The following is a 120959-nucleotide window of genomic DNA, read 5'->3' as shown; positions in this document are numbered from 1 at the left end:
GCAAAGGACAGCTAAAGTAGGCACTTTCTGGTCTTGAGCTGTATGCAGACACCATCAGATTTATTTATTGTTCAGAATTAGTTCTTGGATTTGTTGTTCCTCCTCCTGATTTCCTTTTTGGTCATGTCTTTTAAGTGGCAGCCTAGAGATAGGAATTTCTTTTTTCATTGATTATATGTAAGTAGCTTAGCTGGCACATTTTTAATTATTTATCATGAACTACATTATGTATAACTGATTACATGAGCAAAGGTCCAAGTTTCCCCTTCATGTCAGTCTCTGGAAAAATTGGAGAAACAGACAGTTCACCACAAGAGGGCCTCATATCTCACTCCTGTTTATATTATCAAAGAATAAGGCTGAAGCTGAGACAGATGATTTGCAAACTAGCAGCTACTACTCCTTTTTATGAATGGATGCTGTCTCAAATGACATCATAGCCTCTTCACTCCACCCCCACTTTGGAGTCTCTACAGTTCACAGGTGTTTGGGTGCTCTTGCAGTAAATGCGGCTGGTTTGAGACAGAATAGCTGATATTGTGAAGACAGCCACACATTCTTGAACAGCACTGAATATAGGAATCATCAGGACAGGTGAGTTCTGCTGCATTTCTTTGGGATTTTACTAGAAAGAATGCTGGGCTAATGCTCTGTGTTAAGCATTTCTCTTTATCACTATATGAATTGTTTGAGGAACTGATAGATTAGGTTAGACACTATACCAATGTATATGAACATCCACTATTGGAATGCGTAATCTTTCCATTTTGAGGAGATTGAGGTGCACTTTTATATTTCATGGCAACACTTTTTTACACTAAAGGGAGCAAGCAATGTAAAACAATTAAAGAAGTATCAAAGATCGTGGACTCCCTGTTAGAATTTGAGAGTATTTCATTTCAGGAAGCATTTTTTAAACTAGCAATTGGGTTAAAATGTCTTTTACACCTCTCTAATTAGTATTCATAGAACTGGGAGATTGATAATGCAATTTTATGCAGTTTAATTCACATGAAAATGCTTAGGGATGTTTTCTAGCAAATGCATTTAGGAAGAGAGCCTAAAACTTCAGTCCCATGCGGGGGTGGTCAGAAGAAAGTTCAACTGTGAATGTATAGATGTATATGTGTGTAAGAGTTCACTTATAGTCACAAATTATCACTTTTGTCTTAGTTACTACGGGTCTTAAGTATTCTGTTTCTCAAATTCTGAAAGCTCAATCTTTCAACCCAGTTAGACCTAGTCTCAGCATGAGGCTAAACAGCAAATAATCATGCTTTGATATGTACAGTATTAAATAAATATGTGCAATAAATGTATTGAAACCTATAACCTGCATATAAGTAATAGACAGATTGCATATTAAAAAGGCATATTTAAAGGAAATGTAGCATTAATTATAGTATCCAAATTCCCCTTAAGCATGCCACTAAGAAATATTTTGATTCTGTGGGAGCTAACATTTAATATATCTTTCCTACACATACAACACATCACACAGCAGGGCAAACATAATCACTTACAGTCTGACTACTAAGGCAGCCCAATTATCAACAAATATTGTAAATCAGCAGATATATAAAAAGGGATGAGTTAGAAATTCAGTAATTTATTTATTGGCAACTTATTAAATTTGCTCTGTTTATCTTTTCCTTTTAATATATATTTTTTCTTTGTAATTGGTATTGTACACACACACACACAATATTTTCTCCCTTTTTTATTCTCAATAGTCTAAGCTATTTAAATAATAGAATGTTAGTGTTTTCAAAGATGTTATATAAACATCAATGTATGGAAACCAGATAATGTACTAAGATTTATAACAACTAATTAAGGGGAAAAACATGTAATAGTCCTTTTTTCCTGCCCAAGTTACGAGCCCCTTTGTGATATGCATCTATGTTTGCATAGCTAAGCTGTGTAATGAGGAAAGGGGAGGGGTGGGCATCTCCAGAACAGTCAAGGGCACAGACCACTTTGCATCTATTGGAGTTCTCCAATTGCACTCCTGAATAGAGAGAGACATGGGTGTGGAAGCTAGAAACATTCACTATTTGCAGTTTCCAAATTTAGCCCTGGAAACACTCGCTAATAGACATTAGGACAAATACACAGCAGCTCTCAGTAAGAGAAAGTGACACATTTCCATGGCTGTTCATACATCAACCTAATCATGGCTTATTTTAATTGTGCTTTGTTAAATAAACCACAGTGGGAAGATTGAAGCCATGAATTGTGACTTATAAATCATGCTGACTTGATAACACATATTGTGCAAAACAAAAACTAACCAAACAGCACCATATCTTAGTGTAATGGGTGAATCCAGCCACTGATTCTCAGTGTAAAGCTGGCTTGTGTGGTTCAGTATTCTGAAAGTTCTGATCCCAACAGAAACAAGAAAGATTGGGATTGTAGGGATGGGAGGCGCTAAGTGAATATGAGAAAGCAATGTTAGGAAGCAGTGAAAAAGGCCAGTGCAGTTCTGAACTACATTAACAAAAGCATTACAGGTAGTCCTTGAGTTACGACTGGTCGTTTAATGACCATTCAAAGTTACAACAAACCCCTTCCCCCCAAAAGGAGTTTATGACCCAGATTCAAAGTTCCAATATCTGGATTTATGTCTGTTTGTAGCAGTCAAACAGCCACATGATCACAATTTACAACATTTTTGCCAGAAGCTGGAGTTTACTTCTGGCTTACAGCAAAACACACCCCACAATGGGGTCACTTAACAACTGCGGTGTACGCTTAATGACCATAGCATTTGCTTTATGACTGCTTTGCTTGCCATAGCAAAACAAGGTTGTGAAATTGGGCACAGTGACATGGTGGCCCATTTTGCAACCGTCACGACATGACTGAAATTGCAGGTTCAATTATGGTCATAAATCAAGGATTAGCTGTACTTCCAAGGAAGTGTTTCCTTTATATTCTGCACTGGTAAGGCTTCATTAGAGGGCTCTGTCCAGTTTAGGGCACACACTTTAAATAGGACATGGAAACGCTGGAGCAGGTTCAGAAGAGTTACCATGGAAATAAGAGATCCGGAAGCTAAGTCCTATGCAGAATAGTTAAAGAAAGGGACATGTTTTTACTCGCAAAAGAGAAGACAAAGCAGAGATATGGAAGGAGTCTACAAATATCTAAAAAGCTTTCACATGAAAGAGGAAGGAAGCCTGTTCTCTGTTTCAAAACGAAAGAAAAACCTATGAGATTCTGGCTGAAAATTAGGAAGACTTGTTCCTCTTGTTAAGCAGTGCTTAGAAAAACGATAGACTCCTCTTTATTAAAGGTATTCCAAGGGATTTAGATAGTCATGTTGGGAATGATTAATTGGGGATTGGAGTAGAGGACTGGTGAGACCCATTCCCAACCCAGGCATTCTATGATACCTCCTGTATATTTGGAAATAATCAAATTGGGTAGAGGCAGCTGCAAACTATCTCCCAAAGTCCTTGTGAAATAAAAGATTATTTTTAGCTTAAGAAACTGTAGTTATTTTCATTTAGAAGGGGAAAAAATACAAGAATAAAAACACTATACCCACCTTCCTCTGTGGCCGGTTTCTTCCAAGACATTCTAATAAAAGAAGAAGCCAAAATTACAATATATATTTTCTGATCAGTTTGTCATATGATACAATGGGAAATGCCTGGCTAAATCTATTTTTATTGCTGTCTCCACTAATGCCTTTCTTTAGAGTCCTGCTTTTAATGATTAGATTAAGAATGTCTATAAAGAGGCTTAGGAATCCTGCTACTCATACCAATCCCAATTTTATTAATAATTAAAGTGATTTTGTCAGAGTGTATAACTTTTTTTTTAATGTTTTGGTTATTCCAGTGGCTAAAGACTGTTCCTTCTGACATCGAAAAATAAGTTAATGTCTTATCAACATTTATTAAATTCCTTTTGGATTAAGTTTAGTGCTGTAAAGTTTAAACAGCAGAGCAAACCTGCTCAGTCATACAATGAAGCGGTGCTGATGTCAGTGCAACTATCAGTGCTATCAGGCCCTGAGCTTGGAAATGTGATATAGGGAACACCTATCATTTCACTAAATGGCTGGGTTTACACATTGCACTAAAGCATAGCTATATTTTGTGGAATAAACCACAACTGGCTGGGTTCATGCAACATATGAGACTGTAACCTGTTTTCTAAGGGCTCCCTGTACAAAATCAGTCAAATAAGCACCAGGGTTATTCTCTAAATTAGGCAATAACAGGTTCCAGCTACAATTTATTATGTTTCCCCTTCAGACTGTATTAATTGGTTGTGTTATCCTTTCAGAAAAGTATTAATGTATTATTTCAACCCTTCAGAGCCATTAATAATCCAAATGTAATAAAGTGTGTTTTTTAAAAGCTGCATTTCAACGAAGGTAAAAATGCAGCCATCAGGGATGCAATGGCTCAGCAATTAAATTGGGCGAGATGGCTCAGCAATTAAAGAGGCTGAGCTTGTCAGTTGGAAAGCTGCCAGCCAGGGTTCGAGACCCGAGCACCACACAAAGGGGTGAGCTCCCGTTTCTGTCCCAGCTCCTACCCACTTAGCAGTTCAAAAGCATGCAAATACAAGTAGATTTTGGTGGGAAAGCTATAGCATTCTGTGCACCTTTGGCATATAGCCATGCTGCCCACATGACCATGGAAAATAACAATAGCATTTAGACTTACACACTGCTTCACAGTACTTTACAGCCTTCTCTAAGCAGTTTACAAAGTCAGCATATTGCCCCAAACAATCTGGGTCCTCATTTTACCAACCTCGGAAGGATGGCAGGCTGAGTCAACCTTGAGCCGGTGAGAATCAAACTGCCGAACTGCTATCAGTCGGCAGTCAGCAGAGTTAGCCTGCAATACTGCATTGTAACCACTGCGCCACCATGGCTCTTTGGACAACCCTGACTCCCTCAGCCAAGAAGCGGAGATGAGCACTATGCCCTAGATTTGGACATGACTGGACAGGGAAACCTTTCCCTTTCTCTTTTTAAAAATCCATCACTTAGAAAGCTGGGATTCTCAAACTTTGCATTGCCATAATGACTTTTTAAGCTTTCCATTAGGACTGACCTTTCTCATCACCCTGATAGCACAAATCCCAGAACCTGCTCAAGATTATACAGTTGAGTTTAAATTAGACAGAAACCCATGAGAAATGCAAGAGTTTTGGAATGTAGAAGACATAAAAAAATATCCCCCACATAATGAACTCCCCTTAAATTGGATAGCACTTCCTGATAATAAAAGGTTAGAAAATTTGATCCCGGTTGAGATCTGGAGATATCAAGAGAAATATCCTGATACCCGTTTTGAGTTGGAATAGTGAGAGGTCTGTTCCCTGCTACTCCTTATTGTAGATAGACCTCTTTCGGGCTTCTGAAATAAAAGGTGCTGTTGGTTTTAAAAGTGTATTAACTTTAATGATTGGGTCCCTTTCAGAAGCAGCATCTGTTTTTTCAGGCTCACCCAAATTACTGATGCTGTAGGATCTGAAAGATGTCTGTTTTTCACTGACATTGGGACTTAATTCCTTAAGGAGTAAGCATTAGAGAACAAAGTTGGCCTTGGGACAAATTGTACTGGTACTCAGGTAAGTGGAGCTCCATTTGAATTCAGTCACAGATAAAGGGCTAAGTCTGAAAGTAAGCTTAGTCTACTTCCATTCTCTGAGTTAGGAACTCTAGTTGCACAGAAAGGCAAAATAATCTGTAGTTCTGTAGTGTTTCTCTGATTTGCAAGTACTTGCAGAAGCCTGGCCTTTTGGGGGGAAATCTGTGGCCAGAAATTACTCATCATTAATTCTACACAACACCGTAACTACCAAATGTGAAATGTTTTATTGATCAAAAAATAATATGTGTTCATTTATCCTAACCACAATTCAAGTGTTCAACACAGTAGAATTCTCTCTTAATGTTTTTCCCCAAGCACCTGGTTTTGTCTCCACGCCCTCTTTTCTGATGACATCTTCTTGGTGATGGTTTACAGAAGAAGGAGAATTTATTGATAAACTTGGCACCTGGATTCTTTCTGCTGTCTCTTTCTTTCTAAATACAGACCTCTAGGGGATTATAGGGGGGAGGAACCTTTGAGGTAAGCAGTTTGTGGGAAAGGAAAGGAAAGGAAAGGAAAGGAAAGGAAAGGAAAGGAAAGGAAAGGAAAGGAAAGGAAAGGAAAGGAAAGGAAAGAAAGAGGAAAGGGAAAGGAAAGGAAGGGAGGGGGAAGGGAAGGGAAAGAGGAAAGGGAAGGGAAGGGAAAGGAAGGGAGGGGGAAGGGAACGGAAAGAGGGAAGGGAAAGGAGAGGAAAGGAAAGGAGGGGGAAGGGAAGGGAATGGGGGGGAAAGGGAAGGAAAGGAAAGGAAAGGTGTCAGGCACATCTGTCCAATAAAAACATCTCAATGGACTTTTGGAGATAAACATGAAGAATGTCAATGGAAAAACTCAGACAGCAATAGACATAAAAAACATAAGAGCAGCACAAACTGATATCTGTTTTCTCTTAAGTAGAGAAGCTATATTCACATGATGCTGTAGCTTAAAATGAAGCTGATTGGTTTGTGGTTTACTCTTGTGAGGACACACCCAGTAAGTTTACTGGTTGTGCACACTTAGAAAATTGAGTTCATTAACAAAATCCAGGTTACAGTCATACTATAAGTAAAAGTGTTACATGAACACAGAACCCTATGTTAATGGGACTTCCCAGAATAAATTAATTTCTATCTTAATTGTTCTTTATATAATTGTTTCTGATTTTTTTTCCTTTTTATTATTAAAGAGTATAAAGGATGTTTCACTTACTGCCAAAAAAAAAAAAGTATCCATTCAATGAACACTAAGGGTGAGGCATTCTGTAGAGAGTAAATATTTCAGAAAATAAGCATCAAAGATCAATGGGAGCTTATACAAAGCAGCCTCCCTGACCCAGTTCCATGGCTACTTGAAATGTTCTTCTTTCTCACAGTATTTGCCTCAGAAGTCAAGGAAGCAAACAAAATTTCAGCTGGCACTTCAGGGCTTTGTAAGCGTTGGAGACTGATAGAAGAATTTAGCTTCAGGTTTGCAGGTCTCAGATCCGTTTTGCGCTTTGACCTTTTTCTTGAGAAGTCTTTGTGCATTAAGTTAAGCTCAGTTACCTCAGTTACAATTTGTTCAACAAATCATTTTTAGTAGTCTGAATTCATAGCACACTCAAAGCCCAAGGCGTGATGTCTTTTTCTATCTCTGTCCATTATTTCATGCTCAACAAAGGTGTCTGATGCATTAATATCAAACAAAAAAGAGTTTGATACTGCTCTGGGCCTTTTCTTACATTTATTTTTTTCAGACTGGCTTCATGGATCCCGAGATCCCATAGTTTTAATCTTGTTTTGCTGCATAGGACATAGCTGATTGTTCACATATTATGTTGAGCCATAAAATTTCATTCACAAACCACAACAGCCAGTCAGAACTAAACAAACTACACCATATTTTCTCAATTTACCATAACTTACAAATGGCAGTGGCTACCCTGGAACCAAACAACCAACTAAGCTACGTCTTAGCATCTGTTGTGTATCTAGCATTCACAGTAAAACATAAGGTGATTTTTCTTTGACTTAGCATGTTGTGGGAATGTCATTGGTTAATCAACCGCAGTTTGGTTAACCTCTTGTGGAAAGATAGCCATTATGGATTTCAGGAATATATGAACCAAATACAGTATTCGCTGAAAAAGAAACAAAATATGTACTATACAATGATGAACTATCCATGAAAATAAATATTTGATTCTTAGCAGAGCCCCCTAACTTTCTAATAAATACATAAGGAGGAGTAGAAGCCTGCACTCAATCCTAGGCCAAATTTTGCATGAAGGTGTTTTCCATTCTTTACCTGGCCTGAAGATAGCAAGAACTCCTGAATCAAAGGCAAGCAATGGGGATTCAGCTCTTGCACCATCAGCGAGCTCTGGTCCAAGCAAGGAGTTTGTAACAACTGAGAAAATGCCTCTTGTACAGCAAGAAGTTGCAAAACACTCTTACACAATGGCTAGACTCAAACTAGGTTTTCTCCGTGATGTGAACAAGAGTCTATCCCAGGGGGCTTTCTGACATCTGACTTCACCCAGCTTTCCTCCCACTGTCTCCACAGGAGGCAGGTCTAAGAACCTTGTCCCCAAAATGTAACTCAAAACTTTGGCCACAGATTTTGAGATCTTTCAGAGACAGTCAAGAGGGGCACTGAGGAATGATGCCTCCCCGGGGAGGGCAAAGGGCAGACAGGAGAAGCCTAGGCCCAGTAACAGGACACTGCTTCTAAGACTATGGAGCAGAGCAGACTGGCCCAGAAAAGGAACCTCCAAACCCAGGCCATTGTTTAGAGCAGTTCCAGATGAAAATATTTGACAAGAAACAGATAACAGAAAGATACCCTCCCTTCCTCCCTCCATCGCTCATTAAAATGCTTTCCCTAGACCTTGACAAGCCCTCCCACACCCATTTCTGCTATGCCAATTACTAGCCCAGCAGGAAGAAAGGGGGAGAACAGATAAGGGGAGGGCTTCTGATTAAAAGAAAATAAAGTCCAGCTTTCATGTTTCCAACCCTGGAATGAGTGGGCTCAGAATGGGTTAGAAAAAGAATGGCAATGCCTCTGCAGATTGGCCACTTGGATCAAACACACTAATCATCTCCATACCATAAAAGGCTGGGGATTATATCTCCCCCCCCCAGACGTTACCTTATGTTTGTTTGATTTTCAGAGGTCTTCCAAAATGCCTTTGGAGGGTACTGGCTCTGTCTCCATTCAGGATTAACAAAGTCAGTGGCAGGATTCCTAAAAGAAAGGCAGGAGCACAAGGAGCTTTCCCTTCTCCACCACCTGCTCCACTTTTTCTCTCTAAGCTTTTTGTGTCCCAGACAGGCATCTCTCACAGCGGACATGATCTCCAGACCACCTCAGCCTCTGTAGCCAAATGGGGGAGAGGATGGATGGTGGATGGTGACCTGGCTTTCCTAGTCAGGCGGCTGAGACCACCCAGGTTCTCCACAAAGGCCATTGTGCAGCCAGCAGAGACCATCATGGGTTGATCTGATCCAGCTTTGAACAGATGACCCAGAGGGGGGAAAAACTGCTGCATTTAAAAGCTGTGCTCTCTACCGCCTGCCCTTTCGATGAATGGATCACCCGTGACAGTGATGAGCAGATAATCTGATTTGGAAGGAGACCCACCTTCTTTCCATGGCCACACACAGCGCCATTGATTTGCCAAGCTTTGTTCTTCCAATCTTGACCAAATTATATTTTTCTTAAACCTCAAACAGTTATCACATCCACTATTAACAAGGTGAATATTCTATTAATATGAATGTTTGGCTTCTATCACAGGGTCGCTTCCTTAAAATAAAAAGATACACTCTCTGATATTTGAAACTTGCTATATTTAATGTGCACTCTAATCCCAAATTCACCTCTGTTGAAAAGCCAGCAAAATTCATTGAATTAGAAATGACAATGCAGCAAGAGAAAAGTATCCCTCTATCCTATACTACCTTCAGCTTTTGGAAGAAAGCAATATTTTCTGCCTACCACATTCAGCCATAAAGAGAATTGTTGACAAATAGTAGAAGATAGTCAGAAACACAACCTTTTCAAGTCCCAGCAAAGCCGAGATCTTTGGTTCAGGTTTACATTATTCTTTTGTTTCAACCCTAATTCTTCAAAACTGACCCTCATACTACTTCCATCCACTAAATCAACAGCAACCTGTTGTGGCCCGTCAGCCACCTCTGCAGTTAGTAGCTGATTCCGACAGCGAGGAGACTGGTGTGGTGCTGCCCAGCCTGCGCAGCTGGTGCTCGAGTCAGACAAAGATGTGGTGCCAGAGGCGGGGATTCAGCCAGGACCTTCAGAACCTCCAGAAGCTCCCATAAGTGAAGAGGAAGAAGAGGAGGAGCCTCTTCTCGGTGCACGAACGTGCAGAGCTGTTAAAAGGCAGGAGTGGCTCCTCAGGAGGAGGTCTCCTCGAGAGTAAGGCTTGGGGCTAATTGGCCACTCCCCTAGCCTATTTAAGGAAGAACGATGACTGATGTAATTTGCAGGAAACAACTTCGTTCATATTCCTTCGCGTCTTGATTCCAGAAACGTTTGATTCGACTTTTGTTTCTCTCTTGTCAGTTTTCCTGCAAATTGCTTCTGGGCATTCTGCCAACCACAGTAAGATTATGGTTATCTGAAATACTGTGCCTCAGAATTGAGTTATTATTCTTTGGATTCTTGTTGGCTGTTAAGTTAAATTAACAGCCCTTGTTCAGAAAAGATTGATTTAAACTGTACTTGTGTTCGAACAACTACTAAGAAAGCTCATTAGTAGTCCTTAAATAGTAAACTAAAGTTTGTATGGACTTTGTGTGTGCTGCGTTCTTTGGGGTCTGTAGCTGGGGCAGAACAGAACCAGAGCCTGGCACACAATTCTTTCTGTCCCTGTGAGGCTATGAGGTTTGGGCAACTGAGCCATTTTACTACTGACTCAGTTTTGAGGCTTTTTCTGTAGCATTTCCTCTGGAGTTGAGGAGCAGGCAATTTGTGTTATTCCCCAGCTCCTGGGTTTTATATCCTCTGCCTGCTGAAGGTACCCATCATACCTAGCCGTTTTTTATTTCTTTAGGTGGGTGGATTTTTTACTCCTCTGGCACAATTAGCAAGGGCCATGGGAGGTATTGGCAAGACTGGCCATTTTTCTGTTCTTCCGTTGAGCGGTCAAATGGCCTTTGTATTCTTCCACTTACTGATTCTCCCCAAGTCCAGGGAATGGCAAACAGGACACTTTTGCAGCTGCACGAAACTACTGCAAAGGGCCAAATTGATGACCTCAGTGGTTGTGCGAGAGTGCCCAGAGGCTCCTCAGAGCAAGATCTGCACTTATGTCAATGTCACTTGTAGAGTAGTTGCGTCTAAGACTGCACTGCAAAACTGACGATGCAAACAGCAATCGGACACATCAGATGCCATCGGGAATTTGAATTGTTTGACTAAATGTCAAGCCATGTGTTAGACAGGTGATAGGTGTCAGTTTCATCCTACATGATGGCATCCCTATGTAAAAGAGCAGAAGAATGTAGACCTTTCAAGGATTATGTTACTTTTGATATCCTATTCAATTTTAGATGCACATATTTGCCTTTTATGCATTTCCCTATAGTATTATTGATGCATGTATTAATAATTTAACTCTCTTAGTGCTATTTTCAGCTGAGTCAGTGCTGAAAAAAACAATATATATGCCACTGCTTTTTAGGCAAGACTGCAAGCAGTTTATTACCAAAGGTAACTGTCAAGACTATGACATGTTTAAGAAACTCATCAAGTCTTGAGTGAAGCCAATTTAACCTCTTGGGTTGTGTCATTCCCAAGATGTTCCAACACTGATCGTTTCTAATCCACTATGGGACACTGCTATTAATATAATTGGAGAGACTGTGGCTGTTGCCATTTTGGCAGGCTACAGCTGCCATTCTTTGAACAACAATGGACTAAATTTGTAAGAGCAAGGTGTAATGATAGGGCATGGAGGAATGCCAATGAAAAAATCTGTTACGATCCGGCTTGCCACTCTACCTTCCCTTCCAGCCCACTTGCTTCCCATTCACTAACATTTCCTTTTATGACTGTTACTTTATAAAAATAGATGATCTTCCTTAGTAACAGTAATGTTAATTGGGTATAGTGAGATTTCTCTAGGCATAATAGCTACTTCCTACTATGGCACTGGCTTGTAAGTGTGGTTAGTTAAATATTCTATTGCCTTTGATATCAACCAGCATGCATACATTTCAGGATAGTGGGCTTCTTATATCCAAGTATTGTCTGATGGTTATCAGTTAACCCTTAATAAATTGGATCATTATACATGCCACTTTTCAACAGCAATTGTTATTGAACAGCAATTGTAGCCGCAAAGAGCCTTGGTAGTACAGTGGTCTAAAGCACCCTGTTATTAAGACCAGCTGCCTGCAATTATTGCAGGTTCGAATCTCGCCAGGCTCAAGGTTGACTCAGCCTTCCATCCTTTCTAAGGTAGGTAAATTGAGGACCCAGTTGTGGGGGCAATAAGCTGACTTTGTATAAATATACAAAAGGATGAAGGCTATTGCTTAGCACATTGTAAACCGCCCTGAGTCTCCGGAGAAGGGCGGCATATAAATCAAATTTTAAAAAATAAAATAAAAAAAGATACTTGCATCCATTAAATTAATGAAATGAGGATGGTTCCTACAAGCTCCTGGTACACTAGTAAAAGCAATTAGCTTCAGGGGAAGTGAATGAGTCAAGAAAAATGGTCTACAGAAAGAAGGAATTAATTTCCTTTCATTTCCAGCAACCCAGTTCAAAAGGGGAAAAGAGGCAGGTGATACATTCTGACAGTGAAGGCTGAAGAATCCTCCTTTATCTGAGGGGTGGTCAAGGGAGAACTTTAAACCCAGCCTTTTGTCGTGTTGTTAGATGACTCGGCAGTAAAGACGGCTGCGTCTTCCAAAGCATCACTTTAAGAAGGAAATTATATGAAAACAGCTCTTCTTTTGTCAATTCTGCCAATGGATCCATTTTGTCAATGGAGCCTATCCTATCATTAAAGTGATAGGATAGGATATGACTGTGATGGCTTCACACATCTATCTATGGTTATTATCACCGTGGTTTATTCAAAGACTGGGTTTGCACATTAGGAAGATCAGATGCATGGAAGGCTATGCTAAAATGGGGCTGGCTAATTTATGGTTTGAAATCTTATGCAACTGTTGAAATGGACCTGCAGATAACCATATAATCCAAAAACAACTGTTCTGGGTGACTGAGAAGCAGAAATTCCCAAGCAAATAGGGAATAGGACTGTTGTCACTCAGACAAGGGTCAGTTCTTCAGTTTGTGTTTCTTTTTGGCTAAGCTCTTTTTCATCTCACTCATTGATATACTAATGACTCACTTATGCAACTGTTGCCAGACATATTCTGTCTACAGTAGGTCTGATTTTGACCAACAGTAGTTTTCTGTGAGGCAAATCAAATGGGAGGCTCCTTTGTAGTTTCTAGAATTTTAAGAGCAGTGATAAGAAATCGGTGGCTAAACAGGAATCCAGGGAATGATGAACAGTAGTGACAATTCTGAAATTGGGGCAATATCAGCTGCAGCACTCTCTCGGTTGAACTTCTTGCCAAAAACAACACAATCCCTTACTCAATGCAAGGGAGTACAACAGAGCCACCAGTTTCTTCTCATGAGAGCAAGTCCAGGCATCAGTAAATTAATCCCTACTGAAAAATAACAGCAATCAGGCTAATATTAAGTCTTTTACTGTAGAACAGGTAGAAGTAAGATACTGTTATTTGAAAAGCTCAATGTTGGCAACTTTTCCAGGTTTTTCAATCCAGTTTTCATTTCTAGAAAGCTATTGTACCTTATCCCTCTGAAAAGTTCCTCAAGGAATAGGATCGTATTTGTTGATCCATCTCATGTTTTCTTGTATTTGCACTGTCTGGGCTTTGGGTCCCTCCATTAGTGAAAGTCCTAGATTTGATAGAGAAATATGCTGTTAAATATAGTTTTTATGATCAAAGTTTACTGAATAGCTTTTGAAAAAATAGTCTTTCCACAGGTTCTACATTTGTATGTATCAGTGGTGGGTTTCAAAATTTTTTACTACCAGTTCTGTGGGTGTGGCTTGGTGGGTGTGGCAGGGGACGAATACTGTAAAATCTCCATTCCCTCCCCACTCCAGGGGAAGGTTACTGCAAAATCCCCATTTCCTCCTTTATCAGCTGGGACTTGGGAGGCAGATAATAGATGTGGGCGGGGCCAGTCAGAATTTTTACTACCGGTTCTCCAGAACTGGTCAGGACCTGCTGAAACCTACCTCTGGTATGTATGTCCAAAGTGTGTGTGTGTGTGTGTGTGTGTGTGTGTGTGTGTGTGTGTGAGTGAGAGAGAGAGAGAGAGAGAGAGAGAGAGAGAGAGAGAGAGAGAGAGAGATGCAAGCATACACACACACATTGCTCTTTGCTATTTCTACTGGCTCTTTCCTGAACTACAGTCTGGAGTCATTGATATAATGCTTGAATTTCAGCACACGGTGTTATTCCTACCCATCTACAAGCTTGCAAACATTTAGGAAAGAGTCAAGAAGTTAAAAGGATATTTGGAACAGAGGTAAAACTCCACTAGGGTCAATGAGACCCTTGCATTAGTGATTGGTTAATACCAATAATATCCAGACTGTTTTAGGAGCACATGTTCTTTCCCTTGACTGTAACCTTTTCACCTGCAGCAAACTGAACAATGTGGTTTGAATATGAATATTACAGGCTCTAGTGTAGGCAGTGTATAAAGTCAAAATACAAGTCACGATTAAAAACTGCAAACATTGACAAACACTACTGTAATGGCACAGATTCTCCTCTTGTTGCTTAATCCAAAAAGGCATTCTCCCAAAAATGGTTCAACTATTTTCCAACAGGCCATAAGAATGGGGCCATTGATGCTTCAGAGTGCAGGCTGTTTCAAAGGACGGGAGCAGCCACTGAGAATGTTTACTCCATGGCCCCTCATATTGTACCCTGACCCTTTGGCAGGCCAGGTGAGAGCATTTACTTGGTGCTAGGCAATGTCTTCCTGAGTTAGCATCATATATGAATAGCGCTTTGATCCCAAAGCTGGGGGCAAATGATGAGAATTTGTGGGATATTGCGCTTGCCTGGAATGAAAAGCTAAATGAAGCCTGTTTCCTAGGAGCATTTATTGGTACAACTATGAAAATGCCAGTCAGATCAGCATTTCAAAAGTGAAAACAGGAAAGACCAAATCCTTTTTTTGTTAAGAAAGATGTGCTTCAATAGATCTATAGGGAAACATCTCATAAAGTAATATATTCAACTTGGAACCTTTCCAAGTGGGTGGGAACTAGAACTCTCTGAATACACCCAGGCAGCAGACAAGCATAGAATACAAAAAGCCATTGGGCTGGGGTTACATTATCATGATTCTGATTAACAAAGGAGTTTTGTCAAAGACTGATAGCTAATCAGGTTGAATTGGCCGTACCGTGATGCTTTCAGGAAGTGAAGTGATTTGTCAAGACAGAATAACTTAATTAATAACATGTAATATGTTTTGGACTTAACAAAGAGAGAGAACCCAACAATTGTGGTTTGTAAACTATGGCCTTCTGGCTTAATATGTCGTGTGAGATCACGTGCCAGCTAAAATTAATATCGTTCTTAAATTAGAACTTAGTATGATATACTGTATGAGCCCAATCAAACTTTCATTTTTCAATACCTGATTGGTAGCTAACCATATGCAGCATTCAGATCAAATTTAAGTAAATAAATAAGAGCATTTTTTGGCTGTGTTCTCACAACATACTGATCTATAAGTAAGCCCCATGTTGTGTGAAGCCAACCTATGCACCTTCTTTAATGGGTCACTAAAACATTGATTTCATTAAATACAGGTAATTGATTTCATTAAATACTGTTCAGGTAGTATGATCACAAAATTGGGGCAATAATTTCCATTGCTAAGCAAGGCAATTAAGTGAATCATGCCTGATTTTACAACCTTTTTTACCACAGTTGTTAAGCAAATTGCTGTACTTGTTAAATGAATCATGCAATTGTTAAGTGAATCCAGTTTCCCCATTGACTTTGCTTATCGGAGCTAGACGGGAAGGTTGCAAATGCCAATCACATGATCCAGGGATGCTGCAACCATCATAAATACAGTATATAAATACATGATGGTTGGCAAGTGCCCAAATTTTGATCACATGACTGCATGGATGCTGCAACTTAAGTGCAAGGACTTATTCAGGCCATTTATAACTTCAAACAGTAGTTAAATGAATGATTGTCAGTCGAGGGTTACCTATAAACTGGGTTTGAATTAGCCTTGCATTTGTGTGCATATAAGGTCAAGAGCAACAAGGAAATCTTCCAGTTTGGGTAAACACATTGTGTCTTAAGGCCCATTCATTCATAAAGAGAGACAGAAAAAAACATACAGAGAGAGAAATACAATTCAAAGCCCTTTTTTCCAGTGTGTCGATGAAGATTCTCATCCATCAAGGTAGAGTTGTCTGGAAGTTGACTCAACTTCCAGACTTTTGGCCAATAAGTTTTACTTTTCAAATAAAGTCATCAGCACAAATCATCTGCATAAATTCAACAAAGACTCATTTAATATTCATAGAGCTCCAATAATCTGGATGAGTACTTAAGAGTAATAATTTATTGTATCTCCTTGAATGGTTGACCAAAGTTTTGCGGCTCAGATCTGGAAACTCTACTCACATTTATTTACTCAGCATATGGCATATCATAGATGGAGTAACAATATACATTAACATTATTAGTAAATGTTAGTACACTAAATTAGTAAACACAATAAAATATAAATGTTAAAAGGATCTACTCACAGTTCTGCACTGCTATACTAAATTTTGAAATCAATATTATGTCAATCTAGTTTTTATCTCAAGCATATTCCCATTATTTTAGGATACAAGACTATCTTGGAAGACAACATACTAGTGACATGAAATATACGCCATGTATTGACGGACTCTGGGCTTTTAAAATGTAATTCTGGATTACTGTGGTACTGAATTACCTGTTATAAGGTGGCCAGAGTCGCCTTATCAGTGAATTGGGCGGCATCTAAATTTAATGAATAAATAAATGATCATCAATAATATTTTTTTAAATAATTATTCTGTGCATTTTTACTGAAAGTGAAAATGGAAAAAAAAATAAGTTGTCTTACATCCAGGTCTTGAACATGCAGTATAGAAAAGTATGGATAGAAAAAGGGATAATAAACCATATTACTACAAAATATCTGAACAAGGGGAAATGTAAAGACCTTAAGGGTAAAGAAAGGCAGGGATATTCCATGAGAATTCTCTTATATTCATTTGGTTGTATAGCTAGAACATGAAATGTTAGGCTCCCTGAAATATGGATAATCACACACAGTGCATTTACAGTGGAAAAAATACTTGCTTTTTAGCATTTAAGTCCGACACATCTCCACTAAAATCATGATCCCGTCCCCCCCCGCCGCCCCCGAAATAAGAGTGATACTCAGAAAGCTAGTAAAATTGAAGAGTGAATTAGCAAAGGTAGAAAGTCATGGCATGGGAGGAAAAGTACAAAATCCCCTTCTACATCACTGTGGTCCACAGCTGAACCATCCCCCATCTGCTCTTTGAAAAGAAAATGTTTTCATGTAATTCCAGAATTAATTGCATCCATAAAATGCACTTACCAATAGTTTGGTTAAGCAGACCTTATTCAATAACTTCAATTTTCTGGGGTTACAGTACACACTGATCCATAAGCTGACCACATTTTACAGGATACTAATTTAAAACAGGAATGGTTAGCTTAAGATGATTTAAGGAGTCACCCTGTATGAGTTGGGTGGCTACATAAATTTGTTTAATGAATAAATAAAATATTTGTTGTAAAATAACACTGGAGGATTTCAAGATGAGATTGGACAACTATTTGTCGGAAATGTAAGGTTTCCTGCTCGAGCAGGGGGGTTGGACTAGAAGGTCTCCAAGATCCCTTCCAACTCTATGATATGGTTCAGTGTATCCTGTGAACATAGGCCATCTCTTACTTATTTCTCATTTCTGATCTGAAGAGAAATCTACAGCGTTTTTTTAGATGAATTTTGTCAAAGAACTTAAGATAACTGCAGAATGTATCTATTTGCTTACTTTATACATTTGCTGTGCTATAGAAAATATTTGGTTATTAATGTTGTCTTCTACCATTTTTTTATATAGGACCTACCTGAGCCTGATAGAGGACCCAAAATAAATTAAAAAAACCCGAAAACAATTCAAAGGCTTAATTTCAGCATTTGCTAAAATAAGGTCTATCGCTTTTATGGCAAAGCTGATATTACAGAATGCTGTTCTAATGCAGATGTGTCATTACAATACCTTTTAAATCAGATAGACTACTTTTCGTATGATACTTTTAAATTCCTAAATTCATGAATACCTTCTAGTGTTTTCAGTTCTATGAGCAAGGATGTTGGAGATGAAAATGAATGAATGAATGAGTGAGTGAGTAAGTGAGTGAGTGAACGAGTGAGTGAACGAGTGAGTGAGAGAGTGAATGAATGAAAGAAAAGAGACAGGATAATTGGTAATATTTTTTTTACTAATTCTCTGTTTGTTTTTAAATCATGTAATATTTTGATTGTGATATCTGTCAGTGTTTGGTTTTTCAAATCCATAAAAAAAGATAACTTTCTAAGAATTTTATTTTCCTTTTCATTTCTGAATATCACATAAGCACTGAAAATCATGCCAAGTTTGATGATGCTGTTTCACTCATTCTTGGCTCCTTTCTGGAGAAAGCTATTGTATAGATAATAAATAATATGGAAACACTAATTGGCATATTTTATCAAGTACCTTCCTCTGTCCTAACAGCTTGCCCTCAAACACGATCTCATGTGTTGTGTTTATATTAAATGATGAACTGATGATAACATCAATCAGTAATGCAAAAGATCAGAAGCACTCTGCTCTTCCTGTTCCCTGTCTCCTTTTGTGTTAAGATCTGAACTTCTTTTCTTGCAGATTGAGAGCCAGACTCTATTTTCACTCAGAAGTCGTCCCCAATACAAACTTAGGGGACAAACTTCAAAACAAACCTCATCCTTTCTATTTGGATGACCATTTTGATTTTTAAAAAAAACATTGGTAAGACTTTAAAAGTTGATGTGATGGCATGTGAGAATGACCTTGGAAGAAGGGTGGGTCGGTGGGAGACTGGGGGGAAGAGATGCTGCCTAGAGAACAATCAGATTAAGGTGGGGGGAGTCTGCAGCTGCATAACAGGCACAGAAAGAAACTCAGAAAGGATCCACCCTAACTTTATCAGACTGTAAAAAGAGAAGGTGGGAAGATGGATGATTTCAGACTTACAAATTTCTGTTAATTTAGCCTTGCAATAAAATAGAATTAGCTCACCTGGTCATGTTTCCTGTTTGATCAGCCTGAAAAGCTGACAATTAGCAAATAGCTAATAGCTGAAATATCTTTAATATTCATTATCCTATGGAAAAGAATAATAGGAATAGAGAGGAGAGAAGGAAATTACATGAGCAGAATGAGAGGCAGGATTTCCCCATGAAATGTCTCACTCCTTCAATGGATGTCAAAGAATTTTGCCACTATGGGAGTAGATTTGTAGAGAGATGCTCCCTGTAAATCCAGGTTGGTTAAAGAAAAACTCTGGCGGGTTAAAATTATTTTTAACTCCCTTTAAATTAATGACAAAAAATGATTTAACAAAAGTGAAAGAAACACAAGAAGAAAACAAAAACTATGATAAATAATTTTAACAGTAAACAGGTACAATAATGCATATACTTATCTAATGCTATTATTGGAATACATATGTATTTCTATTACACTTATATAACTGTCATATTTTGAACCCACTATATTTTATATAAACGAGTCCCATATTTCAGTATACTTGTTGATACAAAATCTGTGTCTATAGGCAATCTGCTCAAAGGTAGCAAGTGTAATCTGATCCTTAATCCATTGAGTAAATGGGGCCATACACTTTCCAGGGCTGCAATATCAGTCTTATTCATTGCTCTCAGTACCGTTTCTCTGTGCATTTGCTCTGCTGGTGCATTTGCTCTGCTGGTTGGTTAACACAATATCCTTAACACTTAGTTAGCTGTTTAAAATGGGGAAAGGGCACAGGGAATCCATTTATGTTGTCAAATTCTAGTACTAGGTATGTAGTTTAAGCAAATACTATCCTCTGAAAATTAGTTTTTGTCGCACAATCATATCTATATAATATTTTTCCAAAAATTTAGCAAGTATTAGACATATGTTTTAAAGAAGCATTATCCTTATTGCATCTTCAACAAAATGTTGCTTTTGATAGTCCTTTTCTATACAAACATAATAGAGCCCAATATATTCTAAGCATTAACTTTTTGGTTGCAAATTGTAACTTGAGTTCCATTGACACTCTTGTTATAGAAGTTAAGACTTTCCCATTGTCTAGGCAATACAGGAATTTCTAATTCCTTATTCGATTCATTTCTTAGCATCTGCATATCAAATTGATTTATTGATTACAAATATCTATAAAAGAATAATAGGATTTTTTTTAGTTTTAAAGGATTTAATAACTTCTAATATCTCAGGTATCTCAGAAGCTGCAAATATTGCTGGGCCAAAAAATGTTAACAAATGTTGTAAATATTGCCATTGGATTACATCTGATAAAATATTGGCATATTTTATCAGATGTATATTTTAAAAATTCAGCATATATTAAAAATTCATCTTCAGTTGGTCTATAGTCAATATCCCCACTTCCATCAAATTTTTCGATAATACCATCTTTTCCCCCAATGTTTAAAGTAGGGTTGATTTTTCAATTTTGAAATATACATATGTAACACCTTTAGTTGGATGGACATTATTAGAATTAAATATGCTAAAATTCTAGTATCTCTATAAATCCAGATAGGTTAAGTAGAAGTAAGAATGTCATAATCATAATCAAAGATATATTTGCTTTTGAATATACTTGTATTGGGTTGCAAGACTAATAAAGACACACGGATCCTTATCTAACCTTGTACATTCTATAGGAAATTCTGTATTGCTACGATAGATCAGCAATTTTTTAAGATTAAGCAAGGATTCCGGAAATAAAATGGTCCACAGAGGGAGAAGAAATATATAGTGATTATCTCCATTAAAAAAAATCAAGTTTTGATTTAATGAAGAAGGTATGAAATTCAGGCTCAGAATAATTGAGATATTAGCCAACTGCCAGCATAATTCTAGAAGCCAGCAAGCCCAGTGATGTTCCAGTAAGAATGACCAGAAACATCTGCACCACTGCATGTTCTCCTTTTGGATATGTTCTTTGTAAGGATTCTTTTCTATTTCCCTTGCAGGTACTTAGCAGATGTCTTTCCTTGAGTAGAAAATGCATCTGTGAATAAGACTTTCTGACTGGTCTGTGTGTTTTTGGCTGCAGAAGGCATGGTCAGATTGACTTTTGGTATGTGCTATTGCTTCATCACCAAGCTAGTCCTGGTGACTTGGTATGTTCTGCTAACAATTGAGAACACCTGTTCCTGGAGGGAAGGGGTCCCCCGCCTTCGCCTCTCATACCAAGGTATGTTCATGTTACTCTTTCAGTGTGTTCTAAGGATTGTGGTTTAATTACATTGCAGAACACAATGAATTTAATGCAGATTGCTTCCCCTGTCTCCTTGGTCTTACCCTTGTATACTGTTCCTTGTCTCTTTCTGGTATTTGCTAATCCCAACCTTCATTTTGTGACCTCTGCTGAAACTAAAACTTTTAGGAATTTGAAGATCTGTGTTCATTCAAGTCACAGAATGGGAATTCTCTTTTTTCCTTGCATTCTAATTTCAGTTGGCTAGCAAACAAACCATGTGGACCATTTTAGGCAAGTACATCATAAATGTCACAGTTATCAATTTTGACCAGGTACTTTCCAAATAACCGGACTGTGACTAATTCTCACTCTTCCATATCTTAAAGATATCTTCTTCCTAAAAGAAATACTAGTATAACAGTTACAAGTAATCCTCATTTAGTGATTGCCTCACTTAGTGAACATTTGCAAACTGTAACTTTATGATCATTCCTCAATTCAAGGCCTTCATAGGTCCGTAAAGGAGAGAAACAACTTAGAACTAAGGAGAAATTTCCTGACAGTTAGAACAATTAATAAGTGGAACAACTTGCCTCCAGAAGTTGTGGGTGCTCCATCATTGGAAATTTTTAAGAAGATGTTGGATAATCATTTGTCTGAAGTGGTGTAGGGTTTCCTGCCTGGGCAGGGGTTGGACTAGAAGACCTCCAAGGTCCCTTCCAACTCTGTTATTCTATATTATTTTAGAAAAGAGGCATGAATGAATGAAATGAAAGCTAAAGTAAAATCATAAGCAGAATTGTAGTTTCACTTAGCAACTGCTTCACTTAATGACTGAGTTACCAGTCCTAATTGTGGTTATTAAACGAGGACCACCTGTACTTATATATGCAGCTCTTTTTCTGACATGCAGATGCACATGCAAGCCAGCTCCTATTTTAACATAAATCCAAGTTACACAACTTTGTTATGGTACCACTGATTGATAAAAGGTCAGGCTTGATTTAAAAATAGAGAAATTCAAGATAATGTTGGTTGATTTTTCTGCTAAAGTAAACATCAGTTAATTGGATGGAATATAGATATTCCTGAATGGCAGTCCTCTCTATAATTCTAGGGACTGTGTAGTAACTGATATGGGACTCAGCATCTGGAAGCAAACAATTGTTGGAGAACTGAAAGCAGCTTGAGGATTGAACCATGTTTTGGACTGGGGAGGAAGGTGGCAACCTGGAACTCAACATAGACAAACCTGGAACAACCACCTGGAATTCAGCTAAACACTCCAGTTATTGTTGTAGGACAACAATTGGGTTAAACATTTGCAAACGTTAGATATATTGCTAAGAGTGATTTTGGCTGCCCATAAAATAAATCAATAGATCTGGATTTCTTTGAAAAGCATGAAACTGAGGAGCAACCTTGGAGCCCCACCCCCAGTTCATGGTGCCCTAAGGTCTAGCAGATCATGTTAAAGATGCTTTCTTTTGGTCTTTACTGAAGGAAGTTCCCAGCCTTAGGAGGATCATGGGGGCAGCCCAGACAATGGCAGGAGGTGTGACTCAGAGATATCAAGCCAAGTTCAAGGGTGAAAAGGATGACAGGGTTTACATTATGAAAGCTTCCAGTGACGCCCTCTGCCCTGGAGTAGAATAGGAAGGGGAGAGAGAAAGAAACAGATGGGCCTGCCAAGAGGAAATGAGACAACCCAAGGCAAGGGCTGCAAAGGAAAGATGTGCTTGAGAGAAGGAGGCCAAGAACAATAGCACACCAGGGCAGTGAAACAAATCCTTCCCAAGTGGCAATCAGGGAGACCACCAAAGCTGTAGCAGGCAGATACAGAGGTTCTCATGTAAATGGCAGGCTGGCCGAGCAGAGGATGCTTTTTCTTTCTCCTAAGCAGCAGAGGTGGGCTAGGAAAGCACACACTGCCAGATTGAGAAATGTTTCCCCATTTGGTTTCTTGTTTCACAGTCTAACGTTGTGGCCTTGGAAAGGATTCGACACAATTCAAAAGCTTGCTTCCCAAACTTTGGATCCAAATTAGTAGAAAATAATGAGGGGTGCCTAGCAGTAGCCCTCTCCAAGGCATTTGTGCAAGAGCCATGGTGGCACAGTGCAATATTGCAGGCTAATTCTACCAATCCTGACCGGCTCAAGGTTGACTCAGCCTTCCATCCTTCCGGGGTTGGTAAAAGGAGAACCCAGATTGTTGGGGGAAATATGCTGACTCTGTAGACTGCTTACAGAGGGCTGAAAAAGCACTGTGAAGCGGTATATCATTCTAAGTGCTATTGCTATTGCTATCCCCTATGCCCCCCTCCTTAGGTACTTCCTTTAGTAGAGCATCAGATCTGGGCTGCAAAGATTCGGACAAGCCAGTAAATAGGATAGCTTACAATGATGTATATCAACTGCAGTGCTGGATTCATATGTCTATAATAATAGCTTTCAATGAGTAAACTCATTCTCAGGAGGCATCCACTTCCACTAATAATTCCCTATGGAGCTTGCAACATTACTCTCTAATGGCTCATGGCTCCTATTTATTGTTCTTATGCTATCCACTACAGCTCACAAAGATGTTACATTTAAAATCAGCTTTCCTGCAGTTGCCGCTCTGGTGAAACAAGGATAGTCTCCGCCTTTCCAAGCTACTAAAGGGATAAAAACTTCAGGAATCCGTCATACTCAATGCTAGTGTATTTACAGAACTCTATTGTTGCTTTCCAACAATGGCATGCAATCAAGCCTCGATCGCTATTTTTAAATATTGTCTTTAGGCCCCTGGTAGGCTCCATGCTCTTTTTAGAAATAAAAATAAACAGATGCAGCTAAGGGGTTTTTTTGTGTGTTTTTTTTTTTTTTTGTTGGTTTGTTTTGAACGGATGCCAAGTTTGCTCCCCTCTCTGAAAATATGATGGCAAGGAATGTCCTGTAGAAACGGGCTAGAGAGGAAGTCAGGTAGCAAAGCATGGATTGGTTTCCTCTTTGACCCCTGAATTGCTACATCTCCTGACCAAGTAGCACATTTTCAGTGACCTTGATTAGTATTGAATTCTTGATAAAAAGATTGGGAGCCAGGGGAGAGGAGTGGGAAGGAAAACAGGCAATTCAGAAGTCATGATTTCAGTGCGTATCTGAAACCTAATTACAGTTCTAACTTTATTTTAGGCTATAATATGGCAGCTAATGTCACCAGGCCTTTAAGAAATAAGTTTTCTCTCTGTGGAAAGGAAGAAAAAGCCTCCACATTAGTAGGAGGATGGGATAAAATGACCTGAAATACCGAGTTCTGCTTAATCAGCTTGTTCAAAATTGAAAAGAACAAAAAGAGCTGAACTGATAATATCTTAAGAGACGAACCTCGAAAAATTCTAATGAAAAGCACCTCCTTCAAACTTTGTGAAGACAACATCTCATATTAAGACTGCCAAAGCATATGAAGAGGAACATTTTGGAGCCCCTCTTCAGAGCTGAGATTTCTGTGTCTTCTTAAAAAGTCAATTTGGAAGCCATTTGGTAATTCCAGGAATTATCACAAGAGTTCCTTGGACTCGGGGTGACTGGCTTCTATTTGGAAGGAAGTTCATTTTATTGCCTTCAAGAACATATAGGATTGCAACCTCAATGTGACTCGCAATCCGATGAGAATATATCGGACAAATCGCTATATAATTGCAACCAAAAGGTTTGCTTTCATTTGCGTAAGCAGTCTGCTGGCTTTAAAAAAGAAAATCAAAACACAGTCATTGATCCATATGTTGATATTTTTAAAATTAATCTCTTTGGCCAGTTTTCAAAGATAAAGAAAAGTTAGATAAATTCCCATCACTTTTGGGAGACTACAAAGATAAAAACCATAGTTTCTTTGTCTGTACTCTACCTTCTTAGACCTGCTGAGATCAAACAGCTCCCGCCTGCTGTTGAACTCAGAGACTGACCTTGCATTCCAGTCGCTTCTCCTGGATGAGAAGAGGGCTTGGCTGATGGTGGGAGCAAAGGACCGTGTAATTCTTCTGCACCTTGACAGTCCTAACAGGGAGCCTCAGGAGGTAAAAAAATTTTTAAAAAAATAGGGAGGTTTGCTGTTTGGCGAGGCTTTGAGTTGCTTCTTAAATACTAAAGGACAGCTAATGTAACCACTGAGGTTAAACGCTATGAGATGGATAAGCCCTTCCATGCAGGAGAGGAAGTAGAATCAAGGTTCTCGCAAACATCTCGGTTCCAGGTCATTTATGAAATGGCAAATAGAAGAAGTAGAAATTACTTCAGGTTATTCTGCATCATTTTTCCCCATTTTAACTTGTGTTCCTAAGAATTATGAAAAAAGGAAAAGAGAGAATAATTAAGGAGGAACTAGAGTTTGCACTTGGATTTGATATTCAGTAGAGGTTTTTAGTATTCCAAAGTCTTGGCAGAAAGAACTTAGGTTTTTTTGACAGGAAGATGCAATGAAGATTTTTTTAAAAAAAACGACTTTCTGAATTTCCCTAGTCCCCACTAAATGTCCATTCATTTCACAACGATTCAAAGTTACAATAGTGCCGGATGAAGGGATTTAAGAATGATCCTCAAAATGCTAGTGGTTGCAATGCCCTTGTGGTCACGCGAACAAAATTTGGGCCTGCCTACACTTATAATTGTCCCTCCCCATGCTGACCTTCATTATCATCTTCACCTGCTTCACCTCTGGCTCACCACCCTAGCCACTTGGGGGAAATTCTGTGAAAATTTCCACAGGCTGGTGGGTGAGAACTGTGGGTGGATGGGTGCCACACAGTATGCCTCACACCACTACTGAAGAAGTCCTTCTTTTGTGTTCCAGCCAGGTCCTTTTATATATATATATGCCTGCCTGCCAGGACATCCTTTTGGGTGCCTGCCAGGGCCTCCTTTTGCATGCTGACTGGATTCTTTTGCATGGCAACCGGGTCCTCCTTTTGCATGCCAGTCATGACCTCTTCTTGTTTTGTTTCTTGAAAAACAAGGGCCCAGTCAGCACACAAAAGGCCAGTGCAAAAAAGAACCTGGCTAGCGCATGAAAAAAGGCTGGCCGAATGAAGGCCTCAGCTGAACCAGCACAAAAGAAGGCCCAGGCCTGTTGTGACACGTGATGTGGAAGATGTGGCAGTGGGCAGGGTCGGACAATGGGGGAGGGGCAGCTGGTGGCAGTGAATGGACGGACAATCAAAAGGGCAGAGAAGGGGGAGATAAGTGGATTGGCGGAGTTGAAGTGGAGGCAATCCATTGCCTTCTTCCAAGAATGGCTTGGATTCACTCAACAATCATGTGAGATTTCCCCAACAACAGCAATTGGGGGTGCAAGAACTGCCATTGCTAAGTGGAGCAGTCACATGACATTTCACTTAACGAGAGCATCACTTAACAATAGATTTGCCAGTCCCAATTAGAATTATTAGGTGAGGATTAATCATTTATTTACATGAGAGGAAAAATGAAAACATGGGGAACCTTTTGTTTAAACAAAAATGAAAACCATATGTTCTACATAAGTTTTGGTTTGCCTTTATTTCTTTTCTTCTCTCTCCTGTAGCTTCATTATACCTAGTGAATATATGAATATATATTGGCGGTTCTCCAAACTAGGTCATAGATAAACTATTGGGCCAATCCCATCCCATTTCCAGCATAGTCCAAATTAACTTTAGAGCTAAACTGAAGATTGTGCAAAGCAATCCAAAGAGTTGCTTCACGGTACATGGGAACAAAGTGGCTGTGCAACTACATCCATGCAGCAACCACTGGAACTAACTTCTGAAGCAACTGTGAGTTTCTGGAAACAGAACTGCTTTAGCTGTTCAAAACAAGGAGCTTGGTAGGTGCTTTCATATGCTGTAGAGCAGGGGTCTCCAACCTTGGCAACTTTAAGACTTGTGGACTTCAACTCCCAGAGCTTTGCTGGCTGAGGAACTCTGGGAGTTGAAGTCCACAAGTCTTAAAGTTGCCAAGGTTGGAGACCCATGTTGTAGAGCACCCATTTCTAAGCATTTGTACTGTCCCACTAGATGTGGCTCTAAATGGTTCTTCATGTTTCACATACAGAGGGAAGGGCTCATAATGTTCAGGGAGTAGAGATTCAGCCCTTTTCTCATCAGATGGAATCCTGAAGAAACATTCCTCTTCTGAAGCTCTTTGCACTGGAACAAAACACCTCAGATAGTATTATTTGCATTTGGAGGATTTATTTATTGATTTGTTTAATAAACAGATATTTATTATCTTCCTTTTGTTTTTATTTCCAGATTTTCTGGCCAGCTCCTAAGGAACAGGTGAAGCATTGCAGGTTGGCTGGAAAGAATCCTGAGGTAAATAAGGTTTTCAGGCCCATAATTTGAGCTATCAATTGGCAAGCTGAAGTCTTGGGGCCTATATATGGTCCTCCAAATCCACTTTTGCAATCTGTGAAGAACTGCTGCATATTCAGTTGCAAAAGGCCAATTTTCAGTAGCACATTTTTTCCTTTAATTATTCCTTAGGATTAGTGTGATAGACATCTGTTCATCCTCTTTTTGTATCCACCCAATGTCATCTGCCTTGCCACACAGTTTAGTCCAGGGGACTCTGGAGCCACATGTGGCTCTTTCACCCCTCTGCTGCAGCTCCGTCACTCAAAATATGCATCACAACTGCCAATGTTCGACACCCGCTGGCACACGATTTATTGAGCTTTTCAGCCCCTGGTAGGCCAACAATGGATAAATCCAAGAAAATAAAAGTTTCAGAAGAAAACAGAACATTTAATTCAACTACATATGCTAGTTTTGTGGCCGCTCAAGAAATAGTCAGGCACAGGAAGGGTTTTGTGGCTCCCGGTGTTTTCTTTTCTGTGGGAAATGGGTCCAAGTAACTCTTTGAGTGTTTAAGGTTGCAGACTCATGGTTTAGTCAGTGGCTGAAACAATGGAACTCAATTGGATAAGGAATGTAATGAGTTTAAGCTCTATGTAACTTCACTGGGGTCATTGTTATGGCCTTCAGTGTAACATTAGTAAGATCCATCCTGTGCTTTCCAGCTACATGGTACAAATGAAGAATGTCAGGCAGTTAACACAAAGGGCCTTCCCTCTGGGCATGGAAGAGTTGATGGATTATCTGGGCAGCATCTGAAGTGCTGAAGTGCGAACAATTCAAATGGACATGCTGTAAACCAGTGTTTCTCAACCTTGGCAACTTTAAACTGTATGGATGCTGGCTGGGGAATTCTGGAAGTTGAACTCCATGCAGCTTAAAGTTGCCAAGGTTGAGAAACACTACTGTAGACTGATTAGATATATGTAATGTTAGGCAAATAATCTTCCGCTCAAATGGCATTTGCCTTTTTTACCTTTGACTGCACTCTAAAATTGCTCTAGGCAATGTCTCAATCCTCTGGAGCAGATCTGGGAGATAAATGGGATGCCAAACTAAAGGTACATCCCATTTGCTGGGAGATGCTGTTCTCTTAGCAAATAAACCTAATCAGGTGATATGTGTTAGGTTGATGACAACCAAAGATATGGATTTTTTTTTCCTCCATGGAAAGTGTGTTCAGGCAAACAATAATTTGTTTAAGCATAACTTACCCATCTTTCTGTCCTTTCCAGACAGAATGTGCCAATTTCATTCGCTTTCTGCAGCGTTTCAACCATACTCATGTGTTTGCCTGTGGAACTGGCTCCTATCAACCTGTGTGTGCCTTCATCCAACTCAAAGCTGAAGCAAAGGTGAGTTTCACCCACCAGGCTAGTATTATAAACAACTAGCATGAAGCAAAGGCTTTTGGCAATAAATTCTAAATGCCCTACTATAGTTGTACTATCCGCCCATCTATTTTCTCTCTTGCTCTCAACCTTGGGCATCTTTGGCCCCCACAGAGAGGGCTCGCAATCTGGGAGTCCTCCTGGATATGCAGCTGTCCTTGGAGGAACATCTGACGGCTGTAACCAGGGGGACCTTTTGTCAGGTTCGCCTGATTCGCCAGTTGCGGCCCTTTCTTGATCGGGATTCCCTGTGCACAGTCACTCATGCCCTCGTCACCTCTCGCCTTGACTACTGCAACGCTCTCTACATGGGGCTCCCCTTGAAGAGCACCGGGAGGCTCCAACTGGTCCAGAACGCAGCAGCGCGGGTAGTGACGGGAGCAGCATGGCGCTCCCATGTAACACCGCTCCTGCGTGAGCTACACTGGCTCCCGGTGGTCTTCCGGGTGTGCTTCAAGGTGTTGGTCATCACCTTTAAAGCGCTCCATGGCATAGGGCCTAGCTATCTTCGAGACCGCCTGCTGCTACCGACGACCTCCCATCGACCCGTGCGCTCCCACAGAGAGGGCCTCCTCGGGGTGCCATCAGCCAAACAGTGCAGGCTGGTGACCCCCAGGGGGAGGTCCTTCTCTGTGGGGGCACCTACCCTGTGGAATCAGTTGCCCCCAGAGATAAGGAGAATCCAAGACCTCAGTGCCTTCCGCCGTGCCCTTAAAACTCATTTTTTCCAGCAAGCCGGGCTGGCTTAAGAAGAAATTTTTTAAATGTTTTAATTGGTAGTGATTTTAACTGTTGGGCCAAATTTATATATATTTTAATTGTTTTTTAATATTTGTATTGCATGTTTTTAATTCTGGCTGTACACCGCCCTGAGTCCCCAGGGAGAAGGGCGGTATAGAAATTGGAAATAAAATAAAAATAAAATAAATAGAATAGGTTATTGTATGCAACTGTTGTTTTAATCTTTGTGCATTTATGTATGTATGTAAGTAAACCAGAGGTAAAATGTTACCCACCCACCAGGCCCAGTCTTTTCCCTCAAAATTAGAAGAGCCCCTACTACCTGCTTGTCAAACCTGGCTCAGAAAATGACCTGAGCATCTGTCCATGCCCCCTTTTCAGCCCAGTGAAGAAACTCTAACATTTACAGACAAAACCGGTAATCAATCTCCCCGGCATTGATTCTTCCCTCTCTCCTTTTCCCTCACTGAATACAGTCCTGCAATCTTCTTGCCTGGGTTGGCTCCGTAGATGTCCATCAGACTCCATCCTATTTTAAGGGTCACTTTTAGCATTAGTATAATAAAAGTTTTTAAAATAAAAAATTATTCCTTTTTATTGTTGTAAGTCACCTAGAGTAGCCCCATAGTGAGATAGGTGGCAAATAAATTTAACAAATAAATAAATTAAAAGAAAAATAATGGAAAGCATATATTTCTTAACACTCATATTCCCTATTCTCTACATGACAGAGCATAATTAAATCCTGATTTATTTTTTAAAAAATTAATTTGAGTAGAATAGATAAGAATAAGTAAATGCCAGCTGTCACATTAACGCATACTAATGGAGCAGGATGAAAAAAATCAGTAAATCAAAAGCCCCATATTAGAGGCCTGGATGATTTATCATTCAAACTCCTAAAACTTAATCCTTTCTATGTTCAAAGAACAAGGATGCTTCACTGTGAGAAAAAGATGGGTACAATTATGGGATATCACCTTCCTGTCTCCTGTTCAGAAAGTCTGAAGGTGCCCCTTTTAGACTACTGAGCCTTTTCTTTTGTGGGCCTCCAATTCCTTAATGCTTTTCGTACTCTTTAAACCAAACTGAAGTGCTTTCTTACTGCAGGAATCAGGAATATTAGCTATGCATCTGATGACCCACTCCACTGAATCTGGGAGAGGCAAATGTCCGTATAGCCCCCATGAGCATTTTGCAGGACAGCTAATAGGTAAGAGCACCTATGAACTGAAAGCTGAAACAGAAACCTAGACAATGTAGTCATAGGAAGAGCTCACACAGCATCTCTGCATGTGTCTATATAGCCATGAAATAGCTTTCCCTAACTTATTAATGTCTAGATATGTTGGATCGACACTCCTAAAACAGCATTGCTATTGACTTTGTTGATTGAGAAATACAGGACATGTGGTTCTATCCACCCAAGGATCATCAGATTGGGACAGTTATTAAAGATAGCTTGGACAATGTATATATATTTTAGGCATCCATTCAGTAGAGATTTCTGTTGTATTTTTCCCATGATACTGCGTCTTATCTCAGGAAACACTTCATCTGTTGAAAGCCAGGAGAAAGGCACCAGCTGTATGCTAGCTGACTTTACATTCCTCACTCAAAATGTACAGAATGGAATTATGAGGGATACCCTTTTGTGTGGTGTGCATGCAAGGCAGATATGCATATGTATATACAGTGGTACCTTGGTACTCAACTGCTTTGAAACTCATTGAATTTGGTAGTCAACACATTTTGATGTGAAAATTTAGTCCCGGTACTCATCATTTGTTTGGTACTCAACACACAAGCTAGAACTTGTCAGCGTCGATTGCCTTGTGACTCACTATATTATTTCTTATGGGAAAATTTTGTTTGGTACTCATCGTGCCTCCCAGAACCAATTAATGATGAGTACTGGTACCACTGTACAGAAAACATAGTCTATTCATAAGCATACACCATACATCAATCTAATGATTTATGAATGATACCAATAAATGCACATATATAAAAGAAAGTATACAAGAGAAGGAAGATGCAAGGTTTTTATCCATGGATTTCTCTCCTGGGTTTCCTAGATGGGGAACTTTATTCAGGCACTTCCACTGACTTCATGGGAAGCAATGCTGCTTTCTTCCGAACTCATCTTGACAGGCCTGAACAAAACTACATCAGGACGGAGCAGAACCAAGACGATTGGTTAAATGGTATGTAAGGGAAGTTACATTTTTAGAAAACTCTAATTTTAAAACACTGTTATTTAGTGAACATGCATACCCCCAACTATTCTTATGGACTCCTGGCAGTTTGCATAGCCGTCATAAAAACATAAACATCAAGAATAAAATAGAGAAAGAAAGAAAAAAACCTAGAAAATATATAAATAACCATTACAATTATAAAGTAAAGGTAAAGGTTCCCCTCACACATACGTGCTAGTCGTTCCCAATTCTAGGGGACGGTACTCATCTCTGTTTCAAAGCCGAAGAGCCAGCGCTGTCCAAAGACGTCTCCGTGGTCATGTGGCCGGCATGACTAAACGCCAAAGGTGCACGGAACGATGTTACCTTCCCAGCAAATGTGGTCCTTATTTTTCTACTTGCATTTTTATGTGCTTTTGAACTGCTAGGTTGGCAGAAGCTGGGACAAGTAATGGGAGCTCACCCAGTTACGCAGCGCTAGGGATTCAAACCGCTGAACTGCCGATCTTTCGATCAACAAGTTAAGCATCTTAGCCACTGAGCCACCACATTGCTCTACAATTATACAAGAATACTAATAGTGTTTATTTATAATTACAGTTATACAAGAATACGAATAGTGAAACGATCAGTCCTCCGATCTCCTACAGAAAAATTTGATTCTCACTATTTTCTGGAAGGCTATCACTAAGGAGATCATTCTAGCATTGGGAATTACAGAGGGCTATTATTCTATAATCTTTTTAAATGCCCTGGATGAAAAATATTTTCTGGCATCATAAAAATGGGACACTACCAATGGCTTCTCCAGAGAAAATCAACTCAGCTGGAACAACTCAGTTTATAACAGAGCAGTGATCCCATTGGCACTTTGGCACCAAGCTATTTAGGGTTTTATCAATCAAAATTGGCACTTGGAATTGCAGCCAGAAATCTATTGCACTATGCATTCTTTCAATAGAAGACACAGGCAGTTTAGATCTGACTATCCTTCCTTGCAGAGCCAGTGTTTATTGAGGCCCATGCCATTCCTGATACTTACAGCCACGAGGATGATAAAGTCTACATCTTTTTCCGGGAAACTGCAGTGGAAGCTGGACAGTGGGAAAAAAGGCGTATCCATGCTCGTGTGGCCCGTGTCTGCAAGGTGAGCAATGAGTGCTTCTTGTGTAGCTTAGAGCAGGGATCTCCAACCTTGGCAACTTTAAGCCTGGAGGACTTCAACTACCAGAATTCCCCAGCCAGCTTTGAATTCTGGGAGTTGAAGTCCGCCAGGCTTAAAGTTGCCAAGGTTAGAGACCTCTGGCTTAGAAGGCAGCTCTTCAGCTCTATTTAACTGATGTGCTATCTGAATATTTCCTGGGAAGCAAGCTCTTTCTGAACAATGGCATTTATCCCCTAGGAAAACGTATTTAGCACTATAGATTAAATTAAGCATCTCTGTAGATACTATGGTACACAGTACTGCTTCTGGAAGCTGGATGTCAGCCACCAGCAGACAATGTTAGATCAGAGCTAAAATATGACTATTTCCTGCATTGGAGGCATCCAGTCTGAATTTTTCTCCAGCTTTCTGAAACACAGCTGGGCATTTTGCCAGAGCAGAGGTCTTTCATAATGCAGAATTAGTACTCTAATTCAAAATAGCTACATGTTGACAGGGTGTCTGAGATTGTTCAGGCATTCTGAAATCTAGAGTGCATAAGTCATGACATCACTCAAATGATGACTGCCTTTAGAGGGCAGTTGAGTGTGATTGTCAGTCAGGAAAAAGCTTTTTTGCATACACTTGCATGTCTCTTGGTTTCCCTGTAAGTCAAATGCTTACATGAGCAAGCTCGTGATTCTTGTGGCTTCTTTCTTGCAAATATCTGTGTTCAACATACAAGTATCTGCCAGAAGCTCACATAATTTAAGGGATATCAGCAGAGGATGTATCTATCCATACGACTCAAGATGAATGTATACAGACCCAAGTGGACTTTCTTAAAACACAAGAAGGTGAATGCTGTCCAATCATTAATAGAGAGGCAGAGGTGAATGGTGCATATTTAAGAACACAAAAACAAGCATTGGAAAGATGTTCAAATTCCTTTAATTTAACTCTGCACCATTTCTCTAGGAAAAACAGTAAAAGTACAGTAGCTCTAAGTATCTGCCTCTTTATTAATGTTTGGACAGCATTCACCACCTTGGGTTTTAAAGAAAGCCCACGTGGGACTGTAAACATGATGCAATGGATGCATTCGAAGCAATCACTTAAGAGTACCGGAGAGCAGTTGTGGATGGACTTGAAAATTATGCTTGACCTATTCCTCTTCTTCTATTTGGCAGAATGATATTGGTGGGAAGCGTAGCCTTATCAATCGCTGGACCACTTTTCTTAAAGCACGGCTGATCTGCTCTATCCCAGGTCTCCAGGGCACCGAAACACATTTTGATCAACTGGGTAAGGCTACTTGCATGTTAAGAGCTGCCATTTCTAGAATAGAGCCTGTGATTGCAGAGGCGGGGGGGGGGGAGATTATTCAAAGCTCTTCCCTAAATTGGGTGTGTCCTGCTGTATTCCAGAAGATGTCTTCCTCCTTCAAACCCGTAACATACAGAACCCTCTGGTTTATGGCCTTTTCACAGTTTCCAGGTAAGGGAAAACATTTACAATGAATATGACAAAAGAAAAGAATTGCTTTTGCCCATGGATCATCAGGAATAAGAATAGTGCTTATTATACTAATAGTATAAGGTTTCCTGCTTTAGCAGGGGGTTGGACTAGAAGATTTCCAAGGTCCCTTCCAACTCTGTTATTCTGTTATTTCAGTTATAGAAGGCATGCACATCAATCCATCTTAATGGCTTTGAACCAGGGGTGAAATGCTCCTGGTTTGGACCAGATCGCCCGATCCGGTAGCGATGGCAGCGGGTGGTTCGGAGAACCGGTAGCAAAAATCCCTGCCCCTCCCATGCCCAGCTGAGCCGCGCAATCATCAGAGGCTTTTTTTTATTTTTAAAAGCATTTTTTCTACCACCTCTTCAGCTGAAAAAATGCTTTTAAAAGTAAAAAAAAAGCCTATGTTGAATGCGCAGCTCAGCTGGGATCGTCAGAGGCTTTTAAAAGAAAAAAAAGCCTCTGCCGATCAGGCAACTCATCTGGGATTGTCAAAGGCTTTAAAAAAAAAAAGCCTCTGCCGATCAGGCAACTCATCTGGGATTGTCAGAGGCTTTTAAAAGCATTTTTAACAACCTCTTCGCCCACCCAGTCACATTACCCCTCCCCACCAAGCCATGCCCACAGAACCGGTAGTAAGAAATTTTACATTTCACCACTGCTTTGAACTGATACACTGAAACAGGATTCAGCTGTAGCTCTTTCAAGTTCCTGCTGAAATGGTACCTGTCACCATATCCTACCTGGTGGGATGAAGCTGAGCAGAGGATTTCATGCAGTTTTCAACTGCTGGGAAGAACTAAGGCAGTGATCCCCGTGTGTTGAATCTCAGCTCCCATAATCTTCAGCTTTAACTGAGTTAAGGAATGATCTGGAAGAAAATTGATGAGAGCAAAGACCCTCTGTTAAAGATGAGAGAGCAGTGAGAATGCTTTTGAAATAAAATTACTTTCTGAAGATCATCTTCTCTAAGGCCACCTCAGGCATTTATCTTCCAATTTCATGACCTTTAAATGAGTTAGAAAGTCTTTTCTAAGGCAGAAATCTTTCAAAGGCATGATTTGCCAGAATTGTACAAAGAAATATCTCTTGGACTGATTTATGTATCGATACTCTTGATCTCTCTACATTATTCTTTTCTTTCCCAGTGGCATTTTTAGTGGTTCTGCAGTGTGTGTTTATTCCCTGGCAGCCATTCGAGCTGCCTTCAATGGACCTTTTGCACACAAGGAAGGCTTCGATTATCAGTGGGCTGAATATAAAGGACGGATCCCTTACCCTCGTCCTGGAACAGTATGTACATAAAACTTTCCTTAGTCACTTTTTCTCTAACTTGTTCATATAAAGACTGACTAGGGAAAATATTTACTGCCGCTCAGAGTTAAACTATTGTATGTTATTTCTGGGAGTTGTTTATTTCTACCTGGGCAACAAGGGATCTTCAAGGCCACTTTTCCCTGCATGATTCATTTCTGAGATGGCTAATCTGGGTCCTGGATCCACTCGTGAGTTCCACAAATGGTCCTGAAGCAGTTTGTCCCAGGAAATGCCACCAATCTATAAATAGGGAGGTTTCAGAAAATGCAGAAGATTGTCACATCCTAGGAAAATCACTGTGCCATATGCTGTCATAGATGACAATTTATGAAAATTTGCCTGATATTAGTATTAGATATTAATATATCTAACTACCTTAAATCACAAGACTATGTTTTGTGGAGTTGACTGTTAATACTTTTGCATCATTCCTTCTTCAATGTCCTTTCTTCCTGTCAGTGTCCCAGTGAAACATATGACCCATTCCTGCAGTCAACCAAAGACTTCCCCGATGAAGTGATTAGCTTCATGCGTACTCATCATCTGATGTGGGACCCCATCTATCCACTCCACAGGAAGCCTGTTCTGATTAGAGTCAATGTGCCTTTCAATATCCTGCATCTGTTGGTGGACAGAGTGGAGACAGAGGCTGGACATGTTGATGTTCTCTTCCTTGGAACAGGTAGAGGAGTTCAAGCAAAGATGTTCTGATCTTACTGTAAGTCACGGTTTGAAATGATGTTTGATTTATTCGACAGGAAAGTGAAGAAAGAGCTAGACGGTAACATTAAGTGTACAATTTTCCCTGTTCAAAATGATTTCATGTGATACAGCAATACTATGGTTTTTCTAGGATTGTTCACTTTCAACAGCAAATATTGCTTGAGACTTTAAAATAAAGGTGAGTAGAATCTGAGCCTATGTGTTGAGATGCAGGGGCATTATCTAAATTGGGCAAAAATTGGTTGATGATAATTTGAGGGAGACTAATGGTGGAAGCAACTCCCCCCCCCTTTACATTTGTACAATGGAAGGAAAATCATCATCATCATCATCATTGATTATCTTCCCAATATGAACACTGGCATTGCCATTATTGTGGTTGGTCACACAGTCAGCCAGATGTTTAGACTGGATTTGACATTTGTATGCATCTATCGAACCCCTATGCATAAAAATTTGGCATAGGCAGTTGTTGTCTGATGATGTTAAAGGTATTGTTGCATGATGTAAGCTATTCTAAATAATGCTGCCTTCTGCAATTGACTGATGGCGATTTTGTCAATACCAATGGTATTGAAATGGTGCTCCAAATGTTTTGGGATTGCACACACCTATTTTTGCTGGTACTATGTTCCCCCTTTTTTTTTGGGCCACAGTCATTCTACTATTTTTAAGTGTTTATATTTTGTCATTTTCTCACTTCTTTCTTTTCTATTTTCCTGTCTCTGGGTCCTGCCCAGGTCCACTAATTAAAAAAATTAAAATTAAAAAAGTTGCCTGATTTTTATTTTATTTCACTTTTTTTCTCTGGAATTATCTTTTTCCCACTCCTTTTCCTTCCAAAAGATTGTAGAAGGATTCCAGGATGAGCACAATGTCTTCCATCCTGCCATCATTGCTTCAGAAAAACAATACAGTTCTGCTGTGATTGCTGCTTTTCCTTCTCCTTTACTGACAAGTTTAGCATATATCTATCTTGGCCCAGGGTATCAGTTGGGATTGTTTATGCACAATTCTATTTAATTGCATCAGAGGCCTGGTTACAATTCCCTTGTTAAGTAATTGGAATTAAATGGTACCCCTTTGAGCCAAACTATTGAAGTATTCACAGAGCCTCTAAAACATCAAATTCATTGTAAGCAATTAATAGCTGCCACTTTAAAATATATTAAAAACATAAAACTGTGCTAAAATGATAGAATTTCCTTTTCAACCAAAAAATACAAAAGCATCAATTCATTGCATTATGCCTAACAAAATATTAGGACTACTTCACAAAGACATAAAACACAGCAAAGAAAATAACATAAAGATTTTGTCCAGATACAATCAATCTTGAACCCAGAACTTTTTCTCTAGAAAAGCTATGAAAGGAGTAGAAAAATGTATAAAATGAGTAGCAAAATGATCCTCATTCTGAAATACATTTATTATCTCATGGTCCCTGTAGAATTACATAGCATAAGAGGGCATATTAGATAAAATTAATGATGTTGCTATTTTTTTTATTAAAACATTCTGGAAAATAACCTGTCACCTAATTAAAATGCTTTGATGAATGAAAATATGTTCAGTTTGCCCCTAAATTGTTCTAAAATTGGCATTTTTAAAAATCTCATGTAATGATGCTGCATGTTAGAAATGGACCTCTCCTTGGGATAACTGTACATATAATCCACAAGGAGTGGCTTCATCCGGGGGGGGAGGGGGTTCTACTTATCTTTACTATCGGTTCGCATATTGAATCTCCTTGCCTGGTAATGATCTTAATAATTCCATGCAACAGGAATCCAAGGAGGTACCCCCACCCATAGTCCTCTTCACATACTCTTCTGTTTGACTTCTCACAGATGAAGGCAAAGTGCTTAAGGTCGGCATCTCCAACCTAGAAGGCCGAGACTCTCAGGATATCAGCTTGGAAGAGATCCAGGTTTCAAAGGTAACCAAAATACTTCTGTTACTTTTAAAACTTTTGTGGGCTGGAGTTTTCTACAAAGGTCCAATTTCCTGTAATACAGTACATTGATTTGTGCAATTAATGTAATCCATGAGCCAGGAGTCAAAGTAATTATTTGTCATGACAAGATATAAAGAAGTCAAGCATGATGTTATTGATGACAACAATCAAGTATCATGTCCACACATACAGAGAGTGAAAATGAAAGTCATGAATCCAGCTAATCTTTCCTGTAATATCATTTATTTGTTTCTTGATATATAATTTTTTCCCCATATTATGGGCTCTGGTGCTAAAACTCAAAGGGAGGGGATGTAACAGGTTATAAACCAAGAACCAACGGCAATTTAAGGACAAGAACTACGGAATGTGGATAGGGCCAATAACAACCAATTAAAATTTACTATACTGTAAAAAATATTATGAATTTTTTTTCAAACTGTATGAAAATTTTATAAATTTTATTCCCGTCCATTTTTTTAAAAAAACAACAACCTGTAGAACAGTGTCCCTATAACATTAGATAGACTGATCCATTCTGCAAGACCTGAGTAAGAATCAGTTTTTGCCTCCCTTAAATGCCTCTTATGTAATCCTCTACGAATCCTCAACACCTCTGTGAAAGAATAATGATGAAGACTATATCTATTTTTCATTCCCTTTAGGTTTGGAGAAATTAAATAATATCATATTTGTTAGCTGGACCCAGGATATCTGTGATGGGAGTTTTTTCTTGAGTGTTGCTAGCAATAATCAGTTTCCCCATAGAGGCTGCTCTTTGTTTGCCACTTTTCTCATCTGCTGCTCCACCCAAATGGACATTGTTGCAGTGCTGGCCAAGAGTGTGAAAGCAACATCAGATCAGGAAGGATGTTTCCCAATTAATGACCCAGGTTGTCCCAGACTATTGCAGAAAGAAAAAATTAAGTTATAGCCCTACAAAAATCCAGATAACCACTAAATGGCAGCAGAGAAGTCTAGAAAATCTTAACTCTTTGCCACCCTCTGCTTGTGATTGTGAAGCATGTGTGAAGCAGGGATGCGGGCATCCAATACAAAATGGAATTTAGAGTATCATTGCAAACTGCTGCTGTTTTCTATTTCTTGTAGGTGCCTTCAGCTATCTTAGACATGCGATTTTCTCTAAAGCGGGTAAGGCAGCATTTGTTATACTAATTGCATGCTATTTTCTTCAGGGCAAAGGGGGTGGGCACAGCTGAGTCCCCAGGGGTATCTTCCCATAACCCCAAGCATTGAGAGCAGCCTCCAGAATCCTGCCAGAGGGTTCTTCTAAGTAACCATTTTTAACGTGTCAGAAAGGGAAATGATTATACACATCACCAAAGAGTAATCAATGTAACCATATCTGCATGAGATATATACTAAACATAACTTTATCTCCATTCAATGAAATACCACGGGGTTGTTGTTGTTGTTGTTTTATCCAACCCTAAAATTACTTTGGAGAATCTTGCTCCTGACTCGTTACTCAAAGGCCAATATTAATAGATCATTTTAATATTTACGAAAAGAAACTTAGGTAAAGCATCTTCTCTATCTCCCTTTCCTGCTGCCCCCCTCCCCATTTTTGTCCAGAATTTGTGGGGAAGGAAGGCTGCAGATTACAGGGTGCCACAAAAAGTTGCATGGCAGTTATTTCTCCTCTGTCTTTTGAGTAGCAGGAACTGCTTGTGAGCACTACCAAAGGGCTGGTGCAGCTCTCCATGTATCGTTGTGAACTCTATGGCAAAACGTGTGCTGACTGCTGCCTTGCTAGAGATCCTTACTGTACCTGGGATGGCAAGTCCTGCAGGGCTGTTCTGCTCACTAAGAAAAGGTGAGCAGCTTCCCTCTCCTGCCCCTCCTGCTTTGCAAAGGTGGCCCTTTCCCCCTTTATAACTGGGTCACTTTCTTGCATTTTTAATTTTGGGGGTCTCCAAGGGCCATAAATGTGATATAACTTTGTTGGGGTAGACAGGTACAAATTTCCAGACTTCTAAACATGATTTTTTGGGGGGTTAGTTTTCAGAAACTAATGGGTATTTTTAAGTTAGGCCATTCTGCTTCGTCATCACCATATGTAAGAAGATTCAGCACAATTGTTCAGAGGCTTTCATGGATATGCAGATTAAGATATTCACTTTGCTGCTTAAATCACCCAAGCTTTCCCCAAATAATAATAAAAAAAAGCTTGAATATTTGGGCCTGGCAATATTTGGTGTGGTGCTCTACAGATTAAGCTTCCCAAAGTCTATTGACTGTAGAGCAAAAATTAACAATGAATATATTTGAAGATATATTTATTATTGCAGAATAATATCCAGAATTCTTCTTGGCCCACGTAACCAACAAATGATGCAGTTAAACTCATTTTGGCTTTCCCTAACATGATCCATAAGAATCCACACCGAGTGTTCCTGCTAAGGATATCAGTCCCAGACTCTTTTTTTTCACCTACCATAGGTACTTTTTCTTCTCTAAAGGTGTGACTGGCATTTGTCTTCCGTAGTAATCATCATCAGGCTTCACAACCCATTGGTCAGAGAGGAATGTTTCTTGTTCCATCTTGCTGACAGAAGTGGGGAGATGCACCATCTGGTGCAAAATGGAGCAAAGCAATAGAAGACCAACTTGTTGGGTAAAGAAGTACTGGGGACGTCAAGCAGCCAATGCCATTTCCTTATGTTGACACATAGTACAGGCCACACTGCCTGTTAATTCACCGGTCCCCCTTGAAAAGGCACCTCAGCATACTGGCTAAGCGCATGCATTAACTGTCTCTTTTGCAGGCGAGCGCAGTGTCCGAATGTGCTGAAGACCAATCCAATCAATCAGTGCCTGGATGTTGCAAAAGGTGAGTTGAGGAGCCCTCCTTGGAAGCAGCAGGAAGTCACAATCAGAATGTACAAAGAGCACTGGATAAAATTTGGAAGCAGATTCCTGCTACAGCTCCTCTTCCCACTCTTTCTTAGTATTTGTTTTTATAAGCTTCAAAGGCTGGGCCTGGTGAGGCTGCCTCTGGTTGTCAAGCCCATCTTTGAAAACACCAGGATGTGGCTCAATTAGCCAGCAGCTGGAACACCAGCTTGAATGCCTTTGAGTGCAGTTCTGAGGGAATGGAGGAAAGTTTGAGTGAATGTGGAAGCTTATTTGCATGACTGCAGCTGCTTTTGAAAGGAGCAGAGAGCAACCACAACCTCATTCCCTCCGATATTCCTTTTATATCACCTGCAATTATTTCGTGCCAGTAAGTTTCTGTTGCACATCAGTGGAGGGATGGGTCCACCAATCCATTAGCAAGAAAACACATGTAATGCTTATTACAGTTCAGTCTGCAGAGTTGAGAAAATAATGTAATGGGTAACAACAGCTTTGAATACCTTTCTCACTCTAGTGGAGTTGCCTCCTCAATCTCTTTACAAATATTGAGCCTAGTACCATCTATATACTGTAACACTCCAGACTTTATCTGATGAAGGGCTGAATCCTAGGATGCTGATTTGGTCAGTAGGATGCAAGGTGTATCATAAGGACAGGGGCACCTGCCAGGACAGGTTCACAAAAATCAAGATGGTGCACACACGAAAAGGGAAGGTTTAATTGTACAGTCCCCGCCATCATCTTTACCCTTTGCCTTGCAAAAACGTCTAAAAATCTGCCCTTGTCTGTCCAGTCATTGGGAAAATGCATTTGGTTTAGAAATTTGCTCTTTAAGGATTTATTAATTCAAGCTCAATGTTAAATATTACCTGGAAGGCTTTAAATGCTGACACCCATCATGTTAAACCAAACAATTTATTCTTTAAAAGTACAGTGAAATGCGTAAACTAACACATTTTGGGTTAGTGTTATATGCAAAGCAGAGCATCTGACTGGTTAAAAAAACATAGTTCAAAAAGACTCAACGAAGCACTTGTTATAAACTTGCCACTCTTACTTTCCTTACGTTGTTTTTGTAAAACAGACATACTGTACTTTATGTATTAAATTCAGAATAGACTTAGTAGATAATACAGTTTATAAATATAGTAAAGCTATAGAAATACTATATATGCTCACAGTTAAGCCAAGAATTTTACCACCCCAAAATGGGTTTGACTTGTCTGCTGAAAAGCTTATCTGCAAGGAGGTACATGCATACTTTTTAAAGTATCTGCATATAATTGCAGATAAGCTCAACAAAAAATACCATATAAATTGTGCCACCCAGGGATAAGCAAATTGTGAATATTTTACATGGAATATGTTCTGGAAAACATTTATTGTTACAAAATATGAAAACAAATGAAATCCTTCAGAAAAGAATTTCAGAATTCAGGGGGGGAAAATCATGCATTTTTTTAAGGAATCCATGAATATCATAGAATCTTAGGGCTGGAAGGGACCTCGGAGGTCTTCTAGTCCAATCACCTGCTCAGTACAATTTCAAATGCAATTGGGAGGGGTGTGCTCTCTATGGGGATGGCAAGATAACTCTACCAACAGAGGCAAATGCGAAGCAAATGTTGTGTCCTGGGTGAGTTAAAATACTTGTTTGCTTATTAAAAACTTCTAGTTGAATATTTTTGTTCCTGCTGTTTCCCTGCAGGCACCCCCGTGGCAGAAGAAAAGGTGATATTTGGTGTACAAAACAACTCAACATTCCTGGAGTGCCATCCACTTTCTCCCCAAACCAAGATTCGTTGGCTAGTACAGCGCAGCAACACAATAGCTCTGGAGGAGGTACTGGGGAAAAGCAAAATTAATGGAGAAGTTGGGTGGTCTCTTTGGAGCCTGGGATGCAAAAGGGACCCACAGTTGCCTTGATGTGCTGCAAAAGGAAGCTAAGCTGGATGGATGCTTTAGATGCAAGCAGAAACCCCTCAATAGCAGGTTCTTCTGTCTTTCTCTGTGGCTGTAGCTGGCAAGCAGATTGAATATTGTCTGGTTTCCTTGCAGGTTGGGAGCACAGGTCGCTTTTCAATCTTAGAGCAAGGGCTGTTGATTAATCAGCTGACCCAACAGGATGCTGGACTCTATCAGTGCCAAGGAATGGACAGCTCTTTTTCTCAAACCCTTACCTACTATAAGCTACGCATCATAGGGCAACAGGCCATGGAGGCTGTAACCTCTAGGCTTAGCAAGAATGCAGAAACCAAAGGGAACCACCACAGCGTCACTCCGGTGTCAGGCCCTCAGCTTCCTTACAAAGGCTACTCCTGGCCACCTGGTACTAATTTAGTTGAATTCTGCAACGCTCTGCAACAAAGGAAAAGACTGAGACAAAAAGTCTGGACCTCAAGATGGCAGCAGCAGCAGCATCCTTCAGAAAGCAAGAAAGGACGAGTACGTCGACAGCCTGGCTCTCGGAGAGAGGAAGGGCCAGTTTGAATTCTACCTCTTTGACACAAGAGATCCAAATGGGCTCTCTAACTAGATTCTACTGGTCTCTTAAGCTACTCAATCCTATCCAGGCACACTTGTAGATATTTACTGGGATGTTCTGTCCTCTCCTGCTTCAAAAATCAAGAAAGCCAACCTCTTCTTCCCTCATCTGAAATGCTAGGTGTTACTTTTTTCCTCCTCTTGGGTAGCGAAGGAAACTGTACCATAGCAAGGAATGTGGTGGTGTCATGGATCCTACTGACTGATTGATGGCAAGATTATTCCCAAGTGTGAAATGAGCAAGAGGGCTTTACACACTTGTAGCACATATGTGGTACAGTCCTCTTCATTTTCTTTTTCTAATAAACAATAACCATTATAGTGTGTGGTATCTGCTTTTAATAGAACAAGGTCTTTCCCCTTGTATAATGGAATTCATCTAATCTAAATCTAAATTAGGCAACCTTGAAAAATCCAATAAAACAAGTCTTCTCCAAAAATAGAAAGTTGAGTATGACTATGAACATGTTCCAGGAGTCACTGCGGCATTTCAACTTCTTTCTCAGAGTACCAAGCACACCTCAGGATCAACGTACCATGAGACTGCATAGAAGCAATCTGGTGCAAGGGGACCTCATCACATGCTCATTCCAGGCAGTGACCAAGGCTTTAAATGACCTACCCAGATACTCAGGGGGGAAAACTTCAAGCTCTTTCTGGAAGCCAATAGGATCCAATAGTCTCCTGGGACAGATTGATCTAATAGAATCTACTTCCCTGTTTGGGTGTGGGCAAAAACAATCAGAGAATTATCTGATAATGCTATATCCTCTACTACCAGATTACATCACAACCGCCCCAGGATAAAAACTAGAATGCAAGCCATGTATGTTTTGGGCTTCCAATGACTTGGGTCAAATCCATGGTTGCCATGAATATGGGTTGTCCCAGATTCCATACATCTGGGTAGGTTGAAGTCCTCCACTGCCAACCCAGCAACAGGATTTCAGCAGAGCAGGCAGAATATGGGGCATGAAATGTCAGCTTCTGATGTTGTTGCTGATTACGAATTGAACCGAAGTGAAATAGGTATTGGATGACCAGATATTTAGCTCAGTGCAGTGTTCTGGATTGGGTACTGATGAATCTGTGGTCCCATTTTATCCGATGTGTCACATAACAGGACAGCGATACACACCACCACAATATGAGGCGGAGGGAAGTCGTTTAAGCTTATTCTTTCCTATTCAAGAATCAATTTGGAAAAATTCCTTAACAGAAAATCTCTTCCAACTACCCTTTTGTAACACTGAAACCCAAGTTCTATGACGTGTACTGCTTTCTGAGAATTTGTTGCCAAAATAATCGAAGGGAGAGATCTTTTCTTATCCCTCAGAAGAGGCGGAGGGGAGGAATCTCTTTGGGCACAGACATCGTATACCTGCCTGGTTCATCTTCGCAGAAGGGAGAGAGTTGTGCCTGCAAATATTAAAATTCTATTAATTTAAAAAAAAAAGTTTAGTAGAAGTTTTTCATTATAAAGCCATCTAAAATCCTTTACTAAGACTTTACTTCATATAAATATCAATGTAACTACTTACAGATGACACATGATAGTCCATGAGTTGTAGAAGCTTTGGGTTTCCAAATTCCACTTCAGATCTGGTTTAGTCAGTTTGGTCCATTTCCAATCAGTGCAACTCAAATTAGGCTCTGAACCAAATCTTTATAATTGATGGAAATTCATATATAAAAAGAGTGATGGAACTTCAGTCTCTGAATAGTGTAGGTTGGTTGGTTATAAGGTCTGATTGTAATACACATTTGTGTCTTAAATGTTGCATTCTGTCTAGAAATTGAGGCTTTAATTAGCTTTAGTTAAGCTAATTAATTAGTTAATTAGCTAGTTAATTGTGCCTGAATATCACTGAAACCATTGCAAGAAGTTGTTTGTAAAACATGCAAATTCATGATGTCAGACTATTTTTCCTTTCGGTGAAAGAAACCATCAGGAGGGAAAATTCAAACTAATTCCAGACCAAAATGACCAAATTCTTCATAACATTTGAAGTTTATTTTTTTAAAAAAGGAGAGACAGTTGATAGGCATTATACCAACTTACAATTTATTTATTTTTTTAAAAAAATGACATGAAACACAAGTAAAAATAAATACATCATATAAACAACAAAATTGTTCAATGTCTCTGCTCTGGGAGATTGGGTGAGCACATCCCATTGGACAGAGAGATGAGGGAAGCACATATCCCATGCGTGCAACCAGCCAACCAACTGACCCTGCTACAGAAATGTCTTGTTATTTCAACCACAAAGCACAGGCCACAAACTAAAGGCAGAACAAAAAACAAACCAAGAAAACCATTCAATTCATTTGGCTCCCCTGTACAAATAGATTTAATGGAGGGACAGAGAACATAAACAGGGAAACTAATAATATAGGACCCAAGAAGAAGCAATGCAGCTGTGGGCAGCTGTTAGTGGTCTTGTTTCAATAAAGAGCACACACACAAAAAAAGACTCCTTCTCCTTCTCTCCTTCCAGCTCTCAATTTCTATTTCTGTTGATCCTCCCTAAACTTGCAAATATCTTCCCTACTGCTTTCCTGATTGAGTTACAAGGAGCAAGCATTCCCAAAAATGTCCTTATAAATCCCCAGACTTGATATAATATGGTTTTGGTATTAAATAAGACACGATTTTGTTTTAATCTACTGGTGTATATTTCCCTTGGTTTAATGGAGCTAAGATCAACCATTCTCCAGTTTAATAATTATATTTACAATGCCTAAATCAGGATTTCAGTGCAAATATATGTAATTATAGTAAATTTTCATTTGACTTGAGATCTTGCAAGAAACATTTGCACTGCTGCCATCAGTTACATAATTCGGATAGAACAATCAATAAGATCATTATTTTAAGAGAGGAAGCTTGCATATTCCTGGGATTCCTTGATAGAGATTGTAGTCAGATTTTTTTTTCTCCTTAAACTGTCCCCTCTATGTCCATATAACTGTGTCCCACAGAATGCAATTCTGTAGGAGCACTTTAATATCAAACCTGCCCTCTGTGGACAGCGCTTCTCATTTCCGTATCTTGGTCACATGGAGATAGAGAGCAGTAATTAGCATGCAGACATGTGGGCAATTCTTAATATGGTTGGGGAGAAGTCCTCCAGTGTTATTCTCACCAAAAAAATAATTCATCATAGGAAATCTATGTCTAAACAAGATGATCTTTTGTCAATTTTAAATTGTATACTGCCAGAATTGGAGTGAAACTGAACATAGTAGCAAGGTCTGTAAAATATCACAGTTTAAGGTCACCTCTTTTACCCTAAGCATTTATTAAGGGGATCAAGTGTTGTTGTGTACCACACCAATCTGGTACAGTGCTGTTGCTCTAAAGCGCAGAGAAATATTGCAATGTATGGTTTATCAAGGAAGATCCAAAGATTACATGCAGATCCAAAACAGCCGGGGAATGCAAGAACCTTCCTAAGTATCCCAAGACCTTAGCCAAGCATATCTAATGGTATCTCAGCTCCACCTGTAAATTCAGAATATGTGTATTCCTCCTCGTTTCTTTTGTGGTCTGAAATTTAGCAGTGCAAATTGCACAGACCCTGGCAAGTAGATCTAACAAAAAGCCAGCAAGGGGAAAAGAATTATCCTTGAGATAAAAGGAATAGTTGAATTCAGAGATCTCGCAACACAAACACATATGCTGCTTCTGAGCAGCCACTACATTCTTGGAAATTACAGTGCATCAAGGAAGGGACCATTCTGACATTATACTACGTAAGTCACTGTGCTGTTCTGACTCAACTCCCAAGTCAAGCATTCTCTGTTCTTCACAAACAAGGCACAACAGCCACCCTTTGTTTCTAGAAGCCACACCTTCCTAAGGATGTTGAATGCGTGGGAGAATTCATATATGAGAAAGAGGGTGTTTTTGATGCTCTCTAGAAGCAAGAAGGGTGCAAAGCAGAAGAATGCCGTCTTCATTGCCAGTGGCAACACTGTTCTCTCTTGGCAAGTGCTGGGAATGCATTTTAATCTCTAGGAGACCAATTACATTTAAACCCCCTATTATTAGAAGGAGACACAGGTCAGGCACTTGCTGAAGTAGAGGAATCTGCCCCAAATATGTTTCTTTCCAAAGCTCACAGAAAGTGGCTGGTCTAACTGAAGGTAGGTGTGTGTGTGTGTGTGTGTGAGAGAGAGAGAGAGAGCAAGAAAGGGAGAGAGAGAGAAAGAGAGAGAGAGACCCCGAATGGACCCTGTCAGTGGAAGAATTATGTTCAAGCAATCCACTAACATAAACATTTTAGGGGAAAGAGAAATGACAAGAAAGAAAAAGAGAGGGAGGGAGATAGAGAGAGAAAAGAAAGATGTACACAATCAGACTTACATTTTTATACTTTTCTCACCCAAGTACAAAAGCCAATTTTTAAAAATATTGTATTGTTAAAATCTAGTAATCATCCAAGTGATGCAACATTGCCATCCAGTGGTCAGACTAGTAAATTACAGGTGTACACCATTTCCTACAGCTAATACCTTATCTTCCAGTCCTATTTAAAAGATGACTATAGAGCCTGGTCTACTTAATCACAGCTGCATCTATTCTCCTAATCAAACATCCCATATTTTACAGTAAGGATGTCCTCAAAGCCTGTCAAGTCTGGTGACTCTTCTGTGCTCAGCTATGATGTTCAAAAGAGACAAGAGAATCGGGAAGCAGCAGTCTGAAGTTAATAGTATATAAAACGTATTAGCTTGTCTTGACTGCCCCATTACTCCATGGAAGTCAAGACAGGAGCTAGTAGGATTACTTGAATTGTTATCAGCTCTGCTGCCCAAAACTCACTATACTGAATATTGGGCCTGCCTGAAACCTGAAGGGAGAAAAAAATGAAAATCCTTCACCAAAAATTGCTTAGCTGCTTAGGCATAAGCCCCCTTGCCTAGATCCAGTTCCCGAGTCAACCTAGAGGGTTGCAGTTTACAGTACAATCAGTGCCGTCATTATTTTGCATGAGGTGGACACATACAAATCACAAAAGGGCATGACTCACAGACGTACCAAGGCCAAGTCTTTGGAGAAACTCGAATGGACACCATCAGTTAATTTGCTTTGTTATTTTTGTGGGGGGGTTGTGTTTGTGTTTTTTGTTTTTTTTTAATCCCATGGTGCATCCAAAGACAAGTTGTCCAGAAGTTTGCTCAGAACCCCTCGGTTTTCAACTCCTAGGATATGTTAAAGAAGAAAGCACTATTTTAATGTTTTTATTTTAAAATAATTAAAGTAATTTGCATAGCTAACTTTAAATCTAAGGCTTCTACAAATGGTGAAGTCGGGCCTGACAGACAGTGCCCAGTTAGCAGAGAAAGATAGTCAGAAAGCCCAACTTTACATGCTTTTTAATGGTACATAAAAGTATACACATCCACACAGTCGTACCCACGCAGCGCTTTCTCTCAGAATCATTTCTGATTCACCATATGAAAAAACAAGTAGCCACGACCTCTTTAACTAAGGGGTCTGGTAGGTCTTTTATAGGGATGAGCAAAGGCTCAATTCTCACATTACCTCCATTCAAATCACGTGGAGTTCAAACTTTTCACGGAGAGGTATGACGCACGAAAGAGAGAAAGTTCTTCATGATTGGGGTGGGAGGTGGGGAAGCCTGGCAATTTTAACCACTTCAGTGGATCCACTGTCTTCTTTGCAGCAACCACAGAACAAAGATAAGGTGAGAACAGGATGTGAGCCACCATCCTGGGAAGGTTTTCTTAGCAGTGCTCTCACTGACTCCTCGTCATGGGAGTGCAAGGGCCTCCTCCCTTGTCTTTGGAATGACAATGTCTTATAAAACACCATTTTAGCCGGTGTAATCTTTTAAGGACAAACAGGGAGGGGATTATTCCATCATCTCCCCCCTCAGAGGTACCACCGTCTCCCTTTCCTGCACCATAGAGAGGAAGGCAAATGTCGATTTCTATGCCAAATCTCTGCAACTTCCTTCTATTGTTAAGCCTTCTATGAAAATAAATGGCTTCTCCTTCCACACTTCTGTGGCAACGTATTATAAAAACTTGGGCCAGATACTAGCAACAATATAGAGGGGACTTTCCTCTGCAAAGCTTTAGCTTTTTTACTATTAAACCACTGGAATGGCAGGAACCTAGTTTAAAAAATCCATGTCTCTGACTGATGAGAGAGCCACTTCAAACACCAACCTCCCTGTTGCCCATTGTAAGGGAAAAAACTAGAGAATAAACAAAGCTCTAGCCAAATAATGCCCCTGGCCCCCAGTCTCCCCAATGAAGCACAGGGGTGGGGGTAATTCTGCCTTGGCCCTATAAAACACCCCTGCATTTGTCAAGCAATCTACTTGTCGCTTTATTCCTTTCTCAAACAGGCCAGACTATAAACAACCTAACTGCTTTTAGCAAGGAAGAAGCGGGAAATAGTTCCCCAATAAATACTTCACTTTCATGAAATAAATTAAAACAAGAGTTCTATGGAGGAGGGAGGTCATCCAGTCAGTGTCAATAAAAACTCTGGCAGCAGGTACAAGGAGCTCAAGCAAACCCCTTTAGCAGGAAGTCCACTTCATTCTGGTCAACAGAAATCTGACAGCTTGTTTCTTTTGCCAGACCTGCAGGCTCATCATCGTTTCAAAGGGGGAGAAGGAGGAGCAGCAGGAGAGTAATCACTAAAAAAAGCTAGATGGGGAACTGGGGAAAGCCTTAAAATGTCTCCATCAAGCACTACCTCACTAAACGATTGACACAAGTCCTAACCCAATGGTGCTGAAGAAACCAGAAGAAACGGACCCACCAATGGCCCTCCCCGTCTTCAAACGCAACTCTTAGAGAAGGTGGTAGGGCAGTCCATATTTGCACCCCATCTCTCCAACTCCTGCCACCACTCCACGAGGGCCTGGATGAAGGGCACTGGACTAATTTGCCTTGAACGTTCAGAAAGATGAAAAATTCATTTTCACACAGACCCTGCCCACCCCTTCCCTCCCACCTACATATGACATGTTGCCTGCTCCTTCCTTTCCCACCTCCCTCCCTCCATTAAGAATGCAATTCATTCTCAGGTTTCTTAGGGCACAAAATCTCCTGCTTTTGATCATGGGACAATGAACTTTCTCAGATAAGGCCGTTTGTGTATGAGTGTTATTCCATAGACACCAAAAAAAAAAAAAAATCAGCCCGATGTCTCCAGTCTAACAAAGGGCACTGAAATATTAATGGCAAGTCTTCCTTTTGGACAACACAGACAGCATGGGAGGGAAAAGTCAAGGAGGCACTCCTGTGGTTTGCAGTGATACTTCCCTTGCCCAACTCTTGTTTCTCCCCACTCCTAGGGGAGGGGTGTCCATTCAATTCAGTTCCCATACAAAGCAGATCTTTGACAACTAAACATGCCATTTCCTTTCCAGCCTCCTCCTTCTCCACTTCTGCTGTGTTCTAGATATAAAATCCTGACCCCAGAAAGGTCCAGCAAGGAATTTTTGCCTCCTGACCAAAGATGCAATCTATAAGAAGTGACTAGGCCCATTACTTCCCTGTGATTTCTATTACATCATCATCTTTGTCCTCATCCTCGTTGGAGCTGCAGCCCACCTCAGAGACCTCACGGGTGTCAAATGGAGGCACCTGAGACCGAAGGAGGCCCCCCGCTGGATATCCCGTGTGAGGTGACATGAAGCCAGGGTAGGCAGATGCCATGCTCCTGGGAAGGCTGCTGGATAAGACAGGGGTTGGAAAAGGAGCAAACATCCTGGGCTCAGAGAGGAGTGACTGTGAGAAGGGCAGCGAATAGTTGGAGAGCACCCCCGTCATGGAGGGGTTTAACATGAAAGAGGGGACACTGGCGGTGGCTGAGGTAGCAGCAGAAGAACTAGCAGTGCCCGCTGTCAGCAGAGGGTCAGTAGTCACAGGGAACATCAGATGAGGATCTGATAGCAAGCTAGGCAGCTGGTAATAGGAGGAGCCTGTGCCCATGTACAATGAGTTGCCTGCTTGGGGAGCAAATGGATGGGTTAAGTTGTGGTTTAAAGGGACAGAGGGCATGGTGAACCCACCAGAGACAGGGTACCCACTTTCATATGGTTGACCTGTTGTTGGCAGTGAGCGTTTCTTCTGCTGGCGATGGGCTTGCTCATCTGGACCAGATGGTGAACTTGACTTACGCTTATTCCCTCGTAAGTCCAGCACTGAGTGGCTGTCAACATGTTGACTAGTGGCTGGCAAGGCTGAGGAAGAAGCCAAACCGTGGGTCCCTACTCGCTGCTCAGTTCCACAAGCTGTCGTGTGGGCTGCATTGTCTTTCCGAGTGGGGTATCCAGGTGTCGTATTGGTGGTGGGAGAATTGTGTTTGGACTCACGGGCAGCTGCCGCCTCTGCATATTGCTGCAGTTCGCTGATGATTTCAGGACTGTCTGGCGAAATAGGTCGAGTGAGCTCCTCTGGGTTGGGAAGTTTGGGTGATGAGGCATTGTGTCTGCCATTGCTTGTGGATTCAACAGATGGACCCTGGGATCCTACGTAAAGCAGAGTATAACAACATGCAAGTCAGAGAAAGTAACCAGAAATGGCACTAAAGTATCAGAGGAGGTCGTAGAAAAAAACAGCCTGATTAACGAGGCTGTAAGCTATTTTTGTTTTTCAGTGACTCATTTCAGTAGCAGATGGGGAACCTAAACTATTATGGGCAGTAGGGTTTAAGAAATGTTTACGGTACAATGAATGGTGGTTGTCCTCCAGACGGTAGCATTTAGTGCCTACATCCCTGATGTTTTTTTCTGGATCAATCCATCTTTCAATACTACGTATTACAATATCCTTCTGAGCATGAATGAACTTTTTCTCAAGTGATACTAACACTAAAAGCTTACAGGCAGAGATTCCAGGACATAGCTCTTGATAAACCGGTTTCATTGCAAGGACCAGAAAAGTTCTTAAAGAAGAAACCCAGCAATTTCCAAGAAAAGGAAGAGAGAAAGGAAGGATTCAAGATTCAGTTTTAAAGCTTTTTCTCTCAACACAACTTAACAGGCTGAAAATTTGCATTATTTTGGCAGGACAGGTGATGTATACCTGTACTTTCTTACTGTAACAGATCAATCTTGTTCCAAACTCTCTGCTTAGAAACCACATCTCTAAACGTTTGAATTACTTGCTATTACCTGTATTCTAGTGACAAAAATGGAAGAATATTGCTCCAATGTTGTATCTCCTTCGCCATTTGTCTTTTCTTTTCCCTACTCAATTTATGGGGCTGATTTTGGCATGGGTTTTGCAAACTCTCCTGTCTGCTTTTATTGTACATGATTTTTGACAGAGGAATATAAAGATCGATTTTCTTTTTCACATCTGTTCCAGGCTGTCATGTGTTTGAAAAAAAGCTACCATATTTTTCAGTGTATAAGACGCATATCCCGCCACCCCCAAAAGTAGGTGGAAATATCTGTGCGTCTTATACAGCGAATGTTGCTGAAGCCCCACCCACCCGCCGCTCTCACCCTTCGGTCTCTGCCTTCCAGCAATTTGCCTCCTTGCAGCAAACAGCTTGGTCAGCTTCAGCACAGCCTGATTTAGCACGAGCAGCTGATTGGCAGTTGGATCTGCCTCCCGGAATACTGCGTATCAGCTGTTCCAGGCTGCGGGGATCGCCACTGCCCATCGCCGCTGCTGCCTATTGCCGCCTGCGCACGCCCCATTTTCTTCCTCCATGCATCCCATTTTCAGCTCGTTCCAGGTGGTGGGGATAGGTGGTGTAGGGTTTCCTGCTTAAGAAGGGGGTTGGACTAGAAGACCTCCCAGGTCCCTTCCAACTTTGTTAAATTAATAATTATTATTATATCATTTCTCCAACTGAATGCATTCTATTCTTTTAATATCCACTCTTCTAATATCTACATTTTATTACTGTTGTTAGAAAAATAGTTTTGAATATCTATAATTATATATCTATAATCCCTTTGAAAGCTTTCAAAATAAAATAATAGAAGAGACACTCAGAAACGGTGCTCACCTGAAGCAACCATGCGATGATCTTCACTGCCCTTTGGCTTGCCAGTAGTTCGGATAGCAAAGATCCGCCCATCACTGGTCCGGATGTATGTTCCTGGGAGAGACATGGATCATAATAATTAATTGGGGGGAGTCAATAGAGCATTTTATAGGTATAATAAGACAGCTACGGTACTATAGTTCACAACAACAGACTTCTAGGATTCTCTGTAACAATTTTCTTGACACTGGTCTGTCTACCGGCTAGATGGACATGCCTCCAGCCACTCATCATGTTATTTTCTAGTAATGTCTCTGGAGTCTATAAGGACATTATTGTAAGTATTAATTATGGTTGTGACTTGTGCTCTGCACTGTAACATGCTAGTTCCCTGTTACATTTTCTTACTTAAAGAATATGTAAGAAGAATTTAATTAATTGAAGTGCAGAATCTAGCAGCAACCAAGAAAGGTTGTATCAATTAAACAGGGACCTATAAGCAAATGGCATTCATTCCAGGTGGTCGACTCGTGATGTTTGGCTGTGTTCTACAGTTCAACATGGGCAATTTTCAAGGCAGATACATTTCTGAATGTATCCCTGAATCTTTTCCAGTGAAGGCAGCACATTAGAAGAACTGCCATTGTTGAAGACATAGAGGAATTTGGTAAGGAAATATCTCTGAAATAATAATCCAACTGGTCATGGGTTGTCTAATACCCCTAATGAGGTTACTGGTTTTTCAACTCCATTTTGTATGGAGTTACAAAATACAAATTTTGTATTCAATGCAAATTCATTCACTAATAACTGGTTGTTGTACAAAATGCAGGTAGACCTCGTTTAACAAATGCCCTGTTTAGCAACCAAAGTTATGATGGTGTTGAGAAAATAACTTTACAAGTAGTCCTTGCATTTATGATGATTGCAGCATGTGACTGCCATTTGCACACTTCACCACCAGTGTCCAATAAACAGAGTTAATGGAGAACTTGGCAGTAAAATCACAAGCCACGGTCATGTGATGTCTTGCTTAACCTGTAATGACTAGGTTAACAACTGAGTGAAAAGTGACATAAATCTATTGTGGTCACGCGATATTTCACTTAGCAACTGCATCACTTAGTGACAAAGTGACAGATCGTTGTGGTCATTAAGTGATGACTGCCTGTAAGAGGTGAAAGAAAGGTTCTTTATAGCAGCAAAATAACTAGGCCTTATGAACAATTTACAATCAACTTTCCTTCTGCCTCTTGTAAGTGACTATTTTTTCAAATACTATATTTTTGAAAGGCCAATGATATTTAAACAAAAGGGGTTTTTAAAAAGCAGCTTGCACAATAAGCAGCATCCAATATTTGGCTAAGATAGTACTGAGATGATGAAAGCAGACTACTAAAATAAAGACTTCTGGCAAAAAATGAAATGTACTATGTTAATTGTAGATCACACAACAACAATGTACAGAAATCCTTACTTGGAAAGGGCAAAATCTCCTTTCACTATCCTGATAAACTTAATTCTATCTTCAAAATATCTTTATAAAGAGATGTGAGATGGCTAACTACATTACAATCTCTACTGTAATCTCAAACTACTATCACAATGTCTATATTAAAACAGGTCAATAACGAACAAATGCATGATCAAAAACTATGAATGAACATGGTCCATATGAACTAAGGAAATCAATCAATCAATATATGTTAATTTGTGGTAGAAAACCATGTGGAAATTCTTTATTGTATGGAGATTTTTTCCCAATGGCATTTTACTTTCTGAACAAGAGATGATAGAATAGAGAAGAAATATAGAAGAAAAAGAAAAAAAATAAAGTCCACCCTCACCCCACTTTGCAAGCTAAAATCTATAATGGAAAACTATCTCAATTACCTTTAGTCCCACGGATAATATGTATGCTTTCACCAGCGCTGATTCTTGCCTGCACATCTGTGGAAGTGTTCGTACCTGGAATCACTATATCTAAAATGGATAAAATAAAAGGTATATGAATCACTGCATGAGGCTTCAAAGTGGATTCAATTAAAAACATTAAATAAAATTACATCTTCCAAGTATTTAGTTACTTTTGGCTGAGTATTACATAAAACACAGAACCAATGCGTATTTATATGTTTTAAAAGTACAGTAGGAGAGAAAAAGCCAGTAAAAAATTATATTAATGGATAATGCTCTACATTTAACTGTTAGTTCAAGAAAACGATGAGTTAACAAAGGAGACTGCAGCAGTGACATTTCAACTACTCTCCTTTGTCTTTTCAAGTACTTTGTGTTTTTGTAAAATGAAAAGAGAAACGCAAGTATAAAAATGACTAAGCCTCCAACACATTTGATAGCTGGGTAGAATGCAGAATTTTCATTAGGCACGTTATGTCTGTATCACCAAATATTTTTGCCAATGTTTTCTGTCATAATGGAAGAATATTCTCTATTACCCCTAGAGCAAATATAAGGAAGATAAACATGTAGAATGAATTAAAGTAATGGCAATTAAGTCTTGTTTTAGTCCTATGTTAGGACTGGACCCTGAGCCTTAGAAATAGGCTGTCCTGTTTAAAACATAGCAATGAAGGGTCAACATAAGATTCTGTTATCAGAGAACTAACCTCAATGTGTTCTTGAATATATTTTTTTCTCTCTATTCATTTTTGGTGCAATCTCGTTTCCTAAGAAAGGTAGATTACAGTGTAATTGCCAAAGCAACTGACCTGTTGTGGTGACAATCTTCTGCACGAGAACACCAGCTCGTTGCAGATAATTGATGGGGAAGTTAATAGCAGGATTGGAAACTGAAGCTGCTCCCATACTACCTAAGGGAACATGACGAGGCATCATCGGAATAGGGGTTGACTGAACAGGACGCACGCTTGCCACTGGCCGGTCCTCACCTTTCAGGCTTGGTCGCCTACAAAGCAAGGAATAAGTCAATGTGATTACAGAATTTGAAACAGCCTCTTTTCACAAGCAGGACCTTCCATGCAGCAGTGGAATTCTAATTTTTTTACTACTGGCTCTGTGGGCGTGGCTTGGTGGGCGTGCTAGGGGAAGGATACTGCAAAATCTCCACTCCCACCCCACTCCAGGGGAAGGATACTGCAAAATATCCATTCCCACCCCACTCTGGGGCCAGCCAAAAGTGGTATTTGCCGGTTCTCTGAACTACTCAAAATTTCCGCTACCGATTCTCCAGAACCTGTCAGAAGCTGAATAGCACTCCTGCTTCCACTCCATCACCCTGTTTCTGCTTAAATAACTCTTCCTCAATCTTCCACAAGAAGGGAATAAATACACTACAAAGATGACTATGAGCTACCAATCGCATATTAATTTCTCTATATGCAATCATCTAAGGAAGACCTTTAATAAATGATATACTAAACAGAAATGCTTTTATTTTCTCCCACATTGTGTCAAGAAATCGATAGTAATGAATATAAAAAACATATCTAATATCCTAGATGGGAAGTGCGTACTACTAAGCCTGTGGGCTATGGCCTGAATGTGCTATTGGTACTTTCAATATTGGTTTCCCCATCGCAATAAGATTCTGTTCAATGCACTCTAAGTATCGACTCGTTTTCTATATCAGCTTCAACTGTTCACAGCTATCAAGACGACAATACCCTCCTTTGTTTTACCTATGTTCTGGGGACCAGGAAAACATTGCCAAGGGGGGAGAAGTAGGAGATACATTTTGCTACTCCTGTTTTGACTTCCTGGAAAGGAACAAGATACCCACCAGTTCCTTTGATTGAAGGCAGGAATATTTGTCAGATTCTGGTCAGTGGCTGGGTAATACTGAGCATAGGAAGGACGGGTATAAGGGACAGATGCGCGCTTTTCTTCCTCATAGCTTTTTTTTGCAGCTTTTTTCTCTGCCTTGGTGAGCTTGTGCTCTTTACGATCGATTAGCAGGGACTCGTGCTGGAAAGGCTCCTGTGGTGATTAAAGCATAAGGAGGCTGGTTTATTGAAAGTATCACAAAACAGTAAGAAGTCAAACAACAATCCCTCCTCCCCCGAACAATCAAAATAATCCTCCAAATGTTCTAATGAAATAATTAGGATCATTTTGATATTATTTTATAAGCATTTAATCCCCCTTGATAATATCAGGACATTAGGTTGCTCTATCTTAGAAATACGCATTTAGTGTTATGCCACAATGTTTAATCTAATATAGGAATGGGAAGAAATCTTCTTCTGCATCAGTGTGTTTTTTATTTATTAAACATACTGATAGTCCTTGATTTATGATAGCAAATGGGATAGAAATTTCCACTGCTAATTCATGGAATTATAAGGCGTATCTGCATTGCTTGGTGATAGCAATCCCTGTAGTCCTAATTGCAGATGTTAACCAAATCCCATGCTTGTTAGGAGCTTGTTGCTGGCTGACTTCCCACAACCAATATTAATAGAGAAGCCAGCAGGAAATTGCCAAGTCCCAGCCTGCAGGGACGTCCACAAATGCCAGGCCTCCATACATATCCTGGCCTCAGTGCCTTTTGGGGAAAAGTCAGATCTTCATCTACAGAAGGGACCCCAAACGCTTCAGCTCATCAACCCTGTCATGAAAGTTTCAGATTGTTCGACCCCCAAACATTATAAGAAAATAATTTAATAAATATTATGTTAACTAATAGTACTATACAAAAACAACAGGAATGAATTGCCTTGATAGTACAGTGGTCTATGCACCCTGTTATTAACACAGCTGCCTGCAATTTACTGCTGGTTCGAATCTCTCCAAGGCTCAAGGTTGACTCAGCCTTCCATCCTTTCTAAGGTAGGTGAAATGAGGACCCAGTTTGTGGGGGCAATAAGCTGACTTTGTATAAATATACAAAAGTATGAAGGCTATTGCTTAACGCATTGTAAGCCGCCCTGAGTCTCCGGAGAAGGGCGGCATATAAATCAAATTAAAAAAAAAATAAAATTGTCCCATTGACCTTTGGTGGTCAATACTGACCATTTTGAGGAAACCTGAACTACAGCCACTTGCCATCTTTATTATCCAGATAGATAATCAAGCAGTAAGATTGCAAAAATTTAGAGGTCAGTCCTTATGCTAGACTACAGCCAATATTAAAGAAGCAGATTTTACCTACATAATAATACTTTCTCATCTCCCCTGCCGCCCCGCAATCTACACCACCACCACTTCTCTCAATGCACTTCAGATCTGATCTGGAGATTCCTCCAACTCTTGGGAATGTATGCGGCAGTATAATGTGAGATAAAACTAAGGAATTTGTTGCAAAGGGATAATGGTATTTACCAATGAAGTAACACTGCTGAATCCCAACTATGATGAAACATGTAAACAATATATTAACCCTGAGCTTTCCTTGACATAAACAAGCACTTCGTTAAATTTTCTTGAATTTAATTTCTTGCAGGCACCATACATTTTTAATATACTTTATTTAGATGTAATTTTTACAGCCGACTTATTAAAATAGCATGGATATGAGGGTTTTACTCTCTTTCCTAACCTTGGTGATGAGGTGAGGGTACTTGAGACAGGCCAGCTGTAAAACAGATTCCTTGATCTTACTGGGGTTAAATGAAAGCTGGGCAGGCTCAGATTCCTCTTCCACGAAGTGCAGCAAGTTTTCCACCTCCCTCCTGGTAAAGTTCAACACTGGATTCAAATCATCCACAACACGATCTAAAGAAAATATACATTGATCACCAAAGGGGAAGAACTACAGTTCCTGCTTCATTTGTATCTCCAATAACATTCCCTTAACCTGTGATATTAGCAAATTATTGCACCTTTAAAAAGGGTGGGTGGGGTGAAGATGGGGAGAGCTGGAAATCTTATGCCAAACCTAAAAGCAAAGAGAGCCAAATTCAGAGACCAAAAGAAATCTGCCTACTGCATGGCAAGATCTGCCTAAGGCAAGGCACGATCTACCTGACATCCCTTGCTTGGAGATCTGACGGTCATAAATTTTCTTTTCCAAAGTGTAATCAGAAACTAGCCGGTAGATGTGGCAGGGCTTCTTCTGTCCATAGCGATATACCCGACATACTGCCTGTGCATCGTGGCATGGATTCCAAGAAGCATCAAATACTATCACTCTGTTTGCACCAATAAGGTTCACACCTAAACACCCAGCTCTGGAGGGGGGAAAAAATGAATAGTTATTTGCCTGGGCCTGAAATGTTGCCTGGTATACTGTAAATCAAATATTAATTGGGATTTACTGGTTTTGTTCAAAACTATATAAATTAATATGATGCTAATATTTGAAGATAACAGATATGGGGGGAAAAACCAACTAAATCCAAATGGAATTCTAAATGTTCTTTATATGAATTAGATCCCATCCTTTTTCAGGATGCACATTATCCACAATTCTTCATAGTCAATCGCATGTCTCTATCCTTAGTAAGTACTCGAACTTACCTTGTTGAAAGAAGGAAGAGACAAATAGAAGTGTTGCTAGGATCATTGAACTGGTTAATCAATCGTTCTCTCTCTGAGGCAGAGGTACTTCCATCCAATCCTATGTGAAAATAATTAGATTATTACAAACATTTCTGCATAACCACCACAAAATAAAACTATGTAGAGTACAAAAACTATGATTGTCTGAGAGAACAGATGTGATAAATGAATACGGCAAAATCCATTTAAAGCTACTTCTAACCAAAACATTATTCAAAAATCTTGCAACCAATCATATAAATAGGAAGAAGACCACATGCTTCAACCATGAAAAAAAATGCAAGAAAAGTAGTATTTTTCAATGCTGAAGGAGAGTTAATGTATAGAAGCCAAAAATCAGAAGGCCCCTGGCAGCAGTTTCTCCAATATATATATATTTGGAGAAACTGCTGCCAGGGGCCTTCTGATATATATATATATATTTTAAAGGATGGGTTTTCAGAAGCTTGGTCAGGTGCACGGAGTATGTCATTCCACGCATCTGGTGAAGTGAGCTGTCTTTCACACAAGTTTATGCCTTTTCATTACTTTGAAAAGGTGCTAGATTTTTTGGTATTTTTCAAGATCTGCCCAGCAGCAAAATCTCTAGAGATTGAAGAATTTGCTATACTTACTATAATAATTCACATTTCGGATCCAGTTATGGATTCCTTGTGCATCCAAGCCTGGGGGAGAAGGCACTGGCCTTTTTGCCAAGAAATCTTCAATGACAGACAATGTGGAAAGGCTTTGGCTATAAAAAGACAAGAGTTTCTTTCAGACAAAAAACACATAAATGCTTGACAGTACAGCTTAAGTAGTAAAGTTTAGACTCTGTCCACGCTGTCAGCCAATTTTACACATGATGATTCCATGTAAGTTAACCCATCCTCACCGTCATATGCATGGCCCAATGAAGGAATAGGAATAGGGCAACGATTTCAAATTGAAAGAAGAGGGTCAAGTTAATTGTTAATATATACGTAAAAATAATGATGGCAGGCAGAATAGTTTCTATATTATCAACTGAAGAAACCCAACAATGGAGCTATACTGAGAGATATAAAACTCTAGCAGATTTTTTTCCATATTTTTCTAGTTCTTTTTCTAAATTGTTATAGTTCTAAATTTCTCCCACAAAAAAGTAGGCTCAGGTTGTTGTAAGCTACGAATTTTTGCTTGTATCCTAAAAAGTGGTCTGCAATAAAATCAACAGTATGCTAGCCAACAGAAACATAAAACATATCTTTAATCCCAAATTCTAGTTGACTGGCTTTGCTACTTTACAGAATATCATCATTTTATGAAAAGTGAAGTAAAAGTTCAAGCACCCTTTATTGAGTAGTCGATGTTCTACAGTCAAAACCAACTGTATCTCAGATGTTAAAAGATCATGGAAACATGGAAGCAACATTAAATTGCATCCAGATCTTTACAACTTGGAAAACCATGTTGAAAAATGCCTCAAAATCAAATGCAACCATGGCAAAACTTTTAAAAGTAGGGAAAATAATATAGTGCTCTTTGCTAGGCATTCTCCAGTTAGGCTGAACCCACTGTCATTTTTAAGCATCTTTTAAAGGTAATCTTTAAAATGTAGGAAATCAACAAGGGATTTATTATTAGTTAATCAGCAGAAATATAATGAAAATTCTCTTTCTATGAGATAATGTTTTAATGAATAGTTCAGTTGAAATTAATAATTTTTAATTATAGTTATAATTAATTATTATAATTATTAATAATAAATTAATAATATTTATTCACACTGCTTTACAATATATTTTAAATGTTTTCCCATAGCCTTTTTACCTGAACACCAATAGTTTATCTCCAAGTTTCACACTTTCTTCTACTAGATGAAACAATAGCACCATCTTAGGTGAATTTTGTAAGACTCCTGTCTGATAATCACAAAGGATATCTTTAGCCTGCAGATAAAACAGAACATCTCTCAGTGACACTTGCTACATCACAATTCAATTTATAACTCAGGATTTCCCTAATATCTTGTGTGTCCTTACAAACATAATCAGAAACAAATCCACTCATTAGCAATATAATGCTAAGTCCTTCCAAAAAATAGCAAAAATCTATTTCTCATAAAACATGTCCTTTGACAATTTCTTTATTATCCACCTAAATACCATAATTACACAGGATTTGATTTTTAAAACCCTAAACCTTCACATATACTGATGGAAACTGATCAAGGAGAGAACCAACTTAGAAATAGGGAGAAATTTCCTGACAGTTAGAACAATTAATCAGTGGAACAACTTGCCTCCAGAAGTTGTGGGTGCTCCATCACTGGAGGTTTTTAAGATACGACTAGAGAACTAAATGATATATAGCAGTGATGGCTAACCTTTTTGCCATTGCGTGCCACGAGCGGGGGGAGGGGGTGTCGCGCGCACAGGTGCCCACACCCATAATTCTATACAGCCCGCCCTGCGCATGCGTGTGCTCCCCCCTGCTCCTGGCATGTGATGGCACGGTGGGCCCAGTAGGCCTGTTTTTTTGCTCTTCCCCAGGCTCCAGAGCCTTTCTAGGAGCTCGGGGAGGGCAAAAACGGCTTTCCCCACACCCCGGAGTCCAGAAATGGCCCTTTTGCCAACTTCCAGTCACACCAGAAATTGGCAAACGGGCCATTCCTGGCCTCCGGAGGGCCTCCGGGGGGTGAGGAAGGCCGTTTTCACCCTCCCCAAGATCCTAGAAAGGCTCTGGAGCCTGGGGAGGGAGAAAAAACAGGCCTTCTCCACCACCCTCCAGAGGCAGGAAACAGCCTGTTTCCCTACTTCCAGTGGACCCAGAAGGCCCAAAATCAGCTGGCTGATGCACACATGCATGCCGGAGCTGAGCTCACGTGCCCACCGATATGGCTACATGTGCCACCTGTGGCACGCGTGCCATAGGTTCACCATCACGGATATATAGGGTCTCCTGCTTGAGCAGGGGATTGGACAGGGGATTGGACTAGAAGACCTTGAAGGTCCCTTCCAATTCTGTTATTCTGTTATACTGCTTCTAAACTACAGTGATACTTAAAAGTTTGTGAATCTTTTTTGAGTTTTTAGTATTTCTGCATAAATACAGAAGTACTTTTGGACTTGAATGAAAAGCATTAACATTTGGCAAAAAGCAAGGACTTGCATTGCAGCATAGGAAAGCTATTCTTTAAACAAGTATAATGGTTTTGACTTCATTATTTACTTTTCTCTTTATTCAGTTTTAGGACTTGTGGGGAGAACAGATCACCTTTTAGGTCATATGTACACAAAAGTATTAACAATACAAAAGGGTTTGTAAAGTTTTCAGCATCATAGAACCCCAATGTTCTTAGCTTCCTTCACTATACCTAAGCTCTGGGATATAGCCCATATTCTCATTCTAGTTAGATAATCCTACAAGCACAGCAATTACCAGCTACATTCTACAAAAGCACAGATAAAAAAGATATCCAGATAGTACAAGAATAATCAGAGAATTGCTATAGAATAATAATAGCAGTAAATGGTCCCATTTGAAGCTGCAATGAGTAAAATAGGAAGACAGGAGATTTTTCACAAAAATGAAAAGAGGAGCCAAAGGTAAGAAAAATACTACACAGAACTATTTCATACATAACAATGACCTTTCAAATATTTTCGATGGGAAATGAGTCCATGCATAGCATGAATGTAATACATTTGTGCACAGATAGATGTAAGATACTGCTTCAAACATCCACCATGCTTAAGAGAAAAGGAAGAAGAAGTTTAAAAAAAACACCAAGAGTTTTGATTTTAGTACTCACCCATTCATACGTTACAACCTGATTGGCTCTTTCCTGAAATGGACTGAAGCCAATGCCCTGAATATACTTGCTATTGGTAGCCTCCCCAATTGTAGATGGCAGAGCATTGCTCTCTGTTTTCACTTTTATGCCCTGTGACTGGCAGCGTGAATTGGTACCAGCTGTGCCAAGGTCATCTACATCCAGATCTTGCTCATTTGCTAAATTTTCTTTTTGCAATGCTTCATATAGCACATCAGGGTGATTCCATATCTGAGAGAGGATGGCAAATTACTTGGCAATTATTATCAAATACTTAATTATTATTTATTATTAATTCTAGGTGTTTTTCATTCATGAGACTGGTGACTATTTTCTTTACCTACAATTATGGTTGCCTCACTGAAGGGGGTGAGCGTAAGCAGCAATAATTTTACCAAATTCCAGAGGGGCACCCAAATTAGTCTCTTGCAGCAAAAGCAACAAAGAGGTTTGCGGCCAATCTTTTAAATAAATATATAAGGGCTGGGGAAACACAGTAAGGCTTTATGTAAGAAAAGTCTACAAGTTGGAAAAGTTTATTTTGCAAAATTATTCTGATTAAAAATACAGATAGTCTTTTCATGTCATTAATATTGCTGTGTTCAGTTAGTCAAAGCACTCAAAACAAAATACCCCAAGCCAAATTGCAATCTAAGGCTTTGTATCACTGGTAACTGGTATTCAGAGAATGTTTAGGGGAACCTTAAAAGATGGTTGTATTCTGTATTATCATCATATTGTTACAAAAAATTAGACACAGCATTCAAGATGTAGAATGAAAAGAAAGTGACTTCTAAATAATACTAATATCATCCTAACAGTTATATTTTCATAAAACCCTACACAAAATACTGCTCCCTTTTTATTAAAAACACACCTTACAACAAACACAGAAAGCTTTAAGTGGATTCAGTCCCAGCCAGCCGCTGTTGCCTGCATCACGAAACCTATTCATGAACTCAGTATAAAGAGCCCGCTGGATTTTTGACAAACGCACTAAGATAACATGTTCTTCCTTATAGGGAAGCTGAATTTTCAGCACATTGTGCCCTCGTCTACAGAAACAAGAGAAAAGAACATTAGGAAAGAAATTCCTGAAAGTCTGCTTTCCATCCCTCTATTAGGAATGGAAAGGAGGAAATACCAGGCACCTCAATTTAGGGATGATTATTAATAAGTGTAAAAGAACAAGCGTGATCAGTATTTTATATGTAGAGATTAATTTTCCACAGCAGATTATTGCAAAATCTTAGTGTTTAGTCTGTAACCAAGTATAACCTCACAACTGAGTATTTCCTTCCACATATTATACTCTGTGATGAAATTATATTTAATTTATATACTTCAAGCATTTACACTATCAAGTCCTCATAAGTTATTTTTATATCCCCAAATGAAAAATTCTATCTAAGCAGTCTATTATTATGAAACTAGATTTAATGACATATATACCAAAATGGTACTGCTAATGATGGTCTAAAATCTAATCCATCAACCCAATGAACCAAACGCTTCCCACCCTCTCATTATTTAAATACTTCTTCCAAAGACTGAAGGACTGAGAATGTGGCAAATGGCCTCACCTTTGTACAAAGCCTTCCAACAGGCTGTGCAGGACATGACTGCGATACCTCATTAGACGAACATCTTGGGGGGTGCTGTCAATACACTGTCCATTCAGGATAGGGCGCTCAAACATATTACTGAATTCCTGCCGGGTACCAAGAAAGTCGGGGCGTACAAAGTCTACCATACACCAATATTCAATTAGATTGTTCTGCAGAGGATAGCCAGTCAGAACTACCCTTCGCCGAGATCTGATGTTTTTCAAAGCCTGAGAGGTGCTTGCATGACAATTCTTTATCCGGTGTCCCTCATCACAAATGACCACATCTGGTCCAGGCCGGGATAAAGCTTTCTCAATTCCTGAAAGGAAAAGAAAATGTCTCCAAATGAATTTGTTTTGCTCTAGCCTTAATTGAAGTTGCATAATTATTAAGAGTTGTGCTAAATCCAGTAGGGAGTTTGGAGAAAGGAAAATGAGCTGCTCAGAAATTATTACTGGATAGCAGAAATCTCTGCTTCAGTTTTCAAGACAACACTGATAAGAGAAAGACACTGATCACTTCCCTGTCTTAGGCTAGGTAAGTATCATTTACAATTCTCAATGACATCCTTCACTGAATGCAGTGGCAAGTGAAACTAGAATATGTGTCCGTAATGGAAGTTTTTTTTTTTTTAAAAAAAGCAGCGAACCAGTGAAAACTGGGACAATGTTAACACAAAATCTTTCCACAAAAAGTTCCATTACAGTAATGAAACATGCAGCAAAACAATTATATACATATAGAGAAACTCTGCCTCCAAATATGTTATGTTAATAAAGGAATTATAAATTAATTGAAGAATTCATACAAACTAGAAAATCATTTTTCTGATGAAACTGGAAATATATTCCGTAGCGCATGGGTTTCCAAACTTGGCAACTTTAAGATTTGTGGATTTCAACTCTCAGAATTTCCTAGTCAGCCATGCTGGTGGGGAAATTCTGGGAGTTGAAGTCCACAAGTCTTAAAGTTGCCAAGTTTGGAAACCCATGCCTTAGTGGATTCCTAATTTCAGATTATCTGTCTGTTCATGTGCAAATTCTAGTAAAAATAGTGGTCTAAGGATTGTATCATTTAAATGGAAATGAAAGATATACTAAATATATATATACTAAATATATACTACATAAAATTACAAATTTAAAAAAAAGAAAGAAAGATATACGTAAAAGGAGGTTTGTGGGTTCTCACCTTTTAAGAGCTCCTGCTGACGATCTTCTTCATCCACATCAATAATGACAGGGCCAGTTTGCTTTTTGCTTTTCTTCTTTCTGCCCGTAGCAAAGGATTTCTTCAATGAAAGCAAGCGGTACATCTCATAACCCATCAACAGTACACCACCATCTGTTACCCACTCAGTTACCACTTTGGCACGTGCTGCAGTGGTCCTAGAAAAAACAACAACAGGTAGACAAAATACAAATGGGACAGTCTTTGTGAAAAAGGAGAATGCAACTCTATATGCATGTTATGTATATTCAGAGTCTATTTGAAAAGTCAAGCTGGTTCAAAATACAATGGATAGGACAAATGCTGCTATTAACCATGGCTGTCACTAATCTTAGACCCTCAGTGAGCCTAAAGTATTTGCATTCAAACAATGTCCCTGGTTTCGCTCACATTTTAAATGCAATATGGTGCTCTTTCCTCCTCCCTCCCCCCCATCTGTGAGCATAATATTCTTCCTATATGGTTAATTCGTCTGGGAAACTTTTCTTTTTTTATATTTTGTAAGAAAATAAAAGAGGACAGTATTGTAAGATTCAGAATGCGAGCAAGCTGAGATGGCAATTTAATGGATGGTATCCTACTTATTTTGGCAGTGATACTTATTGTAACACTGAAATTAATCAGATGTTGTCATAAAACGATCTGTACAAATTGGCAAGAGAACTTTCCAAGATCCATAAACAGGGCACAAATGCTCCAACAGCAGCAATTATAAATAACATCTCCGAAATAGAATTCATTTCCCTTACTTGTGTTCATCATTCAAAATGTGGACTTTAAAAGTGCGAGGCTGAATCTCTTTTGGGTCATAGTCAGCAGGAAGAGCTTCTGGTGCTGGAAGCCACATGTTGAACTCTGCTAACCAGTTCTGAAGAGTATTTACCTGTAAGAAAAATGATAAGAAAGGGATACATTAATTATATATTTCATTCTACCAATATCTTAAACACTGAAAAAAATATACGAATATTTCATGGATATTTCAAAATTTAAAGAGGCAAATACAGAAGTTGATCTGTATTCAGATCAAAACTTGCTAAGTGTTTGAAAGGACCTTTAAACAGACTTAAGTAAACATTTTTGTACAGCCTACTTACAGGTACAATTGCCAGGACGGTCTTTGCTTCAATATGACGGAAAAGTACTTCCAAAAAGGAGATGACTTGCAGAGTCTTGCCCAGCCCCATGCTATGAGCTAAGATGCAGCCAAACCCACTGCTGGTTTTAAATCTATCCAGGGATTCCACCAAATTATCATACAGGAAACGAATACCACCAATCTAGAAAGAGTAACAAATGGTGTAAAAGAGATTATGGATGGTTACTATCAGATTAGTGGTTAAGCATCTAATCTGTAAATGCATATACACATACGCAGGCAAAAAAAAACCAGCCGAAGTTTACACGAACAAATGACATGTCATAGTAAAATGTCTAGAAGACAATTTGGTGACAATTATGTACATTTCTGCAGCAGAAATTTCAATACCTGGTGAGGCTTTACTGCTCGTGCAAGTTGAGGAGCCAGATATAGATCTTCCTCATTTGGTGGATGGTTGATGTTAATAATTACTTGCCCTGAAGCATCTAACTGATTTAGAGCATCATTCACGTGGGCACCACTGCTCTCTTCAGTATCATCATCCCCTTCGTTGCCAGAATCACTGCTGTCTACAATGTGGAGGGCTTCATCGTCTCCTGAACTTAATTCTATCACTTCTGCAACACAACCAGATGTAGAGGATTAGCACATCCATTATATTTTATAGCTAAATGTAAGGTGACTTATGTCCCTCTGTCTTCATCTTTTATACTCTAGTAAAAACTGGGAAAAGTTAAGTAAAAGAAATAAAATAAAAACAAAGTATGAAAATACAAAAGTAATCATACTGGCTGATTCTGATTAGTACTGAGTTACTGAATATTTATCTGTTACTTTATAATTATTTGATATAGCATAATTATGCTGAGTCGATTTCTTAAAATTTTATAAGTTTGTAAAAATATTTTTCAAATTGGGAATGTTAGAGGAAGTTACTGATTATTAGAATTCTTTAGAAATAACATTTACTTGTATTTTTTTTTAAAAAAAAAAATCCTACTGACTGCAAGACATAAAGATGTTGGAAACCATAATGCAGGAATAAATTTTCCATCTGTTCTTACCATCTTTAATGCTGTGGAGTCTTACTTTGGAGTCATCCTCACTACCACTGCTGGTGCTGTCTAAGCAGATGACCTCTTCATTTAGCACTTGAGGGGGAAGCTGAGCAACTTCTGCAGTTCGTAAAGCAATTTCCTCTAAAAACAAAGTAATAAATTCAGTACATCATGGATGGAGAGAAAATCAGACTAAAAATTGCCCTCACTTCACTTCACTCATCAATGTGTGACCTCACTGAAGTATCTTAGTTGTACCAAATTTGATACCACTGATTATATAAGAAGCTACTCTAATATGCTTCAAGTAATGTTTTGCCTGAAGTTAACCAGTACTTCTCTTACTGCATTCTAATTTTTTGGGGTAGACTCATGAGCCTCTATTTCAGACTCCAATGTTAGAAGAACGCATTGTTCAAACTATTATCAGAACACTTAAAATCAGTTTGAAAAATGTCATTATATCTGGAATCAATAACATGAAACTGAAACTGAATTAAACATGCATATTTCCATTTATATTCAACATTTAAAACATGATAGAATTGTGGATATATGCCCTTCCTCCACTCCAAACATAGCACAGTGATCTAAACATAGCAAACAACTTTCTTTCAGGTTCGTCTTCAATAATTATTAGTACAAATGACCGCAATTTGACTATTATATTAATTAACATGCCCTGAACTTGTTCTATGCTGCAGCGTTTCTAAACAAAATCTGAATAAATGAAACCAAATTTGTGAGATTTGTTGTCAGGACTTTTGCAGTTTGCAGATGAGCAGCAAGTTTGGCTAATTTTTTTTTCCAAATTGCAGAATCTCTTTCTTCATTTGCTAGCATAAAAAGTACACTCTTTCCATGGAGCGTTTTGGATGTCATCCAGATTACACAGAATAGATGCAAACAAAATCTGCTTGCTCATTAGTCCTGCTGCATTGCTGAATAGCCCAGCATTGAGAAGACCACCCATTCACTTACTTCCTTGCTCCAAATTTGAAAGAGGATAAGGAAGCTGAACAGAAAACTGTTCATACTATAATCTACAGGTACCACGGAAAGGAGTCAGAGGATGGATAGACAGGCCACATCAGACACAATGTACTGCCTCCTAAGGCCACTTTGAAATTATGGATAAATTATGGAAAACATCCAATGCTTTACTACAAGCATCTGCATATATGGCTCTATTTTAATGTGGTCCAAATCTATTATAGGTAATGCTATTTCACTGGGTTGACATACAGATAATTCTTGCTTAATGGCTGCCCTGTTTAGGGACTGTTTGAAGTTATGATGGCGCTGAAAAAAAGTAACTTTATGACTGATTTTTGCACTTATGACCATTGCAGCATCCCACGAACATGTGATTGCCAGATGCACATTTTACTACTGGCTTCTGACAAGCATATTCAGTGTAGAAGCTGGCAGTAAAATTGCAAATCATGATCATGTGATGTCTTGCTTAACCGCCATGGGTGATTCATTTAAGGACCACACTGCTTAGTGACAGAGTTTCCAGTCCCAATTGTGATCATTAAGCAAGAACTACCTGTATATTTTTAGCCTCTTCACAAAGTTTACAGTGATTTTAAAATGTTGGAGTACAGTATTTAAGAGGAATTAATAAAAGAATAGCTCACTTAATATAGAGAAGACATCAGGTCTTCATTCCTCCCCATTCTCCTCAGTAAAGGATAAAAAAGAATGGGACACTTTTGAATTCATGAAACTTGGAACAATTACTAATGGGTTTTAAGATACTGTACATTTTCTATAAATATAAGCAACAACTCTGATCAAAATGCAGCTCAGACAACAAATAAATACAAGAAAAATCTTTTAAGTTATGAATTCATTGATTATATTTCTATGTTATAGTCATATAGTTATATTTATATGTTTTAGAAATATTATTTTTCAACATAGTAGTTATATGGCTTGATCCTGAGGAATATCAGAGGTTAAAAAACCTATTCTTAATGGATTAGTTGTGACATTGTGATTGAGAAGGACAAGGAAAACATTATAGAAGTATGGAGTTTTCATGACTGATATTCAGAAAGAGGGGGAACTGATAAACATGCAGAGAAAATAACTCAGTTTGGCTTATTTGTGTGGTAGAAAGCATGGTTTCTCAGAGAGCTAAAATAATGGAAACAATAGAACAAAACTGTTTATGAGAAGCACCATTTATTTCACAGGAATTAAGCAAATGCAGCAACTAGTAATTAGAATCAATTTGTTATAACTAACTACAAATGCTGTTGTTAGGCCTGCTCTATTAAAAATGACTAATTTTTACAATATTTTCATTAATTCTTTTAAAGCAAGTATTATCTTTATCACTTCCCTGAATGGCATATTAACATAGAAATCAATTATTATTAATATGATACATAATTCAGATATCAAAAGGAAAAATATATTAGAGAAAAACAGACACACAGTGATTCACAAAGGTATTTATGAGTTACACTTATACTGTCCTTTTTTTTTCCTCTGGGGGGGGATCAGGCAGGGCATGAATGTAAGAATAAAATAAACACTATGGAACAAAATTAGTATGCTGACAGGATTAACCATTATTATTTGTTACATCTGGCTTCAATTCAGCTTTTGGTTCAATACTTTGTGTAAAGTTTACCTGGGAGAAACTCTAAAGGTACAGTGGGGATGCTGGCTTGGTAGTCCTTCCTTTGCTGCTCCAGCCGTTTTCTTCTTTCCAGTTCTTCCTGCTGTGCTGCTTTTGTCACAGCCTCCAACTGGTCTTCCCGCAGCAGCTTTCTGAATGCACAAATTCAGAAAAAATACATTATTTCCAAGGAATATATCAATGCAGTTTCAATTTGGCAAATAAAAACTGACTTGTTCTTCTTCGAGCAAAGAAAATGACAAATCAGAAAAACTACCGTATTTTTCGGAGTATAAGACGCACTTTTTACCCCCCAAAAGGGGGTGAAAATTTAGGTGCGTCTTATATACCTTATGTAGCCCTGCCCACCCACTGGCCCCCACCCTTTGGTCTGTGCCTCACAGCAGTTACCTCCTTGTAAGCAAACAGCAAGAAAAAAAAGCTCCTTTCAGCGTCAGCATAGACTAATTAGCACAAGTTGATTAGATCCACCTCCCGACTCTCCACTGATTTGCTCTCAGCTGTTTTGTGCAGGGCTCTGCTGCTTGCTGCAAAGAGCTGAATTTCTGGAGCAGATTTTTTTTCCTTGTGCTAATCAAGCTACGTTGAAACTGAAACTGAAAGTAAAGCAGGCTGTTTGCTGTAGCGAGGCAAAATTAGGCAGAGACAGAGGGAGATTTCTTTTTCATCTTTTTCCTCACCAAAAAAAGTAGGTACAAACAATGGGAAATTTAGGGCAAAAGAGGAGAGTTCAAGATTTTAAACACAAAAGAAAAAAAGGAGAACGAAAAAGGCAAAAATAAAAATGGGAAGGGAGAAAAAAAAAGAAATGAAAGAGAAAAATGTTATACATATTTAGAATTGAAATATGAATAGTAATAAGAAATAAATGGGAAATCATGATTGTAAAAATGAAATGAATAATAATTGGAATATTTGTCTTTGTATTTTTGAAATCTAGACAATGATAAGTTTTTATTTTTTTATTTTTTTTAGAAGTATAAACTGTAATAATTGAAATACCTTTAATGGTATATGGTAGTGAAAGTAAAAAAGGATTAAATTGTAGCTTGGGTAAGAGCTAGAACATTTTTATATTTAATTAGGAAAATTGTAATGATTGAAATATTTTTAATTATATATTGTGATGAAAGTAGAAATGATTAAGTTGTGATTTGGAGGATTATATGGGCAAAACTATGTCGGTTATTGGGTGAGTTTAACATGTGAAAATGAGTAACATCAGAGGGGAAATCATTTGGTTTATTATTATTGGTAAATATAATTAATTGATTTGTAAGAAATTGGATTGCATGGAAATAATTGGAATATTCATGTTCATATTGATTAATATGCAAAAAATATAGTTATATAACTAATTGATTTATATTAAAATGTTGAATTTGTATTAAACAATTGTAATATTACGTAATTAACCAATGTGAGGAAGGATATAAAAATAGAAGACAATGGGAAGGGGTATAATATAGAATAGAAGGGAAAAATTGAATTTGATTAAGATTAGAGATGAGGATGAATGGTAATATTGGTTTTTTAAAAAAATAGATGAGGAATAAATATGGCAAAAAGGAAATATAGAAATAGTAAATTTAATTGAAATGACTAAACACTGTTTAAATTTGTGAACCAGCCAAATACTGTTCAAAGAAAATACATTGTATGTTTGTATGTGTGTTTGTCTAAAAAATAAAAAAAACCTTTTTTTAAAAAAAAAAAACCCAAAAAGGTAGGTGCATCTTATACTCCGGTGCATCTTATACTCCGAAAAATGCGGTAGCTATTTTTCACTTGTAGGTAAAACATATACATATACAGCATGGAATTGAGCAAGAAGACCCTTGATGCTGCTGTTTAAGGGCAGATGCACTATGTTAAGAGGGATGTTAATTATTACTTGATCCCACCTGCTAGGGCAACTTCCGTCCAGTTTCCCATCTTTCCTTCTTAGGAAGATGATAGAAAACATGGTTGTTTGGCAGCTTCAGAGGGTCCTGGATGACACGGATTATCTGGACCCCTTTCAGTCAGGATTCAGGCCCAGTTATGGGATGGAAATGGCATTGGTAACATTTGTTGATGATGAGAGCAGGAGGGGGATAATACAACCATTCTTACTCTCCTTGAGCAGTCTTTGATACCATCGGCCATGGTATCTTTTTGGGCTGGCTGTGGGGTTAGGGTTGGATAGTGCTGTTTTGCATTGGTTTGCCTCCTTTCTCCAAGACTGGTCCCAACTGGTGTTAATAAGGAGAGGTTCAGCCCATGGCCACTCTTTTGTAGTGTGTCACAGGGCTCGGTACCCTCTCTATTCTTTTTTAACATCTACATGAAGCTGCTAGTGAGATCATTCACCACCAGGGGTTGAGATATACCGTATTTTTCGCACTATGAGATGCACCAGACCATAAGACGCACATTAGCTTTAGAGGAGAAAAACAAGAGGGGGGGAATCTGAGGACTTCTGGTTGACGTCATGGTGAGAACGGCTTGGAAAATAGTGGGCTCCACCAAGCCCTGCGAAATCCAGCTGGCAACCGCTGTTATGGGGTCAAAGCCGCCTTGTAGAAGCGGCAAAGAAAGGAGAAGCATTCGTGGATCACGAGGAACTCACAATTTCCTCATTAAGTCCGAAGCAAGCTCTCCCGAATGGCAGCAGGGACAACAGCCATTTTTGCCAGTCACAAGCTGGGACAACCGAGACCATAAGATTTGTGCTGAAGCGGTCCGTGGAGAGAGCATTGAAACTGGGTGAGATAACTTCCAACTCTTACTCTAAAGATTTAATTTAAGTACAAGAATTTTAAAAGATAATCTCCAAGCATTAAGGAAGCCGCGATAAGACACACGAAGATTAAATACTGAAAATTAAGAGGCGAAAGAAATGCCCAAGGGAAGCTTTAAAATACAGAAAGTCTGGAAAAAAGCTTAAACAATTTGAAAGGTGATTTTTGGGAGAAACTGTCCTGCTTATTTGTATTTATATATATATATATACAGATACGTGCAATGAACATTTGGGTTGCTGCAGAGTCTCCCCCTTTGGGGTCTTTTTGTGTGGGTCAGAGGGGGGAGAAATTCTGACTTGGAGTCTGCTTTGGCCTCCTGGTGCGGGGCTCTGGGTGAAGGCTGGAGGGAAGTGCCGCTGGTGGAGAAGAGACAGAGGACCTTGTTCCAGTGGGACTGCATCATGTCCTGGCACTGGCTGACCATCTTAGCCCGCTGACCTTGCAGGCGCTGGTACCTGGCCTTGCACTCCCACAGGTCTTTCCTCTACTTGAAAAACCTATGCTCATAGTCCTCAGTGAGGTGCTTCTGCTAAGCCTCCTTTTCGGTCAGATCCAATTTGAACTGAGCTGTTCTGCCAACTCTTTCTCGTAGGGGCTGCTTAGCTCCAACAACTGCTTCCTGTTGGGGCCCTAAGGAGCCCAGGCAGGAAGGTGAGGAGTTGGCCACGCCCACCCAGTCACATGACCACCTAGCCACGCCCAACCAGCTGGTCATTAGGCAGATCATATTATTGGTTCGCGGGATTTAAAATTATGAATTTAGTGGTCCCTGAGGTCCGAAAGATTGGTGATCCCTGTTCTAGAAGACGATTTGGATATTTTGATAATACCTAATGAATTTCTTTTCCCTCTTGAAGATTTCTAAGATGAAATAAATTGCAAATAACTAAACTTTATTGAAACTGGCTATTGGATTATGGATTTGAAAGATTGGAGGAACCTAGTGGATTAATTTGGATTTGGATTATTAATGCTATTTGACAGAACATCCTACAAGGCAAAAGAAGAAAGATGAAAGGAGAAAAGAAGAAAAGTTAAATGTCTTTAACTTTACATATCTTCCCAATTGTCCAAATTTTAACGTTAAATAAGACTTTAAAATTTGGACAATTGGGAAGATATGTAATTGGAAAATCACAAGGCTGTAATTTACTATAGAATTTTAAGATTATCAATTTAGGGGATTTGGAGGTATAACTATGGGACTGACTGAATTTTATTAAGTTGGAGTTTTCAAATATTGAGATGTTGGAACCAAAGAGGTATAGTGAGTAATCTTTATTAAATTGTCACAAAATGGATCTACAAGGGATAATAGAGGCAAATAAAGAAATAATTTTGATGCTTAAAAACATGCATGAAACTATAAAGAACAATAAGGAGACAAGGGGATTGTCTAAAGATAAAGAAATGAATGTAGAAGCCACTCAACAATTGGGGGAAAAAGATGAACATGATATTCAGGAAATAGATGAGAAATTAGAAGAAGCAGTAGAAGGAAAAAATCAAAATGAGATGCAAGAAGATAAAGGTAATGAAGTAAAAGGATTAATAAGTAGGAATCAATTAGATAATTTCTTAAAAGCTTATAATAGAACACAGGAAAAAAAATCTTCAAAAAAAAAAGAAAGAAAGATTTAGAGGAAAAAAAGAAAAACCTCTTTAAAAAAAAGAACATCTTATTGATGGGTGTTTAAATAATACAGCAGAAAGAGACAAAGGGCAACCCAAAGGGAATGTTCAGTAGGTCCAAAAATATTAAAAAGAGTTATAAGACTCCAAGAGAGAGAAATAAAAGGGTGATTAAAAAGTCAATAAATGATGGAACTCCAAAAAGGCTAAGAGATGATGGATAATGATAAAATATATTAATACAATGAAAAAATAAATAATACAAACAAGGAAAATAGTAGCATACATGTTAACAGATAATAGAATCTATAATAATTAAAAATAAATTAAGTTTAGTAGGTGGAAGTTTAGGATTAGGTAATCTAATTGTATTATTAATATTAATACCATATTTTCCCGAAAATAAGACCCTGTCTTGTATTTTTTTGAACCCTGAAATAAGCGCTTGGCCTTATTGCCATGCGTTAAAAAGCCCGATTGGACTTATTATCAGGGGATGTTTTATTTTGGGGGAAACAGGGTAGTGTGTTAAAATATATTGTGAATTTGAACTTTTAAGGATTAGAAATTGTGGGGATTTTGAGATATATTCCCGGGATTGATTAAATTTTGTTAATATTTGGCATTAGTAGTCCTAGACATTTGGGATATTGAAATTATGGTGAAATGAATAATTCTCAAAATATTAAATATTAGTAACTTAGTAGGGGATAACAAATACATGGCACAAATAAATGTAATTTATGTTTAAATGAATTAATGGAAAAAATCATAAAGAATTATAAAGTGAGAATGGTACTGTTGAAGTTGGAAGATTAGGATTATGTACACTTATTTGTATTATTACTGTTAGCATTGTTTAAAACAGATTTGACCCAGTCAATACACTGTCCACAAAATATGTACGGTGTGTATTAGATTAAAAAATAAAAAAATAAAATAAAAAAAAAAGAAAAAAGAAAAAAATCTGCCTCTGCCTCCCAGCATCCATCGGGTATTCATCTGGCTAGTGTCCTTGCAGCAAACAACCTGGTCAGCTTCAGCACGTTATCGCAGCCCAAGCATATGGCTCGTCAGAGCTCCACTCAATTGCACCCACCACGGGTCAACTGAGCTGATGCCGCTGCTGGGGAACATTGGAACCTTCGCTGCCGAGCAGCTAATTGGTGGTTGGATCGGCCTCCTGGAATACTGCTGGTCAGCTGTTCTAGGCAGTGGGGATCGCCGCCAATCACCACCATTCAACAGCAGCAATCAATGGCAATTGGCGGGAGTGAAAATCCCCGCCACCTAGAACAGCTGACTGGTGGTATTCCGGGAGGCTGATCCAACTGCCAATCAGCTACTCAGCAGCATAGGCTCCAGCGTACACCGGTGGTGATGAACAGCGGCAGTGGTGCTGCACCAACCCTTTCCTCCCGCCGCAATATTTGCTCTATAAGATGCACAGACATTTCCACCCACTTTTTTGGGGGGGAGGAAGTGCATCTTATAATGCGAAAAATACAGTAATCAGTATGTTATCTCCACCCCTAGTGATCCAAGTGATGCCTTTGCCGCCCTCTCACAGTGCCTGCAGGTTGTGGGGGCCTGGATGGGGGACAACAGGCTATGGCTGAACCCTGGCAAAACTGAATGGCTTTGGGTGTATGGACCTTCAAGATCCAAGACTTTACCCAACTTAGTTCTGGATGGGGTTACACTACCCAAACAGATCCAGTATACAACTTGGGAATTCTCCTTGACTTGTGACTTCTGCTTGAAGAGCAGGTGGCAGTCATGGCTAGGAGAGTCTTTGCACAACTTTGATTGGTGCACCAGGTGCGGCCTTTCCTGGATCAGAGGTCACTTCATGTTTAAAGTATGCTCTACATGGGGCTACCCTTTTAGAGCAAGGTCCCTAACCCCAGTCTTTGGACCAGCACCGGTCCATGGCATGCCAGAAACCAGTCTGCGCAAACAAGTGAAGCCCCACCTGTGGGATACAGGCAGCATGTGATACCACACCCCCTCCACTCTGTGGAAAAACCTCTCTCCATAGAACCGGCCCCTTGTGCCTAAAAGTTGAGGGCCACTGTTTTAGAGCATTCAAAAGATTCAATTAGTACAGAGTGTGCTATGCACTCTGCATTTCTTGGATCTTGAAGCTCCTAGGATAACCCACTGCTCCGCAAGGCCCACTGATTGACTGACTGCTTCTGGGTACAATTCAAGGTGTTGTTTATTACCTTTAAAGCCTTGCATGGCAAGGGTACAGGTTATATGAGGAACTCTCTTACCCTACTGGGACTGGAGCACCCCACCTGCGCTGGCAGAGGAGGCATGCTGTGGGTCCTGTCGGGCAAGGAATTCTGGCTGGCAGGGTCCAGGAGAAGGACCTTCTCTGTTGTGGTTCCTGCCCTATGGAATATCTTATCCCTGAAGTGATAAGCACCCACCCTTCTGTCCTTCCACAGAAGCCTGAAAATCTGAATCTGCAAATCTGATTCTGCCAGATGGCCTGGGACCCTAATGAGGGAACACCACATTGGAGGTGATTATTGAATTAAGAGATAATCCCACCTCTCCCCCCTGCGCATCCTATTCCCTCCTTCCCCATCTTTTAGCTATTTTTTTATTGGGATTTTTATTTTTTGTCCTTTTAAGAATATTTATTTGTTGGGTTTTTAATGTTTTAATGCTGACAGCTGCCCAGAGTTATTTGCTATGAGATGGCCAGCACATATATTCAAGAGAGAGAGAGAGAGAGAGAGAGAGAGAGAGAGAGAGAGAGAGAGAGAGAGAGAGAGAGAGAGAGAGAGAGAGAGAGAGAGAGAGAGAGAGAGAGAGAGAGAGAGAGAGATGATATATAGATAGTGTTCTGACCCAGCCTTAGCAGAAGCAAGAAACAGACTTCTTATCACGAAAAAGCCCTCTTTATTTACCTTGTGAATTAATGGCATTCACCCACTGAAAAGTCCAAGCAAGAGTCTTGCAATGAGTTAAATGCAGCAACAGACGTTATCAGTTCCTTGCGATAACTGCAAGGTCGTGAGCTCCCAGCCGAAAAGCTGCAAATTTAGTTCTGGCAAGCAGTTTTTGATTCACAAAACACAATGAGCAAAATCTTCAGAAATACGAACTGTTGTCTCCTATGACAACCACTGCCCTTTCCTTCTATTTATTCCCCAGCCAGGGAGAATCCATTCAGAATCTATGTGTGCTTTGCTTCCCGAGTCAACTCCTTGTCCTCCGTTGTTCACCTCTCCTAACTGCTCTATGTATACGTGCATCTGGAACAGGCTCCAGCTGTTCTTTCTCCTCAATTATCTCAGCCCCCAAAGCCAGCTGCCTCTCCGTTGGCTGGGAAATGTTGGATAGCCCTGGCTCTACCTCTTTGTCTGATGCAGAGCATTCATTAGAGCCTTCCCCAGACTCCAGAACTGGCCCAAGTTCCTCCCCAACCTCCTCATTGTCTGAATCTGCCACCAGCTCTGCTGGTAGGCCACAAGAGATAGATAGATAGATAGATAGATAGATAGATAGATAGATAGATAGATAGATAGATAGATAGATAGATAAAGAGGGGGGAGAGGGAGAGAGAGAAAGAGAGAATGCAGAATTCAAAGCTTCAAGAAAGAGAATAGTCAGCATAAGATTCAAGTACAATTGGCTCTCATAGTTTCATACCTCCACTGGTTGGCAACTCAACTATTCCAGAAATAAGTCATAGAGAAAACTCTAATGCGTCAGATATTGCCCTTAGACCTAGCACCGTGATGGCAAACCTATGGCACACTGCCACAGGTGGCATGTGGAGCCATTTCTGCCGGCACACGAGCCATCACCCTAGATCAGCTATGCGGTGTTCCCACCGGCCAGCTGATTTTCAGGTCTCTGCCACACATGTGGGAGATGCACATGCATGCCCATGCTGCCCCTCCCCTCCCAGGAGTCTTCATACAGCCCTTTTGGATGCCAGGTAAGTATAGGGCTCGTGTAAAGACTCTGGAAGGGCGAAAAACGTGCCTACCGGAAGTCCGGAAACGGGCTGTTGAGGCCCTTCGGATGGCTGGGGTAGGCCGTTTTCACCCTCCTGGAGGCTCCAGGAAAGCCTCCAGGCCGTCTGGAGGGCGAAAAACTGGCCTACCGGAAGTCCAGAAATGGGCCGTTTCTAGGCTCCGGAGGGCCTCCAGATGGCCAAAGGAGGCTGTTTTCGCCCTCCCCAGGCTCCAGGAAAGCTTCCGAAGCCTGGGGAGGGCGAAAACCAGGCCTAATGGGCCTAACAGAAGTCCGGAAATGTGCCATTTTTGGCCTACGGAGGCTTTAGGGAGGCCTGCTAGGCCAAAATGGGGCACACGGGGTCATGCGTGCATGCGCAGGGGGTGCAGGCATATGCGCCATGGGAAGGGCAGCGCAGGGTCATGCGCGCATGCATGGGTGGGCAGGGTGCACGGGGGCATTGCATTATGGGTATGGGCACACGCGCACGTGACTCCCCCCACACTCCCCCCGCTTATGGCACACAACGGCAAAAAGGTTTGCCATCACTGGCCTAGCGTATTAGAGAACATTCCATTGTTGGTGGTGCAAAGTAGAGTTTGTGAATTCCAAATTTGATGTTAAACCGCTTCAATCTCTTTTTATTTACCAGTTGTAAGTTGTGAACCTATATTATCCATTGTATCACTGGAGTGGAAACAGTGGAAATACAGTTCTATGTGCAGATGCTCCATGATGACCATCTGATTTCATTAGTTCTGCCACCCAACGTATTTACTTATTATGGGAACATATGGAAGGCAAACAGAGTAGAATGCTTGCAGGAACTAATTTTGCAGCATTTTGTCATTTGAGACATTTCTCTATCCAGGCAAGAGTAGGATAGCCAAAGCAGCTTACACTGTTGGGGAAAGGATTGAGTTTAGGAGAAAACAAAGTAGAGACATGTTCAAAAGTCAAATAGGCTTGGTCCAACTGGATCAGATCAAGCACATAGGTCAGAAACTTCAGTATCACCAGTATAAAGGGAAAGAGATCAACTCTTTCACAGGGTATTACAGAAACTGAAATCTCAGTACAGTTATGATCAATTTTCTTCCCTGGAGCCATGAAAGCTGTTTCTTAGAAAAATTATCCAAGATGCCTGCAATGTTTCCTCTCCAACTGGATTTTAGTTCCACTTTGTCTAGTGCTCTTGAACACAGACCATCGTAAACCTGGATTCAGGAAATTATGCCTGAATATTGTGTCAGTGAAAATATTAAAACTCTCAAATGTTTTTTAAAAGCATCTTTACCTTATGTTCCTCCTCATGTGAGAAGGTTTCTGAGCCCTCTTCTTTTTGGTGTCCTCAGAGGCCAGGCTCTGGTGCTGGTTCTGCAACAGTTTCTCTGCCTGTTCACTCTGAGATGAGGTAGTTGAAGTAGAGTGCTGCCATTCTCCATCTTCCCCATGTTGAACAAGATCACTTTCAAAAACTGCTTCACGGGATTGATCTGTAAAGACAATGTTAGAATAAATTGTGAGTAATTTCCTTTCTTTTCACACTTGTAACAAACATGGATCTTACTGAAAGAACAAATGATTTCTCAATCATTTGACCATGTACTTCACGTTTACTTCCATCTATTGGAAATGCTGAGGAATCAAAACTCTCCAAATTCTTTTGTGAACCTCTCATACACAACCACAAAAGTTCTGATATCATGTCAAACCACAGCTGGAAATGTCAACCTGCTCCTTGACACAATAAATACTATGTGACTGCAGCAAATAATTCCAGTGTTGATCAAGTATTGCCAAGTGAACAAACTGTAACAGAGGAATTTCTTACAGGAAAAGAAACAGGGAATGCCAGTTTGGACAAAATGTCTTGGATAGTTAATATAGCAAAAAAGGCTATTTTTTAAACACATAATCAAATAGCAGCTTTTGGGAAATGTTTCAGTGAAGCTCCGTGAAACATAAACAACATGGATGGAATGCTACTGCTTCCTAGATCTGGTGTTGTGGCAGCTCAACTTCCTTTTCTCCTGTTTTTCCAACTACTATGACTAGTTTAATATGAGATTAGACTGCATGGAAGATACTCCTGTTCCACAAACATTGTTTGAAAGTCCATGTGTTAAGTACAAATCCAGATGTCTGTAGAAGACCAAGTTTATCTATATCTGTCAAAAGTCACTGTGTACCAAAACCCTTTTAAAAGCAATGTGATTACTTCACACTGCTTTTTCAGAGAACTCACTCTATTCTGGCAAAGCCCTTTAAAAGAAACGAATTGAAAGCAAATAGCTGCTATTTAACATTCCCCTAAGTAAGAGGTGTAACTGAACCAAAACTGACCCCTCCTGTTTTTTTCCTGGAAGCACAAGTCAGGTCACATTGTGAACTTGATACATTTTCTAGAACAGACAGGGACTTTAAGGATTCATGCGGAGTGAAAATGTCACAACAAATGAGCTCACACTCATTTAACTGGAGAATTCCTAGTACTGAGAACAGACTCTGGTTTCCTTGAATTTTCTCAGAGATGTTTATATTGAGTAGCATTGTTCCAGCATATCATATCAACCAAGGTTTCATAATACGATATGCAGCATTTTTACCCCATTGGCTTTTCTGCTTCATTCACAATTATGTAACTGGATCAAAAGAGTGCTAAAATAGGGCAATAGGAAGTGGTAATAGCAATCCATGTGATTTCATTCTGCAGGCTGAGTCATCACACCAATGACTTCCCCAGAATTAAAAACAAAGGCATAATTCATGCAGAATTCAAAAGGCTGAAAAATCAAGCATTAGTGAGAGGAGAGAAAGAAAGTTATAACTCACATACATTTGCTAAAATCTTTGTGCCGCTTGTACGCATCTTTTCAACAAAATTAAAAAAAAGCACAGATTTAGCAGAATATTAGATTAGATATCTCCAGTGTAGTCGTGCCCTTCGACTATGATATGATGATACAGCAAATATTTTCTGTGTTCCCAGTTTATTAGCTTCTTATTATTAGTATACCCCAGCCTGTTTCTAGTCAGAGGTCTCTCAAATCTGTTTATTTTTTTCTCTCCCAAATTCTCAATATCCCTTTAAAAAAAACCTATATATCCTAAAATTTAGTTAGTTAGCAGATATATACAGAAAATGGAACAGTTGCATTATTATTTTGAATGTCATATTTGCTAATAAAACCAGATCTGTGATGTAATGAATTCTGAACAACATATTGTGATTCATGAAACAGATTAATGTGATTAAAATGAAATAAAATCAAACATAAAAACTCCAAGCATTAAACAACTAGTATAGTAATATCCTGAATTACACTCTTGTCATCAATGTGTTACTTTGAGGAAAGGGTGTTACTTCAAATATAAGTAAAACTGGTACAATCTTTTTTATATTATAATGACATGATATAAGCAAACCAAAAGTAAAAATGTCAACTTCTGTCTGATGAGAACATGAATCCAGGTAATATCACCACTCTATATAAATAATATATAAGAACAGCTTCTTTTTGTTTCTGGATTCAAACAAGCATCTATCCTAGTTACAGAAAAAAATGCTCTACATTATCAGTTGAAAGGGATTATTAAAGATGACATTTCAAGTTGAGCTCGACATCTAAAGACTTCAGGTCTTTATAGTTTCCTTGGTAACTGTAAGGAAGTGATTTATCATTGTTTTCTGAATTGGGTGCTTTCTGAATTCCCGGTATTTGGGGGTTAGTCTTATTCAAATACTAACACAGTCTTATCATGTTTAGGGGTTTTTTTTGAGATCAGCCAAGAGAGAGCAAGAATGGTATATCCTTCAATTTCATTTATTAAAGAAGTCTATAATTTGTTCCAAACTGTATATGAAAAGAAGACCAGAAATGATTCAACAATTTGTCCAATCCCTACTTCATAAAGTGCAACATAAAGGGGAAAAAACTATTAGCAATTTATGTAGAACAAAAGTGAAGAAAACAACAAATGCTGTTTTATTATCTGTGAAAATAAATTAATTCATCTCCCACCAAGGATGGCAAATAAGACATTTCTGGCAAATGTCAGAATGCCAAAGCCTTTAAAAAAAACCTCTGCACTTCTATAAGACTGTTTAATCAAAGTATAGTCTCACTTCTCCAGCCAACTCAGTAGCTTTAGGTTCCTCCTACTCTGGAGAGAAACCTAACGAAGAGCTAATTATATAAAGATTACATAAAGTGACACACCTACCTGACCCAGATATGCTCACAGAGCAATTCTTTACAAATACTCTAGATGATAATAGAGCCAAAGAAAAACTTCAGTATGGTGCTTCTCTATCTATGAAATACTGCACCATCATCAATAATTTTGATACAAAAAGGGGGATCAAGTTAGATTGATTAGATTCATCATCTCAATGTCATTTCATCTTCACATCTCATAAAAAAAACCCTTAACAGTAGTTAAATTCTGCAGGATATTTTTAAAGCTTGTGTCACTACACAAAATTGCTGAATGTGTCCCTTAAAAGCTTTAACTATTAGCCATTTAATTTGGAAGAAATAATCTGGCACAGTAAGGTAATACCTCCAAAATAGAAATGCCAAATTTTGTACCAGTATACGCAGCATAACTAAATATCAAGTCATTCCATTTGTTCTCAATTTTAAGTTGCCTTTTTATTACAATAGCTAAAAATACCCTACCCCACCACTACACTACAATGACGGTGTTCATAAAGATTCTCTGGAAGCATTCTTTCCTAAACATTCTCTGGAAGCAAGCTGTCCTACACACAGCAGCAAAATTTTAATAGTTTTCCAAATTATATTACCACAGGCAAGACAAAAGTGATGATATTGTAATGCACTCTACCTGGGGCTACCCTTGAAAGGCATTCGGAAGCTACAACTGGTGCAGAGTGCGGTGGTGCAGGCAGTTCATGGGGCCCGAAAAATGGCCAATGTAACATTACTGCTCTGCGAGCTGCATTGGCTGCCAGCCTGCTTCCAGGTACAAATTCAAGATGTTGGCAATCCTCCATAAAGCCCTTCATGGCAGGGGTCCAGGCTACTTGAGGGACTGTCTCATTTCCCTGGGATTGGCCCATCCCACCTATGCTGGCAGAGGAGCATGCTGCAAGGCCCGTCAGCCTGATTATTCTGGAGAAGGGCCTTCTCTGCATTGCACCTGCCCTCTGGAACATCTCCCCCCTCCCCCCTTTTTAGGTTGGCTCCAACCCTCCTGATCTTTTGTTAAGGGCCTAAAGACATGGCTCTGCCAGTTAGCCTGGGGCCCCATGGGAAACATCACAGTAGAGGTGATTGATTAATAACAGATTTTCCCCCTCCTGCTCCCAGATTTTATATATAAAATATTTTATTATTTTAAGACACTCAGAGTTGCCTTGTTGTTAGATGGGTGGCTAATAAATTTTTTAAATAGATAAAATAAATACATAAATATTTCCTATATGCTTCTCATACTGCACTCACAATCATGATTGAGCACAAAATAACTGCTGCCTGAGCTAAAAAAAAAAATCAAAAACCAATTGACCACACACATACATGCATGCATGCATGCATGCATGCACAGCAAGGTGCTATTCTATAGTGAATGATGGCTGGATATGATGGATCAGAATTTGAGCCACAGGTGCCAGTCAGTTATTTCTGAGTGATGTAGATCTTTAGTTAGGGATAAGTGCGGAATAAGGGATAACTCAGCCGAATAAAAACAATGGAATCAAATTAGAACAACACATCCCACCAGGTGCTAGACCAACCAAACTATCTCCTGACTCAATTTTAACCTAGCCCAGCGCTTGCGGGAAGAGCTAGGTCTTCACAATCTTCCAGAAGGCTGAAAGGATTCCTTGAATTTCAGATTGGAGGCTATTCCAAATGACTGGTTAGAAAGTAAGTGTGTCTCTAAGGTCATCAGTTAACAGCATTTAAGGAAAAGGAGTTGATGCGTCACTAAACTTCCCAGATGTTCATATATCGGCTCCAAAGTTCTCCTTTCTGATCCAGTGCTTGCAATGCTCCATAACAGAGTCGTTGCAAACAGTGAAAGGTGAGGGATACTGACTGAAGCAAGTGCAGGGCACATGCAGGGACAAATCTGTTGGAACATGATGGAAGCATCATTATAAGATTTATAATTGGGGGGGAGGAGTGGACTTATGGAAGTAGGATCTTGTTATTTTCAAAATAAAGAAAGCAACACTGCACCATTTTGCCACAATCTTATTCTTTTGGGGACATGGATGCAATGCATGTAGAATAGGCTTACAGTATATCACAGTAATTCGGTGCTTTCATTGATACTAGTATTCACTTGCTCCCTGCTCTGTGGAAACCACTGATTTGCTCCCCGAGAATAGGACTGCTGGGAACATGATAAAGAGCCACCCTCCAGTAGTTTAGCTTTGTGTTTTTAACATATTATTTGTTTATTGGATGTCAGCGATGCTTACTCTACTTCTTAAAAGTCACCCAACAGTCAGAATATAACTTTTCAAAATGAATACTGTAATTAATAACCATAATTTTATGTTATTATATATCTTATAATAGTCTAATAATCCATTGTTAATTATTTATATCCTGCCTACTGGGTGAAAAGCATTTACACAGGACATTGGCTGTAAGATGCTAGTGTACTATTCTGAACGCTGTCAAAAAAAACCCTTAAAGAGTGCTAAAGAGTACTCTGTACTCTCAACTGAAAAAGCATTTGGCCCAAATTAAAATGCTTTCTTAAAACTGCTGACAAGCGGCAAGAATCAGGGAGCGAGATAACTCCTCAAATGCAAAAGTTTATGGCTATAGTGAAATAGCATCATCCATATTAATCATATGTTGAATGTCCTCTGTGCGCCAATTGATTTGCGCTTGATCTCGAGCCTGGTCAACTTCATTAGAAGTTTGGATAGGAACAGAGGATGTAGGTGCATTAAGCACTGAGAACGTGGGAGCGCTAGACTCCTCAGTAGTTGTCTTGTAGTTCTAGTTGTCTTGTTTTTATGATACTTTTAAAATTGTCTTGATTACATGGTTTCAGAGAGGGGGGGGAGGCAGGCAGGCAGGCAGGCAGGCAGGCAGGCAGGAAGGAAGGAAGGAAGGAAGGAAGGAAGGAAGGAAGAGGCAGGCAGGCAGGCAGGCAAGCAAGCAAGCAAGCAAGCAAGCAAGCAAGCAAGCAAGCAAGCAAGCAAGGTCACAGATTTTCTTTTTTAAAGAGAGAGTCTAACAGAAAAAGCGGCAGATGTAGCACCCACTGACAATCTGGAACATCCAAAGGTCAACTTCAGTGACAGGCAACCTCTCTTGGAACTCCAAGATGATGCAAGCAGAACAATGCCCCAAACACTCCAAGAGCTCTTATTTTGACCTCAGTGCTGCACACAGGAGAGTCTGAATTACATAAATGCTGAAGGCTGCTGATATACACTTTTTATGAATGTGTCCAAATGTCAAGACTTACAATCCAAAAGAGACCAACTTGCCAATCTTATCAAGTAGAATAAAAAAACTCACACTAACCCATGTAGCAGATGACAGTTTCCCACAAGAGTTCAGCTAACATTAAGAAATGCAGTTCAATACTATGAATTTTATATTCAGACTGGCTTAAATATGTTAATGTACATGGATGTTTGCTTAATTACTTTTCTACAAAATAATATGAAAGATTCATGTGGAAGGAAAATGAGAATGGAAATGGCAATATTCTGCTTCCTTATGAAAAATTTAGACTTTATAAACTTTCTCCGGAAAATCTTTTCATCTTAGATAGATTTTTTTAATATGATAATTAATAATTAACTCATAAATATTAGAAGTCAACCAAAATCTACAAATTTAGACTTTTAATGTTGAAGCGACTGCTATAAAAACTGACATTTTTACATTCTGTTCTTCTCTTAATGTTCTATGAATAGCTTTGGTCACGGTGACCCAAATTATTTTCCAGTCTTCTCTACAATAAAGTTTCAGTGACACGCTGCCACTACAGATACATGCTAGATGCTTCTCAAAGCAGTTAAGGATTTTTTTCAATTAAATACCAAAATGCAAAAAAGAAAAACATGAAGAACCTATTTGGTTGAAGTAATTTTTCCGTGCCTTATATTAAAAGTCACAACTGTTTAAAGTTGTTTTTACTTCTCTCTATTCATACATCTTTGCTGGGTCAATGTAGATATTATTATTTATTTTACAGGAGACTGAAATAAGAGGGGAAGCAGGTAGTTTGTATTATGCAATGATTACAGAAAGTTTGTTTTAAGTAGGCAGATATTACTATACTGTTGGCTGCTTACTAGAATAGACCAATGAAGGATAAAGTGATTAATGTATATATTTCCAAGCCATTAAAATTATTTAAAACAAATAAATGCCCACACACAAACCTGTATAGCACACTTTAGTACACAACTGTCATAATCAAGAGATCTGATACTTGATCAGCAAAAGAACTGAATGAAAGACAAATTATATTTGAACCCTCAGTTATCACATCTCCCTTTACATATGGTATTTTTGGTGGTGAACAAGATGTGATTTTTAAACAACTGTATTATACTTTCAAAGTTCTTTTTTTCAACAGCTTCTATAGCAGTTCAGCTTTGCAGTCATCTATTCTTATAAAAACAATGACATCTTTTTGGGAGATTAGATTTTAGGGAACGCTTAGTATATGACACTGCTGTGTTACTCCAAGCCAGTGTACACATTATAGCTATTAGCAGGGGTGAAATGCTCCCAGTTCGGACCAGATCACCCAATCCAGTAGCAATGGTGGCGGGTGGTCGGAGAACCGGTAGCAAAAATCCCTGCGCCCCCCCCCCCACCATGCCCAGCTGAGCCACGGGATCATCAGAGGCTTTTTTTTTTTTTTTACTTTTAAAAGCATTTTTTCTACAACCTCTTCCGACGAAAAAATGCTTTTAAAAGTAACAAAAAAAGCCTCTGATGATCGTGTGGCTCAGCTGGGATAGTCAGAGGCTTTTCAAAGCATTTTTTTCTGCAACCTCTTCGCCGAAGAGGTGGTAAAAAAATGCTTTGAAAAGTCTCTGACGATCCCAGCTGCCTCATTGGCAGAGAGGTATTTTTTAAAAAGCCTCTCTGACGATCCCAGCTGAGTTGCCTGATCGGCAGAGGCTTTTCAAAGCATTAGAAAAAATTCTTTGAAAAGTTAAAAAAAAAAAAGTTGGCCATGCCCACCCAGTCACATTACCCCCCTCCCCCCGGGGTAACAAATTTTACATTTCACCCCTGCATATAAGCCTCTATATATTTCAACACATTTCTATGAATTTTGTATGTTTGATCAGTCACTATGTAGTAGTTCAATTTTAAGTCGCACACAAGGAGCAATTTCAAATAAATGTCATAAAAGCACTTCTGACACGATAGATTGACTGACAGTCATATAGCCATATAGCCACTTATAGCCTTGTTGCTATAAGTTTGAGGAAAAAATAGCCCACATAAACATGAAAAGAGACAGGTTTTTAGGATTAGTAGAGATCTTGAAAATAATGCTGTTATGCAACTACATCGGTCATAAAAAGCATTTTATACAGCTTGTAAAACAAAGATATTGGGGTCATTTGACTTTAGGATCAGGTTAAGACACAAAAAACCCCAAAGCCCATTTTAAAGCCACTACACTCAATCAAGTTTCCATTTCATGCTTAAAAACACTGTGAAGAAACAGTTTCTTTCCAAGTTGATTGTTACTTTTGTACTCCAAAATCAATAAAATTAAATGAGAAGGTCAATACCTTGGCAGAAGATAGTAATCTTGATAGTAAGAGCAGAAATATAAATATAGTTTGCTGTTCAAATACTAAATCTTTTTCAATATCAAGATATTTTTAAGTCATGAGGCTCATCTTGTTTACTCTTCCAAAAACTAAGGAAAGAACCACCATAAGTGAACAGGTTTCCTTTTAAAAGTTTTATGTGCTGATACTAACTTTTTCCTACAATTTAGAACAGCTTTCTTATGTATGATAAAAACACAGAAATGGTTCCAGTAAATAAATGTATAATGTAACAATTCACTGTTTCATAAGACAGTGGAACTAAAACAGTTCAGGAAGCAATTTGCAGATACAGACAAATCACAAGTAGTTATTATCCAGGATTGTTAAATGTCCATTTAGTGATTATTTGATTGCCACATTGTAGCTCAGGGGCTTCTTGGCATGCCATGACTCTGGGCTTCAAGGTATCTTGCTCATTTTCACCCGATCTCTGCAGGTTCTACCCTCTGCAGATGCCTCTGCAGGAAAGCAGGAGAAAGCTAACACGTGATGGGGGGAGAAACTGCAAAGATCTGAGGAGTACTGGAAGGCAGGAGGTACTCAACGGGGGAGGAACTTTGGAGATCATGGAAGGCAGAAGAAAGCTATGATTCCATGGGGGAGGAACTCTGGAGATCATGGAAGGCAGGAGAAAGCTATGATTCCATGGGGGAGGAACTTTGGAGATCGTGGAAGGCAGGATAAAGCTATGATTCCATGGGGGAGGAACTTTGGAGATCATGGAAGGCAGGAGAAAGGTATGATTCCATGGGGGAGGAACTTTGGAGATCGTGGAAGGCAGGAGAAAGGTATGATTTCATGGGGGAGGAACTTTGGAGATCGTGGAAGGCAGGAGAAAGGTATGATTTCATGGGGGAGGAACTTTGGAGATCGTGGAAGGCAGGAGAAAGCTATGATTCCATGGGGAGGAACTTTGGAGATCGTGGAAGGCAGGAGAAAGCTATGATTCAATGGGGAAGGAACTTTGGAGATCGTGGAAGGCAGGAGAAAGCTATGATTCGATGGGGGAGGAACTCTGGAAATCATGGAAGGCAGGAGAAAGCTATGATTCCATGGGGGAGGAACTTTGGAGATCGTGGAAGGCAGGAGAAAGCTATGATTCCATGAGGGAGGAACTTTGGAGATCGTGGAAGGCAGGAGAAAGCTATGATTTGATGGGAGAGGAACTTTGGAGATCGTGGAAGGCAGGAGAAAGCTATGATTCGATGGGGGAGGAACTTTGGAGATCGTGGAAGGCAGGAGAAAGCTATGATTCCATGGGGGAGGAACTTTGGAGATCGTGGAAGGCAGGAGAAAGCTATGATTCCATGGGGGAGGAACTTTGGAGATCGTGGAAGGCAGGAGAAAGCTATGATTCCATGGGGGAGGAACTTTGGAGATCGTGGAAGGCAGGAGAAAGCTATGATTCCATGGGGGAGGAACTTTGGAGATCGTGGAAGGCAGGAGGCAGCTCTTTAGCACAGCTAAAGCACAGCTCTTTAGTCAGATCTCGGCTCTTTTAAACAGGGAAAGAAGACAGGCAAGAGAATGAGCGCGTGTAGCAGGAAGCTCTGGTGTTGCCCGATCATCAGCCAAGCTCATCAGAATTTCGGCTCTAGAGCCATCCCAAACCCCACAGCCCACGAGCGAGGCGGAAGAAGGGAAAAGACTCTCTCTTTTCAGTTTCCCATCGGGCTGGCTCCGCCAAAGGCTGCCTCCCAATCTCGGAGCCAGTTCCCTCCTAAAGTTTCAAGGGCCACCACATGATTTCCATGAACTTGAGCTGAACAGAATTGTGGGGCAGAGCGAGTGTGCCGGCTCCTGTTTTTCCCAGCTGTTGAGTGCTCATTTAGAGAAGAGGAGCTGGGGAAACAGGCAAGGCGCGGAGGTGGCAGCGGGGAAGCGCTGAGGGCAGCATATGCATCTTTGGGCTTTCCACTTAGGTGGCGATAGGTGCAGCCTGTCCCCCATCCACCACCTGCTCGACCTGCAGCTCCCAGTGGGAAGGAGCCCAGGCAAGCCTCACGGTTTGGAGCTTCGTCGGGGGCAGTCTCGGCACCGCCATCTTGGCAGCACCATGCGCCAGGTGGGGAACAGCTGTCTCACCAGGGAACGGGCCGGTACCTAGTTGTCCTCTGGTAAGAGGTATGCTGGCCCACTTGGAAAAAGTGGGGGGCGCATTGGGGGGGCATGCATGCTCAGTGTGGGTGCATGTGTAGAGGGAGCGTGGGGGGTGTCGTGCATGCATGCGTAAATGGGAGCGTGCATTGCATTATGGGTTCTGGCACGCGGGAGTGCAACAGCGCTCGCCCGCTCAGATTTTTGGCACGCAATGCCAAAAAGGTTCGCCATCACTGCTATACCCTATGTCAAGTATATTCAATTAAAGTATAATATTTAACAAGCATATAGCTGAGAGAGTTATTTACACAACTGATTAATGTACCTGTTTCCCCATCTCCACCCTCAGTATAACAATGGTATTTATCTTCCTTCCTTTTTTACAAGACTTCTATGGCCATCTATCTCATATAGCAACTCAACTCACAGTATATAATGTATATTAAAATAAGTTTTAGTACAGGTCTCCTGTTGCCTTTCACAGAGCCCTATTATAATGAGCAGTAAATAAACAGAAGCCAGTCTACAAGCTATCTATACCAAACAGTACAAGAGGCTCTAAAACAAAGTGTTCCCTTCAAAAATGAAGAGCAGTTTTTTTAAAAAAATGTCATCACTATGTTGGTAAAGAACAGCCAGTTCCAAAGTGCTGTAAGCCCATAATTAAATTTACTGATACTATCCCAATATTTAATCCCTGCAGAACAATTACATTTATGTCTCTCTTGCTTCTGTTTCTATTTCCTATTTCCTTGTACTGTTAAATGCAATAAATGTTTCAATTTAACATAGTTCATCATAACAAACATACTTCCACATGTGCAATAAAGCGCACTGCTGCGGAAGGTAGACAAGCCGCTGGAACAAAAGAGGAGCCTGCCACCAGCAATGCTGGGAGACTCCTGAAGATTCCGACGGTCTACAGCGGTATCGGGCATGAGACCTTCACGCTGTTCAGGCAGAAGGTGGGGCGGGTCTACCAGGGACTGGGAGCCCCCAGCCCAGAAACGCCGACAAGTGGCCTTCAGAGGGCTCGGGCGCAAGACCCTTCACTCTGGCAAGCTCAACCAGGTAACTGGGAGCGGTTGTAATACAAAGGACCCAACAATTGCTGGTACAAGCAGTGAGAAATGGGTCAGCTCAGAAAGTCGTGTCTTGTCCAAATCAGACCGAGTCTGAAAGCTGGAAAGCAGAAGAAAGAGGAGGAGCTTAACATCTTGCAGACTTGGTCCATGGACATCAGACGAGAGTTAACCCATTCCTGACCGCTGGCCCCACGCTCAATGAGAATATGTATTTACTTATTTATACAGATATTATAGATATCTTTTAGTATACATCCACAATGTCTCCTTCAACCTTCATTTCTTTTCAATAGCTATTTATTGTGGCCCTTAAATGTTTTAAACAAATACACGATTTAAAAAAAAAATATTATGAGATTTTTTTTGTTTTTATTTTTTTTATATGGTAAAAGAATATGTTTATTCTTTTTATATCGTATATACTATACAATACGACTTTTCGTATTGTATAGTATATAAATATTGTCAACAAATAAAACCACAATAATTTTTTAAAAACCCAAGCATCTTTAAATAGGTTTCTCTCATCTAGCCCTTAAAAATCACACACTTTCAAACAGTCAATTTTGTCTTATTTTTCTTTACCATAAAAAGCAGGCATAAAGCTATAAGTGTAACAAGGAAGTATTTATTACTTAGGTTTTTTCAGATGCCTCTGCACTAAAACTAGAAGATTTGCCTCCTCTCTTTCTGAACTTTTAAATCCTGGCAGTAACTATGAAATGATTCTGAAAGGATGCCAAGGATACAGATGCAAAAGAATGTGGACAATCATAGCTTTTATTTATCTTGAACACCAGCTGGTTACACCTCACCTACCCATGTGCTAACAACCACTGCTAGTCAATTGCTCATGGCAATCTGCCTACTGCTAAATTATTTTTTTCTCTCTGGTTAGAGGGTGGAAACAAGAGGCAGGCAGGAAAATACACTTTAAAGAAGCTAGGTGTGGGAGCTGGCATAATCATGCACATTCACAGCTAACCATAAGCTGCCAATATCACTGAAACACTCCCAAAAGATCATACTGGATTTTAAAAACATCAAAACAAATTTATCAAAGATACAACTATCAACCTGAATTAGTTACATAGTTTTAATTGAGCCCACTAAAATTCTACCATTGTACTAGATATAACAAAGGCCACCACATTCATTTTTTGACTGTAAGGTATTTTTGAATCATCTGATAGTCCAATACTAGAAATCTATTTTTCAATTCAAGGAATTCATCTTGCATTTTTTACTGAGTCTTATATCTCTTCCCAAAGATACCAGAAAAAAATGAATAACATTTCCAAAAGATATGGGGGGTGTTCAGTGCTTTACAGAATTTCAGACTTGTGTATCGAATAATTATCAATAAGTCAGATTGTTTAAAATAATCAAAAATAGCAGAACATTATTCTGATATTCACATACTGAGAATATAGAATACTCTGCATTTTAGTACATTTCCATGACAGAGATTTTTTTAACAAAAGAAGCTACATACAACTTTGGCTGTAATTTTATTTTATTCAAATCTTCTTTTTAAGTACAATGTCAACTCGCGAAGCATTCCTGACCTGCTCTCGAGTTGCCATAGGCAGGGGGATGGGGAACTGAGCCTCGCAGCTGCATCAAGAAACTTGTACATCAGTCAAAATAAAGCACATTCCAGCCTGTGATTGTCAAGGCTGTTTCCAAGGAGACCCACACTGGCCGAAGGAAGTGACTTCTACAGCCTGTGAAATTGCTTCGTTGGGGAATGTGATGACACACCTTCATGTGTGGGGAGGGGGAAACAGGGTCAGGATCAGGGTGGAGGGGGAAACAGGGTCAGAGTCAAGGTGGGAACTAAGTGAGGTCAGAGTTGGCTTTACTTGGTTCGTGCCGACATGGCGTTCCTAATAAATAACTGGATTTCTTTTGAAGCTTGGCTTGAGGCTTATGATTAATTAGGAATCCTGACATACCAATTATTTTACAGGAAATATATAATAGATATTGTTGTGTGAATTAAAAGCATAACATTCTTTGGATACTTTTGCAAGATGTAGGCTTCATTGGCTAAATGGCTCTGTCCAGGTTGCAAATTTGACATATTGTTTTAGTCATAGCAGTACAAGTTACCAACCCAGGACGTGGCTGCTCCTTATCAATTAAAGTGTTCCAAAATTGCATCAAATGTTCCAGAATGAACAAATCTGCATTTTGTATAAGATTTAAACAATTAAAACTATATTTCTGTATAAAATTAAAATCACCAGATTACACACTTCCAGCAAAATGTTCATTACTTCCCGAACCCATTAACTCACCATTCTCATCAAGTAAATCCTCTTCATCATCTCCATCATTATCCTCTTCCATTGCTTCCTCATCATCTTCTTCCTCCTCTTCCTCTTCCATATCCTCCTGCTCCAAATCTGGGTCCACATCTGGATCACTCCCTGAGACTGACTCGTCCGACATGATTCCCAATAGCACTCCTTGTGCATTACCTGCTCATGATCTATATTACAGCAGCCCTACAAATTAAAACAGAGGAAATAAACATCAGATAAAATTGACAAGCTGTAAGGCATGATGTAGCACAAACCAAGTTTATTGAAAATTCTCCAGATTATTCTATTAATAATTTAGAACACTTATTAACACATCACTTTTTAGAATTAGGATATCCTTTTCATGGCAAGGCATGGGAATAATGACAAAGTCTCCAACCATTTATTTAAATTTACAGCTGAAAATATAACATGATAACAAGCACTTTAAAGATCTGTGCATCTCTATGATAAAATTCCAAATCGAAGCAAATTTAAATTGTCTTAAAACAGGCATGCATGCAGGATTATAATCTATTATATCTGAATCTTTCCTGATTAATATTTTCCAATGAATGTAATATAAAACATGCATCATACATTTGCTCACTTTATAATTAAATATTCTCAACTTTTGAAAACTCTTGTGACTTTTGTCACACACACTTTTAAAATAAATCAGACAAATATTTACCAAATGATAGCTTAATGTTGTAACTCATGCTCTCATTAGCTATAATGGTTTACAGAATTTTCTATAATAAATTTTAATTACAAGTCATATATTTATAAAAGGGGTAAATAAATGTTAAATGAATAAAAGCATACAGTATGCTCTTTTAACCAAAAGAGCAATAATGAGGAAAGCAGATGAACAATGTAAAATCAAAATTAAATAGTGGAATAGGTTAAAAAATTTAAAAGTTCATAAGTTATGATAGTTATTGACATACCTGAAGTAGTATATTTACAACAATTATTATAATGTTTTAATGCATAATTAATTTTGGTCTTCTTCAGTTCTGAAGAAGCTTCTTGGATGAGAAGTGACACATCTTCAAACAAAAACAAAGACAGTCCAGTTGCCTTTTGAAAAAAACACCTTTGGGACATCCCAATAAAAAAAATGGTTTATTACTGCAGTTTAATGGAAATGTACTTCTCAATAATATATTGATTGAATATTACTTGTCACAGTGGTGTCTCTGAAGATGCACAGATCCTTTCGAACAGAAAGAGCCGCCAGTTCTGAGACTCTCCTAGCTGAGGTAATAGCCAGGAGGAATGTCACTTTAAAGGATAAGTACTTGAGAGCGACTGATCCCAAAGGTTCAAATGGAGGGGACATCAAGGCCCGGAACACAAGAGGAAGATCCCATGACGGATAACGGTGCACTGTGGGGGGGGGGGGCGCAGGTTTGTAGCCCATGCAGAAACCCCTTGATAAGTGGGTGCAGAGACAGTGACTGGTAAGGTTCACACGATATGACCGTAGATAAGGCTGCTGTCTGACTTCTTAGGGTAGCGGGGGCCAGTCCATTGTCCAGTCCAGTCTGCAGGAATTCGAGAACGTCTTGGACCTCCGCAGATGTAGGATCCACATGATGTCGCGAGCACCAGCAACAGAATGCCCGCCATGAGGCCTCATATATGCGAAATGTAGAAGGTCATCTGGCCGCCTGGATGGTGCTGACGACCCCATCCGACAACCTGTCCTTCTTTAGAATGACCCTCTCAAGTGCCAGACGGCCAATTGAAGCCACTGAGGTTCTGGATGACTGACCGCCCCCTGGCGTAGCACTACCTGGTGTGGTGGAATCAGCCACGGTTGGTTTACGGATAGAGCTACGAGGTCGGCATACCACGTTCTTCAGGGCCAGTTGGGAGCCAGTAGCAGTAAGTCGGCTTTCTCAGCCAGTAACTTCCAAATGAGGCGTGGTAGGAGTGGAATTGGTGGGAAGGCGTATAACAGACTGCTGGGCCACCTGCATCGCAGAGCATCTTGGTCCTCTGCCTGTGGCGTTGGGTAGCGAGACATGAAGCGTGGTAGCTGGGCATTGGCCGGAGTCACAAACAAATCTACCTCCGGAGTCCCGAACCGAGCGCAGAGTTCCCGAAATAGGCGGGAGTAGAGTTGCCACTCCGCTGGATCTATCAGTTCTCAACTGAGCCAATCCGCTCTGACGTTGGTCGATCCCGAGATATGATCTGCCCTGATCGAGAGCAGGTGTCTCTCTGCCCAGGCGAACAGGGTCTCGGACTCGAACATCAGTGCCCGAGATCTGGTGCCCCTCTCTCTGTTCACATGTGCCTTGGCCGAGATATTGTCCGTCAAGATCAATACGTGATGGCCTTGCACCGCGGCTTGAAATTGGCATAAGGCCAGTCTGATCGCCCTGAGTTCCAGGAGATTGATGCTGCTGTGACGTTTGTGCCGTGACCACTGGCCCTGAGCCACTAGGTTGTGAAGGTGAGCGCCCCACCCCCGAAGACTTGCGTCTGTGGTGAGAATCAGTCTGTCCGGGTCTAGAAATTCACAGCCCTTGAGGAGCGAGGAAGACGTCCACCAACTGAGGGAGAGACGGACCTGGGGCGGTAGGATCACCTCGTGTTTCGAGTTGGCTTTGCCCGCTCGTTGGAAGGGGAGTAGAAACCATTGGAGAGCCCGTGAGTGTCTGCGTGCCCACGGTACGATGCTGAAGCAGGAGAGCATCTTCCCTAGCAGGCATGATAGTTGCAGTAGGGGTACTTTCCCCCGTGTCAAGACCTGCTGGATCAGGTCTTAAATGCTCTGGATTCTCTCCGGGGACAGAAATACCTGGCTCTTGACCGAGTCTATCACCGCCCCCAGGTGCAGAAGCCGGGTGGAAGGCTGTAGATGGCTTTTCTCGAAGTTGATCGTGAAGTCGTGATCTTGGAAAGTTTTCAGGACCAGCTCCATGTCTCTGACCCCCTGGCCGTGTGACGATGAGAGGACCAAAATGTCGTCGAGGTAACAGAGAACCCGCACCGGAATTGCTTGTAACGTGGCCACCACCACTGCTACCAGCTTGGTAAAGGTGCGGGGCGCTGATGAGAGTCTGAAGGGCATTGCACAATACTGGCAGTGCTGACCCGCATACTCGAACCTCAGGTACTGTTGGTGATTGGGATGAATGGGCACGTGCAGATAGGCTTCTCATAAGTCGACAGACTGGAGCAGGTCTCCTTGCCTCACCCGTGCTAGTATCGACCGGAGGGAGTGCATTTTGAACCTGCGGTATTGGACTGCCCAAATCAGCTGTTTTAGGTTTAAAATGCCCCTCCAACCTCCGGAATTCTTGGGTACAAGGAAGAGAATTGAGTAGAAACCCGAGCCCTGCTGACTTGGTGGTACCAGTTCTATGGCCCTGATCTCCAGAAGATGTGCGATCTCTTGTGACATCAAGAGGCTGAGCTCCTTGGAGTGCGGGACCAGGCAGCGCAAGAAGTGACGGGGGGGAGCCCCAAGAATTCAATGGAGAGACCTGATGAGGTTGTGCGCTTTACCCATAAGTCCGATGTTGACCGGGCCCATTGCTGGTGGAAAAGGCGGAGCCTCCGGCCGATGGGGCCCGTGGCTCTGGCGTGACTTCCCCCTCCTGGCGGGTTTGAAACCGGCCCCACGAAAGGATCGCTTGGACTGTTGAGTTCGACCGCGGTCTCGAAACTGGTGTCCCTGTTGTCGATCACCGCTCTGAAATTGGGAGCGCTGAGGTGGGGCGCTCTGGACCCCGAGTTGGGACGAAAGGGTTGCTGGTGAGGATATGGTGTATATCTGTGCTCCTGGCGAAGGTAAGCCGACAGGAGAACCTTCCTCTTGTCCTTGTCCTCGATCAGGACGGGTTCTAATGCCGTCCCGAATAGGTCTGGAGCTTTATACGGGGCTGCGGCCAGCTTCCATTTTGCTTTAAGGTCAGCTTTCCAGGGGCGTAGCCAGAACAGCCTTCTCATCATGATGGTTGAAGCAAGTGCTCTCAAGGCAAATTTAGAGATGCATCCGCGGCATATTCAGTGGCAGCTACAATCTTGTTTATGTCTTGATGTAGCCTGGGTGTCCTTGGGAGGAAGACTTTCCTGTAACTGCCGTATCCAAATGAGGGATGCCCTGTTGAAAAAGGATGTTGCTGTTGCTGATCTGATCGCCCAGGCCACCGCCTGATGTGACTTGCAAAAGGCCCACTCCATCCTTCTGTCCTCAGCTTTGAGGCTGTCCAATGCATCTGTGGAAACCATGGAGGAGGAGGATAGGGTCGCTACCGGCTGGTCCACCAACGGCAGTGCTAATAAGTCCTCCAGTTCAGGGGCAGAGCAGTACAGCTTCTTGTCCAAACTGCTTGGAGTTGTCAGGGTGGCCGGCTGCCCCCAGGGGTTCTGGATTACGTCCGAAAACAGTTGAGGGCAGGGAATACAGTCTTTTTCTGGTTTAGAAGATTTGAAGAGTGCGTCGTGGGTCCCCACAGTCAACTGAGTGGTTGCTGTGACCTCCCCTGGCACTCCTAAATTAGTCGTAAGGCGAGCCTTATGGAGGAGGGACTTCAACAAGGCCGGGCAGAACAAGCCAGAGAAAGCTGGAGCATCGCGCCTCAAGCCCTCGTCCTCTGAGAACTCGATGTCCTCGGGTCCCTCCTCTGCTTGGTCTGAGTTGTCTGATGAAGATGCAAGATGTTGTGACGGCTGAGGTTGGGACTGTTGTCGCTGTTGCGTCCCCTGAGCCGCCAATGACTGTAAAAGCACCTGTGCTGCCTGCTGCAATCCTGCAGCCAGGAGGGATGATAATGCAGATGAAAGCATAGACTGGAGTTGTCGGTAAGGGCCCCTCTGGCGCTCGGAGGCCTGCCACCATTGGTGTGAAGGTCGCCTCCGCCATGTGGTGATGTGAGCGCGATGACCTGGCCACGGAGACATCTGGCAATGAAAGTGAAACACCTTTGGTACGAAGTAATGAATGGCCTGACTTGGATTGGCCAGGGGTCACTGGGGTTAAAGACAGTTCTGTCAGGCTTGTAATTCCAGAGTTAGCCTCCCCAGATGCTGAAGGAGTCGCTTTTGAAACACCCGACTCCAGTGCTGTTGCTGTAGCCGCTGCTTTCTGTGCTTTGGCGCACTGGCGTTCCAGCGCCTTATGGTGTCTTAAGGCATCTTTATCCTGTATGGGAGGCGTCTTGTCTGTGCAGCTTTTGTGGCTGGAATTTTCAGTTCGCTTTCCAGAGTTCTTTTTATCGGATTTGGTCCCCTTGCAAGGTGGGCTTATCTCCAGTTCCAAGTCAGAAGAAAGAGGGGAATCTGACATGGTTGCTAAGCTTCCACTGTAAGTAGTCACCCTGGTAACCTTGCCTTGGCCAGGAGTTGAATAAATTGCCCATGAGCTTCCAGGTAGATGAGGCCCGAAGGTCCTCAAACTGCCTTAAATATAGAGGGCTCCGCGGGTGAGGAGATTCTCTCGCCGGATCAGGAAGCAAGCCGGCCGCTGACTGAGGAATAGGGGGGAGCCAGCCACTTTGCGGAATCCAAAATGGCGGCCCGAGGGTCCACCAAGATGGCGGGCACACGTGGCGCAATATTCCGATGGCTGGGGGAGCTGTGGTCTCACAGTGGCAGCCCGAAGTTTCTACCACATGCTGCGCTCAGCCCAAACGGCAAACCGAGGATCCGCTGTGAGGGGGGGTCGGATTGCCTCACTGCCGCTCCGCTGCTTGAATGCTGCGCTCCCTTGTGCTTTTCCGCTCTCTGCTGCTCCCCGATGATCTGGGCACGCCGCTGCGATGGTGGGGATGGCGTGGAATCCAGCCGCCCATAGCTGCACTGTAGCAAGGGCTGGGCTCGCCCTGAGCGAAAGGCAGGCTCGGCAAGGGAAGAAAAAGCGGCTGCTGAGCGCTGATGCGTGGGTGGGTAGGAGGCTTTGGGACTGCTGCTCAACTGACGGAGCGGTCCTCCTCTCTCTGTAGCTGCCGATTGCTTTGAAGGCAGCAATCCCGGTAACAAAAAATAAAAGGTATACTCAAAAATAAACAAAAGCCTAGAGAACTCCAAGAAAGGGAAAAAATTGAAAAATAATACAAGAGCTCTGAAAAAACACTTCAGCGTTTGCCAACAACTGAGTGAAGACTGGGGATCATGGGATTGGGGGCGTGGCATGGTAGCAGGAAAGGGAAATTTAGCTCTCACTCAGTTATTGCCAAAGGCTGAAGGATTTAGCCCATTCATGGATAGTGGGAGCAGCGCACAGGAAAATGGTATGGTGCAAGAAATGTAACTCAGTAATATGTGTACAATTTTCAATTAGTACAAACTTCAATTTGTATAAGGCTCTGGAGTCCTTCCAGAGTAAATTCTGAGGGCCAAGGGAGCTTTGGATAGGTAGGATTATAAATCTCCAGATTACCCAGGGAAAGTATTTCTTTAAAGAAAGTATATATTTGGATTTTATCCATGAGCTATTTTTGACTTGCAAAACCCTGAACAGATTTGAACCTACCTAAAACTGTAAATGCGCAGGATACTTAAATGATTGAGCAATGAATATGATCATCTCTTATTGGCTATGCATATAAGAAGCCAGAGTATCACAATTTACAATAATTATGTGAACTCAGTCAGGGAGCTAAATCAAGAAATCATGGGGTAGTATTAGATGTCAACCCAACTGTATAGCTGCACTGTGAATACTGGAAATTATTAAGAGCAAAATAAGGAACCTAAAGTACAAGCCAAGCCAAATTGTTTAAATATATACTGATTGCTTCCATTTCTTCAGACCTGATTAGATTTCTAATCTAAATTTAATCTAAGAAATTAGATTTCTAATCTAATCAGATTAAGTATAGGAAGAAAGACAGAAAGAAAAATAAAGCCAGAGAGCAAGAAGATGGTTACATAACAACTCCCTTAAAATAAACATAATGTTAAATGTGACGTCTGTGCTTCCCAAAGCTTGTTTATTTCCTTTTTAAATTAGGTCTAAATTTATCTTCCCAGCAAATAGGAATATGTTCCATTTTTTCAACTTAAATAATCAGGTTGGCTTCAGACCTTCAATTGTGGCTTCTCTAATAAAATCCAATAAAAGATCAACATAACAAAATCAACAAATCCAGTCAGATTGAAGGATTTTTCTAAATTATTAAATAATTGAATAGAATACTTTTAATTGATTTTTTAAATTCTAATAATGTATTTAAAGCTATCCGTCCTTATTTGACAAATGAAATATATATAGAAGGTAGCAAAAGTCAAGCCCTGTAGGCAATGTATCATATCAATTACATTAAATGTTCAAATTGGTTGCCATTTTTTGTACACACTTCCTTACTCCTTTGATGCCTTTGAACATCTCTATGTATAGTAACATTCTCTGAAAAAAATTATTAATATTATGATTGGGCTCCAGGGCCAGACTTTTGATACATCCTGTATACAATAAACATCTTACCAAAACCAATTTTCTTTTAGGGAAGCTCATACCCAACCAGTGCCAATTTATACTGGTGAACCGCTTACTGGATCAAGCAAAGTTTGATCATAAAACTAACCCTCCCTCACCTGCATTACCCATTTCAGTATCATATTTTCAGTATCTTACTTTCACTTATATAACTAAGTATTACTTTAGATGCTACTTGCCACAGGACAAACTTGAGATATAAAATATGAATACTCTATCCCAGCCAAGTAACCACAACAGACATTAGCTTCCCCTCATTTTTCATACAAGCCTAACCCAGTTCAAAGCCATCTACCAAGGATAATTACATAATACACCCACCTCCCTAGTCCAACCTTAATCTCTCTACACACACAAATCAGCATTTAATAAATGGTGGTAGCATTCATTTCAAACTGATGAGCAAATAATTTTCAAATGATTAATTACAATATGTTGACAGCTTATCTCTTAATAAAATCATCTTCTATTCCCCTTAACGTAATAGGTACCACATAAAAAGATTTATTTTTGATGCATTACTTTACACACACAAATTACACAAGATTGTATGGGTCTGGAGACAAGATGATCTAGAATAATTATGATAAATCACAAGGTTAAGATAAAGAATGAAGAAGAAACAGTAGGAGAAAAATAAAAAGTAGAGGAAGAAGAATTCTATTTCCTTACATGAGAAAAGGAGTCAAGTATTTATTCCAACAAACTATTGTATAAACATCAGCCTCATGTTTGTGAATGTCTTTTACTAAATGACAGCCCCTTATTATTCCAGTATTTACCAATGGGAAGCAAGATGAGAATAGATATTTCAACATTTTGAATAAAGATAGATATGAAAATCAGGTCTAATGATTTTTTTAATATAATTCCATGTAAGTTTCTTCATTCATCCAATAATTTTAAATTTAAATAAATTTACTTACCGTATTTTCCGGCGTATAAGACGACTTTTTAACCCAGGAAAATCATCTCAAAAGTCGGGGGTCGTCTTATACGCCGGGTACCCGAATCTGAGTTGCTGGCGCTGACCGATGACACTTTGGGAGCGCCGGCAACATTGAGGGGAAGCTGTACTCTGAATTAGTTCCAACCTACAAGAGGTGCCAGGCAGTGCGCGGCCCACGAGAAAGGAACGCGTCCCCACTCTACCCCGGAATTCGGGTCACCTTCCTTCCTTTCCCAGCAGTCCACGGTGAAAGCGGCGGCGCGGTCGACCTGGGCCAGCGCCTTGCACACCTGGCTCTGCGTCTCCATTATGAGAAGCTCCATGCGACTTCGCATGTCTCCGCCCCAGTCGCGCAGCTCTCGCAATCCGCTCACTGGAGGAGCCATGAAGTGCTCGCACCGCCTTGCCAGATCTTCCTCGTCCTCCTTTCCCCATGGCTTTTCCCATTGTAATTGCTGCTGCTGCTGCCGCCGAGGCTGCTCCTTCATCTCCGCCCACCGCACCAGACCCAGCCCGGCGAGCACCGCCGTGGCTCCCGCAGTCCAAGAAGATCGGCACCTGGGCTCGCAGGCGAAGGGTGGGAGTGCGCAGCGATCGACGCTGATTGCAGCCACCCACCATTGCCCCAACGGGAAGAACCGCCCGGCAGCGATTCCAAGGAGCCCGAAGCGAACATCCTGGAGCAGCACGGGCTGGCCCAGAGGCTTAAACCCCGGGAGCCCAGGTGCCGAACCCCGCACAGCAGAAAAGACATGACAGCCGGTGCCCAGTTCCTTCTGCAGCCATCCGGATCAGCGTCCGGGCTCGCAGGCAAAGGGTGGGAGTGCGCAGCGCATTTTCCTGGCTTGGCGCCGATCCGGACGGCTGCAGAACGAACTGGGCACCGGCTGTCATGTCTTTTCTGCTGTGCGGGGTTCGGCACCTATGCTCCCGGGGTTTAAGCCTCTGGGCCAGCCCGTGCTGCTCCAGGATGTTAGCTTCAGGCTCCTTGGAATCGCTGCCGGGTGGTTCTTCCCGTTGGGGCGATGGTGGGTGGCTGCGAGCCTGGAAGAGGTGGTGAAATGCAGAGCAATACCTCGTGGGGAAGGAGTCCGCCGTGGCTCCCGCAGTCCAAGCGACGCCGATCGCTGCCACCCACCATCGCCCCAACGGGAAGAACTGCCCGGCAGCGATTCCAAGGAGCCCGAAGTGAACATCCTGGAGCAGCACGGGCTGGCCCAGAGGCTTAAACCCCGGGAGCCCAGGTGCCGAACCCCGCACAGCAGAAAAGACATGACAGCCGGTGCCCAGTTCGTTCTGCAGCCGTCCGGATCAGCGTCCGGGCTCGCAGGCAAAGGGTGGGAGTGCGCAGCGCATTTTCCTGGCTTGCTTACCTTAGCTCAGTGGTTGGGGGGGTCAAACAACCCTTTCACAGGGGTTTTGATGGTGGTGCAATACAGAAAAACGAGCGCAGCCCTCGCCATCCGGAATGAATGGTGCTGTTGTGGCGGTGGGGGAGGGGGCGGCAGAAGCGGGAAGAAGCGGTGTTTGCGATGGCTGGAAGCTGTGGGAGTGAAGCACAACTTTCATTTGTACGGCAGCAGCATTCCGCCTTGGTATATTTGTGTCAGGAGTGGCGCAAGGCAGCCTTTGTTTCCTGCTGCCTGGGATTCAGAGTGGTAAATGGCGTCTGATCCGGAGAGCTGCTGGATTTTGCTCTCTAATCCGGATGCCAAATCGGCCCCCTGCAAACTCTCGTCTCTCGAGGAGCGCTCCCTGAAGCGGGGCTGGAAACTTTGGTTGGACTGCTTGAGAGAGGAGAGCTTGCAGGGGGGCGATCTGATGTCTGCAATGGAGAGCGGCATCCGGCTTTTTCTCTCCGCTGTAAGAGCGCTGTAAGAGTGGCAGCCCTCATCTCCTAATGCTTGGGACTACAAAATCCAGCTGCTCCCTGGACCAGTCACCATTTACCGCTCCGAGTCCCAAACATTAGGAGATGAGGGCTGCCGTTCTTACAGCGCTCTTACAGCGGAGAGAAAAAGCCGGATGCCGCTCTCCATTGCAGACACCAGATCGCCCCCCTGCAAGCTCTCCTCTCAAGCAGTCCAACCAAAGTTTCCAGCCCCGCTTCAGGGAGCGCTCCTCGAGAGACGAGAGTTTGCAGGGGGCCGATTTGGCATCCGGATTAGAGAGCAAAATCCAGCAGCTCTCCGGATCAGACGCTATTTACCGCTCTGAGTCCCAAGCAGCAGGAAACAAAGGCTGCCTTGCGCCGCAAATATAGCAAGGCAGAATCCTGATGCTGCACTTTCAGCAGACAGATGAGGGCTGCCTTGGCCATCGGCTGGCGCAAATATACCAAGGCGAATGCTCATGCCGCACAAGTTCAAGTAGTGCTTCGCTCCCACACTTCTTCCGGCCCTCAGTCTCTCAGGGAGATGCTTGACTTCCTCTCAGCCCCAAGACACTGGCTGGCCCATGAGATGAGAGAGAGAGAGAATGAGAGAGAAAGAGAGAATCAGAATAAGACAGAGAGAGAAAGAGACAAAGAATGAAAGAGAGAGAAAGACAGAATGAAAGAGAATGAGAGAAAGAGACAGAGAGAATCAGAGAGAGAGAGTGAGAGAGAGAGAATGAGAGACAGAGAAAGAGACAGAATCAAAGAGAACCAAAGAATCAGAGAGAGAATGAGAGAGAGGGAGAGAAAATGAAAGAGAATCAGAGTGAGAGAATCAGAATGAGAGGGAGAGAGTGGGGAGAGAGAGAAAGAGGGGGAGAGAGAAAGAGAATGAGAGAGAAAGAGTGGGAGAGAGAGAAAGAGAAAGAGCGGGAGGGAGAAAGAGAAAGGGGGGGAGAGAAAGGGGGACAGAGAGAAAGAGAGAATGAGAGAGAGTGGGGGGGAGAGAAAGAGAGTGGGAGAAAGAGAGAGAGAAAGGGGGGAGAAAGAGAATGAGAGAGAAAGAGTGGGAGTGAGAGAGAAAGAATGAGAAAGAGGGGAGAGAAAGGGAAAGAGTGGGGGAAAGAAAGAATGAGAAAGAGAGTGGGAGAGAGAAAGAGAATGAGAGAGGGGGAGAGAGAAAGAATGAGAAAGAGTGGGAGAGAAAGAAAGAGAGGGAGAGAGAGAGAAAGCGAAAATGAGAGAGAGAGAAAGAGAGAATGAGAGAGAAAGAGTGGGAGACAGAGAGAGAGAGAGACAGAGAGGATGGAGAGTGCCTGAAGGACCCCATCCCGTACTGGGAGTCCAGGTGCTTCAGCAAGCGGGGCACTGGATTCGTATTAGTGGTCTGCGAAATTTAAAATTATGAAATTGGTGGTCCCTGAGGTCCAAAAGGTTGGGGACCCCTGGCCTAAGACCATCGGAAAACACATATTTTTGATGGTTTTAGGAATAACTTTATCGTTGGGGGTCACCACAACATGAGGAACTGTATTAAAGGGTCGCGGCATTAGGAAGGTTGAGAACCACTGCCTTAGCTGCTTGCCTTGCTTCGCTTGCCTGAATCCATTCCATCAGCAAGCAACTCCCTGCCTACAACCAAGCAGGCAGGGAGTTGTGGACTTCAACTCCCAGAATTCCTCAGCCAGCAAAACAAAGCTGGCTGAGGAATTGTGGGAGTTGAAGTCTACAAGTCTTAAAGTTGCCAAGGTTGGAGACCCCTGTTCTATTGGGTACGTAAGTTTTTTTCCCCTTTGGGATCTTTAAAAAAAAATAGTTAATTGGGTTTTTTTTAAGTTCTTTTTTAGACCTAGCCATTTAAAGTTTAGGAAGTTTTAAATTTAGCTTTCATATAAAAATAAAATAAAATAAAATAAAATAATATTTGTGCAGCTTTCTGAGATTTAGTGTGTTTCTGTAGTGTTTCACTCTAACTACACAAACACACAAAATCTCACAAAGCTGTATGTGGAATTTTGTGTGTGTAAAGTGTGAAAGTTGGGTTTTGGGGCTTTTTGTGGCTGTGTGAAGTTCCTGCTTGTTGCAGGGGCCATTTTGGGTCTAGCACAGCTACTTTTACATTGTGGATGAGCCAGTTGTGTTGTGTTGTGTTGTGTTGTGTGTGTGTAAAGCGTGAAAGTTGTTTTTTGGGGCTTTTTGGGGCTGTGTGAGGTTCCTGCTTGTTTCAGGGGCCATTTTGGGTCTAGCACAGCTGCTTTTACATTGTGGGTGAGCCAGTTGATGTTTTTTTAATTTTTATTTGGTGTGCGTTGGAAGAGGGATAGTCTTATACGGCGAGTATAGCCCAAACCCTATATTTTAACAGGAAAAGTAGGGGGTCGTCTTATACGCCCAGTCGTCTTATACGCCGGAAAATACGGTAGTTTTTTGAAACATCAGATAAATATATAGATCAAAAATTATTTTTTACCAAAAATATTTACTATTTTCAATAAAATAGCAAATTAAGCTAATTTGGGAGCATAACATTTCTTCAATACAAGTCAATTTAGAACCAAATCCCATGAGATAAGACTGACAAATAAATTTAATTTATTGTATTTTCATGCAAAAATCATCCTGTTTAAAATGACCTATACAGTTTATAATTAACAATCAAGACACAAAATTTCAGATAACTCCCAAGAGTAGAGAAGATTTGTATGAAAGAAGTATCCACAAAGGAATGAATTATCCAGAAGGGTACAAGCAATCATTGCAATTAAAAGCTGATGTACTGGCAAAATAAGATAAAAGCCAAACTGTATTTGCTGTATATTTTAAATTATGTCTTTGGTAGATTAATAAAAGAGGATATAGCAGAAAAATTTGGCAAGCAGAAATACACAACACACACACACACACTCTTGGGGTGAGAAAAGATGGCACAGTCTTTTACCACCTCCATTATATTGGAATAGAGGAGAATAACTCAGTATTGATTCTAATTCTAGAAAAAAAAATTAAGTACATGGCAATATCTGATGATAAGTGTAGAACAAAAACTGCTGGTGACAGAACAGGTTGCCTCATTTACAATATGAGTCAGAAAGTTCCCAAGCTATGCTAAAGTAACTCTCAAAGCTTATTGCATACAAACTCTAATAGATATTTTTAGCTGTAGGCAAGATTCAGATTACATAATATTATAAATTACTATCTAAAATATTAGCACGTATATCTAGGTTGCACTACATATCTGAGTGGGTGGCAAACATTTGCTTTTATTTATTTCTTCTATTTATCTAAACTATAATCCTTATTCTAACTTAGCCCTATCTTGATGTAGAAGATCAACTTGGCATGGGACTTGGCTGAATAAGAAAGAGGATTACCTTTGCTGCAATCTAAGAACAACCCAAATCTAACCCACTTTGAATATCCAGATAAATGGTAAAACTGTTATATAACATAGATAACTTATTCTTTCAGCATAGCTATTAGTATGAAATCTGATATTGCATAATCTTGCCTTTTCAGAAACTTCCCCCATATTTAAGAACATGCTTACATTAACTTCTAACTAATTAAGCTAGGCCTTTCTTTGTTGACTTTCTGAATCAACAAAACTTTGGCAGTTCATTCTACTCTTTGGCTTTGAAATGGGTAAGTCCTGCCTTACCAGCTACATTTTTACAACAGCACCCTCTCATACATTATGAACATTGTGTAAATTGCAAGATGCATTCTCCTCTTAGTCAAGCATATAAATTAAATACGATAACTTCCAAGTAGAAAAATCTATGGCTGAAAATAAAGCATCTTATACCAAATGTATATAGTCCTCGACTTATAACAGTTCATTTAGTGACCATTCAGTTACAACGGCACTGAAAAAAGTGACTTATGACCATTTCTCACTTACAACCATTGCAACATCCCATGGTCATGTGATCAAAATTCAGATGTTTGGCAACTGACTCACATTTAGGACCTTTGGAGTGTCCTGGTTTCATGTGATCCGATCCACTTTTATGACCTTCTGACAAGCAAAGTCAATGGAGAAGCCCTGATTAATTTAACAACCGTGTTATTAACTTAACAACTGCAGTGATTCACTTAACAACTATGGCAAGAAAGTTCATAAAATGGGGCAAAACTCACTTAATAAATGTCACACTTAGCAACAGAAATTTTGGGTTCAATTATAGTCATAAGTCGAGGACACTCTAATGCAGTTCATATTGAATACCACAAATTAGATTATGAACAGTTTGTAATTCTTGTCCAGAGTTGTAATATTCTTCCTGCAAATTGGAATTTGTCTTGAAGGTGAAAAGGCAATATTCTGCACTGGTACATATATACTGCTCAAAAAAATAAAGGGAACACAAGCAGAAGACATCTGAGATCTGAATGAATGAAACAGCCTTATTAAATACTTTGTTCATTACATACAGTAGTTTATACACTGCTCAAACAACTAAAGGGAACACAAAACTACTTTGTTTTGCTTTGAAAATCTGTTCAGAAGATAACTGCCATGTAATACAGAAATGCAAATATATATTATTTGGAACTCAACGAATATTCAGTAGATACAAGCTGAAGTAGCATTAGATATTTAACCTCGTAGGGCAATGATACTACTTCCTGAATTTAATAAACTAATATGTACTATCATAAATCCATTTTTTAAAACTTATTTTAGAACCCTGGAAAAAGTAGAAGCAAGTACTGGTCCTTCTCTTTTTCTTTTTATCAGATAAATCTTAATCAGTTCAAAAAATGGGAAGATAGGTTTCTATAGGATTGAAAACTGATTATTGATTGGAAATATATTTTTGCTGATGAAATTTTACAAAATCATTGGTTGATTATGTGATTATTGGTGGTTATGGAAGGTCTATTCTGGATCAAGGCTAAGGTTTCTACATTTTCAATCTCTATAACAATGCAGTCTTGCATTGCTCATTACTGTATGTAACTATCCAAGGGACACTAAATATTAGTTCTTCGGCAGAGAATTATTTAGGATTACTATCTTACAAGCACTATTTTACAAGCCCAATAATCAAAAGGGTTGTCTACTTCGCAAGTAAGAATATTTATACTGGAAAAATCAAGATGATACAATGTTGCAGATGCACTTATCTAAAGTAAATGATGCATAACTCAAAAAGACTAGCAGATAGCTATGTTTCAGGCTCAACAATTTCAAACTGTCATATTATAATGCTGTAATAGAAAAGGATTATAAAAAGCTTATTTGTCAACATTCCCTCTTTTGTACAAACTACTACAGATAGTAGATTCTCAATGATTTAATATATGATGTACAATCAATTCCTTCTTGTCTGTACTACTCTAGGGTAGTACCACTCCAGGGATAAATAAAGAAGCATTCTTAACGTATTTACGAAGTTATATAAGATTATATTTGATAAAACGATAATCAATGATTATACTTGTCTGGTAATAGACACTTCCAGCCCCTGAAAAGAAAATGGGCCAATGTATAGCCAACTGGTAAAAAGGCATGCTTCAATGAAGGACATGCTAACATAGAAGGATTACGGAGGATTTACTTCAAATTAGGATCCACCAGTTATAAATCATATACTTTGTATGCATTACCAGTGCTTCCTGTCAGAATTAAGAGAAATCATATTGACAGGAAATACTCTAAGCAAATTCAGGTCTTCAGCATTGTCGTTTTTCATAAAAGAAAAAAAAAAAACAGAAAATCGAATTTCTAAAGGTTAATTTCTAGTTAAGTATAATGTATAAATCAGGGGTGAAATCTAAAATTTTTTTGCCACCGGTTCTGTGGGCGTGGCTTGGTGGGCTTGGCTTGGCGGTCAGGTGACTGGATGGACGGGGCCAACATGACTTCACTCACGTCACTCTTCTCTCTCCCTTCCTTCCTTTCTCTTTCTTTCTTCTCTCTCTCTCTCCTTTCCTTTCTTTCTTTTTTCTCTCTCTCGTCAGCCCCGCTGCGCCGGGGCGGTCATTCTGGCGGGGACGGCAGCCAATGGAGCCAACCGCCCCACATTCCAGCTGCCCGAGAAGCCTCACCCTGCCTCCACTTGCTAGCTCTGCATCTTGTCGCTCACTGGTGGCTCCCTCTCCTGCTTGCTGCTTCCGGGATCACTGCCGTGACCTCAGATCTCCTCGTTGCTGCTGACCTGCTACCGCCTCTCAGCTGAGAGGTGGACAGGAAATAGCAGGCACTCATGCTGGCACCAGCTGCTTCCACGCCTGCGCAGAGGACCCAAGCCTCATCAGGAGCAACATTGCCACCCAGGCTACCCAGGATTATACAGGGCTTGCCCAGGAGTAATCAGGGCTCGATAGCCAAGGCAGCACAGGATTAATTAAGGCTTGCTAGCCCGGACGAGGTGCAGCTGTAGCTGTGTGCCGGCTGGGGGTGAAGTCAGGGGGGAGTAGCGGGGTGGGGCGCACCGGGAGGATCCCCCGTCATTGGCTGGATGCAGGCGGCGGGACATGAGACGGAGAGGAAGGCAAGTGGGCGGCAATTGCCCAAAGGCCCTGTGGAAGCTGAGTGTGCCAGGTCCAAAAGGCGAACGAGCCTCGCCATGTTCTCCCGAGGCAGCTCTTCGGCCGAGTGCAACAGGTCTCCTTTCCCGACCGCCAGCATCGGCCTTACATCTGCCCGCCCTCCCGGGGCTGCCCATGCACACCCCAGCAGAACAGCAGTCGTGGCTCCAGCGGCTGCTGCGGGAGAAGGAAGAAGATGCTCTGGGCCAGCAGGCAGCCCAGCCCGGAAGTGGCGCGTCCCCCATCATGGCCTGGATGCAGGCAGTGGGGAAGGCAAGTGGGCAGCAGTCGTCCAAAGGCCACGTAGAAGCCAAGTGCGCCAGACCCAAAAGGCAAGCAAGCCATGTCCCTTTGAGGAACCGAGCGCAGTGGGTCTTTCTCCCCCCCCACCATCAACATCGGCCTTACCTTCTAGATCCTCCGCCGGCGTATTCAGCATGCCCATCATTCCAACAGAGCCAGCGCATTGGTAAGGCTGATGGTGGGCGGCCCTTGGTGGAGATGCAGCGGCTAAGAGGGGCTGAGAGGGGCGCCACCGCTGAGGTGGTGCTCCAGGAGGGCAAGTTTATGTCCTGGACCGTGCTGCACATGCGGTGCCCTCCTGAAGCACCGCCGCCACCATTCACTTTCATTTTGTGGCAGGAGAAGGAAGAAAGCGAAGGGCGAGGCTGTCCTGGCCAAGCGATCACCGTGCCTTCCCAGCCTTGCCCGCCACCTCCATGCACTGCACTTAGAAGGGTCCTCCCTCCCTCTGCCGCTGTTCGCTTTTATTTCGGGGCAGGAGTAGCCAAGCTCCAAGCGCACGGAGGCAGCGGGCAAGGCAGCCCTGGCGCACCTGTCACTGGAAAGACATGGCGATCGCTCGGGCAGGGCGGCCTCAACGGGGGCTGCATCAGCCTCTCCACCCGCGCCATGTCCCGCTCTGGTTGGCCACGCAACTACAAGTTCAGCGACTTGGTCTTTGCCAAAATAAAAGACTACCCGCAGTGGCCTGCCTGGGTAAATGCCGCTGCCCAGGCCAAAGGGAAAGTGCCATGGGCTCTGCGGTAGCACGGCTGGGCCTGGCCCTTTCACCTTGCGGGGGGGCCTGCTGCCTGGCTGGTCACTGGTGGCTTCTGTGCCTCTTGCTTTGCTTCTTCACAGGCGGGAAGCACTGCCACAGCTGAGCCTCCTTATATAGTTTGGGGGTGGGATGGGTGGGCCAGAAGCACCCAGAGCGAGCTGGAAGCGCCCAGAGCGAGCCAGAAGTGGTGACCAGGCGGGCAGGGGCGGGGCCACCAGGGATTATTACTACAGGTTCGGCAAACTGATGGCAATCATCGCTACCGGTTCTCCTGAACCGGTCCGAACCGGTAGCATTTCACCCCTGGTACAAATTCAAAGTTAAACTAATACAACTCTTTAACAAGAGCCTTAATAAGTATTGTGTTGGCCAGCATATATAAATTACAGAAATAACACCATCAACTGAAGCTTATTGTTACTTGCAATGAGGACAGTAGAATTCCCTGTTATTCATGTTAGGAGATTGCTCAAAAAATAACATTCTAAAAATATGCAATTGACCCTAATTCTACATTGCAGATTAGATTCCTGCTAGGGCAACCAGATCACAGTTGCAAAATTTCAGATATCACTTGGTTGTCACAAGCAGCAGGAACGCTGCATTTTCTATATTTCTTACCTACAATCAAATAATTATGACGTGCAGCCATGAAATAAAAGAGACATCTGCTATTTGGAAAAAAAGACTTTTGACAGGTTTTGAAAATAAACTGTAAAATAACAATAAACAACCAATGTTGACACTCTAAAGACTATGGTCTTCCCACCTATAACACATGGTTCAGATGGCTGGGCCATTGGAAAAGCTAAATAAATTAATGCCTTTAACTTACGGTGCTGGGGAAAACTGGAGAATACCTTGGATCAGAAGAAATTATTCAATTTTAGGTGAAGTAACACCAGACTTTTCTCTTGTTATGTATCCCTGAGATACTAATAAGAAAACTAAAGTTTAAGACACATAAAACAAAGGCAAATATTAGTGAAGAAGCCCCTGATACTAGGAAAAATTGAAGGCAGTCAAAAAAGAAGCAACCAGAAGACATAAATAAAAGTGTCTTAAACTTTAGAACTAAAGGAATAGCTGCCGACAGCTAATCTTGGTGAAAGTATTTTTATCAAAATATGAAGAATCAGACTGGTGACTGATTCTTCTTTGGGGTAGGATTTTTTCCATCTTTCAAACTACAGAAAAACCTTAGAATTTTCAAGTGGTCGCCCATTCAAGTATTCATTAGAGATGAATATGTTTACTTTTCAAGTTAGAAGGTTCCGCTGCATGTTATTACCTGCTGAGATGGCTGCATTTTATTTTGTAAAGCTTCATGGACATTGGTAAATACAAATAAAAACCTTTTAAAAGCATTTAGGAAAAATAAGGTTATTCATATATGTATGCAAAATACAGATTTACAACTGTTCCAATATTTCATATGACACATGGATGACACTCCCACATTTCCTTTCCATTTCTGTTTCATAAATTAATAATTTAAACTCAGCTGTCCTCTTAATTATTCTGAACATTCACTTTGCTGACCTGGTTTACATGTAATGTAAATCCACAATGTAGCTTACTTGTTTTGCTTACTTAGAATATTAAACCTATCCTAAGGGGAAAAAATAAACTTAAGTTTTCAAATCATGGTAGATGGGTTCACCTACAACTTCCTTATTGATTGCTTTCATAATCACACCTCTTGATTTGGAAAGTAAAATGATAAACTTCAGAGAAAACCTGGCTGAAGCACGTAGATGAAGACCCAGGAAAACTCAGACTCACTAACAGAATTGAAACAACTAGCCTATAAGTTATAACCAACAAAAATAGAAGAATATGCTACTGAATATGTCTGATATCCTGCCTTTCTTCCAGAAGTTCAAGATGCTCTAAAACATGGGTGTCAAACTCACCACGTTACGTTGCAGTCATGTGATGTATCACGTTTTTTCCCTAGTCAAGCCTTATTAAACTCAAACTTCTCTGAACAACTTCTGACATGCTCCTGTACAAGATATAACGACATTCATTTCTCCTATTTCCTATTTCCCATTTCTCTACATCTCTGTCTTATTCAAATTAGAATTTTCACGCTCTCCAGGAAAATTTTAAAAAAGATGTAAAAGCTATTAATGTACTAAAAATCCATATACAAGATGCAAAAACTGTATTTCAGATAAAACTGAAAAATGAAAGAAACACAAGCCAATTATATACATTTCCCTTCCCTAGAATATAAAACATCTCTTGACAAATCAGTCCACAGTTCTCACATGAGGCATAATTTACCAGGCTCTAATTTTCCTACTTCGCTCACATTATACGAAGATGTTCTGGAGAAGGTTTTAATGCTGGGAAAGGTAGAAGGAAAGAGAAGAAAAATACAGCCAGCAGCACAGTGGATGAACCCAGTTATAGTGGTGATCAGTGCACTCTTGGGAGTCCTGAAATAACACGTTAGGATAGATCATCTGGAAAAAAAAATCTATGTATGTAGTCTCTAAAAGTAAAAAATGACTTGATGGCACATAATCAATCAGTCTCTGTACAAACATTTGGCTATCAACCTTCTCTCTTCCTTTTTTTCAAGTTTTGCTTTCTATCATGCTATTGTCCTTCAGTTTTCTGGTCATGGCATTAAAAAATCTTTATTAATTCAATTTCTGGTGCCACCCAATTGCCAACTGATTCAAAGCTTCTAACAAAGAAGATTAAAACAAAACCAAGACAATAAATTGTAAGGAGTCAGGATAATAAAACAGACATGCCAGGAGAATGGCTTGACAGTATGATTGATTACATGTCATTACGTAGGTGTTAACTTTTACTGACCACATAGATAGATTTTCTCCAGGAGGATATATCTGCCACCTGATCCTTCAGACCTTTCAACAGCACATCTACCACCACTATAATTGAGTCTCCCCACTTCACAGAAGACAACGATACAAATACATAATACCCTGTGAGTTCACAAATCATCCCAGCCCAATGCTGGAGGAACAGCCAGGTTTTTAAGACCGTCCTAAAGAGCAACATAATTGGAGCTCTATGGACAGGTTGGGGAGAGAAGGGGCATGCTATCCCAAAGGGCAGCCATAGCAACAGAGAAGGCATTACTCCTTGACCTCATCAATGACACTTCTTTATTGACAAGACCGTCAGATCTCATAGACTGGGAGGAACCATGAGGGAGAGGTAGTCTCACAAGTATCCAGATCCTAAGCCATGAAGAACTTTATAGATCATCAGCACCTTGAATTCAACTCAAAAAACAAAAACTACATTCTGCACCAGTTATAGCTTGCAAGTAGTCTTTAACGATAGCCCAATTCATTACGATCTTCTCTTCAACCACATTTTTCAAAAATCTGTCTCTTATCCAATCCTCCAGAACAGATGCACCAGTGTACTAGGGGTAAATCTGTTCCAGACAGATTCTGTTCCCTCAGTAGACACAGTTAAATATACAATGTATCGTCACATTTTTCTACAATAACTTCATTTAATATGTGACATAATTATCCTAATTCATATTTTCTAGTTTTTCAAACTCTGATTCTCTGTGTCAAATGCAACCCAGGGAGGCCCAATAAATGCAACTTTAACCATCTGAAGTGTCTATTTCACTTTAATACTCAGTAGTGAGAGTAATTCTAATTTATATATATATTGACCTAGATGTATATATGTTAACATAAAATATAAAATATTAACTTTTGTTTACCTACACATAAAAATAAAATAAAAGCCTTTATAATTTAAGCAAGTTACATTGGGTGAGTTAAACAGAACCGACATAAAACAGCAACTACCAGGTGTTCTCACTTTGAAGTTTTCAAAATGTTATCACAAGACTGATTAAAATGGAAAGCAGGCAGCCAAATCTAAAGTTATACCATTATGCCCAAAGTCTTTCCACAGTGCGCGTCTAAATTAATTGTTGTGCTACTTTGGCACCTTCAATATTAAACTTTGTAATATTTTAAGTCTTTTTAAAACGATCCAAAGAGTCGGGTAGTATTTCGAAGCAGCCACCGCACAAGGCAAGGGACCCTTGTATTCTCTGCAGCAATATAGCCCTATCTCCTCGGGAGGACAAACGATCGATCACTCAGCAACTTAAGCTTTATAACCTTATTCGCATCTTTGCTCCGCTTCCCCCTCAGGACCCTTAAAAGTCTCCCAGCCTTCAAGGCAGCAAAACGTTAAAGAGAAGAAATCCCGCGCCTTTATTCACTGGGAACGCTCTTCCTGTACACTAGTTTCATCCAGCTTCCTCCCACACGCCCGCCCGCCGGCCGAGAGAGAGAGAGAGAGAGAGAGAGACTCTCGATCCCCGATCCCCTTGCCCACACCTCCCCGTGCCGGCCTTTCCGTCCCAGGGTGTCCACGCCAAAGCCTGGCTGAAGCAATGCAGCGGCCATGCATTCTCAGGGCGACCGCGATGCGATGCCTGGCCTTCTTTCTCTGGCGCCACGGGGAGGCGGGGGCGGAGGGCTTCCCATTCTCTGCCGCCCACCCACCCCCTGGGCCCATCCGCTCCCACGGCGCCTCCATTGGTGCGCGATCTCTTCCTCCTCTCATCCATCCATCCCTCTTGGCGACTCCAGCCAGAGTCCGGGCTAGTCTCACCTCCTAGCGGGGCTGCGGGCCAGGGCCGCTGAGGGAGCCCGAGGGGGAGGGGGCGCTGAGGCGCTCCGCGCGCGCTCCTGGTGCGCGCCGGCCCCCCGTTTAACGCTCGTCGTTGTCGCCGTCACCGCCTCCTCCTCCACCACCACCACCACCTCCTCCTCCTCCTCCTCCTTCTCGTCGCTCCTCAATCCCTCCGCTTGGGGTACGCAACGGTAATACGTCCCCTTAGTCGGAGCTACTTGGAGGATTTCCCCGGGCAGCAACAGGCACACCGACAGCAAAGGTTCCGAGAGCGTACAAAGGTTCCCACATCCCTTGGGAGAGAGTTGGCACAGTAGACAGAAAGGAGGCGAAAAGAAAAGAAAAAACAAAAACGAAGGGTTGGAGGACCCGCAGAAGGAACTCATTCGGGACAAAGATGGGGGCGAGCGGGCGGGCGGGCGAGGGAGGGGGCGGTTATTCCTCAATGGTTAAAACAGAACCCGAGACAGTCCAGGCCTAGAAAGAAGCAGGGGGAGTTAAATCCCAGCGTCTATCTTCTTGTCCTGTCAGAGCTCTTAGCAAGTCAAATCAAGCAACTTCGGTCTGCTTGTTCGCCCTCAGTTAGCTTCAACACCGCTATTGTACTAAGAAAAGAGGCGCGGGGGGGGGGGGAGAGATGCCCACGTGGTCCTTGCCATAACAAAACAGATATAGTGTCATGTATTTTTTTTTCCTGGGGTCCCCCCCCCAAATTTTTGTTAAAAAGTAGCAAAATGTAATGTAGGGCTTGCATATAAATAGGGGGGAAAAAACCAAATATTGTTCTGAAGATCGACTGAAATATCATAAGGTAACAAAGCAGTGAAGCCAACCCCAAGAAGTTTTGAATGTTTTGCAATATTACTGACTGGAAAGTTGAGAAAAGAGCAAGAGGAAAAACACTAAAGTGTGCAACCTGCAACTGAGGGCTGTATACAGCCTTCAGCCTAATTTCATGGTGGTGAAAAGGAAATAGCTGGAGCAATTGAAGTAGGGGAACCAGGAAAAAGAAAAGATCTGAAAGATCTTAATAAGTTGTGTCCTCTTCCTCTTCCAGCAATCTGTGGGGTCATAAGAGAATGGCAGAAAAATGAAAAAGAACGGAAACCATGTTTAGCACTCCCCAAATTATCCAAGCTCTAGCAGGGTCCACTGAGGCTCGTCCTCACTCCCTCACTGAGAAGTTTATTGTTATTCTATAACAAAACTTATCATAAATCAAGGCTGAAGTAAATTCTTTATTCTCAATCCCCAGTTCCTGATTAATTTAAAAATTCCAAATACAATAGTCAGTAAACTGGATATAAAAACAATGCTTTTACAGTGATGAACCTAAAACTAGAATTAATTAACATCTCATATATTTGTAATCAGGATGTTCTGTCCTTCAGATTAAACAGTAATATAATACAATAAACTGTGTTATTTTTATTCAAAGACAATTCTTTATTTAAAAGAAAGATGGCGCTTGAAAACTGAAATTATGTAGCAACTGAACACTGCCATTCTATCGTATGACCACACTGTTCTGGTTCTTTGATGAACTACTTAGGAAAGTAATAGGTTTCACATTTTCATACAACAGTTCTCATAAAGGGGAGACAGGAAGTTAATACTGGCTGATGAAATGAGACGGGTGATGAATCATGTTAGACTGAAGTGTTTTGGAGTTACCAGAAGTTTGTTTGCTCTAGAATTAATCAAAATATTCCAGAGTGGATAGAAGACCACTGAAGTATTCCAGAGTGGTCCAAAGACCACAAAGGGATCATCCATCATGGGATCGTATTTTGAAGGAAGAACAAGAAAGAAAATGCTCTGCTAACTTGAGAAGCTGCCAATCATGAATAATTAACATCTTTAACTCTAAATGGGAAGGGAAATGTAGACAAAACTATACACACAGATAGCCACAAGCTTAATTTAAGCATGTGTCAAGCAGAGAAAAATTAATCCAGAAATAGTTGCTCATGAAGGACAGAAGGACAGAAAATGCAGCTGAAATATGAATACTCATAGAAATCAATAGAAAGCAGAAGGCCGCACCTAGATAGTATTGATCTAAAGTCTATCATCACCATCTTGAACAAATTGAAGAAGTCTCATTTGTTGAAGTTTAGATGTAGATCTACAGTCAGAAGCAGAAAGTTACTGTTAATACTATGAAAAATCTGGCATGCAAAGTAATTACGATACTGATATTGACTTGCTAATATATGAGTACCTAATAGTTGGAGATACTGCACTGCAACAACAGAAGCAGAATAAAGTAGCTAGAGTCATTATCAGACTTCAAGCTAAAAAATAGCAAAAGCAAGTATTTATTGGTTCAATTAATAGAAGATATCTCCAGTTTTAACATCTAACCTAGATGTCACTGATGTTGTAAAGTAGCCGTATAAAGAGAAAGATTTTAGGTGACAGATAAAAATAGAAGCCAGTCTTTAGAACACAAATGGGATGTGGATGTAAGATATCTTTAACAAAAAGGTCTTTCACTGTGAGGAGGCAGTAGCTTTTATGAGAATCCTTATAAAGTTAGAAGAGATCCTGGCAGTGAAGAAAAAATGAAGCAAGTAGTATGCTCCATTTTCAGAGGAGACTTACTCAAACTCACATGAAAACTCACAGTCAAGAAGAAAACACTGATGAGATTTAGAAGAGCTGACAGAAACAGATACTTTTAGATGAAATAACTAAAGATAAGGACATTCACTGTCAATCCTATCCAGACAGA

At 40.6% G+C, this 120959-nt stretch overlaps 2 protein-coding genes across 6 annotated transcripts; one reads left to right on the top strand and one right to left on the bottom strand.

Moving 5' to 3' along the window:
* Positions 1-403: 403 nt before the first annotated feature.
* On the top strand, positions 404-44356 carry LOC117678656 (semaphorin-3D-like). Of its 2 annotated transcripts, XM_034439994.3 has the most exons (19): positions 453-594; positions 18655-18777; positions 21018-21241; positions 25142-25302; positions 27514-27576; positions 28854-28973; positions 30861-30963; positions 31829-31957; positions 32953-33098; positions 34286-34400; positions 34523-34592; positions 35765-35909; positions 36393-36615; positions 38507-38595; positions 39724-39765; positions 40293-40450; positions 41403-41467; positions 43202-43335; positions 43552-44356. In XM_034439994.3, exons 3-19 carry the CDS (start codon positions 21106-21108, stop codon positions 43981-43983), a joined length of 2331 nt encoding a protein of 776 aa, XP_034295885.1. In that variant the 5' UTR covers positions 453-594; positions 18655-18777; positions 21018-21105; the 3' UTR covers positions 43984-44356. The 2 variants fall into 2 exon arrangements, with proteins under 2 accessions (XP_034295876.1, XP_034295885.1); XM_034439985.3 differs by lacking the exon at positions 18655-18777 and having other exon boundaries at positions 404-594.
* A 1676-nt stretch (positions 44357-46032) lies between these two features.
* RAD54L2 (RAD54 like 2) lies at positions 46033-118428 on the bottom strand. 4 transcript variants are annotated; one of them, XM_087887711.1, is made up of 23 exons: positions 118202-118428; positions 95668-95877; positions 81660-81858; positions 71955-72094; positions 69314-69448; positions 68637-68866; positions 68245-68427; positions 67897-68030; positions 67109-67305; positions 65894-66236; positions 65188-65365; positions 64290-64541; positions 62306-62424; positions 61129-61247; positions 60473-60572; positions 59978-60183; positions 59553-59728; positions 57795-57991; positions 56764-56960; positions 55928-56017; positions 54056-54148; positions 52122-52562; positions 46033-49248 (listed from the first exon to the last, which is right to left on the bottom strand). In XM_087887711.1, the coding sequence occupies exons 2-23, from the start codon at positions 95819-95821 to the stop codon at positions 49181-49183; spliced, it is 3951 nt and encodes a 1316-aa protein (XP_087743837.1). In that variant the 5' UTR covers positions 95822-95877; positions 118202-118428; the 3' UTR covers positions 46033-49180. The 4 variants fall into 4 exon arrangements, with proteins under 4 accessions (XP_087743837.1, XP_034295905.1, XP_034295915.1 ...); XM_034440014.3 differs by having other exon boundaries at positions 46033-52562; XM_034440024.3 differs by lacking the exon at positions 118202-118428 and adding an exon at positions 117925-118197 and having other exon boundaries at positions 46033-52562.
* Positions 118429-120959: the final 2531 nt, after the last annotated feature.

The sequence above is a fragment of the Pantherophis guttatus genome, chromosome 2 (assembly GCF_059756535.1).
Source record: "Pantherophis guttatus breed Tessera chromosome 2, ASM5975653v1, whole genome shotgun sequence".
In the NCBI taxonomy this organism is placed as follows: domain Eukaryota; kingdom Metazoa; phylum Chordata; class Lepidosauria; order Squamata; family Colubridae; genus Pantherophis; species Pantherophis guttatus.
The sequence above is the reverse complement of the archived record's forward strand: the minus strand, read 5'-3'. Positions and strand labels throughout refer to the sequence as shown.

What these genes read in the sequence shown, in the direction of transcription:
- LOC117678656 (XM_034439985.3), top strand. Translation starts at nt 21,106, where the DNA reads ATGGTCAGATTGACTTTTGGTATGTGCTATTGCTTCATCACCAAGCTA. An exon ending in GGCCTTTTCACAGTTTCCAG is followed by an intron (nt 34,593 to 35,764) that starts GTAAGGGAAAAC and finishes TTTCTTTCCCAG; the next exon opens with TGGCATTTTTAGTGGTTCTG. An exon ending in GTTCTGCTCACTAAGAAAAG is followed by an intron (nt 40,451 to 41,402) that starts GTGAGCAGCTTC and finishes TCTCTTTTGCAG; the next exon opens with GCGAGCGCAGTGTCCGAATG.
- RAD54L2 (XM_034440014.3), bottom strand. Translation starts at nt 95,821, where the DNA reads ATGTCGGACGAGTCAGTCTCAGGGAGTGATCCAGATGTGGACCCAGAT. An exon ending in ACCCTCACCTCATCACCAAG is followed by an intron (nt 57,992 to 59,552) that starts GTTAGGAAAGAG and finishes TAATCACCACAG; the next exon opens with GAGCCTTTCCAGCACGAGTC. An exon ending in TATTATCCGTGGGACTAAAG is followed by an intron (nt 54,149 to 55,927) that starts GTAATTGAGATA and finishes TGTCTCTCCCAG; the next exon opens with GAACATACATCCGGACCAGT.